The following is a 106,872-nucleotide window of genomic DNA, read 5'->3' as shown; positions in this document are numbered from 1 at the left end:
CCTCCCGCAAAGACATTTGGGAACCACAGCAACAGGCCCCTCCCACAGATGAACAGCATGAACAGCCAGCAAGCCAAGACCAAGTTTACTGATCAAGGAGAATGGGAGAACTCCAGCGCTAGGGGAATACTGCATATAGAATTCATGGCTTCTTACCATGATTCATTAGTTTTTCAAAGTTAATTTTTTTTAATTTTTCTTTTTCCCTTTTCAACCAACATCTTATCAATCCCTTTTTTAAAAAAACATTTTTTATTTTTCATTTTTAGAATCATATTTTATCCCTCCATAGTAGTTACCCTTATTTTTGGCATATATATATAAGTTGTTTTCTCTTTAAATTTTGAGATACAGTTTCTTGTAACAGATCAAAATATACCCTAAATCACTGGTGTATGGCTTTGTTCTAGTCTCCTGCCTGACCACATTCTCCCCTTTTTTTTTCTTTTCTTTTTTTTAATCTTCTTTATTTTTTCAAACAACTTCTTATCAGTTCATTTTATAAAATCTTTTATAATTTTCATCTTTACAGTCATCTTCCATCCTTTCATTGTATCAACCCTTATTTTGTACATATATCAGTATTTCTTCCTTTAAAATCTTAGGAGGCACTTTCTTCTATCAGACCAAAATACGGCCAAAATCTAGTGTGTGGCAATGATCTATACACTACCCTGATCATATTTGATCATATTCTGTTTTTTCTGTTTTGTTTTGTTTTTGTCTATCTTTAACTTTTTTTCTCTCTCTTTCTTTTTTCTTTCTTTCCCTTTCTTTTCCCCTAGTTTAAGGTCTTTTCTGATTTGTATAGAGTATATTTGCTGGGGACATTCTTTACCTGTTAGCATTTTGTTCTCTCATTCATCTATTCTCCTCTGGACAAAATGACAATACGAAAGAAATCACCTCAGCAAAAAGAAAAAGAGGTAGTACCATCTGCAGGGACCTACTGAATATGGACATTAGTACGATGTCGGACCTAGAGTTCAGAATCATGACTTTAAAGATACTAGCTGGGCTTGATAAAAGCATGGAAGTTATTAGAGAAACCCTTTCTGGAGAAATAAAAGAACTAAAATCTAACCAAGTCGAAATCAAAAAGGCTATTGATGAGGTGCAATCAAAAATGGGGGCACTAACTCCTAGGATAAATGAGTCAGAAGAGAGAATCAGCAATACAGAAGACCAAATGATGGAAAATAAAGAGGCTGAGAAAAAGAGAGAGAAACAACTACAGGATCACAAGGGCAGAATTCAAGAGATAAGCGATATGATAAGATGAAACAACATTAGAATAATTGGGATCCCAGAAGAAGAAGAAAGAGAGAGAGGGGCAGAAGGTATATTGGAGCAAATTATAGCAGAGAACTTCCCTAATGTGAGGAAGGAAACAGGCATCAAAATCCAGGAGGCATAGAGAATCCCTCTCAAAATCAATAAAAATAGGTCAACACCCCAACATCTAATAGTAAAACTTACGAGTCTCAGAGACAAAGAGAAAATCCTGAAAGCAGCTCGGGAGAAGAGATATGTACCCTACAATGGCAGAAACATTTGACTGGCAACAGACCTATCCACAGAGACCTGGCAGGCCAGAAAGGACTGCCATGATATCTTCAGAGCACTAAACGAGAAAAATATGCAGCCAAGAACACTATATCCAGCTAGGCTCTCATTGAAAATTGAAGGAGAGATAAAAAGCTTCCAAGAAAAACAAACACTAAAGGAATATGCAAACACGAAACCAGCCCTCCAAGAAATATTGAAAGGGGTCCTCTAAGCAAAGAGAGAGCCTAAAAGCAGCATAGATCAGAAAGGAACACAGACAATATACAGTAACAGTCACATTACATGCAATACAATGGCACTAAATTCCTACCTTTCAATAGTTACCCTGAATGTAAATGGGTTAAATGCCCCAATCAAAAGACACAGGCTATCAGATTGGATTAAAAAAACAAGACCCATCAATATGCTGTCTGCAAGAGACTCATTTTAGACACCCCCACATTGAAAGTGAGGGGGTGGAAAACCATTTACCATGCTAATGGACACCAAAAGAAAGCTGGGGTGGCAATCCTTATAGCAGACAAATTAGATTTTAAATCAAAGACTGTAATAAGAGATGAAGAAGGACACTATATCCTACTTAAAGGGTCTATCCAACAAGATCTAACAATTGTAAGTATCTATGCCCCTAACATTGGAACAGCCAATTATATAAGGCAATTAATAACAAAAGCAAAGAAACACATTGACAACAATACAATAATAGTGGGGGACTTAACACCTCCCTCACTGAAATGGACAGATCATCTAAGCAAAAGATCAACAAGGAAATAAAGACTTTAAATGAAACACTGGACCAAATGGACTTCACAGACATATTCAGAACATTCCACCCCAAAGCAACGGAACACACATTCTTCTCTAGTGCCCATGGAACATTTTCCAGAATTGATCACATCCTAGGTCACAAATCAGTTCTCAACCGGTATCAAAAGATTGGGATCATTCCCTGCATATTTTCAGACCACAATGCTTTGAACCTAGAACTCAATCACAAGAGGAAAGTCAGAAAGAACTCAAATACATGGAGGCTAAAGAGCATCCTACTAAAGAATTAATGGGTCAACCAGGAAATTAAAGAAGAATTTAAAAAAATTCATTCTAACCAATGAAAATGAAAACACAACTGTTCAAAATCTTTGGGATGCAGCAAAGGCAGTCCTAAGAGGAAAGTATATAGCAATACAAGCCTTTCTCAAGAAACAAGAAAGGTCTCAAATACACAACCTAACCCTGAACCTAAAGGAGGTAGAGAAAGAACAGCAAATAAAGCCTATACCCAGCAGGAGAAGAGAAATAATAAACATCAGAGCAGAAATCAATGAAATAGAAACCAAAAGAACAGTAGAACAAATCAACGAAACTAGGAGCTGGTTCTTTGAGAGAATTAACAAGATTGAGAGACCCCTGGCCAGACTTATCAAAAAGAAAAGAGAAAAGACCCAAATCAACAAAATCATGAATGAAAGAGGAGAGATCACAACCAACACCAAAGAAATACACACAATTATAAGAACACAATATGAGCAACTCTATGCCAGCAAATTAGATAATCTGGAAGAAATGGGTGCATTCCTAGAGATGTATCAACTACCAAAATTGAACCAGGAAGAAATAGAAAACCTGAACAGACCCATAAGCACTGAGGAAATTGAAGCAGTCATCAAAATCTCCCAACAAACAAAAGCCCAGGGCCAGATGGCTTCCCAGGGGAATTCTACCAAGCACTTAAAGAAGAATTAATACCTATTCTCCTGAAACTGTTCCAAAAAATAGAAATGGAAGGAAAACTTCCAAACTCGTTTTATGAGGCCAGCATTACCTTGATCCCAAAACCAGACAAAGACCCCATCAAAAAGGAGAATTACAGACCAATATCCTTGATGAACATGGATACAAAAATTCTCACCAAAATACTAGCCAACAGGATACAACAGTACATTAAAAGGATTATTCACCATGACCAAGTGGGATTCATCCCTGGGCTGCAGGTTTGGTTCAACATCTGCAAATCAATCAACGTGATACAATACATTAACAAAAGAAAGAATAAGAATCATATGATCCTCTCAAAAGATGCAGAAAAAGCATTTGACAAAGTACAGCATGCTTTCTTGATCAAAACTCTTCAGAGTATAGGGATAGAGGGTACATACCTCAATATCATAAAAGCCATCTATGAAAAACCTACAGCGAATATCATTCTCAATGTGGAAAAGCTGAGAGCTTTCCCCCTACGGTCAGGAAGGTGGCAGGGATGTCTACTATCACCACTGCTATTCAACAATGTATTAGAAGTCCTAGCCACAGCAATCAGACAACAAAAAGAAATCAAAGACATCCAAATCAGCAAAGAGGAAGTCAAACTCTCAGTCATTGCAGATGATATGATACTTGATGTGGAAAACCTGAAAGACTCTATCCGAAAACTGCTAGAGCTCATACAGGAATTCAGTAAAGTGGCAGGATATAAAATCAATGCACAGAAAACATTGGCATTCCTATACACCAACAACAAGACAGAAGAGAGACAGATCAAGGAGTCGATCCCATTTACAATTGCACCCAAAACCATAAGATACCTAGGAATAAATTTAACCAAAGAGGCAAAGGATCTGTATGCAGAAAAATATAAAATACTCATGAAAGAAATTGAAGAAGACACAAAGAAACGGAAAAACGTTCCATGCTCATGGATTGGAAGAACAAACAGTGTGAAGATGTCAATACTACATAGAGCAATCTACACATTCAAAGCAATCCCTATCAAAATACCATCCATTTTTTTCAAAGAAATGGAACAAAGAATCCTAAAATTTGTATGGAACCAGAAAAGACCCCGAATAGCCAGAGGAATGTTGAAAAAGAAAAGCAAAGCTGGCGGCATCACAATTCCGGACTTCCAGCTCTATTACAAAGCTGTCATCATCAAGACAGTATGGTACTGGCACAAAAACAGACACATTGATCAATGGAACAGAATAGAGAGCCCAGAAATGGACCCTCAACTCTATGGTCAACTAATCTTCAACAAAGCAGGAAAGAATGTCCAATGGAAAAAAGACAGTCTCTTCAACAAAAGGTGTTGGGAAAATTAGACAGCCACATGCAGAAGAATGAAACTGACCATTTTCTTACACCACACACAAAACAGACTCCAAATGGTGAAAGACCTAAACGTGAGACAGGAGTCCATCAAAATCTTAAAGGAGAACACAGGCAGCAACCTCTTCGACCTCAGCCATAGCAACTTCTTCCTAGAAACATTGCCAAAGGCAAGGGAAGCAAGGGCAAAAATGAACTATTGGGATTTCATCAAGATAAAAAGCTTTTGCACAGCAAAAGAAACGGTCAACAAAACCAAAAGACAACCGACAGAATGGGAGAAAATATTTGCAAATGACATATCAGATAAAGGGCTAGTATCCAAAATCTACAAAGAACTTATCAAACTCAACACCCAAAGAACAAATAATCCAATCAAGAAGTGGGCAGAAGACATGAACAGACATTTTTCCAAAGAAGACATCCAAATGGCCAACAGACACATGAAAAAGTGCTCAACATCGCTCCGCATCAGGGAAATCCAAATCAAAACCTCAATGAGATACCACCTCACACCAGTCAGAATGGCTAAAATTAACATGTCAGGAAACGACAGATGTTGGCGAGGATGTGGAGAAAGGGGAACCCTCCTACACTGTTGGTGGGAATGCAAGCTGGTGCAGCCACTCAGGAAAACAGTATGGAGGTTCCTCACACAGTTGAAAATAGAGCTACCATACGATCCAGCAATTGCACTACTGGGTATTTACCACATAGATACAAATGTAGTGATCTGAAGGGGTACGTGCACCCCAATGTTTATAGCAGCAATGTCCACAATAGCCAAACTGTGGAAAGAGCCAAGATGTGCATCGACAGATGAATGGATAAAGAAGAGGTGTTATATATACACAATGGAATATTATGCAGCCATCAAAAGGAATGAGAATTTGCCATTTGCAACGACGTGGATGGAACTGGAGGGTGTTATGCTGAGTGAAATAAGTCAATCAGAGAAAGACATGTATCATATGAGTTAAGCTCTGACTCTTGATTTCAGTTCAGGTCATTATCTCATGGTCCTGGGATCGAGCCTCACTATAGGCTCCCTGCTCAGTGGGAATCTGCTTGTCTCCCTCTCCCTCTGCCCCTCCCCCAGCTTGTTCTCTCTCTCTCTCAATAAATCTTTAAAAAAAACAAAAACAAATGAACATAGGGGAAGGGGAGAAAAAAATAGAATAAGATAAAAACAGAGAGGGAGGCAAACCGTAAGAGACTCTTAAAGTTGTTTAGAGAATAAACTGAGGATTGCTGGAGGGGAGGTGGGTGGGGGGATGAGCTAAATGAGTGATGGGTATTAAGGAAGGCATTTGTTGTGATGAGCATTGGGTGTTATATGTAAGTGATGAATCACTAAATTCTACTCCTGAAGTCAATACTACACTATATGTTAACAAATTTGAATTTAAATTAAAAAAAAATACAATGTCCATATATAGGTGGACCCACGTAGTTTAAACCAATGTTGTTCAAGGGTCAACTGTATAATTTTATAAAGATATATCTTAAATATATCTTAAAGTAACAAAATGATAATATGCCTAAGAATAAAGCTAATGAACAATTGGTTTCCTTTAAAAAAGAAAGAAAGAAACAATGAAATATGGGCAGAAAACTCCCCATTTGGTGTATGTTACAGTCTATTGCCACCAAAGACTAAAATGTGGTGTTTTTTTCCATAACCACACATAGACATACTGAGGGACCTTGTCTCCTAATATTTGGCACAACACTCGTAATTAACCTGATGACCTATTTCTCAGAAAAAGGGGTGCCTGGGTGGTTAAGCATCTGCCTTGGGCTCAGGTCATGATCCCTGCTCAGTGGGGAGTCTGCTTTTCCCTCTCCCTCAAGTCCTCCCCCCTGCTTGTGCTCTCTCTCTTTCTCATTCCCTCTCTCTCAAATAAATAAATAAAATCTTTAATAAATAAATAAATAGACTAGTTCTTAGAATGGAGACTTCTTATTCTGCTGGGAAAAATTTATCATTTTAAACAATCTTAGAAACTGGGCGCCTGGGTGACTCAGTCGGTTAAGCGACTGCCTTCGGCTCAGGTCATGATCCTGGAGTCCCGGGATCGAGTCCCATATCGGGCTCCCTGCTCAGCAGGGAGTCTGCTTCTCCCTCTGACCCTCTTCCCTCTCGTGCTCTCTATCTCTCATTCTCTCTCTCTCTCAAATAAGTAAATAAAATCTTTAAAAAAAAAAAAACAATCTTAGAAACTAAAATCATGAACCAGTTTCCCTTATAGAGTCAGCAGTGTAGCACTAAACATGGCAAAGAAAGTTTCCTGTTCCTGGGGACTTTACATTCAAATGCATGGAGAAGACATTAAACAAACACACAAGAAAGGAAATAATCCGATAGTAGTGAGTGCTACGATAAAAATATGAGTGATATGCTGGAAAGGGTTGGGGGAAGAGACTGCTGTGTTCAGTGTGTTGACCAGGGAGAGCCTTTCTGAACAGATGGCATTTCAACAGATATCTGAATGTCTAGAATAATCCCACTATGTGAAGATTTAAAGAAAGAGCTGATAGAAGGCCATGAAGCAGGAAGAGGATGGTGCACTGAGAAGCAGAAAGGAGGAAGACGAAGCAGAAAGGCCACTGTGGCGAAAGAGTAGTAACCAAATAGAAAAAAAAAAAACAAAAACATAGGCAAGATAGAGATGAAGGACCAGATATAGATCAAATGGCAACTGGTCATCATTCTATTTGAGATGTTATAAACCGAAGAGTGCCAATATCTGATTTACATTTTTAAAAGATTATTCTGGTTATTAGTAAATAATGAGTTTAGAAGGCAAGAGTGGAAGCAAGGGGACCAATTAGGGAGTATTTAAAGTACTGTAAACAAGAAATGATGGTAGTTAGGCTAGGAGGTGGAACAGGAGATGGAGGGACAATTGTTTACCAAAGATATGTTTTGGAGAAATAGTCAAGGGGACTTGTTGATGGACTGGATATGAGTGGTGAGGAAGCAAAGATAATTCCTGGGATTTTTTGAATGGCATAATTGTGTGGATGGTTGTATAATTTACAAATATGGAGATAACTGGAAAATATCTTTTCCAGATAAGGATTAGAAATCAGACATTCTCCTTTAAACATATTCGATTTTTGTCCTTTTAAAAATAAATAATATATGCATGTTTCAAAAATAAAAAGGTTAAAAAATAATTTGTACAATGAGAAATCTCCTTCATATCTCAGTCCTCCACATGTCCATTTCTCCCCACACCCACAACAGAAAGATAATATTAATTTCTGTTCTGTCCATCAAGAGATTATATGTTTTTACAAAGAAGCATGAACATAAATTTTTGATATTTCTTAAAATATAATTTGCATTCATTAAAATGCACATATGTTAGACCTAATAACTTCTGTCAAATGTATACATTCAAGGAACCAAGATGTAGAATATTTCCAAACAAGATGTAGAATATTTCCATCACTCCGAAAAGTTGCTTGTTGATCCTTGTCTTCCTCCCCTGCAACCACCATCATAGTGAGCAACCACTTTCTAGTTTCTAACATCATGGATCACTTTTGCTTTTCCTCAGATTTTATGAAAACAGAATCATACGACATGTATTCTATTTCAACTGGTTTTTTAACTCAGCATTATGATTTTGAGGTTCATATATGCTATTGCATTATCTGCAGCTGCTGCTTTTTATTACTGAATAATGTTCCATTGTAGGTATATAATCCAAAGGTTCTATTATTTTTATCCTTTTATGGGCATCTGGGTTGTTTCAGATCTCAGGTAATCAATAAGGTTTCTATGAGTATTCTAATAAAAGTCACTTTGTGGACATACGTCTTTATTTCTCTTGGCTAAACACTTCTAAGTAGGATTACTGGGTCATAAGGTAGATATCTGTTTAAATCTACCTGAAATTGCCAGTTTTCCAAAGTGGTTGAACTATTTTAAGTTCCTAGCAGCAATGTGTAAGAGTTCAAGTCATTCCACCAACTCACCAACATCTGGTGTTGCATGTTAATCATGCCTTTTTATTTTTTGTATTTTTTATGTTTTGACATCTTGGGGCCTTGCCAAATCTGCAGAGACTGGTCCTTCCAGGGTTAACCAATTCCTAGAGATAGCTAATTTCTCACCAGCAAAGGCACCAACCAATCCAGAGTCCATACTCGAAACACCCACTTTGTCAGGGTCCCACAGTTATCCACTAACCAGGCAGCATTGAGAAGTGGTAAAGCAACTGAGTTGTTTAGGTGACAGTGTCTCAAATCAAGGATGTTATATGCTCCTGGAAGCATGTGATAAACCAATTTTTCTTTTCCTTCTGAGGTTTGCTGTTCTGCAGAATAGTGGAGAGTGCTCTGCCTGAACACATAATCATGTTTTGGGCCATTTCCCAGATGACAAGTGATGTGCATCATCCCATGAGCTTTCAATTATTTGTATATCTTCTGAAGTGTCTAAATATTTTGCCTATTTTTTACTTGGAGAGAGAGAGAGAGAGAGATGAGATTCCAAATTTCCTTCCCAGTGTGTGATTTGCTTATGAATTTCATAATCGTGTATTTTGATGAGAAGTAATTTTTTAAAAATTTTTTGAGGTTCAATTAGTCCTTTTATGATTATAGCTTCTTTTGTGCTATTTAAGAAATCATTGCTTATCCCAACAATGTAAGAAAACATTGTATGTTTCTTCTAGAAGCTTTATATTCCCCACTTATACATTTAGGTCCATGATCCAACTCAAATTCATTTTGTGTATGCAGTGAAACAGAGGCCCAAATTTATTATTTTCCATATTAATCTCCAATTTCTGTGGTGTCATTTAAAACTTTCCTTTCCTGGTGAATTATATCGGTATCTTTGACAAAAATCAATTTACCATTTGTGTGAGTCTGTTTCTGCACTCTAGTTTGGTCCACCCATCTGTCTGTCTATCCTTTCATAGCTTTAATAATAAGCTTTGAAACGGGATAGTAGAAGTCCTCTTGCTTCTTCTTATAAGATGAAAGCAGTATTACAGTTATGATAAAATAAATATTTAAATCTGTAAGTATTGTATTCCCTGAAATTAACTGACTATTAAGGAAAAAATAGTATCCAAAAAAAATTACATATGAAAGGTTTTTCCTCTGCAGGTTAACATCAGACTTCTTTCAATAGCAACATCAAAAATTGTTTTTTTTTTTAAGTGGAGAAATATTTTCAAAAATTTAGAGAAAGTACACTACAAGGATTCTATACTAAGCCAAGGTATCTATCAAGTCTCAAGACAATTTTAAACATGCACTAACCCAGAAACTCATACTCATGTGCTTTTCCAGTGTAATATTCTAGAGAACAAATTTCCTCCAACCAAGAGAACACAGAGGAAGATTCAGCAAAAGGATAAAACAGGAGAGTAGTATCCTTCTGAGCAGAGAGGGAAAAGAATGTGATTAAGGGGCATATAGTATATTCCAAAGGTAATGATAATACCCTTATTTTTCAAAAAAGGTGATAGGTGTGCCTGGATTTGTATTATTATAATTTCTTATAATTTTTTTATTTAAATTCAATTCAGTTAACATATAGTATAATATTAGTTTCGGGGATAGAATTTAGTGATTCATCAGCTGCATATAACACCCAGTGCTCATTACATCAAGTGCCCTCCTTAATGACCATCACCCAGTTACCTCATCTCCCCACCTATTTCCCCTCCAGCAACCATCAGCTTGTTTCCTAGAGTTAAGAGTCTCTCTGTTTTCATCTTATTTTTCCTTCCCTTCCCCTATATTCATGTGTTTTGTTTCTTAAATTCCATATATGGGTGAAATCATATGGTACTTGTCTTCCTCTGACTGACTTATTTCTCTTAGCATAATACCCTCTAGTTCCAGCCACACTGTTGCACAGGGCAAGATTTCATTCTCTTTGATGGCTTAGTATGTACATATATATGTATACACGTGTGTGTATATACATATGTATATATATATGCATACCACATCTTCTTTATCCATTCATCTGTTGAGGACATTCTGGGCTCTTTCCATATTTTGGCTATTGTGGACATTGCTGCTATAAACATTGGGGTGCATGTGCCCCTCTGAATTACTGTGTTTGTATCCTTTGGATAAATACTGAGTACTATAATTGCTGGATCAGAAGGTAGTTCTATTTTTAACATTGTAAGGAAACTCCATACTGTTTTCCAGAGTGGCTGCACCATTTTGCATTCCCACCAACAGTGTAAGAGGGTGCCCCTTTCTCCTCAGCCTCGCCAACAACTGTTGTTTCCTCAGTTGTTAACTTTAGCCACTGTGACAGGTGAGAGGTGGTATCTCATTAGAGTTTTGATTTCCCTGATGCTGAGTGATGTTGGGCATTTTTTCATGTGTCTGTTAGCCATTTGTATGTCTTCTTTGGAGAAATGTCTATGTCTTCTGCTGATTTCTTGACTGGATTTTTGGTTTTTTAGGTATTAAGTTTGATAAGTTCTTTATAGATTTTGGATACTAGCCCTTTATCTGATATGTCATTTGCAAATATCGTCTCCCATTCTGTCAGTTGCCTTTTAGTTTTGTTGACTGTTTCCTTTGCTGTGCAAATGCTTTTTATAATAAAGATTAGAGCAGAAATCAATAATAGAAAAATCAAAAAAACAGAGCAGATCAATGAAATTGGGAGCTGGTTCTTTGAAAGAATTAATAAGACCAATAAACCCCTAGCCAGACTTATCAAAAAGAAAAGAGAAATGACCCAAATAAGTAAAATCATGAATGAAAGAGGAGAGATCACAACCAACACCAAAGAAATAAAAATATAAGAACATATTATGAGCAACTATATACCAGCAAATTAGACAATCTGGAAGAAATGGATGCATTCCTAGAGATCTATAAATTACCAAAACTGAACCAGGAGGAAATAGAAAACCTGAACAGACCCATAACCACTAAGAAAACTGATGGAGTAATCAAAAATCTCCCAACAAACAAAAGCCCAGGACCAGATGTCTTCCCAGGAGAATTCTACCAAACGTTTGAAGAAAAATTAATACCTATTCTTCTGAAACTGTTCCAAAAAATAGAAATGGAAGGAAAACTTCCAAACTCATTTTACAAGGCCAGCGTTACCTTGATCCCAAAACCAAAGACCCCATCAAAAAGAATTACAGACCCATATCCCTGATTAACATGGATGCAAAAATTCTCACCAAAATACTAGCCAATGGGATCCAAGAGTACATTAAAAGAATTATTCACCCCGACCAAGTGGGATTTATTCCTGGGCTGCAAGTTTGGTTCAACATCTGCAAATCAATGTGATAACAACACAGTAAAAAAAGAAAGAACAATAACCATATGATCCTCTCAATAGATGCAGAAAAATCATTTGACAAAGTATAGCATCCTTTCTTGATTAAAACTCTTCAGAGTGTAGGGATAGAGGGTACATAACTCAATATCATAAAAGCCATCTATGAACAAACCACAGCGAATATCATTCTAAATGGGGAAAAACAGAGCTTTCCGCCTAAGGTCAGAAACATGGCAGGGATGTCCACTATCACCACTGCTATTCAACACAGTATTAGATGTCCTAGCCACAGCAATCAGACAACAAAAAGAAATAAAAGGCATCCGAATTGGCAAAGAAGAAGTCAAACTCTCACTCTTTGGAGAAGATATAATACTTTATGTGGAAAACCCAAAAGACTCCACCCCGAAACTCCTAGAACTCATACAGGAATTCAAAGAAGTAGCAGGATATAAAATTAATGCACAGAAATCAGTGACATTCCTAAACACCATCACCAAGACAGAAGAAAGAGAAATTAAAGAGTAGATCCCATTTACAACTGCACCCCAAACCATAAGATACATATAATTCCTCATAACATTCTCTTATAACTGTATTTTTTTTTGGTGTTGGTTGTGATTTCTACACACTGAAACTAATAATATACTATATGTTAACTAAATTGAATTTAGATATAAGATATCTCACAGAGATAAAAGATTAAGAATAGGGAATATAGTCAATGGTATTCTAATAGTGTTGTAAGATGACAGATGATAGCTACACATCCTCCAATGCTCTATAGAAAGCTTGCAGGGAACAAAAGCTCCTAAGAGCAAACCTGAGCCGATTACTTAACCTGGACCTGGCAAGGGTGGGGCAATTCCGCCTCCAGCAAAGACATCTGAAAACCAAAGTGACATGCCCCTCCCCCAGAAGATCAGCAAGAACAACCAGCCAAGAACAATTTACCAATCAATGAGAACAGCAGAACTCCAGCGCTAGGGGAATACTACACAAAGAATTCATGGCTTTTTCCCCATGATTCTTTAGTCTTTCAAAGTTAATTTTTTTAACGTTCTTTTTTTTTTTATTTTTCTTTTTCTCTTTTACAACCAACATCTTATCAATCCCTTTTTTAAAAAATCTTTTTTTATTTTTCATTTTTAGAGTCATATTCTATCCCTTCATAGTAGTTACCCTTATTTTTGGTATATATATATAAGTTGTTCTCTCTTTAAAATTTTGGGATACAGGTTCTTCTAACAGACCAAAATATACCCTGAATCTCTAGTGTATGGCTTTATTCTAGTCTCCTACCTGATCACATTCTCTCCCTTTTTTCTTTTTAAATCCTCTTCTTTCTTTTTTCAATGAACTTCTTACCTTATCAATGCCTTTTATAAAATCTTTTATAATTTTCATCTTTACATTCATATTCAAATTCATCGTATTTACCCTTATTTTTGTACATATATGTTTTGCTTTAAAATTTCTTTAAAATTCTGTGAGACACTTTCTTCTAACAGACCAAAATAAACCCAAAATCTAGGGTGTGGCACTGATCTATGCACCAGCCTGATCATATTTAATCATATTCTGTTTTTCTGTTTGTTTGTTTGTTTTTATCTTTTTCTTTCTTTCCCTTTCTTTTCACCCAGTTTCAGGTCTCTTCTGATTTGTTTAGTGTATATTATTCTGGGGTCGTTCTTACCCTGTTAGCATTTTGTTCTCATTCATCTATACTCCTCTGGACAAAATGACAAGACAGGAAAAAATCACCTCAAAAAAAAGTACAAGAGGCAGTACCAACGGCCAGGAACCTAATCAATACAGACATTAGTAAGATGTCGGAACTAGAGTTCTGAATGATGATTTTAAAGATACCAGCGGGGCTCGAAAAAAGCATAGAAGATATGAAAGAAACCCTATCTGGAAAATAAAGAACTAAAATCTAACGAAGTTGAAATCAAAAAGGATATTAATGAGGTGCAATAAAAAATGGAGGATCTAACTGCTAGGATAAATGAGGCAGAAGAGAGGATTAGTGATACAGAAGACCCAATGATGGAAAATAAGGAAGCTGAGAAAAAGAGAGATAAACAAATAGTGGATCACGAGGGCAGAATTGGAGAGATAAGTGAAACTATAACACGAAACATTAGAATAATTGGGATCCCAGAAGAAGAAGAATGAGAGAGAAGGGTAGAAGGTATATTGGAGCAAATTATAGCAGAGGACTTCCCTAAATTGGGGAAAGAAACAGGCATCAAAATCCAGGAGATACAGAGAACCCCCTCAAAATCAATAAAAAGAGGTCAACACCCCAACATCTAATAGTAAAACTTACGAGTCTCAGAGACAAAGAGAAAATCCTGAAATCAGCTCGGGACAATCTGTAACCTACAGTAGTAGAAACATTAGACTGGCAACAGACCTACCCACAGAGACCTGGCAGGCCAGAAAGGACTGGCATGATCTTCAGAGCACTAAATGAGAAAAATATGCAGCCAAGAATACTATATCCAGCTAGGCTGTCATTGAAAATAGGAGAGATAAAAAGCTTCCAGGGCAAACAAAAACTAAAGGAATTTGCAAACACGAGACCAGCCCTACAAGAAACCTTGAGAGGGGTCCTCTAAGAAAGGAGAGAGTCTAAAAGTAACATAGACCAGAAATGAACACAGAAAGTATACAGTAACAGTCACCTTACAGGCAATACAATGGCACTAAATTCATCTTTCAATAGTTACCCTGAATGTAAATGGGCTAAATGCCCCAATCAAAAGGCACAGGGTATCAGATTGGATAAAAAACAAAACCCATCGATATGCTGTCTGCAAGAGACTCATTTTAGACCCAAAGACACCCCCAGATTGAAAGTGAGGGGGTGGAAAACCATTTACCATACTAATGGACACCAAAAGAAAGCTGGGGTGGCAATCCTTATAGCAGACAAATTAGATTTTAAATCAAAGACTGTAATAAGAGATGAGGAAGGACACTATATCCTACTTAAAGAGTCTGTCCAACAAGAAGATCTAACAATTGTAAATATCTATGCCCATAACATAAGAGCAGCCAATTATATAAGCCAATTAATAACAAAAGCAAAGAAAGATATTGATAACAATACAAAAATAGTGGAGGACTCACTGAAATGGACAGATCATCTAAACAAAAGATCAACAAGGAAATAAAGACTTTAAATGACACACTGGACCAAATGGACTTCTCAGATATATTCAGAACATTCCATCCCAAAGCAAGAGAATACACATTCTTCTCTAGTGCCCATGGAACATTCTCCAGAAGAGATCACATCCTAGGTCACAAATCAGGTCTCAACCAGTACCAAAAGATTGGGATTATTCCCTGCATATTTTCAGACCACAATGCTTTGAATCTAGAACCCAAACACAAGAGGAAAGTCAGAAAGAACTCAAATAAATGAAGGCTAGAGTATCCTACTAAAGAATGAATGGGTCAACCAGGAAATTAAAGAAGAATTAAAACAATTCATGGAAACAAATGAAAATGAAAACACAACTGTTCAAAATCTTTGGGGTGCAGCAAAGGCAGTCCTAAGAGGAGGGTATATAGCAATACAAGCCTTTCTCAAGAAACAAGAAAGGTCTCAAATACACAACCTACCCCTACACCTAAAGGAGCTAGAGAAAGAACAGCAAATAAAACCTAAACCCAGCAGGAGAAGAGAAATAATAAAGATCAAAGCAAAAATCAATGAAATAGCAATCCAAAGAGCAGTAGAACAGATCAATGAAACTAGGAGCTGGTTCTTTGAAAGAATTAACAAGATTGATAAACCCCTGGCCAGACTTATCAAAAAGAGAAAGGACCCAAATAAATAAAATCGGGAATGAAAGAGGAGAGATCACAACTGACACCAAAGAAATACAAACAATTATAAGAACATATTATGAGCAACTCTCTGCCAGCTAATTAGATAATCTGGGAGAAATGGGTGCATTCCTAGAGATGTATCAACTACCAAAAGTGAACCAGGAAGAAATAGAAAACCTGAACAGCCCTATAACCACTAAGGAAATTGAAGCAGTCATCAAAAATCTCCAAACAACCAAAAGCCCAGGGCCAGATGGCTTTCCAGGGGAATTCTACCAAATATTTAAAGAAGAATTAATCCCTATTCTTCTGAAACTGTCTCAAAAAATAGAAATGGAAGGAAAACTTCCAAACTCGTTTTACGAGACCACCATTACCTTGATCCCCAAACCAGACAAAAACCCCATCAAAAAGGAGAATTACAGACCAATATCCTTGATGAACATGGATGCTAAAATTCTCACCAAAATACTAGCCAATAGGATCCAACAGTACATTAAAGGATTCTTTACCACGACCAAGTGGGATTTATCCCTGAGCTGCAAGGTTGATTCAACATCCACAAATCAAAGTGATTCATTAATAAAAGAAAGAACAAGAACCATATGATCCTCTCAATATGTGCAGAAAAAGCATTTGACAAATGACAGCATCCTTTCTTGATCAAATCTCTACAGTGTATAAGGATAGAGGGTACATACCTCAATATCATAAAAGCCCTCTATGAACAACCCACAGCAAATATCATTCTCAATGGAGAACCACTGAGTGCTTTCCCCCTAAGGTCAGGAACATGTCAGGGATGTCCACTATCACCACTGTTACTCAACATAGTATTAGAAGTCCTAGCCACAGCAATTGGACAACAAAAAGAAATAAAAGTCATCCGAAGCAGCAAAGAAGAAGTCAAATTCTCACTCTTTGCAGAGGATAGGATACTTTACGTGGAAAACCCAAAACACTCCACTCCCAAACTGCTAGATTTCATACAGGAATTCAGTAAAGTGGCAGGATATAAAATCAATGCACAGAAATCAGTGGCATTTCTATAATCAACAAGACAGAAGAAAGAGCAGTTAAAGAGTCGATCCCATTTACAATTGCACCCAAAATCATAAGACACCTAGGTATAAATCTAACCAAAGAGGCAAAGATTCTGTGCTCAGAAAACTATAAAATACTCATGAAAGAAATTGAAGAAGACACAAAGAAATGGAAAAACATTCCATGCTCATGGATTGGAAGAACAAATATTGTGAAGATGTCAATGCTACCTAGAGCAATCTACACATTCAATGCAATACCCAACAAAATACCATGCACTTTTTTCAAAGAAATGGAACAAAGAATCCTAAAATTTGTATGGAACCAGAAAAGGCCCCGAATAGCCAGAGGAATGTTGGAAAAGAAAAGCAAAGCTGGCGGCATCACAATTCTGGACTTCCAGCTCTATTACAAAGCTGTTATCATCAAGACAGTATGGTTCCAGCACAAAAACAGACACATAGATCAATGGAACAGAATAGAGAGCCCAGAAATGGACCCTCAACTCTATAGTCAACTAATCTTCAACAAAGCAGGAAAGAATGTCCAATGGAAAAAAGACAGTCTCTTCAACAAACGGTGTTGGGAAAAATGGACAGCCACATGCAGAAGAATGAAACTGGATGATTTCCTTACACCACACAGAAAAATAGACTCAAAATGGTTGAAAGACCTAAATGTGAGAGAGGAGTCCATCAAAATCCTAAGGGAGAACACAGGCAGCAACCTCTTTGACCTCAGGCACAGCAACTTCTTCCTAGAAACATCGCCAAAGGCAAGGGAAGCAAAGGCAAAAATGAACTATTGGGACTTCATCAAGATAAGAAGCTTTTGCACAGCAAAAGAAATAGTCAACAAAACCAAAAGACAACTGACAAATGGGAGAAGATATTTGCAAATGACATATCAGATAAAGGGCTAGTATCCAAAATCTACAAAGAACTTATCAAACTCAACACTGAAAGAACCAATAATCCAGTCAAGAAATGGGCAGAAGACATGAACAGACATTTTTCCAAAGAAGACATCCAAATGGCCAACAGACACATAAAAAAGTGCTCAACATCGCTCCACATCAGGGAAATCCAAATCAAAACCTCAGTGAGAGACCACCTCACACCAGTCAGAAGGGCTAAAATTAACAAGTCAGGAAATGACAGATGTTGGCAGGGATGTGGAGAAAGGGGAACCCTCCTACACTGTTCGTGGGAATGTAAGCTGGTGCAGCGACTCTGGCGGACAGTATGGAGGTTCCTCAAAAGGTTGAAAATAGAGCTAACCTATGACCCAGCAATTGCACTACTGGGTATTTACCCCAAAGATACAAATGTAGGGATTCAAAGGGGTACGTGCACCCCGATGTTTATAGCAGCAATGTCCACAATAGCCAAACTGTGGAAAGAGCCAAGATATCCATCGACAGATGAATGGATAAAGAAGAAGTGGTTACACAATGGAATATTATGCAGTCATCAAAAGGAATGAAATCTTGCCATTTGCAACAACGTGGTTGGAACTGGAGGGTATTATGCTGAGAGAAATAAGTCAATCAGAGAAAGACAGGTATTATATGACCTCACTGATATGAGAAATTCTTAATCAGGAAACAAACTGAGGGTTGCTGGTGTGGTGGGGGGGTGGAGGGATGGGGTGGCAGGGTGATAGACATTGGGGAGGGTATGTGCTGTGGTGAGCGCTGTGAATTGTGTAAGACTGTTGAATCACAGACCTGTACCTCTGAAACAAATAATACATTATATGTTTAAAAAAAAAGGAAAGAAAAAAAGATGATAGCAAGTAGGGAAAAATGAATGGAGCGAAATAGGTGGGGCAGATGAACCATAAGAGACTCTGGACTCTGAGAAACAAACTGAGGGTTCTAGAGGGGAGGGTGGTGGGGGAATGGGTTAGCCCAGTGATGGGCACATACTGAATGGAGCACTGTGTGTTATATGCAAACAATGAATCATGGAACACTACATCAAAAACTAATGATGTAATATATAGTGATTAACATAATAAAAAAGTAAAAATATATAAAACTTTTAATCACTACAATCTAAGTTGAAGACAAGGAAAGGAAGGGAAATACTAATTTTATTTTTGCTCATAACTTGGACCTAATAGATATTACCTAAAAATTCCAGAAATGGTATTATTATATAATATAAACCCTGGAAATGTGCTGTCTAATGTGGTATCCACCCACCACATGTGATAATTGAGCACTTGAAATGTGGCTATAGCCTGAGGAAATTAATCTTAAATTTTGTTAGTTAAAATTTATGTCATACATAGTTAATGTATTGTATAGCACAGCTCTAAAATAATACAAGAACCTTAACTAATTTAACTTAATAGTCTTTCTAATATATTTGCTATTTTTCATTTTAACTTTTTGTTTTTTCAGTGTTCTGGAGTGTCACCCAAACCTACAACAGGCTTTATGTGAGAAATAAACTTCTGATATGTAACGCCAATGAAATTTTTCTGTTATTTCTATGGCATAATCTATAAAAACTGAAAACAACCCAAAGTTAAAAGTAAATCAGTATCCTCACCATCTTCTAGAAAAATATAGACTACTGCGTTTGACTCCCATCACACAACTCTTGACTTATATAAATATTATTTCCATGAACTTTAGTTCTTAACATTTTTCTAGATTTCAGAAGTTTGTTTGTCACTCTTGGTAGTTAATACCGTAGATGTTTGTTTTGATGTATCACATACTTGCCATTCTTTTTCTGTCATCTCAAATCTACTAGCTGGGATCACTTTTTTGTTTCAAGTATATCTTATGAAATTTCTCTCAGTTGTCTGCTAGCAGCAAACTTTTTTCTGTTTTTCTAAGGAGTTTTTATTTTATTCTTACAGTTATTTTATCTCTGAACATTGAATATAATTCTTCATTGGTTTACATTTTTCTGTTAAAGCAGTCTGCTGTTAAGTGCCTTTCCCTAGAGAGTAATCTCTGCTTCTGTATTCAGATGTTTTCAACATCTGCTGAGTTGTCTTTATGGATTTTATGATGTATCTCAATGTGTGTTTTTAAAATTTTTTCCTACCAATATTCCTACTAATATCCTTGAGTATGGAGATTGGTGTCTTTTGTTAGTTTGGGAAATTTTTCAGCTTTACCTCTTCAAAATTGCCTCTTCCATCTATCTTCTCCTCCAGAAACTCTGAACTTTCAGATCTCAATATCTCTTACCCTTTCTTTCATCCTTTCTATCCCATTTTGCTTCTACACTGTATTGTCGGTAATTTACCCAGATCTATATTCTAGATTCCTGTTTCTCTCTGAATGTGTCTAATGTGCAGAGACACGTCTACAGAATTCTTTAACTGAATCTAAGTTCTCTTTGTTTTTAATAAAATGTTCCTGTTTGTTTTTATGGTGTCCTCCTTTTTCATATTTCCAGCCATTTTTTTTTATTTCTTAAAAAATACTAAATATGCAATTTATATTCTGTAGTTCTTTTATGCTTTTGATTCTTCTTTCATGCTTTTGATTCTTCTTTCTGTTGTTCTTCTGGCTTTCACTCACAGAGCCTTGCTTTCTTGTATGATCATTGATGTCAGACTGTAAGCTTATTTCTTATCTGTAGAATACTTTAAGTCCTGGATAATGGCAGCATCCACCATAGCGTATTTGTAGTTCCTTCTATCAAGAGGCATTACATCTCTGGAACCAGAAACTGTGAATAAAATTATCAGCTAGCAGTGATTCAGACAACTCAATAGTATAAATTCAAACTCAAAAAATATCTGTGATTCCACTTACAGTTCATAATTCTTTTTTCTCTTTTTAGCCTTTCAGGCGGTGATTTTTTTTTTTAACTCTATTTCACCGCTACCCTGAGAATATATCCTTTGAGATCTCAGCTTGTTGTGGAGGATTTCCTTGTGAGTGCCCTGGGCTTTGTTACCTATCCATCTCTGCCCCCCCCCCATCAACACGGTGGCCTTAAAAACAGAACACAGGTTTTCACAATAAAAGCTGATTTCTATTCACCATTTATTTATCTGGGTTCCCAGTTTCATTTGATTTCCAGATTCTCAATATTCTATACCATCTTTTTTATTTTTTGGCTAACTAATCAAAGTATTTCAAAAAATGTTACCCAACATGTGTATTTGTTTTTAGTGACAGGTTCAGTAAAGCTCTCCAATATGCCACCAGATGGAAATGGAATGCAGCTCGTTTCTACATTATCAAAGCATGTGGTACTTCATACTGTTCAATCATGCAAATCACCACATCAGTTTCAGCCTTAGATGTAGTTTAATATATTTAATATTCAGTACCCATCTTTCTATCCTAGTTTCTCAGTCTTTATGACTGATTTATTCTGAGTTTCTTCAAGAAGTTCTTGGAAACAACATTCCCAGAATTTTGTTTAATGTTTAAAACAGTTGGTAGCCTTTTAAATTAAATGCCACTTTTGCTAGATATAAAATCTGAAGTTTACACTTACTTGTCTGAAGATTTTTATTCCACCTCACCTATATTTTATAGCAATGAAGACAGGCAAACTGGCCTGCTTCCAGTAGAGCTGGATGGGTGGGACTTCACAAATTTTGTTATGTGAAAACCCCAATCCCTGGGGAAAAGAAATTGCTAGTAATGGTTGTTTTTCTGCTTACATGTTCATATATTTTTAACTTTTAATGAACATATTATTTTAGTAATTAAAAAACAGAACTTTATTTTTGTTTGGATAATAAAGATGTTTTTTAGCAAATGTAACAGTAAAATCCATCTTGTTAATATTAAGATATTATTAATATCTTCATTACACTGCTGTATTTGGTGTTTTTTTCTTCTTATTCCTAGTTTCAATATTTTCAATTAATGCCCTTCTGTAGTAGGAGTATAATGGTGTTTGAAGAGCATATTGAGTCAGTAGTCTTTTCCACAAAAACATTAATCCTAGCTAAATGAAGGATAAGTGACAAAGTGAATAGAAGTCTGGCTGTTTCAGATACAGAGAAATAACAATAAGGAAACATAAAATCTAGAAACATAAATCATTTTTATTATATCTCTATATATATATCTCTTGTATGTTAGGTTTTTTTCATGTTCTGTTGTAAAATATTAGAGATGTCTAATATTTTACTCATTTCCAGACAATGAGAAGTCAACTCAAAATTCAGGAATCATAATTTCAATCAGTATATTTGGGTTCTTAGAAGAGAAGTCACTCTAGCTTTGAAGATGAAAGAAGGTCATCAAAGAGAAAAAGTGCCAAAGCAAAGAATAAACTTTATGTGCCATCATTCCATCCTGTGTACCTGAGGTTTTCATCGTTTTCATCACTCATTTATATATATTCATTCCTGAAGCTGACAGGTATTTGTTCCTTTCAAAGTCTAGTCATATTATGTTATCAAAGAAAACATAAGACTAAAGCTCAGAACACACAAAATGCTCTCTCTCTTTGATGGACAGAATCTTAGTTTTGAATTTGAAAGTTAATTTAAGTAAATAAATTTATATGAACTCAAATATTCTAAACTATCTTTTATATTCTGAAGCACAGTCGGTAATTAGGTTCTTAGTGTTAAGGAATAGTAAATTGATCTCTACTAAATAATTCACTAAAGGATTATGAGAACCAGTACATTCAGGTCTCTTTCATATGTACTAAAAAAAAAAAAATGGTTTAATGGGAAAGAACTCTGGATTATAGGGCTAACAAAAGCAGCACCCTACTAATGTAATTTTAACATGAGAAACAGAATTAGAAAATACAGAAAACACACAAAAAATGACAAAGGAGATAAGAATCTTTTAAAATCACACAGCTAGGTGTCTGTCAATTCCAGCCAACTTAGAATCCCTTTCCTCCAAGTCCGCTTTCACACTGGAAGATGTAAGTAGAGACTGGCTACAAAAACCTGGTGAGAATTTAAGAACTCAGATGAAAAAAGGTAGTGAAAGCATTATTACTGTTGCAAATGCTTCCTACTTTAGGATAATGATCCTCAGCAAGATTATAGAATATGCCACTTATCTTTCACTTCTCTCTGCATAACATATATCTGTTGACCAACTTCCTCATGGCCGTCTTTACTTCCTTATTTCGCAAGGTGTAGATAACGGGATTAAGTAAAGGGAATATCACAGTATGGAACACAGACACCACCTTATCTAGGGAAAAAGAGTCAAATGGGTGAGCATAAATGTAGATGGATGGCCCAAACATAAACACCACAATGGTGATGTGGGAATAGCAGGTGGACATGGCCCGGCTGGTACTCTCCCCTGAACCTGAGTGTTTCTTCAGCATGGCCAGGAGGAAGGCATAGGACATTAGGAGAGCAATGAAACATACCACAGAGATCAGACCACTACTAAAAATCATCACTAACTCCTCTGGGAAGGTATTGCCACAGGCAATCCGGACTACCTGCGTGATGTCACAGAAGTAACTGTCTAACTCACTGGGCTCACAGAAGGGAAGTCGAACAATGAAAGCCACTTGTATTATAGAATGAATAAAGCCCCCCAACCAGGAGAGAGCCACCAGGATACAGCAGAGACGTCGATTCATGATAGTAGCATAGTGGAGAGGGCGGCAGATAGCAGCATAGCGGTCAAAGGCCATTACTGTGAGCAGGAACATCTCGGAGGCCCCAATGAAGTGCAAGAAGAAGAGCTGTGCAATGCACCCACCAAAGGAAATTCTCTTCCTTTCCACAAAGAAGTCTACGAACATTTTAGGGGCTGTGATGGAGGAGTACCAAATGTCAAGGAAGGCCAGATTAGCCAACAGGAAGTACATGGGTGAGGTCAAATGAGGGTCAAGTCTGATGGCACAAATAATAAGAATATTTCCTGGAAGTATGAACAGATAGAAGGATAGAAATATAACAAATAGGACTAGTTGTACCTCTCGAGTCTGGGATAGGCCAGTGAGAACAAATTCTGTCACCCTGGTGTAATTTGCAGGTTCCATTTCTTCGCTTTTAAAATAATATGGCTATAAAAAATAAATAAATTACAATTATTCCAAATAACATTTAGCTAGATTCATTTTACTGCTATTGAAATCATCAGATTGGTCTGTGTCATTAAGGGACTTATTAAGATACATTTGATTGTCCCATCTGATGTCTGATAACCCAAGATATTGAAAGAATAAGTGATGACCTGAAAATTAGAAATACTGAAACCATATGAAGCATGTCACGTAGCTGAAACCAAAAATCCCAATCTATTAATGTAATTAATTTCTATTTTTATGAAACTCAGCAGTGCACTAATCCTTTTCTCATATATCTACCTTAGTAAGCAATATGTGTAGCTATTTATGAGAGAAGCCAAATTATAAACTGGTAATAAGAAAAGCTAGTTATTTCTAGATTTTTTGTTGTTGTTGTTGAGAAATCTAGCCAACCTGGATACTTATGCTTGTTGTCTAATAGCAGGCACACTGATCTGGCATTGCTTTCATTTTAATCTTTCAAAAAGATCTCAGGGCTTCATGTGTGGTGAATGGTCATTTTTTCCTTAACCAAAGCCTATACAGCTTAATCGTTAGCAATATAAATAGCCACAATATGCAACAATGCAGGGACATATATGAAAATTCTTCTGGCTATGACCAGATGCCATTATTCCACGGAACATGCAGTTTATCCACTGTTCCAGGAAGGTAGGAAAAAGATATAGTGATCTGAGGAATGGGTATGCTTGCCACCCAAGCTGACCCATTCTGCCACTTCAAGGTGACAATGGGAATAAGATTATTGCTAAAATTTTGCTCAAGTCCTAGTATTGAACCTACCACTATTAGATAGAACAAAACCCATCAAATAAAAATAAGATAATCGTTCACTTTACCAAATATGCTTAATATAAAAACTGCCCATTGAAGAAAGTATTTCTTATAACTGACAGCCAATACTGAAGAGTTTTTTCTGTTCTACTGGTGTGCTATTTTATAATATTTCCTCTCCTCAGGAAGTAAGCATAGAAAAACAAAATTAAGATTCTATAAAACCAAAAAAAAAAAAGATACTATAAAACCGGATTTAACAGCTTCCAGGCACTAAAGCTTATGTATACTATTGACTGAAGAAACCCAGTGTTTCTTCCCTGCAATCTACTGACTCAGTTTGTGCATAATTTTAACAAACATAAACATATGCCTTGCCTTCCTGATCTGTTAAAAAAGCATTCATAAAGAAGGGATGGTTCACTACAAGTAGACACACGGAGAAAGACCAGTACTTAGCTGCAATCTGACACAAAAAGCAGAAAAAAACATTCAGAAAGCTCAGCATTATGGCATTATTTAGCAAAAGAGTAAATATTCCCACATCCATGAATAGCCCAGGGTGGGCCTCAGTGATTTAATTAATCATGTTTAGTAAGATAAGGAAATTTAAAATTCAGTTTAGAAAGATTTTAGTCAAAAGAAAGATAATGCTGCCAGTTTTCAATCCTCAACTTTCTTAAGAGCATGATTACCCGGACTGACATTATTTCCTAGGAATCCAGAAAGCAATGGTTTTATTATATTTACCTGTAGAAGGTGCCTGATAGCCTTCATAAAACTTTACATATGATGTTGAAAGCTCTATCCCAAAATATATACCTTCTGTGTCACTTCTATAAATTATTCGTTTCTTCAACACATATTTAGGGAACATCTACTATGTGCTAACTGCTGAGAACACAACAATGAACAAGGAAGACTCAGTTTCTGCCTCACTGAACTTCCATTTTAGAAATATAGACGGACAAAAAATTAGTAAACAAACAATAAGTCAATGAACTACAAATAAGCAAAATAAATAATTACCACTATTAATAAGAGACAAGAGGGAATTAAAAAGGGAATTATGACAGAGAATAAATGTAGTGGCATGTGGTAGTGATGGTGAGGGCTTTTTAAGAAAAGCATCTTTGAACTGGTGACATTTCACCTAACTTTGAAAATAGAAGAAAAGCATTTTAGGAATAGAGAAGAGCAAATACAAAGGCCTTGTGATAGGGAAAAGTTTGTAGGAACTACAGAAGACCTGCAACTTACCGAAGCACAAGAACAGAGTAGAGACGGCCAAGGACCAAGTAATATGGTCTATAAAAAGAAAATTAGATTTTAACAGTTTCCAATATATTTTGGAATAGATTGCTATATTATATAGCTTGTTAAGCTATATAAAAAGCTTAACAAAATTTGTGATTTAGAAATATCACCCTGGCCACTTTGTAAATAAATTGTAATAGGATTAGATATGGCTTAAACTACAGATAAAGCAGGGTGCCTGGGTGGCTCAGTTGGTTAAGCAACTGCCTCCGGCTTAGGTCATGATCTTGGAGTCCCGGGATCGAGTCCTACATTGGGCTCCCTGCTCAGCGGGGAGTCTGCTTCTCCCTCTGACCCTCCCCCCTCTCATGCTCTCTCTCTCATTCTCTCTCAAGTAAATAAATAAAATCTTTAAAAAAATAAAATAAAATAAAAATAAACTACAGATAAAGCAACAGCTATTGAGAGAAATAAAGTGTTTTCTTTAGAAAATATTTAGGAGATGCAATTAGAGGATTTAGTGTTATATTGTAGTCATTATTGTCATACTATTAAAAACGTAACTTTATATCTTCCATGTCTAAAATGAGGTTCATCCCGCACATTCAGGTTTTTAATAAAATTTGAATGAATCTGCCATAAATATTTAGGAATGCTCTGTCCACAACTCTAAGAAAAACTTGGGGTTGTGCCAATATAATCCAGAGCAAGGAATTACGTTTGTGGGAATTCTGGGAGGAGATAAGCCATCCATGGAGGCTGGGTTAGGGCATTTCCTTCCTAGGCTGTCATCTAGAGTTAGCTATCCTAAGCCAGCACTTAACTCTTAGAGCAGCTGTATTAGTTGGTTAAGCAGGTTTTACTTTATCCTGCCTACACTACACCTCCCAAGCCTGCTCCTCTTTTTATTGTCTTTAAATAAAAATTGTATATATTTAAGGTGTACAACACAATTTCATACACATATGCGCGTGAAATGAGTACTATCATCAAGTTAATTAACAATCTCTTCACACAGTTTTTTCAGGGTTTTTTTTTTTCAGTTTTCAGTTTTCACGGTTTTTTCAGTTACAAGAACGCCTGAAACCTACTCTCTTAGCAAATTTTCAGACTTCAATACAGTATTATTAATGATAGTAATTATTCTGTACATTAGATCTCCAAACTTATCCATTCATTCTACATAACTGCAACTTTGTTTTTGACCAACATCTTCCAATTTCCCCCACCTCCTTGTCCCTGGTAACAACCATTCTACTCTCACACCGAAAAAGGAAATGTGATATAATAATAATATAATAATTATTATATATATAATTCTGTCTTTAAAAAAAAGAGATTCTAAAATATTAGCTATCATCCATTTGCAACAACATGGATGAACCTGGAGGATGTTATGCTAAGTGATATAAGCCAAACAAAGAAATACTGCATGATCTCACTTATATGTGAAATCTAAAAAGGCCTGTTCTTCTTTTAACAACATCTACTGAATTCCCATTCTATGTTTAATCTGCAGGGATGTAGTATCTAGAGGATGACTATGGAGATACCTAGAAGTACAGAGGCTTTCCCTACAGGTGAGTGAACCGTGAACTCTCCTCAAGGGAACAAATGCTTTGGGGAAAAGTAAGAATCTGTGCAGAACTTCTTCCTTACCAGCAATGCAGTGTTCATCCATGCATCTAGCCAAGCTCTTAGTAATCACACAGAGAATAGTTACCTTGCCAATTTGAGAAATTAAGGAGTCTAGCACAGAGATCCTGAAAGAGTAAAAGATTAAATGACTCAAGAGATACTGGATTACTCTCATACAAGAGGCATTTTTAAAATGTTAGCTATCATCATGACCATTGTTGATTCTCTTTCCTTAGAGAAAGATGTGAATGAAGAAGCCAGTGTCTCCCAGAGTAAAAGTCACTCATCTTAGCCCTTCCTGGAAATCAAAAGCTTGCAACACAAAGAACTGCTTTCAGACCCTGCTTTAATAACATAAGGTAGAAGGAGCAAGCTGAAACTGAGAAGCTGGGAAAATGGAAGAAAAGGAAATGTACTGATGAAGGGGAAGAAAGCTGTAAAAGAAAGAGGCAGTTGTTAGTCCTGCATTTCTTCTGGGGATGAAAACAGTCCATCTTTATGGGTCACATTGCCACTGGTGAGTATTCATTTAAATGAAAATCAAAATAGCTTTATAAAATAAAGAAAGAAAATGTTGATAAATAGATTCAAATGAAGATTTATCGAAAATTCTTCCCCAGAGAATAGTACTTCAGCCTTTCAAACCTGCCGATCATAGGACTATGGTGAAGGCTATGTGGTAGAACTTAACCTTCCCTGAGCTAGGGGACAGAGCAAAGGAAACCCTGAGACTAAAGTCAAGTGAGGAAGGGAGCCTAGAGGCAAGCATGATAGGAAGGTACTAGATTTTTAGAAAACACAAATATGTGGAGGTTTTTGCTTTGTTTTGTTTTTATTATGTTATGTTAATCACCATACATTACGTCATTAGTTTTTGATATAGTGCTCCATGATTCATTGTTTGCTTATAACACCCAAGGCTCCATTCAGTATGTGCCCTCTTTTTTTTAATTTTTTATTTTTTTATTGTTATGTTAATCATATATTACATCATTTGTTTTGGTGTAGTGTTCCATGATTCATTGTTTGTTCATAACACCCAGTGCTCCATGCAGAATGTGCCCTCTTTAATGGAGTTTATTTTTAAAGAGTACTCTACCTCAGGAAGATCCATGTTACAGCAAACCATTCAAAAAAAGATATTTTTAGAACATAGGATAAAGAATCACAAAAACAAAGTCATTATTTGAAACATTTTATCTTTATGAGTCTTATATATGTTGTATATAGACATGCATATATGATATCATATATTCCTTTAATTTCTCCAAAATCTTTATAAAGAATTGAATTTTAGAAAGTGTGGGGTACTTATGTGACATATACTCCAGTTTGAAAGGCAACTAGAAAGAGCACTGAAGAATTAAGAAACTTGGATTCCCATGACAGCTTAGTCACCAAAATCTGCGTGACCTTAGAAAAGTCATTCAACTTCCCTCTGCAACAGTTTCTTCCTAGCAACATAAGGGATTTCAACTAGAATTTTAATGAATAATTTAGCTGTATAATTCTAGAATTCTATGAAGATAAAAGTGGATTGAGAGTGAAGCCCTAAAAAGGTATATAAAGAACAATGTGGGGGACAACATGGAGGGACAGTGATTAAATCATCACTGTGGATACACACAACATGTAAAAGAAATAATTTAAATTCATTTTTCCTATTCCTAAGACATTGAGCTTACCTATCTTATTCTGTAAGGAGACATTCTGTGACCTCTGAGACTACTCTGTGAGGAGATAGTATACAAAAACATCTTCACCATATAGTGGGATATGTGGAGACTATGGATCTTGAGTCTCACAAATAAACCAGCAGCAGAGGAGCACCTGGGTGGCTCAGTCATTAAGCATCTGCCTTCAGCTCAGGTCATGATCCCAGGGTCCTGGGATCGAGTCCCACATTGGGCTCCATGCTCGCCAGAAAGCCTGCTTCTCCCTCTCCCACTCCCTCTGCTTGTGTTCCTGCTTTCACTATCTGTCTCTCTGTCAAATAAATAAATAAAATCTAAAAAACAAAAAACCAGCAGCAGAGAATACCAAAATGTAGAATTATCTTGATTTCCTATATACTTTGTGGCCCACAGCAAACTAGGCAAGAAGAAAACATTAGCATCAGAGAAGGGCTGATTTCAATATGAGAAGATCATTTGCTGCTTGTGCATTTCTCTTAAAAGACAGATATGGAGTGTGAGTGCTTTGGTTCTAATCACAGCTGATCAGTTACTAGCACTAGCTATGTGACCTTGAGCAACTCACTCACTTCTCTCCCTTAATGTGTCCATTAGTGCAATGGAGATAGTAATAGTACCTACCTCATAGGTATTATTGTAGGGATTAATGAGCTAATGCATGTAAAGCTCAGAAAAAATACCTGGTATATAATTCATACTTACTTAAAATATTATTACTGTTGTCATTATGAGGATAATGATGGTTATATTTCCTTTGCAAAGAAGCAAGTTCATTAAAGAAACTATTATTCTTATATGATGTCCAAAATATTGTCCTTTAATGTCTGTTTAGACTTCTTTATCCCCACTCTGTCCCCAGCTACTCTCCTTGGATCCAGAAGACTAAATCTGAGAAACAGCTTAGAGAAGAAAAGAACATCTGACTTCTAAACACTACCATCTCCTCCTGTTTTCCCCAGACTACAATCCTATGTGACTGTTGATAAATCACTATTGTTGAGGGGCCTGGGTGGCTCAGTTCATTAAGAGTCCAACTTGGTTTCAGCTTAGGTCATGATTTCATGGGTCACAATGTCATGGGTCATGAGATCAAGTCCAGCATTGGACTCCTCACTCAGTGGGGAGTCTGCTTCTCTCTCTCTCTCATTCTATCCCTCCCCCCACTTTGGCACACTCTGTCTCTGTATAAAAATAAATAAATCTTTTTTAAAAAATCACTATTGTTAAATCATCTGGCTAGTCTCAGAAGGCCTTTTTTCCAAAATGCCTGAAATTCTGTATGAATAATTTCTAACAAATACTAGAGAAATCTGGGCTCCCATAGTAATACTCTGTTCATATCTCAAAAAACAAAACAAAAAACCTTTACTCATTTCATTGTCATTTTTCAGTTTATATTTTACCCAAAATATAACTGAAATGCTGAGCCCCTTAATGATATGAAGTATGTCTCATTTATATATCAATCTAGTGCCTAAGATAACTTCTGGCACACTATGGTCCTTAATATGTGTTTGTTGGATGGATGGATGGATGGATTTGTAAGTGAATAAACTAGTTGATGATGCTACAGGAAAAATTGTCACATACTTCTAAGTTCAATTGTTTTATTAATCCATTTGGTGTTTTCTGAGTCCGCTTCATGATTCCTGATTTTGTTTCCTGGAATCCTCTTTTTAAGATATCTACTCTACCCATATTAATTTCAAATAAGAGTCTCCTTGCTTTTAAGTTTTTTTTCTCTTTATCACCTCCAGAGTTGTTGGTACTACCTCCTCCAGTTCCTTCAAAATGAAACATGTCAGGCCCTCTTCACAGTGGCCATCTTGAAAAACCATCATAAGTCAGGTTTTTCCTGACTTCATTTTAGGAGTGACAGGATTCAAAATTTTGGAAGATTATTTTAATGATCTGGCACTCCCTGAAGACCCATAAATCAGAACAACCTTCTCTGATTGAGACTGTTTAAGAATGGCTCATCCTGTAAATATGAGATGATCAAGTTATCTTCTCAATGCCCTGTTCAGCCTTGGTTCAAAATGCCTTACCTGTGAGCAAAAAGCAAAAGAAGAAATTGTTTGTCCACCAAGGTTAAGGTCTACTCTATATGATCACGATGTTTCCCTAACACCTTTCCTTCTAAAACCTTCTGCTTCTTACCACTATTCTTTGAGTACTTTACAGAGTTAATCCCATTATTATATCTACCCCAATGTCTCAAAAAATAGAGTAGTTTATGTAAATAATATAATGCCAATCTTCCACCTACCAGTTGCTGGTGACAGTTTTGGTGTAGTCAGGAACTATAGAGGGGGTAGAGGTGCCTCTTCCCCCATCTACAACAGAAAGCTTTGTCTTCTATATTTTGGCATATATCAGTTCCTTCTGTGATGTAACAATGAGCTAACTAGTATCATGGATTGTGACTAAGAAAATCAATTCTCTGGAGGCCAGGGCCAGCCAGCTAGGAATCAAAACACTGAGGGAATAATTTAAAAGTTGATGTGTGCTTCATCCAAGGAACATAGAAATGCATCTGAATTTCCCAGAACAAGTAAGGAAAATGGCTCATTTCCCTAGATTAGTAGTAGAAAATGTCATGATGTGTGATACGCCCTCTGGACTATGATGTGCATTTCTAATTCTACTGTTCCAAAGGACTATATCACTTAGAGATGTTGGATCCTTAGGAAAATAGAGACCTATCCAAATCTAATACCACATGAATTGGTTGAACAGTTTACTGATGTTTGCAATAAAGACCTTAAGTAATAACTCCTTAATATTTGTTTTATTCAGTGTCTTCTACATGTGCTTAATGATTAGCTACTATGTGTCAGACACTGTACTAGGCACCAGGAATATAATGGTGAATAAGAGAGAAACTGTCCTTATTTTCCTAAATCAACCTATAACTGACTGTCCCATCTATGAATCCACAAATACTTGTCAATACCTCTCACCCAGAAATGTTCTCTGATAAATAACTAGGTTCTATCTCAATTTTATTCTACCAGCCTTATCTCCATTTCATATCTTTCAGAAATTTTTCTTCCTAAAATTATCTTTATATTATACACTCTGTGAAGTGATGATGACAGAATTACCTTTACTAAAGTTGCAGATACAAAATTAATACACAGAAATTGCTTGCATTTATATACACTAATAACAAATAGCAGAAAGAGAAATTAAGAAAATTTGCAATTGCACCAAAAAGAATAAAACAACTAGAAATAAACTTAACCAAAAGGGTGAAAGAACTATACTCTGAAAACTATAAAACACTGATGAAAGAAATTGAAGACAACAAAAACAAATGGAGAGATTTTCTATGCCCATGGTTTGGAAGAATTAATGTTAAAAAGGCCATACTACCCAAAGAATTCTACAGATGCAATGCAATCCCTATCAAAATACCAACAGCATTCTTCACAGAACTAGAACAAATAATCCTAAAATGTGTGTGGAATAAAAAAGACCCTGAATAGACAAAGCAATCTTGAGAAAGAAGAACAAAGCTAGAGATATCACACAATCCCAGATTTAAAGATATACTACAAAGTGGTAGTAATCAAAACATTATGGTACTGCCAGAAAAACAGATACACAAATCAATGAAACAGGATACAGGTCCAAAATAAACTCACTCTTACATGGTCAACTAACCTATGACAAAGGAGGCAAGAATATACAGTGGAAAAATGTCTGTTCAACAAATGGTATTGAGAAGACTAGACAGCCACATGGAAAAGAATGAAACTGGACCACTTTCTTATACCATACATAAAAACAAACTCAATATGGATTAAAAACCTAAACGTGACACCTGAAACCATAAAACTTCTAGAACAGAACATAGGAAGTAATTTCTCTGACATCAGCCATAGCAACATTTTTCTAGATAGGTCTCCTCAGGCAAGAGAAACAAAACCAAAAATAAACTATTGGAAATACATCAAAATAAAAAGTTTCTACACAGCAAAGGAAAAAAACAATAAAACAAAAAGGTAATCTACTGAATGGGAGAAGATATTTGCAATAATAATATATCTGATAAGGGGTTAATAGCCAAAATATATAAAGAGTTTACACAACTCAACATAAAAAAAAATCCAATTTAAAAATGGGCAGAGGGGGTGCCTGGGTGGCTCGATCAGTTAAGCGTCTGCTTTGGGCTCAGATCATGATCACAGGGTCCTGGGATCAAGCCCTGCATTGGTCTCCCTCCTCAGCAGGGGGCCTGCTTCTCCCTCTCCCTCTGCCTGCCGCTCTGCCTACTTGTGATTCCTCACTCTGTGTGTCAAATAAATAAATAAAATCTTTTAAAAAAATGAAAAGTAAAAAAATCAATAAAAATGGGCAGAGGATCTGAATAGACATTTTTCCAAAGAAGACAGCTGGCCAACAGACACATAAAGAAATGCTCAGCATCACTAATCATCGAGCAGAAATGCAAATCAAAACCACAATGATATATCACCTTACACCTGTCAAAATGGTTTGAATCAAAAAGAGAAGAAATAACAAGTATTGGTGAAGAAATAGAGAAAAAGGAAACCTTGTGCCCTGTTGGTGGGAATGTAAATTGGTACAGCCACTGTGGAAAACAGTATGGAGGTTTCTAAATTAAAAATAGAAATATGATCCAGTAATTCTGCTACTACACATCTACCCAAAGAAAATGGAAACTGGTACCAAAAGATTGGGATCATTCCCTGCATATTTTCAGACTACAGTGCTTTGAAATTGGAACTCAATCACAAGGGGAAATCTGGAAAGAACTCACATACATGGAGGCTAAAGAGCATCCTACTAAAGAATGAATGGGTTGCCTCTTTGTTTTGTGGACTGTTTCCTTTGCTGTGCAGAAGTTTTTTATCTTGACGAAGTCCCAAAAGTTGCTGATATCCAAGATCTATAAAGAACTTCTCAAACTCAACACCCCAAAAAAACAAATAATCAAGTCAAAATGGGCAGAAGACATGGACAGACACTTCTCCAAAGAAGACATACAAATGGCTAACAGACACATGAAAAAATGTTCATCATCATTATCCATCAGGGAAATTCAAATCAAAACCACATCAAGATACCACCTTACACCAGTTAGAATGGCAAAAATTGACAAGGCAAGAAACAACAAATGTTGGAGAGGTTGTGGAGAAAGGGGAACCCTCTTACACTGTTGGTGGGAATGCAAGTTGGTACAGCCACTTTGGAAAACAGTGTGGAGGTTCCTCAAAAAATTAAAAATAGAGCTACCCTAGGACCCAGAAACTGCACTCCTGGGTATTTACCCCAAAGACACAGACGTAGTGAAAAGAAGGACCATATGCACACCAAAGTTCAAAGCAGCCATGTCCGCAATAGCCAAACTGTGGAAAGAGCCGAGATGCCCTTGGAGGAAACTTAAATGCATATCACTAAGTGAAAAAGAAGTCACTCTGAAAAGGCTATATACTATATGATTCCAACTATATGACATTCTAAAAAAGGCAAAACTATGCAGGCAGTAAAAAGGTCAGTGGTTGCCAGGGCTTGGGGGGGCAGGGGTGGGGATAGGGAAGGATGAAAAGGCAGAGCACAGAGAATTTTTAGGACAGTGAAACTACTCTGTATAATAATACAATGATGGATTCATGTCATTATAAATTTGTCCAAACCTACAAAATATTCAACACCAAGAGTAAGCCATAATGTAAACTATGGACATTGGGTGATTACGATGTTTTGTAACAAATATACCATTCTGTTGGGGGACACTGAAAATGAGGGAATCTATGCATGTGTGGGGGCATGGGGGGTATGCAAAAACTTTGTAACTTTCGTTTAATTTTGCTGTGAACCTAAGACTGAAGAGAAAAATGAAGAGGGGGAAATCGGAGGGGGAGATGAACCATGAGAGACTATGGACTCTGAGAAACAAACCGAGTATTCTAGAGGGAGGGTGGTGAGGGAATGGGTTAGCCTGGTGATCGGTATTAAAGAGGGCATGTATTGAATGGAGCACTGGGTGTTATATGCCAACAAGGAATCATGGAACACTACATCAAAAACTAATGATGTAATGTATGGTGATTAACATAATTAAAGAAAGAAAATTAAGTCTTAATTTTTAAAAATATGGAAAAAAAAACTCCCTCCTTTTGGGTTTATCTACTCACTCTGCCAGTCCCTTCAGGCATAATGGTGTTAACAGCTCTACTGTTTCTAATTCCTGGTTATGGTACTGACCCATATGACTCCTCCATATCTGCAATTTTATAGACAGTCCCACAGTGATTTTCTCTTTGTAAATTATTCTATTTGGAGTGTGTCATCAGTTTTCTGTTACGGTCCTAAATGATACAGACAAGGTTCTATAAATGTATCCTTAAGCCCATTAACTTATTCCATGCTATTACTTATGCCCTTATAACTAAGATGCTCCAACATCATAGATCGTATGAAACCCCACCTCTCTTTGTTTTCTGAAGCCTCCCTTCTTTGGGGTTCTATCCTTTCTGCTTTCATCCATTTTTATCACCCCCTATGCCTGCTAGACAACTCTCATCTTAAAAGTGCTTGGGGGGGGGGGGAGGAGAAAGATGTCAGAGGAGTAGGAGACCTAAATTTAGTCTGGTCCCAGGAATTCAGCTAGTTAAGGATCAAACCATTCTGAACACCTATGAACTCAACAGGAGATAGGAGAAAAGAATAACAGCACCTCTCTGAACAGAAGAGCGACCACTTTCTGGAAGGTAGGACGTGTGGAGAAGTGAATCTTTGGGAAGATAGACAGTGGGGGGAGGGGGCCTCCGTCAGATGCTACTGGCAAGTGATAGAGCAGCGGAACACAAAATCAGAACTTCTAGAAGTCGTCTCTGCTGAGGGATATCGCTCCAGTGGCTAAGTGGGGGTGGAACCCTCAATGGACAGTGTGGTCTCAGGACCCTCGGGGTCACAGAAAGACCAAGGGTGCCTGAGTGTGGCAGAGCTCCCAGGTATCAGAGCATGGAAGCCAGCTGCAGAAACAGAGCCGAGGAGTGGGCTCTCAGCTCAGGGTTGCCATAAACTGTGATCGGTGACACAGTCAGGCCACTGCTCCTCCAGCAGGGACCCAACAAGCGGCAGATCCAGGGAGAATCCCCTTCCTCCCCTGGGAGCAGCAGCACAGAAGTGCACCACAGGGATCTACTGGGTTTGGAGACTCCACACGGGGTCGGGTGCCAGACATAGAAACGATCGGTCACAGGTCGGGTGAGCACAGAGTGCAGCTGGAGACCAGGGAGATGAGAGTGATTGACTGCTTTTCTCTGGGAGCTCACTGAGGAGTGGGGCCTGTGTTCTTGGCTCCTCCAGACAGAGATTGGGAGGCCACCATTTTCACTCTCATCCTCCAAAGCTCTATGAAAAACTTGCAGGGAACAAAAGCTACGGAAAGCAAACCCGAGGAGATTACTTAGCCCAGGCCTGGCAACGGTGGGGCAAATCTGCCTCCAGCAAAGACATCTGAGAACCACCGCAACAGGCCCCTCCCCCAGATCAGCAAGAACAGCCAGCCAAGACTAAGAGTACCAATCAATGAGAACGGCAGAACTCCGGTGCTAGGGGAATACTGCATATAGAATTCATGGTTTTTTCCCCATGATTCTTTAGTCGTTCAAAGTTAATTTTTTTTAACTTTCATTTTTTTTTGGAATTTTTCTTTTTCCCTTTTTCAACCATCTTATCAATCCCTTTTTAAAAAAGCTTTTTTTATTTTTCATTTTTAGAGTCATATTCTATCCCTTCATAGTAGTTACCCTTATTTTTGGTGTGTATGTATATATATATATATAGTTCTCTCTTTAAAATTCTGGGATACAGTTTCTTCTAATGGACCAAAATATACCCTAAAACTCTAGTGTATGGCTTTATTCTAGTCTCCTACCTGATCACATTCTCTCCCCCTTTTTTTCTTAAATCCTCTTCTTTTTTCCACCAACTTATCAATTTCTTTTATAAAATCTTTTATAATTTTCACCTTTATGTTCATATTCCATCCCTTCATCGTATTTACCCTTATTTTTGTACATATATAAGTTTTTCTTTCTTTAAAATTTTTGGAGCCACTTTCTTCTAACAGACCAAAATATACCCAAAATCTAGGGTGTAGCACTGATCTATGCACCAGCCTGATCATATTTAATCATATTCTGGTTTGTTTGTTCTTATCTTTTTCTTTTTCTTTTTTCTTTCTTTCCCTTTCTTTTCCCCTGGTTTCAGGGCTCTTCTGATTTGTTTAGTGTATATCTTTCTGGTGTTGTTGTTACCCTCTTAGCATTTTGTTCTCTCATTGATCTATTCTCCTCTGGACAAAATGACAAGGCGGAAAAAATCACCTAAAAAAAAAAAAGAAAGAAAGAAAGAACAAGAGGCAGTACCGACTGCCAGGGACATAATCAATACAGACATTAGTAAGATGTCAGAACTAGAGTTCAGAATGATGATTTTAAAGATACTAGCTGGGCTTGAAAAAAGCATGGAAGATATTAGAGAAACCTTTTCTGGAGAAATAAAAGAACTAAAATCTAACCAAGTCAAAATCAAAAAGGCTATTAATGAGGTGCAATCAAAAATGGAGGCTCTAACTGCTAGGATAAATGAGGCAGAAGAGAGAATTACTGATATAGAAGACCAAATGATGGAAAATAAAGAAGTTGAGAAAAAGAGAGATAAACAACTACTGGATCATGAAGGGAGAATTCGAGAGATAAGTGATACCATAAGTTGAAACAATATTAGAATAAATGGGATCCCAGAAGAAGAAAGAGAGAGAGGGGCAGAAGGTATATTGTAACAAATTATAGCACAGAACTTCCCTAATTTGGGGAAGGAAACAGGCATCAAAATCCAGGAGACACAGAGAAACCCCCTCAAAATCAATAAAAATAGGTCAACGCCCCAATATCTAATAGTAAAACTTATGAGTCTCAGAGACAAAGAGAAAACACTAAAAGCAGCTCCGGAAAAGAGATTTGTAAACAACAACATTAGAAACATTAGATTGGCAACAGATCTATCCACAGAGACCTGGCAGGCCAGAGAGGACTGGCATGATATCTTCAGAGCACTAAATGAGAAAAATATGCAGCCAAGAATACTATACCCAGCTTGGCTGTCATTGAAAATAGAAGGAGAGCTAAAAAGCTTCCAGGACAAACAAAAACTAAAGGAATGTACAAACACGAGACCAGCCCTACAAGAAATCTTGAAAGGGGTCCTCTAAGCAAAAGGAGAGCCTAAAAGTAACATAGACCAGAAAGGAACACAGAAAATATACAGTAACAGTCACCTTACAGGGAATACAATGGCACTAAGTTCATCTTTCAATAGTTACCCTGAAGATAAATGGGCAATTGCTCCAATCAAAAGACACACAGTAACAGATGGTATAAAAAAACAAGACCCATTGATATGTTGTCTGCAAGGGACTCATTTTAGACCCAAAGACACCCCCAGATTGAAAGTGAGGGGGGTAAAAAACCATTTACCATGCTAATGGACACCAAAAGAAAGCTGGGATGGCAATCCTTATATCAGACAAATTAGATTTTAAACCAAAGACTATAAGAGATGAGGAAGGACACTATATCCTACTTAAAGGGTCTATCCAACAAGATCTAACAATTGTAAATATCTATGCCCAAAACATGGGAGCAGCCAATTATATAAGACAATTAATAACAAAAGCAAAGAAACACATCTACAGCAAAACAATAATAGTGGGGGACTTTAACACCCCCCTCACGTAAAAGGACAAATCATCTAAGCAAAAGATCAACAAGGAAATAAAGACTTTAAATGACACACTGGACCAAATGGACTTCACAGGTCAGAACATTCCATCCCAAAGCAAGGGAATACACATTCTTCTCTAGTGCCCATGGAACATTCTCCAGAAGAGATCACATCCTAGGTCACAAATCAGGTCTCAACTGGTACCAAAAGATTGGGATCATTCCCTGCATATTTTCAGACCATAATGCTCTGAAACTAGAACTCAATCACATGAGGAAAGTCAGAAAGAACTCAAATACATGGAGGCTAAAGAGCACCCTACTAAAGAATGAATGGGTCAACCAGGAAATTAAAGAAGAATTAAAACAATTCATGGAAACAAATGAAAATGAAAACACAACTATTCAAATCTTTGGGATGCAGCAAAGGCAGTCCTAAGAGGAGGGAATATAGCAATACAAGCCTTTCTCAAGAAACAAGAAAGGTCTCAAATACACAACCTAACCCTACACCTAAAGGAGCTAGAGATAGAACAGCAAATAAAACCTAAACCCATCAGGAGAAGAGAAATAATAAAGACCAGAGCAGAAATCAATGAACTAGAAACCAAAAGAACAGTAGAACAGATCAATGAAACTAGGAGCTGGTTCTTTGAAAGAATTAACAAGATTGATAAACCCCCGGCCAGACTTATCAAAAAGAGAAAGGACCCAAATAAATAAAATCGGGAATGAAAGAGGAGAGATCACAACTAACACCAAAGAAATACAAACAATTATAAGAACATATTATGAGCAACTCTCTGCCAGCTAATTAGATAATCTGGAAGAAATGGATGCATTCCGAGAGATGTATCAACTACCAAAAGTGAACCAGGAAGAAATAGAAAACCTGAACACACCTATAACCACTAAGGAAATTGAAGCAGTCATCAAAAATCTCCAAACAACCAAAGGCCCAGGGCCAGATGGCATCCCAGGGGAATTCTACCAAATATTTAAAGAAGAATTAATCCCTATTCTTCTGAAACTGTCTCAAAAAATAGAAATGGAAGGAAAACTTCCAAATTCGTTTTATGAGGCCAGCATTACCTTGATCCCTAAACCAGACAAAGACCCCAACACAAAGGAGAATTATAGACCAATATACTTGATGAACATGGATGCAAAAATTCTCACCAAAATACTAGCCAAAAGGATCCAACAGTACATTAAAGGATTCTTTACCACGACCAAGTGGGATTTATCCCTGAGCTGCAAGGTTGATTCAACATCTGCAAATCAATGTGATACATTAATAAAAGAAAGAACAAGAACCATATGATCCTCTCAATAGATGCAGAAAAAGCATTTGACAAAGGACAGCATCCTTTCTTGATGACAACTCTTTAGAATATAGGGATAGAGGATACATACCTCAATATCATAAAGCCATCTATGAAAAGCCCACAGCAAATATCATTCTCAGTGGGGAAAAACTGAGAACTTTCCCCCTAAGGACAGGAACACAGCAGGATGTCCACTATCACCACTGCTATTCAACATAGCATTAGATGTCCTAGCCACCACAATCAGACAACAAAAAGCAATAAAAGGCATTCGAATCGGCAAAGAAGAAGTCAAACTCTCACTCTTTGCAGAGGATATGATACTTCATGTGGAAAACCCATAAGACTCCACCCCAAAATTGCTAGAACTCATATAGGAATTCAGTAAAGTGGCAGGATATAAAATCAATGCACAGAAAATAGTGGCATTCCTATACACCAACAACAAAACAGAAAAAAGAGAAATTAAGGAGGCAATCCCATTTACAATTGCACCCAAAACCATAAGATACCTAGGAATAAATCTAACCAAAGAGGCAAAGGATCTGTACTCAGCAAACTATAAAATACTCATGAAAGAAATTGAGGAAGACATAAAGAAATGGAAAAATGTTCCATACTCATGGATTGGAAGAACAAACATTGTGAAAATGTCAATGCTACCTAGAGCACTCCACACATTCAATGCAATCCCCATCAAAATACCATCCATTTTTTTCAAAGAAATGGAACAAAGAATCCTAAAATTTGTATGGAACCAGAAAAGGCCCCGAATAGCCAGAGGAATGTTGAAAAAGAAAAGCAAAGCTGGCGGCATCACAATTCCGGACTTCCAGCTCTATTACAAAGCTGTCATCATCAAGACAGTAAGGTACTGGCACAAAAACAGACATATAGATCAATGGAACAGAATAGAGAGCCCAGAAATGGACCTTCACCTCTATGGTCAACTAATCTTCAACAAAGCAGGAAAGAAGGTCCAATGGAAAAAAGACAGTTTCTTCAACAAATGGTGTTGGGAAAATTGGACATGCACATGCAGAATGAAACTGGACCATTTCCTTACACCACACACAAAAATAGACTCAAAATGGTTCAAAGACCTAAATGTGAGACAGGAGTCCATCAAAATCCTAAAGGAGAACACAGACACCAAACTCTTCGACCTCAGCCACAGCAACTTCTTCCTAGAAACATCGCCAAAGGCAAGGGAAGCAAGGACAGAAATGAACTATTGGGACTTCATCAAGATAAGAAGCTTTTGCACAGCAAAGGAAACAGTCAACAAAACCAAAAGACAACTGACAGAATGGGAGAAGATATTTGCAAATGACATATCAGATAAAGGGCTAGTATCCAAAATCTGTAAAGAACTGACCAAACTCAACTCCCAAAGAACAAATGATCCAATCAAGAAATGGGCAGAAGATATGAACAGACATTTTTCCAAAGAAGATATCCAAATGGCCAATAGACACATGAAAAAGTGCTCAACATCGCTCAGCATCAGGGAAATCCAAATCCAAACCTCAATGAGTTACCACCTCACACCAGTCAGAATGGCTAAAATGAACAAACCAGGAAATGACAGATGTTGGTGGGGATGTGGAGAAAGGGGAACACTCCTACACTGTTGGTGGGAATGCAAGCTGGTGCAGCCACTCTGGTGGACAGTATGGAGGTTCCTCAAAAAGTTGAAAATAGAGCTACCATATGACCCAGCAATTGCACTACTGGGTATTTATCCCAAAGATACAAATGTAGGGATCCAAAGGGGTCCATGCACCCCGATGTTTATAGCAGCAATGTCCACAATAGCCAAAGTATGGAAAGAGCCAAGATATCCATTGACAGATGAGTGGATAAAGAAGTTGTGGTATATATACACAATGGAATATTATGCAGCCATCCAAAGGAATGAAATCTTGCCATTTGCAACAACATGGATGGAACTGGAGGGTATTATGTTGAGCGAAATAAGTCAATCAGAGAAAGACATGTATCATATGACCTCACTGATATGAGGAATTCTTAATCTCAGGAAACAAACTGAGGGTTCTAGAGGGGAGGGGGGTGAGGGGATGGGTTAGCCTGGTGATGGGTATTAAAAAGTGCACGTTCTGCATGGAGCACTGGGTGTTATACGCAAACAATGAATCATGGAACACTACATCAAAAACTAATAATGTAATGTATGGTGATAAACACAATATAATAATTAAAAAAAAAGTGCTTTGGGCCATCCCTGGACTGATTTCTTGAGCCTGTCTCTTCCTCTTTGTTGCTTTTGCTGGGACACATCCTCCCATACATTCAAAGAAAGGATACTTATAAAGTAAATATTATACATCTCTGCATGGCTGAAAAGGTCTTTTTCTACTATCATAGCTGATTGATGGTTTTGTTCTGCCTGGAATTCTAGGCTGAAAATCAGCTTCAGACACTTTTCTACCATATTGAAGGGTCCAGTGTTGTTATTGAATACTCTAATGCCTTTTGGGTTTTGCATACTTTTTGTGGCCTATATTTTTCTGTCTCTCTCGATAATTTTATAATTTTCTCAATCTCTAGGGTAATAGAATTGCATAATAATGTGCCTTAGTTATTGTTTCCTCATCCCTAGTGTGGACACTCAGTGCATCTTTTGTATCTGGACACACATTCCTGCTATGAGTTTTTCTTTCATTGTTTCTTTTAAATTCTTCCCCTCTGTCTTCTCTGTTCTCCTGGAAAAAATAGGAGTTGAAAGTTTTACCTCTTGCTTAGATTTTTCCTATTTTTCATTTCTTTGATTTTTAAAAATTCTACTTTCATGGAGACTTCTTTGACTCTATCTTTCAACCCTCTATTGATTTGTCTTAACTTTATTACTGTTTTTGTTTCCAAAAATAATATTTTTATTGTTTAGTTTTTTAAAGTATCATGTTCTCATTTCATGATTGCAAATATTATCTCTGATCAATGTGAAGATATCAGTGGTGATTAACAATGTAATAAAATTTTAAAAATAACAAAAAAAAGATACCAGTGGTTTTCAAAGTGAATTTTTTTGTGTTATATTAGATTCCACCAAATTGCTTTTGGCCTTCCTAAAGTCTCACTTTTTACTTCAGCATCTTATGTGTATTACAAAATTTGGCACCAAAATTTTGAACAAAATCTCTGGATCAATAGAGCAGAGCTGACCAACTGGTAGGCTTCTGATCAGAGTTTTAGCTAAGAGACAGCCATTCTATTTATGATCTCCAAAGGCAGAATGTGAAGGACTTCAATATAATTTAATTTCATAATGCAAAGAGGTCACTACTCTGTTGTGAAGTGTATACCTGTGTGAGCAATTGAAAGTGAAAAGAGAGGATGGAAGACTGAACCATTCTTGTCTCTTACTCTCCCTATTACTAGTCCTGAATCCCACCATCTCCCTTACCTGGTGTCCTGTCATCTCAAACATGTCAGGGATTCTGGAAGATAAATCTGTCTATTTCTCCTCAGTATCACCCTCAGTTGCTATTTCAGTGTTAGCCTTCTCCGTGTGGCCAAAGTAGTTGCCATACCTTTGTCTTCTCTCTTTCAAACATTTGTTGGAATATTTTGTCTGTGCAATCTAACTTCTGTCCTGTTTCCTTTGTTACTGTGAGTATAAACTTGTTTCCCCCTTGTTGTTGTTGTTGTTATCTTATTTAGATCTTAGGGGGGAAAGGGAAAACTAATGTAGCCCACAATTTAAAATATAAGTTCAGTATATTTATTTGTTTAAATAGGTATTAATAAAAAGGATAGACTGATCCTTTTCTGCAGAGGAAGGGTAATATGAAAAATATAAGGAAATGCAACAAAATGTTAGTGGTGATCATGTATGGAAAGCCTAAGTGCAGAGAAACCATTTTAAAGAGTTTTCAAAAGTCTCACTCACCAACTATTATCAACATCGTAGTATCCACCTCCAGTGAAAAGGAGAGACTGGTAAATGCAATGTTTCAGTGTGGTCACCATAAATAATATCAAGTCTCTGTTACTCAGGAAAAGAAAGGAACAATGGATACTGGAGTAACAACAGGTAGACTCTGTCACAAGAATCTCTTGGGCATCCAGTACTGTGCCATATCCGGGGAGTGGAAAAGAAGTAAGATACATTATTTATATCCTTAATAAGTTGTAGAAATGAGATAAAGCCCACTAAGGGAACAAAAACCAGAAAGAAATAAGTGTCTGAAAGCATTTTATAAACTATATGGTGGTGTGTTTAGGGCACACAGAGAATAAATGTTGGATGAAATTAATCAGGGCAGAATTCTTGAAAGATATGAGTCATGAAACAAGATCTAAAAAGTTCCTCAGAGGGTGCCTAGCTGGCTTAGTCAGTGGAGCATACAACTCATGATCTTGGGGTTGTAAGCTCAAGCCCCAGGTGGGGTATAGAGACTGTTTAAAAATAAAATCTTGGGGTGCCTGGGTGGCTCAGTGGTTGAGTGTCAGACTCTTGGTTTCAGTTCAGGTATGATCTTAGGGTCATGAGATCAAAGCCACATCAGGCTTTATGCTCAGCAGGGAGTCTGCTTGAAGATTCTCTCCCTCTGCCCCCCCATGAGCTCACACACACACACACACACACACACACACACACTCTATCTCTCTCTCTCCAAAATAAGTAATATAAACCTTTAAAAAATAAAATAAAATCTTAATAAGTAAAAAAAATTAAAATTTCCTCAGAATAAAACTGCCTTTTCTGAAGTAGGCTACCCAGCTATTCTACCCAGCTATTACACTTCTGTTTTTAAGAGAAATGGTTAGATTCCTCAGAGATATCTTTCTCTTGTAACCTCATTCTAAATCATTCAATTACAGATTAAGAAAGCTTAATTTTAACTGAAGGGGTATACAGCAGTTAAATGAGATGCTGAGTTGTAGTCTTTACTCTCCTACTCTAAAAATAAAAGAAGATAAACCTTGACAGTATGGAATGGTTTAAGTTTAGCCCACCCAAAGACAGAAAAAGAAAACCGTCTCAAATTATTGCCCATTCAATGAAACCTTGTACAAGATAGTTGAATTTTAGAGACTATTCCTTAAAATCATTAATAAGTTACAGAGCACTGAAGGTATCAGCAAATTCTCTGGTTTTGCAATTCTTCTAAGCTATCCCTTCTGCTTTTCCTTCAAGGAGACCTTGCGACTCCATATCCATTTCATGGCATTCTTTACATCCTCATTCCTTAGAGTGTAGATGAGTGGGTTTAACATTGGGGTGATGGTAGTATAGAACACAGACACAGTCTTATCTAGTGGGAAAGTAGTGGATGGACGGAGATAAATAAAGATACAAGGGACAAAGAAGAAAGTTACTACAGTGAAATGAGACCCACAGGTCGAGAGAGCCTTGCGCCGGCTCTCTGAAGACCGCTTGCGAAGACTAAATAGAATGACAGTGTAGGAGGCCAGAAGAATGAGGAAGCACCCCAGAGAGATGAGACCACTGTTGGCAATCACCAACATGTTTACCAGGGTTGCATCAGCACAGGCAAGTTTTAGGACTGGGTGGACATCACAAAAGTAGTGGTCAATGACCTGATAATTGCAGAAAGGCAGCTGAAAGGTCAGGAGGGTCTGAAAAAAGGAATGACCCAGGGCTCCCAACCAGGACAGTGATGCCAGCACAATACAAGTATTGGCACTCATGATGGTAGTATAACGGAGAGAGTGGCAGATGGCAGCATAGCGGTCAAAAGCCATAACGGTCAAGACAAAAATCTCAGCACAACCAAAAAAGTGGAAGGTAAACATCTGAGTTACACAGCCCCAGTAGGAAATGGTCTTTTTCTCGGAAACAAAGTCTGCAATCATCTTGGGTGCTGTGGCGGAGGAATAGGCAATGTCCACAAAGGACAGGTTACTGAGGAAGAAATACATGGGTGTATGGAGCCGGGGATCAGAAAAGACCGTAAGCAGAATGAGCAGATTTCCCACCATGATCACAATATAGAATAGGAGAAATAAGGCAAAGAACATCAGTTGCACTCCAGGATCTTGGGAAAGTCCTAGGAATATAAACTCAGTGACATTGTTAGCCACTTCTGTGGGGACCCAGGTGATACTTGTTTGGTGACTCTGGTTCCCTGCAAAAATAAATAAATATCATAAACCACTGTAAGCATGGCAAAGCCTAACAGGAAAATATTTAAGTGATGAAAATACTTAAGTGATCTTAAATAGTATATAAAATTCTTCATATTTCTTGAACACAGTTAATGGGTATTTTCCTCACCATTAATTTTCTTACCACATTATTTACTCACATTGTTACACGTAGGCCTATAGTTCCTTTTCCCCAAATAATAATCTAGAGAATATGAGGGGTTTTTAAATTGGATTTAATGTTCTCTAATCCTCCCTCTTTCTCTGCCCCCCCCCTCTCATTTTGCCAGAAATTCTCTTTGGGTTGGAAAATTTTAAATTAATTATTGAGTGGCTAAGTTAATTTTGGAGGGTTAAGATAAATGCAAGAAGTCAGAACCTGAGATTTGATGCCAAATTTCTGAGATGAATCTTTTTTAACATAATGTACACAGATCAACTTTAGGAGAATAACATTCTACTTAATCAAGTGAGAAAATCTGTTTTTAGTTTCTAAATTAGGTTGGAAGTTTCGGTACAATTAAAAATTAAGTTGTTTTTAGCGACCAAGAACAACCGATACAGAGGCCTCCTGCTCACCAATAACCCATGCTTACAAATCACATTGGGGGGTTTGAGTCCTAAGCCTTGATCTGCATGTGAAAATTCCATTTTGCTTACCAGTAAGGAATACCTGAGGAGTGGTCAAGCTATACAGAGAAATACTTTTCCCTGTGTTGCTCTAAAGAGTTGAAAAGTTTGAAACTTATTGAGACTCCTATCATCCTCAGTCCTTTTGCCTTGAAAAAGCCCTCTCTCTGTAATCATAGGTAAGCATCAGGAATAAAATTTCCCATACAGATAATTCTATAAATGATAGTTAAAGAATAAGTGTCTGACACCATTTTACAAACTATATACAGGGATCCTCAGGGCATGTAGATAAAAATATTGGGTAAAAATTATCAGGGAAGAATTCTTGAAAGAGATAAATCATGAGACAAGATCTAAAGAAGTTCCTCAGAATAAAAATGGCTTTTTTGAACCATTGCAAATTACTAGCTATCTTCCATCTTTGCTAGGAACACCTCTTTTCTGCCTGGATAGTGGAAGCTGAGTAATTTAAGTTTGAGCATCCCTACCAACTGGATTACTTTAAGTAAATCTATTTATTCTTTCTGAATCTCAGTTTTCTCATTTATAAAAGATGGGTGATACAGTTATTTTACTTCACAAAGCTGTTACAGAAGTAAAATGAGATCATTTGTGTAACTTTTTTTTTTATTTATGAGGTGGCTTCCTTTGTAATTTGAATCTGTGAAGTGGGATCTTTCTAGTAAGTAGAAGTTTTAATTTGATCTATTTGTCTATTATATAAAAATTATATAGACAATATATAGATTGTCTATAGACAGTAGAAATAGAAAATTTAAAATTCATCCATAATTTTATTCCTGAAGTAATAAACTATAGTATCTGTCCATTTCCATTGAAGACATATTCTTAATAGTAGTGATACTGGTAGTAAACACTTACTAAGCACTTTACTATGTGCAGGATTGTATGCTAAACTATTAGGATATGTCCCCTCATTCTATACTCACAGCAACATTGTAATTTCAATCTCCATTTTAAAGAGCACCAAATTTTTAAGAGGTTAGGTAAATCATCCAATATAACACAGTCAGTAAGAGGCTGGTATTTGAATTGAACCATCCTAATTCCAAAACCCACACAATACATATCCCCTTAAATAAATGAAAAAGGGGTAGAATGATAAGTAAACAAATGATAATGATAGATGATAAATAAATAGATGATAGATAGAAAGAAAAGTAGATGGATAAATTTCTCATGAAAAAGAATTGCATTAAAAATAATCAAGTGCTCTCTTATGGTGCAAAGTCCTTTGATTAGAGAACATGCTCCACTAAAATCTTTGAACATTCTGACACTATACCAGCAAAGCTAAATTGTGCGCAGTCATAACCAATTGACAGAATCATAAGGGTTGAGAAAATATTTAGGTAATAATAGAAAACGCTTATATTGTACTTACTGTGTGCTAAGTATTGTTCTAAGTGGTAGTGATTCACTTAATTCTCATAACATTCATACAGTGCAAGCTATCGTCATCATCCCCACTTCAGAAATGAGGAAACTGAAGCACAAAGTGCATAACTTGTGCAAGTTCACAGAGTGAGGTAATTGGCAGAGCTGGTATCTGAACCTAGGCAATGGAAAGTTTATTTTCTTAATGAATTTGCATACTGCTTGGGCTGTGGGCATCAAAATCAGCATATGTTCTTTTCCATTTGAAAGTCTTAAACTTTCTTTAAGAGTCAAAAGACACCTTTCTGCTAATCGTGAATTTTTTTAAAAAAGCTATATCCAGTTTTTACAAGCAGAGACTACAGTTGCAACTGGCAAGATCATCACAACATTCAGAATCTGTACCCAACTTGGCTTAAATTTACAATGAGAATGCAATGACTGATGTGATACTGGTCTTTAATCTTGACATTATTTCACTGACTGTGGTGACAACCAAATAGATGAGGCCCACATGTAAACCAGCAATCACAGTTCCGGAGGAGAGTCAGGAACACCTCTCCAAAGAAGGTCTTCACTGAGTGGAATTTTGAAAGGTCAGCTAGAGTTAACCTGATGATGAAGAGGACTGCAGGGTGATGACACAGAAGAGAAGACAGGGCAGGAAGGATGTTCTAGGCCTAGTTAATTAAGGTATATAAAGGGAAAGGGTATAAATCATCATAGCATCCCCTCTAGGGAATGCCAACACGTTTGATAGAGTTCATCACAGAATCCATGAAGGGAAGTGTCAGGAAGTGAGGCTAAAAAGGAAGAGGAGATCAGGTCATAGTCTTGTGGGTTAAGTTTGAGGAGTTGGAATTTATCATGAATGATATGTGGGATCATAAAGAAAGATCACTGCTGCAGCAGGAGGGCAGCGGCAGCAGGAATGGGAGGTGGTGGAGAGTAACTGTTACAAAGAAGCCTGAAACTCAGCTTTCCTAGATTCAAATTCAAGCTCCCTTATTAGCTCACACTCTGACTTCAGGAAAGTTACTTAACTTCCCTTTGCCTCAGTTTTCTCAAGGGTTAAAAGTGGATAAGAATAGTACACACTACATAAGTGCTGTACAGGTGGCACACTGTAAGTGAATATTTAATTATCATCACCCATCTTAGTGACTGGAGAACATGCTGAATGCAAGGAGGGAAAAAAGCATGGATAAGAGTCATCTTAGGATGCTAAACTTACTATGTTCATCTCCTAATTCCCATTTATATGTATCTCCATGTCTTCTATGTTTAGAAAATGTATCTACTGCTGTCACCCACTTTCTCAAATATGTTCTTTGACTAGAGTAGTACCAGAATATAGTCCATATTCTTTTGTTTAATCAATTAATTAGCATATAGTATATTATTAGTTTCAGAGGTAAAGTTTAGTAATTCATCAATTGCATATAAAACCCAGTGCTCATTACATCAAGTGCCCTCCTTAATGTCCATCACACAGTTACCACATCCCCTCCAGGAACTCTGTTTTTTTCCTATAGTTAAGAGTCTCATATGGTTTGTCCCCCTCTCTGCTCTCATTTTATTTCTCCTTCCCTTCCCCTATGTTCATCTTTTTGTTTCTTAAATTCCACATATGAGTGAAATCATATGATATTTGTCTTTCTCTGACTGTATAGTCCATATTCTTGAATGGCTTCCTTTCAGAGTTCAGGCAAGATGACCCAAAGATGTTTGGGCAGCTGCTATATTCTTCCTGAATAGTGGCTATGTCAACATTATCTGGGGTCCCCTCAGGGGCTGAGAAAACTATTCCAAGTCTAAGACCTTTTTTCTGGTCAATGGTAATTATCTAGCTAAATTCAAGGGACCAGATGAAACGAGGTCCTCTGAACTTCACCATTTTGCCTCCCTTCCCATCTGAGTTTTAGCAAACTTTAAAATGAAATTTTAACTGAAAACAGTTTAATCCATCAATACAATGGATACAATCTTTTTACTATCTTCACTGGGAGAAAGAGCACACCATTTAAAGATAGAACACTAGGGCCTGACTCAACAGCTCTGCCTCTTACAGGTTATGTGATCTTAACACAATTTTCCTCATTTCCATTAACTTCAAAGTCCTCCCCTGGGAAAGAACAATGTCACCCATGTAAAGATCAAATTAATCAGTGGACATAAAAGCAACAAGTTAACAGTAAATCTAAGTCATAACCATTTCAGTAAAAGATTTCAAAAGCATCAGTATCAAATGTCTTAACACTGTGGACGAGGGCCTATATGGATGGATCATTTTCACTGGTCTGTCCAGGTTCTTAGGTCAAATTTGGTTTCTCAGATAATGCCAAAGAATATATACTAGTTATAATGGTGTTAGAGAAATAAGATTGCTCCCTTATTTCCATTCATAAGCCCACCTAAATTACTTCAAATAAAACAAATAGCAAGACTACAACTCCCTGAAATTCTCTGGGAAAGAGATTTAGTCTTTAGTTTCATCTGTGAGTGATTTGCAAGGAAAGAGATCAAATACTCTAGATCACTTTCCTAACAGCAAGTTCCCACAGCTAGCTCTTTGTGCAATAGTGTCCTTGACGTCAATATACCTCATAGAGACATTATGACATATGCACATGTTTTCATGTCTCTGGTCACTTGACGTCATTTTATTACCTGTCAAGTCTTTGAACTTTTACCTATAGAAACATTTAAAGTCCCATTTATCCTATTCCTCTAACTGTCCACAACAGATGAAGTAACTTACTAAGTATTTGTGGAACTGAGAAATAAAGAATAATAATATAAGTAAAGTCTTGAAAAAAATCTGCACATGTATAAATGTAAAACAATGTAGACTATTCAAGGTACCCTCTATATTATCTTCTACATTTCACACAGCACTAATATTTATTTATCCTTTCAACTGTTAAATATTTTTGGTTTTTTTTTAAAGATTTTATTTATTTATTTGAGAGAGAGAATGAGAGAGAGAGAGGGTCAGAGGGAGAAGCAGACTCCCTGCCGAGCAGGGAGCCCGATGCGGGACTCGATCCCAGGACTCCAGGATCATGACCCGAGCCGAAGGCAGTCGCTTAACCAACTGAGCCAGCCAGGCGCCCCTCAACTGTTAAATATTTTTGGAGCACATTCTCTGTGTCTGGTATTGTGCTGTGAACATAAAAAATAAAACCTCATATCTGACATAAAGCCTTTCATTTTAGAGTAATACCCTTAAAAGACCTTCTCAAATCCTCTTAGATTGGACCATAACTTATGTAAAATCCTATACTTATGTAGATGAAAAAGAAACAAGCTTAGTGATCCTTGACTTTATTCTATTCATCTAACCATTGGTGAAAGCAGTGAAGTGCAGAGAGGAAATTGAATTATCTAGGCTTCACTGTTAGTGTAAAGCTAGAACTAAATTCCAATTGAAATAATATTGATATACTTTAAATTACAGTAAACTATTTCCTAAATTACTTAATAGAATTATTAGAACAGATGTTGTAAGTGGATGAAGAACTTAAAGATTCTTTTTTATCCCTGAATATAATTTGAATCAATGAAAAGTGCTCTTGCTTTTCAAGAGCATTACAGGTTGTTAACTGTCATTACAGATAGGAAACTTACCCTGGCCCTCTTCTTGAGTGTGATTCCACGACATAGATTTGGACAATATGAGATCTTCTTGGATCAATAAACCTTTCTGAGATGGAAAATGGATCTGTACCTCGATATTCACGCTAAAAGATTGAAATCTATATTCTGATGCTTCTCTTAAGTGTGTGTCGCATTTCACAAAAGGATCACACCTACAGAATGAGAAGGGGTCCTATGTTATTTATCCCCCCTACCCTCCTCTCAGAAGATTCAATGAGCTTATAGCCATGCCATGGCTTCTGATCTGGACTGTAAGACTTTACTTCTATATTCCTGACTGCCAAGAGAGAGATTCTGCCAGCAATCTTTATACATCATCACAGCCCTGAGGGAATGGCTGGCCAGGTGATTAGGTAGCATCTGGAGAATATTTTTAGGCAGAGAAAATGCAAGTATAATTCCCACTAAGGAACCCCTTGTAAAACTATATTGAAGGTTAATTGGTAAATTACTAGTTAAAAATATGCAGGCCATTTTTACAGCTTTGCACAATTTATTCAAAGTTGGTGCAAGGGAAGGTGGGTGATGCTCAGTATCACAATATTGCACCACTAGCCCAAGTATATTAGTTTATAAAACTATTAAACTGTTTTCAGTTAAAATTTCATTTTAAAGTTTGCTAAAACTCAGATGGGAAGGGAGGCAAGATGGTGAAGTTCAGAGGACCTCATTTCATCTGGTCCCTTGAATTTAGCTAGATAATTATCAAATCAGTCTGAGCACCTATGAATTCAACCTGAGATGTAAGAAAAAAATATCTGGAACTTTACAAGCTGAAAAGCCACTCTTTGCAAGGTAGGAGATATGGAGAAGTGAATCTGAGGAGATATATCATATCAGGGGGGTGGGAGGGCAGAGGGAGCCTCAGTAAGCCGGCTACCAGAAAGTGATATAGCACCAGAAGGCAAAATCAGAACCCTTAGAAATGTGCTCTAGTGAGAGACATCCATGCCTGAAAGGTGCTCAGGTGGTGAAACAGGGCAGATTTTTAGGTGGGACAGTGTGGTCTCAGGATCCCCAGAGTCACAGAAAGAACAGGGATGCCTGAACTGGTAGAGTTCCCAGCACTGGAATAGGGAAACTGGTTATGGTCAGTGAGCCCTAGAGTGGGCTGTCAGTTTGATTCACCATAAACTTTGAGCCGTGGCTGGGTCAGTTGACTGCTCTCTGCATGGGGACCCTGCAAAGGACAGAAACACAGGGGCTCTCTACCTTCCCCTGGGAGCGGGGGGTGGAACAGATATGCACATGCCCAAGAAACAGCTCTCAGGGCAGGGAGCCCTGTAAAATACAATAACTGGGGAACCTTCTGCCTTCCCCCAGGAGGATCGGTGTGGGCGCACACTGGAGGAGTCTGCAGAGTTTGGCACACACAAAAGTGAAGACCATTTATCTCTGAGGGTTTACTGAAGGTGGGACAATGATCTTTCGGCTCTGGGGCTGGAGATCCAGGCATGGCCATTTTTATTTTGATTCTCTAAAGGGGTGCTGAAAGCCTTCAGGGAACAAAAGCCACACAGAGCAACCAAACACAGCTTACACTGAACCCAGCCCCCTGGCAAGGAGTAGTGCACCTCTGCCCAGGCAAAGTTGCCTGAGAATCAGCACAGCAGGCCCCTCCCTCAGAAGACCAACTGGAAGAACAGGTGAACAGCAAGTTTACTGGCAACACAAGTCTATAAAACTCTAGCACTAGAAGAAAATAGTGTATGGAATTCAAGGTTTTCTCTCATGATTCGTTTATCTTTCAGTTTAAAATTTTCCATTTCCAGGCACCTGGGTGGCTCAGATGGTTAAGCGTCTGCCTTCACCTCAGGTCATGATCCCAGAGTCCTGGGATCGAGTCCCGCATCGGGCTCCCTGCTCCTCGGGATCCTGCTTCTCCCGCTGCCTCTCTCTCTCTCTCTGTCTCTCATGAATAAATAAATAAAAATCTTTAAAAAAAATAATAAAATAAAATAATTAAAATTTCCATTTCCTTTTTTTCTTTTTGCCCCTTTCAACTAGTTTCTTATTTTACCAACCTTTTGTTTTTAAGTCTTTTTTTAACTTTCATCTTTTACATTTACATGTTATAGATATATTCTTCATTTCTGGCTCCTTTCACTCTATTCAATTTTATTTTTGTATATATATATATGTTTTGCTTTCTTTACAATTTTGGGATTTCGTGTCTTCTAACAGAGAGACCAAAATACACTCAGGACCAAGTGGATCACCCTGATTCGTCCACCCTATGAGATTATTCTCTCTTCCACCCTCCCTCCCCTTTTTTTGGTCTTTTTGTTTGTTGGTTGGTTTGTTCTTTTTATTTTTCTCTTTCTTTTCTTTTCTGGTTTCTGACCTCTTTGGATTTGTCCAGTGTGTACTTTGCTTGGGTCATGATTGATATTTTTGATAGTGCTCACTCGTTCATCCATTCTTCTCTGCATAAAATCACTAAAAGGAGGAATTCACAACAAAAGAAAGAACCAGAGGAAATACTCTCTGCCACAGATCTAATTGATATGGATATAAGTAAGACGTCAGAGATGGAATTCAGGATAACAATTATAAAGTTACTAGCTGGGATTGAAAAAAGTATAAAAGACAATAGAGAATCTCTTAGTGCAGAAATTAGATCTAATCGGGCCAAAATTAAGAAGTGCTCTGAGATGCAGCCTAACTGGATGCTCTAACAACTAGGGCAAATGAGGCAGAAAACAGAGTAAATGACATAGAAGACAAGTTGATGGAAAGGAAGGAAGCTGAGGAAAAGAGAGACACAACTAATGGATCATGAGGGGAGGCTTCAAGAAATCAATGATAAACCATGAGAGACTATGGACTCTGAAAAACAAACTGAGGGTTCTAGAGGGGAGGGGGGTGGGGGGATGGGTTAGCCTGGTGATGGGTATTAAAGAGGGCATGTTCTGCATGGAGCACTGGGTGTTATACACAAACAATGAATCATGGAACACTACATCAAAAACTAATGATGTAATGTATGGTGATTAACATAACATAATAAAAAAAAGAAATCAACGATACCATAAAATGAAACAATATCAGAATTATTGCAGTGTCCAAGGAGGAAGAAAGAGAAAGAGGACCAGAAGGTATATTTAAGGAAATCATAGCTCAGAACTTCCCTAATCTGGGGAAAGAAACAAGAATTCATGTACAAGAGGTAGAGAAGACCCCTTCCAAAATCAATAAAAATAGATCAACACCCTTACATAATAGTGAAGCTTGCAAATTTCAGAGATAAAGAGAAAATCCTGAAAGCAGCTCAAGACAAGAGGTTTCTAACCTACAGGGGTAGGAATATTAGACAGCCATCAAACCTATCCAGAGAGAAATGGGAGACCAGAAAACGGTGGCATGATAATATTCAGGGTACTAAATGAGAAAAAAAAATGCAGCCAAGAATGCTTTATCCAGCAAGGCTGTCATTCAGAATGGAAGGAGAGATAAAGAGCTTCCAGGACAGACAGAAACTGAAAGGATAGGTGATCACCAAGCCAGCCCTGCAAGAAATATTAAGGGGGATCCTATAAACAAAGAGAGAGCCCAAGAGTAACACAGACAAGAAAGAAACAGAGACAATCTACAGAAATAGGGACTTTATAGGTAATACAATGGCACTAAATTCATATCTTTCAAAAGTTACTGTGAATGTAAATGGGCTAAGTGCTCCAATCAAAAGATACAGAATATCAGATTGGATAAAAAAGAAAGAAGCATCCATATGGCGTAGACAACAGACTCATTTTACACCTAAAGACACCTAGACTGAAAGTGAGGGCGTGGAGAATGATTTATCATGCTAATGGACCCCAAAAGAAAGCTGGGGTTGCAATCCTTATATCAGAAAAATTAGATGTTAAACCAAAGACTGTAGTAAGAGATGAAGGGGGACACTATATCATACTGAAAGGGTCTACCCAGTAAGAAGATCTAACAAGTATGAATATTTATGCTCCTAATTTTGGAGCAATTAAGTAAATCAACTAACTAATAACCAAATTAAAGAAACATATTGATAATAATACCATAATAGTAGGGGTCATCAACACCCCACTCACAGCAATGGACAGATCATCAAAGCAGAAGATCAACAAGGAAACAAGGGCTTTGAATGACACACTGGACCAGATAGACGTCACAGGTATATACAGAGCATTCCATTCTAAAGCAGCAGAATACACATTGTTCTCAAGTGCACATGGAACTTTCTCCAAAATAGAACACATACTGGGTCTCAACCGATACCAAAAGGTTGGGATTATTCCCTCCATATTTTCAAACCACAATGCTTTGATACTTGAACTCAATCACAAGAGGCAATTGGAAGGAACTCAAACACTTGGGGTTAAAGAGCATCCTACTAAAGAATGAATGGATCAACCAGGAAATTAAAGAAGCATTAAAAAAATTCATGGAAACAAATGAAAATGAAAACACAACTGTTTAAAAACTTGGGATACAACAAAGGTGGTCCTAAGAGGGAAGTAAATACCAATACAAGTCTTTCTCAAAAATTAGAAAAATCTCAAATAAACAAGCTAACCTTACACCTAAAGGAGCTGAAAAAGAACAGCAAATAGAGCTTAAACTAAGCAGGAGATGAAAAATAATAAAGATTAGAGCAGAAAACATTGAAATAGAAATCAGAAGAACAGTACAACAGGTCAACAAAACAAAAAGCTGGTTCTTTGAAAGAACTAATAAGATCGATTAACCCCTAGCCAGACTTATCTTAGAGAAAAGAGAAAGGACCCAAATTAACAAAATCATGAATGAAAGAGGAGAGATCAAGACCAACACCAAGGAAATATAAACAAATTTAAGAACATATTATGACCAACTACATGCAAACAAATTAGGTAATCTGGAAGGAAGGCATGCATTCCTGGAAACTTATAAACTACCAAAACTGTGGGATGTCTGAGTGGCTCAGTTGGTTAAGTGACTGCCTTCAACTCAGGTCATGATCCCAGTGTCCTGGGATCAAGCCCCACCTCAGGCTCCCTTCTCAGCAGGAGAGTCTGCTTCTCCCCCTTCCCCTGCTCATGCTCTCTCTCTCTCACTCACTCTCTCTCTCTTTCAAATAAATAAATAAAATCTTAAAAAAAAAAAATACCAAAACTGAAACAGGAAGAAAGAGAAAATCTGAACAGACCAATAACCAGGAAGAAAATTGAAGCAGTAATCAAAAAGCTCCCAAAAAACAAGAGTCCAGGGCCAGATGGCTTCCCAGGGGAATTCTACCCAACATTTGAAGACGAATTAATACCTATTCTACTGAAGCTGTTTCAAAAAATAAAAATAGAAGGAAAACTTCCAAACTTGTTCTATGAGGCCAGCATTACCTTGTCCCCAAACCAGACAAAGACCCCATCAAAAAGAAGAATTACAGACCAAAATCCTTATGAATATGGTGGAAAAATTCTCACCAAGATACTAGCCAACAGGATCTAATGGTACCTTAAAAGTATTATTCACCACGAACAAGTGGGATTTATTCCTGGGATTCAAGGGTGTTTCAACATTCACAAATCAATCAATGTTATACACTACATAAATAAAAGAATGGACAAGAACCATATGATCCCCTCAATAGATGCAGAAAAAGCTTTTGACAAAGTACAGCATCCTTTCTTGATTAAAACTCTCCATGGTGTAGGGATAGAGGGAACATATCTCAATATTATAAAAGCCATCTATGAAAAGCCCACAGTGAATATCATTCTCAATGGGGCAAAACTGAGAGCTTTTCCCTTAAGAACAGGAACATGACAGGGATGCCCACTCTCATCACTATTGTTCAACATATACCAGAAGTCCTAGCCCCAGCAATCAGACGACAAAAAATAAAAGGCATTTAAATTAGCAAAGAAGTCAAACTCTTACTCTTTCCAGATGACATGATATTTTATATGGAAAACCCAAGAGATTCCACCCCAAAACTGCCAGAATTCATACACGAATTGAGCAATGTGGCAGGATATAAAATTAATGCACAGGAGTCAGTTGCATTTCTATACACTAACAAAAGGACAGAAGAAAGTGAAATTAAGGAACTGATGCCATTTACAATTGCACCAAAAACCATAAGACACCTAGGAATAAACCTAACCAATGAGGTAAAGGATCTGTACTCTAAAAACTACAGAACATTTATGAAAGAATTTGAGGAAGACACAAAGAAATGGAAAAGCATTCCATGTTCATAGATTGGGAGAATAAATATCATTAAAATGTTTATGCTACCCAAAGCAATCTACACATTTAATGGAATCCCAATTGACATTTTTCACAGAGCTGAACAAATAATCCTAAAATTTGTATGGAACCAGAAGAGATCCTGAATAGGCAGAGGAACTAATCATCGATGAAGAAGGAAAGAATATCCAATGGAAAAAAGAGAGTCTCTTCAACAAGTGGTGTTGGGAGAATTGGACAGCCACATTCAGAAGAATGAAACTGGACAATTTTCTTATACCATATAGAAAGATAAACTCAAAATGGATGAAAGACCTAAATGTGAGACAGGAATCCATCAAAATCCTAGAGAAGAACACAGGGAGCAACTTCTTTCACCTCAGCCACAGCAACATCTTGCTGGACATGTCTGCAATGGCAAGGGACACAAAAGCAAAACTGAACTATTGGGACTTCATCAAGATAAAAAGCTTCTGCATAGCAAAGAAAACAGTCAACAAAACCAAAAGACAACAGACAGAATGGGAGAAGATATTTGCATATGACAGATCAGATAAAGGGCTAGTATCCAAAATCTATAAAGAACTTATCAAATTCAACACCCAAAAAACAAATAATCCAATCAAGAAATGGGCAAAAGACATGAAGAGACATTCCTCCAAAGAAGACATCCAAATGGCAAACAGACACATGAAAAAATGCTCAACATCACTTGGCATCAGGGAAATTCAAATCAAAACCACAATAAGATACCACCTCACACAAGTCAGAACAGCTAAAATTAACAAGTCAGGAAACAACAGATGTTGGCAAGGATGCAGAGAAATAGGAACTCTCTTACACTGTCAATGGAAATGCCACCTGGTATAGCGACTCTGGAAAACAGTATGAAGGTTCCTTAAAAAGTTGAAAACGGAGCTATCCTATGACCCAGCAATTGCACTACTAGGTATTAACCCCAAACATACAAATGTAGTGATCCAAAGGGGCACCTGCACCCCAATGTTTATAGCAGCAATGTCCACAATAGCCAAAATATTGAAAGAACCCAGGTGTCCATTGACAGATGGATAAAGAAACTGTAGTATATATATACAATGGAATATTATTCGGCCATCAAAAAAAATGAAATCTTGGCATTTGCAACAAATTGAACTAGAGAGTATTATGCTAAGGAAAATAAGTCAATCAGAGAAAGACAATTATCACATGATCTCACTCATTTGTGGAATTTAAGAAACAAAACAGGATCATAAGAGAAGGGAGGGAAAAATAAAACAAGATGGTATCAGAGAGGGAGACAAACCATAAAAGACTCTTGATCATAGAAACAAACTGAGGGTTGCTGGAGGAGAGCGGGTAGTAGGATTGGGTAACTGGGTGATAGACATTAAGAAGGGCACATGATAAATGAGCACTGGGTATTACATAAGACTGATGAATCACTGAAGTCTACCTCTGAAACTAATAATATATGTTAATTAATTGAATTTAAATTTAAAAAACAAGAATAAAAAAAGAAAGTTAGATACATGGGTCAAAATTACAAGCCTAAGTAGGGTAAGATTGTTTCTGAAAATATTGTACATAATTTGTGTATAGACTTTCCTAACTAATGCACTGGAACCTGAGAAAGGTGGAACATATCATTGCCCTGCCCACCTTGGCTGGCTGTGTCAGAGTTTTGCATCTGGTTAGAATCTAAGCAATGCAAATGGTGAAGAATATCTCTTTCTGGTTTTCTTCTGATGGTCCATTTCTGACAACCACATTTTAAAAATATATAACTATATTTTCCAGTACCACTATAATAATTCAGTGTCTGGCTCAATGTTTTAGGAACAAATTGAGTTGTGATTCTGGTTAAGAAGTCACCTTAGGGGGAAAAAAGTGAAAGCTAGAGTCAACCTAGCTGGAAATCTAAAAATAAAAATATCCAGAATGACTTCAAGTTAACCTTGTTTGAGTCTTTTTGAGGGGAAAAAGAAAAGTAAAGTTGGAATATTCTGTATTTTCCCTTTTACAGTTGACTATTTCAGAAACTGTCCATCAGATACAGGGTAAAGTGCAATTAAAAGAAAATACAAAATAGTATGTATGTGACAAATTTTTGAGGTGGGAAAAAATTTTGATACTCTTTCAGTTTAATTTATCAACTTTTTAATGGATCAGTTTTAACAATATATATGCTTAACTTCCAAAAATGTTTCCAAATCTACAGATTGGTCTGGAAAGTCTTACAAGAGATTATTCTCTACATGCTTACCATCTATAAAATTATTATTTTAAAGAATTTCACTTCATGGGGCCCTGGCTGGCTCAGTTGGTAGAGCATGTGACACTAGATCTCAGGGTTGTGAGTTTGAGCCTCAAAGGTGGGGGTAGAGATTACTTTAAAAAATAAAAAAAAAAGATCTTTTAAAAAAAATGAAATCCTTAAGCTCCTTCACTAGGTGTTGTATGTATGTGATGAATCTCTGAATTCTACTCCTGAAACCAATATTGCATATATGTTAATGAACTAGAATTTAAATTAAAATTTAATAAATAAAATAAAATCCTCAGACTCCTTGAATTTCTACACAGACATGGCAGTGTGGAAAGAGCAAGCTTTGGCCCTCACTCCTCAGCCCACCTCTTCTCTTGGTTCTAAATCCCAACACAAGTGGTCTCTCATGTATGAATATGGACTCTCCCACCCAGACTTCCAGGCTCTGTCCACCCAGTTTACACACAGTGCCCTCAGCCTAAAAGTTCTCATACCAGTGTAGGGGTTGCCCTCAGGAGGATAGAACCAAAGGAAAGGCTCGGGCAGGCCCTGGGAGTGGGCTCAAAGGCATTTGAGAAGGGAACTCTGGAGATGATAGTAATCATGTACAGTCCGACCAACAGAAATGTTAACAGCTTATTAATAAAGAGAATTTTAATATAGATAATTAAGTAAATACTGAAAATGCCAAAGGGAATATATGCAATTCTTGCTTTTCTGAATATAATGCTACCAATCCCAAATATCAAAAGGACAATTCAAATGATATCCCAAGATTCTAAATGTTGCTATAAAATAGGAACATTAGAAAAAAGGATGTTGCAGCCTACTAATATATAAATAAAGCTTGGAGATTCAGGTCCCTACAATGTGTCTCACTGACCACCCAGTACCACTTAAATCTTGTCAACTCATACAACTACTCTGGCTGACAGTGTCCTCCTGTCTGCTCTTCTGGAAATTCACTACAGGCAAAGGACCTCTATGGAAATGTCGTGGAGTGAAAGAGGAGAATGTGTGCCATGCCAGGGATGCTACTCCCCCCACACTCATCTTAGTAAGAAATCATCCAAGCTCTTACATGACCATAGGTATTGCAATTACCTAGTAAATCCTAATATTTGCTGTCCCAAGAAAGTTATGGTTTCAGATATTTTCTTTCCTGGGTTGTTTTTCAGCTAAGTAATTTATTTTTTTTATTAAATTCTATTATGTTAGTCACCATACATCATTAGTTTTTGATGTGGTGATCCACGATCCATTGTTTTCATATAACACCCAGTGCTCCATGCAGTACGTGCCCTTCTTAATATCCATCACCAGGCTAACCAAATCAATCAGTGTGATAGAACACATTAATAAGAGGAGGGAGGAGAATCATATGGTCCTCTCAATTGATGCAGAAAAAGCATTTGACAAAATACAACATCCTCTCCTGATTAAAACTCTTAAGAGTATAGGGATAGAGGGAACATTCCTCAAGTTCATAAAATCCATCTATGAAAAACCCACAGTGAATATTTAAAAAGCCTCTCCATTGAAACATTAGGAAATAAGTGAGCAAATATAAAAATATTGCTAACAGCCCGTAGTTATATGATTAATGAACAGAATTAATACCTTTCCATTGACATAAGAAATTGCAAAGACCCTAATGTCAGAAATAGATAACCTTAAATATAAATGTTTTTGTGCATGTTTTTAGTTATCTCCTAGCTCTGGAGATCCTCTATAGATATAGTAGAAAATATGCAATTAGTCCATCTAATTGAGGCAAAGACTTTCTGGAAAGAAAAATATTAGCTTAATCTTAATTATCCAAAATTCCTAGCTTTCTTGTGTGATCATGTTTTTCCTGAGTGATCTTGTAAAAGTCACTTAAGAAATCTGACTTCAGGACAACTGGGTGGCTCAGGTGGCTGACCGTCAGACTCTTGATTTGAGCTGAGGTCATGGTCTCAGGGTTGTGGGGTTGAACACTACATTAGGCTCCACGCTAGGCAAGGAGTTTGCCTGAGATGCTCTTTCTCTCCTTCTGCCCCTCCCCCCTTGCACTGTCTTTCTCCCTCTAAGATAAATAAATAAATCCTTTAAAAAAAAAGAAATCTGAGTTCATTTGTAAAAGTGAAATTAAATAATATTACCTACTTCTAAAACTACCTTTGAGACTTGGAGGTAATAACCATGAGTACTTTAAACCACGGTTCATTTCTTTTTTTCCCTTACAGTTCAGAGCTTAATATTATTGCCAGCTTATACACTTGCCCCTGCTGTAACTCCACTTAAAGAAACTCAAGGAGAATGTGATGCCTCTTCTAAAGAAGCCTCCAGGGCAGGACACTGGGAGTTTCCAGCACCTGGCATTCCCAGGCTTCCTTGCCTTCACATGTAAACTTCACTAAGAGCCCTGGTCACTTACCTGAATTGAATTCAAGTGCATTTCTAAAATTTGGCACAATATATAACACAGTCCATAGGTGAACATTAATAGGTATAGGGTGGTTAGTGCTGTTTTCAGACTTTCTTTGAGACAGGACAAAATGGAGTCACACTGCTTCAGAAGGGACTCTGATGGACATCAGAAGGAACCTCCTGACCTAGGAGTTGTTACACCCAGAAGAGCAGGACAAAAAAGACAATGGGATACCTTCTTTCATTTGAAGAGAATTTAAAAGTGGAATGACATAAGTAAATGAAAACTAGTTATAGACAAAGGATAGAAGAGTTGATCTTTCAAGGTGTCCTCTTGAACCTACTACTCAATCCTGGGCCAATAAACATCCTGACTTCCCTGCTTAATATTTAACACCCAACAAAGCCACTATGCCTCAATAGCAATCAACAGCAATACATTATAATTTTGATGTGGGCTTTTATGCCAAAGCCATCAAATTGGTTTCATGCATATACCCATGTACAGGATGAGTTAAGAATGTCCCAAGAAAGTTATGCTCTCTAAATCACCTCTTCCTGTGCATCCTTTAATATGGCAGAAGGATGCCACATGCTTTTTTCTCAGCTTCTTCATGGCTGTCTTCATTTCAACATTTCTGAGTGTGTAGATGAAGGGGTTCAACATAGGTGTGACCACTGTGTAAAAGATGGAAAACACCTTATCCACAGAGAAACTGCAGAAAGACCTCAGGTAGATGAATACACAGGGCACAAAGATCAGGCTGACCACTGTTAGGTGGGAGGCACAGGTAGAGAGTGCCTTGCTCTGGCCCTGGTGGAAGTGAGTTCTCAGGGTGATCAGGATGATGGCATAAGAGAATAGCAAGACCAAGAAGCAGACGAGAGATAGCAGACCACTGAGACCATCAGCACCTCTACCACATATGTGTCCATGCACACTAGCTTGATGACCTGTGGGATATCACAGAAGTTGTCCAGTTGATTGGGGCCACAGAAGGGCAGCTGAATCACCAGTGTGACCTGTGTGATGGAGTGGATGAAACCCCCACACCAACAGGCAAAAACCAACTGAAAGTGCAGCTGGTGGTTCATGACTGACAGGTAGTGCAAAGGATGACATATGGCAACATATCTATCATAGGCCATGACTGTCAGCAGAAACATCTCACTGGCTCCCAGAAAGTGCAAGAAGTAGATCGGGGCCAAAAATAAAAAATAAATATAAATAAATAAATATAATTAATTAATTAATTAATAGGAGATCGGGGCCAAGCATCCTGAAAAAGAGATGATCTTCCCCTGCTGTAGAAAATCTCCTAACATCTTAGGCATGGTAATACAGGTCAGGCATAGGTTAATGAAGGATAGATGGCCCAAAAAATAGTGCAGAGGAGACTGGATCAGGTGGGCATCAGCTCCCACTGTTACCATTATCAAGAGGTTTCCCAGAACAACAGTCATGTAAAATAACAAATATATTAAGAAGAGAAACAGTTGTAGCTACCAGGAGGATGATAGTCCCAGAAGAACAAATTCTGTCACCTTGGAATCATTTCTTTTTTTCATCAAATCAAGAATACCAAGTGACCTAGAGAAAAAATAATCAAATTGGAACAAGAAAGATTCAACTAAGACAAAAGGCAAAATAATAATAAAATTAAAAAATAAAATAAAATATTTATTTATGTATTTAACTCATATGTTAAAAGATTTTGAGTTAATATGTTTATAGAATCATTATCCAAGATGAAAAACTTAATTAAGTTCTGTGAGGTAGGAAATATACATTCCTGTATAATAGAATGAGGAATATTTTGCATAGCTTCCAACTCTTCATTCCTAAAATGCATTTTTTTTTTAGATTTTATGTATTTATTTGACAGAGAGAGATAGCAAGAGCAGGAACACAAACAGGTGGAGTGGGAGAAGGAGAAACAGGCTTCCCGCGGAGCAGGGAGCCCGATGCAGGACTGGATCCCAGGACTCTGGGATCATGACCTGAGCCTAAGGCAGATGCTTAATGACTGAGCCACCCAGGAGCCCTCTCCTATAATGCTTTTAAGTTGCTTTTACAGCAAACTAGGGAGGGAAGGAGACAATGAACTGGGCATGAGGTGATGAGAACATGAAAATCATTACACCACTGCACTGACCTCAGGCAAGCTATCAAACCTGAGTTTTATTCTTTGTTTATTCAATCTAATATGGAGATAATAATATTTTCCAAGGTTGTTTCAAGAATCAAATGTAATCTATGAACAAAATACATTTACATTAAAAAATCACTCATACGTGGAATTTAAGAAACAAAATAGATGAACAGAGAGAAAGGGAAGGAAAAATAAAATAAGATGAAAATAGAGAGTGAGGCAAGCCTAAGAGACACTGAACTCTAGGGAATGAACTGAAGGTTGCTGGAGGGGAGGGATGGGGGATGGGGTAACTGGGTGATGGTCATTAAGGAGGGCACTTGATGTAATGAGCACTGGGCGTTATATGCGTTATATCCTCTCCTATTTTGTAGGAGAGGATAATATTGGAAATTAGAATTGTGCAGCTTTTGGACTTTTCAACAATCATAGGTACACTTAAAAGAAGTAAAGTTTACACTAAGATACTGTTTCATCCATTTTCTCCTGCTCTACATTTATATTCATTCCCAATATTGGGTGAGAATATCTCAGATTACAAATAAAAAATCAAACAATGTTGTCACATTCCTTCCCTTGAAGCAGTGAAGAATTAGCAGATGTTTCTCTGTCTAGATTAGTATATTTTCAATCTAGAACTAGCTCTTGGTAAAATATCGAGTGAGACAAAATTTGCATTTTTCTGTCCTCAGTCCCAGTTACCTATACCATATTGCACTTGGCTCTCTCAAATCAGTCAGGGAAAGTTATGTGATTGTTATTCAGACATTCCAAAAGAAAAATTCTCAAGAGCAAAAAAAATTCACTTTATACAGTATTTCAAGATAAGCAAGCAAGAGAGAGATTTGGGGCCCAAGGAACTTTTGGGTGTCTTGGTAACATCACACATGTGACCATCCTCTTCACCTGCCTATAGAGTCAGGTGCCCAGGTACATCTAATTCTACAATCTGATAAATAATAGAAGAAACTACCTCACTCTCTAGAATCATTTGGAAAAGAAAAACAAAGTAAAAAAGACAGGAAACCATTTGCTGTCATATGTAGAGTCCTACTTGAGCTCTGATACAATGGAAATTTTCTAATCTTCTTTGGATATACAAAGGATTGTGAATTTTCATATGGAGATGGCATTTTGGTGTTCTTTCCAATGATCTAAGATGTTTGATTAGATGAGATCAAGCTCTTATGTAAAGAACATAGGACATACAGAATGCTAGTATAGTCAAGACACTGTAAAAACATTTTATGAACAAAGGCATCCCAGAACAAAACAGATTATTACATTATTATCATAGGCACTTATTTCATGGGAAGGAACTAGAACTTGATATCAGATTTCTACTTTCAATAGTTTATTGCATAATACCCATAGTTTACTTAATATATTATATCTAAGATCATATACATTTCTTGTTCTAATGTAGAGGTTGGCCTTTCACAGATAATGTGTTCTCTGTCTTCTTCAAATTCCTAATTAACCTCTCCACTTCAAGTATTGCTATACATCATTGATTCTCAACTAGGAATATATATCAAAATCAATAGGACCTTTTTACAAATTATGCTTGCCTGAACCTTGTCAATTCTTTTTTTTATTTTTTTAAATTTTATTATGTTATGTTCGTCACCATACAATACATCGTTAGTTTTTGATGTAGTGATCCACGATCCATTGTTTTCATATAACACCCTGTGCTCCATGCAGTACATGCCCTCCTTAATACCCATCACCAGGCTAACCCATCCCCTTTTCCCCCTCCCCTCTAAAACCCTGTTTGTTTCTCAGAGTCCATAGTCTCTCATGGTTCATCTCTCCCTCTGATTCCCCCCCTTCATTTTTCCCTTCCTTCTAATGTCCTCCATGCTATTCCTTATGTTCCACAAATAAGTGAAACCATATGATAATTGACTTTCTCTGCTTGACTTATTTCACTTAGCATAACCTCTAGTCCCATCCACGTTGATGTAAAAGTTGCGTATTCATCCTTTCTGATTACTCAGCCAACTGAACCTTGTCAATTCTAATTCAGAAGATGAATGATGGGTCTTAAGCATGTCAATTCTGTAACAATCTCTATAGATGAGTCATATTTGCACACTCATCTGAATATTACTGAGCCATCAAAAAGAATGAAATCTTGCAATTTGCAATGATGAGGATGCAACTAGAGGGTATTATGCTAAGCGAAATAAGTCAATCAGAGAAAGACAAATACCATATGAATTCACTCATATATATGCAATTTAAGAAACAAAACACATGAACATAGGGGAAGGGAAGGAAAAATAAAATAAGATGAAAATAGAGAGGAATGGAAACTGTAAGAGACTCTTAGCTATGGGAAACAAGCTGAGGGTTGCTGGAGGGGAAGTGGGTGGGAGGATGGGGTAACTGGGTGATGGGCATTAGGAGGGCACTTCAAGTAACAAGAACTGGGTGTTGTATGCAACTGATGAATTACTGAATTCTACTAATATGGTATATGTTAATTAAATTGAATTTAAATATTTAAAAAAATAAACTCATCTGAACATAATCTCTTCATTTACTAACAATGGACAATTAAAATCAATCTAAATGACCATTATTTGTTTTTCTTGCTTTCATCTTAAGTCTTCTCATCAACAATACTGTAGCATAAATACCCAGACAACAATAATGGGAGGAAGATCCTATGAGTTTGGGCAGATTTAGTCAAGGCAAAGCATATTAGAGAATGAAGAAAAGGAACTAATTTCAGTAGGTGTGGGTAGAGAACTTATTAATATTTAAGCTAGTCTTCTAGCTATTTAGTGTTTTAGGAACTCAGAATAGATGCAAAATGCCAGCACTGGGGGGATGGATCTTGAAAACAAACATTTTTTAGAGTGACATTACTTGGTTAATTTGCTGGGTCTCTAACCTGCCTTTCTCTTTCATTCTCTGGTGGAATAGAGTAGTGGAATGGATTGAAAAAAACAAGTCCCTCCTATTTGCTGCCTACAAGAGACTCACCTCAGACCTAAAGATGCAAATAGACTGTAATTGAAGTGATGATAAAACATTCACCATTCAGGGTGCCTGGGTGGCTCAGTCGTTAAGCGTTTGCTTTCTGCTCAGGTCATGATCCCAGGGTCCTGGGACTGAGCCCAGCATCAGGCTCCCTGCTCTGTGGGAAGCCTGCTTCTCTCTCTCCCACTCCCTCTTCCTGTGTTCCCCCTATCGCTGTGTCTCTCTCTGTCAAATAAATAATAAAAAAATCTTTAAAAAAAATTCGCCATTCAAATGAAGGCAAAAAAAAAAAAAGCTGGGGTAGCAATATTTATGAGACAAAATAGACTTTAAAACAAAGACTGTAATAAGAGACAAAGAAAGATATTATATAATGATAAAGGGATCAACTCAACAAGAGAATATACTTATTTTTTCCTTATTTAAATTCAGTGAGCCAACATATAGTACATCATTAGTTTCAGATGTAGTGTTCAATAATATACCAGTTGCATATAACACCCAGTGCTCATCACATCATGTGCCCTCCTTAATGCCCATCACCCAATTACCCCATCCCCCACCCCCTCCCCTCCAGCAACCCTGTTTGTATCCTTTTGTTAAGGGTCTCTCATGGTTTGTCTCCCTCTCTGATGACTTACCATTCAGTTTTCCCCTGTGATCTCTATGCTATTTCTTATAGTCCACATATGAGTGAAACCATCTGATAATTGTCTTCCTCTGATTGACTTATTTCACTCAGCATAATACCCTTCAGTTCCATCCATGTCAATGTAAATGGTAAGTATTCATCCTTTTAATGGTTGAGTAATATTCAATTGTATATAGATACCACATCTTTATCCATTCATCTGTTGATATTGTAAATATTTATGAACACAACAGTGGGACACCTAAATATATAAAACAAATATTAACAGACATAAAGAGAGAAATTGATGGTAATACAATAGTAGTAGGAGACTTTAACACTCCACTTACATTAATGGGAGATCATCCAGACACAAAATAAATAAGGAAACAATGTCTTTAAATGATGCATGGACCAGATGGACAGAACAGATATATAGAGAACATTCCAACCAAAAAGAATAGAATATATATTCTTTTCAAGTGCACCCGGAACATTCTCCAGAATAGATCACATTAGGACATAAAACAAGCCTTAACAAATTTAAGAAGATTGAAATCATACCATGCATCTTTTATGTACACAATAGTTTGAAACTAGAAATAAACACGAGAAGAAAGCTGGGGAAAACACAAACATGTGGAGACTAAATGATACTAAACAACCAATGGATCAATGAAGTAATAAAAGAAGAAATAAAAAAATACATGGAGACAACTGAAAATAAAAACACAATGGTCCAAAATCATTGAAACAGCAAAAGGAGTTCTAAAAGGGAAATATATAGCAATACAGGCCTATCTCGAGAAATAAGAAAACATTCAAACAATTTAACCTTATACCTAAAGGAACTGGAAAAAAGAAGAACAGGGCACCTGGGTGGCTCAGTTGGTTAAGCGTCTGCCTTCAGCTCAGGTCATGATCCCAGGGTCCTGGGATTGAGCCCCGCATCCAGCTCCCTGCTCAGCAGGGAGCCTGCTTCTCCCTCCTGCTGCAGCTTCCCCTGCTTGTGCTCACACTCAGTCTCTCTCTCTCTCTCAAATAAATAAAATCTTTAAAAAAAAAAAAAAGGACAAAGCCCAACGTGAGTAGAAGGGAAATAAAGAGCAGAGCAGAAATAAATGATGTAAAGACTAAAAAAAAGAAAAAGAAAAGAAAAAAATCAATGAAACCAAGAGTTAGTGTTTTGAAAAGATAAACAAAACTGAAAAGCCCTTAGCCAGGCTCATTAAGAAAAAGAGAAAGGATCCAAATAAATAAAATCAGAAATAAGAGAGAAGTAACTGACACCATAGAAATACAAAGGACTATAAGAGAATTCTATGAAAGATTATATGCCAACAAACTGAACAACCTAGAAGAAATGGACAAATTCCTAGAAACATAACCTCCCAGAACTGAACTAGGAAGAAATAGAAAATCTAAACAGACCAATTACAAGTAACAAAATTGAATTGGTAATCAAAAAACTACCAAAAAATAAAAGTCCAGGACCAGATGCAGTCACAGGTGAATTCTACCAGACATTTAAAGAAGAATTGATACCTATTCTTCTCCAACTATTCCAAAAAATAGAAGGAAACTTTTCAAATACATTCTACGAGGCCACCATTAGCCTGATACTGAAACCAAAGACATTACAAAAAAACAGAAAACTACAGGCCAGGATCTCTGATGAACAAAGATGCAAAAATCATCAACAAAATATTAACAAACCACATGTAACAATAGATTAAAAATATCTTCACCACAATCAGGTGAGATTTATTCCCAGGATGCAAGATGGTTCAATATTCACAAATCACTCGTCATACACCACATTAACAAAATGAAGTTTAAAAGTCATATGATAATCTCAATAGATGCAGACCAAGCATTTGACAAGATTCAACATCCATTCATGATAAAAACTCTCAACAAAATAGAGCAGAGGTAACATACCTCAACATAATAAAGACCATATATGAAAAACCCACAGCTAACATCATACTCAATGGTGAAAAACCGAGAGCTTTCCCTCTAAGGTCAGGAACAAGACAAGGATGTCCACACTTACCCTTTTTACTCAACAAAGTACAGGAAGGCCTAGCCACAACAATCAGATGAAAGAAAGAGAGAGAGAGAAGGAAGGAAGGGAAGGAAGGAAAGAAGGAAGGGAAGGAGGGAGGGAGGAAAGGAGGAAAGGAAGAAAGAAAGAAAGGGAGGAAGGGAGGGAAGAAAGAGAGAGAGGGCATCCATACTGATAAAGAAGTTAAACTGTCACTATTTGCAGATGACATGATACTACACATAGAAAATCCTAAAGACTCCACCAAAAAACCTACTAGAAATAATAAACAATTTCAGCAAAGTAGGAGAATACAAAATTAATACTTAAAATTGATAACATTTCTATCACTAACAATGAAGTCACAGAAAGAGAAATTTTTAAAAATCACACCATTTATAATTGTACCAAAAAGAATGAAATACCTCAGAATAAACTTAACCAAAGAAGTGAAAGACCTGTACTCTGAAAACTATAAAACCCTGATGAAAGAAATTCAAGACAACACAAACAAATGGAGAGATATTCCATGCTCATGGATTGGAAGAATTAACATCATCAAAATGGCCATACTACCCACAACAATCTACAGATTCAATGCAACCCCTATAAAAATACCAAAAGCATTTTTTCACAAAAGTAGAATAATATGAAAATTTGTATGGAACCACAGAAGACCCCAAATAGCCAAAGCAATCTTGAGAAAAAATAAAGGTATCACAATTCCAGATTTTAAGATATACTAGAAAGTGGCTAATCAAAACAACATGGTACTGGCACAAAAATAGATACATAGATCAATGGAATGGATAGAGAGCCCAGAAATAAACTCACATTTAAATGGTCAGTTCATCTACAACAAAAGAGGGAAGAATATACAATAAGGAAAAGGAAAAAGCAGTCTCCTCAATAAATGGTTCTGGGAAAACTGGACAGCTACATGCAAAAGAATGAAACTGGAATACTTTCTTACACCATACATGAAAATAAACTCAAAATGGATTAAAGACTTAAATGTGAAACCTGAAACTATAAAACTCCTAGAAGAGAATATAGGCAGTAATTTCGCTGACATTGGCCAGGTCAGACTAAAGTCTCCTAAGTCAAGGGGATAAAAGCAAAAATAAGCTATTGGGACTAAACCAAAATAAAAATCTTTTGCACAGTGAAGAAAACAATCAGCAAAAGAAAAAGACAACCTATTGGATGGAAGAAGATATTTGCAAATGATACATCCAATAAGGTGTTAATATCTGAAATATACAAAGACCATATATAACTCAACATCAAAAAAATGAACCCAATTAAAAAATAAGCAGAGGACCTGAATAGACATTTTTTCCAAAGAAGATATACAGACAGCCAATAGACACATGAAATGATGCTCAATATCAGTAATTATCAGAGAAATGCAAATCAAAACCACAATGAGATATCACTTCATACTTGTTAGGATGGCTAAAATCAAAAAAAACAAGAAACAAGTGTTGGCAAAGATATGGAGAAAAAGCAACCCTTAGTTGTAATATAAATTGGTACAGTCACTGTGGAAAACAGTATGGAGGTTCCTCAGAAAATTAAAAATAGAGATACCATATGATCTAATAATTCCTCTATTGGGTACTTACCCAGGAAAAACAAAAACACAACTCAAAAAGATATATGCATCCCTATGTTAAATGCAGCATTATTTACAATAACCAAGATATGAAAGCAACCTAAGTGTTCATCAATACATGAATGGATAAGGAAAATGTGGTGTATACACACACACCATGAAATATTACACAGCCACAAAAAAGGATGAGCTCATGCCATGTGAGACAACAAGGATAGACCTAGAGGGTATAATGCTGAGTGAAATAAGTCAGACTGAGAAAGACAAACACTATATGATTCCACTCATAAATGGAATCTTAAAAAATGGATAAACAAACAAAAAGCCAAGTCAGACCTATAAATAAAGAGAACTAGTGGTTGCCAGAAGGGAAGGGGGTAGGGGATTGGGCAAAACAGGTGAAGGGGAGTGAGAGATACAGGCCTCCAATTATGGAATGACTAAGTCAGGGGAATAAAAAGCAAAGCATAAGGAATACAGTCAATAATATTGTAGTAGTAATGTACATGGTAGTATACATTTGGTAAGCATAGTATAATGTATAAACTGGTCAAATCACTAAGTTGTACACCTGAAACTAATGTAACACTGTGTCAATTATAGTCAAAATAAAAATAAATAAATTTTTTAAAAGACAGGCAATGTAAAAAATAAAAATAAAATAAATAAAATAAATTCTACTTGTCCTCTAAGTCAGTGCTTCTGAAACTAACTGAAGTGAAGCCCAGCTTTTTTTCCAATTTTTTACAGTTGATAGTTTTATAGATAACAACATAATGAGGACTGCATTGGTGCACTGACCACACACTGAGTAGCACTATTCTACATTACATCTCAAGCCCTCTCTTCAGTGAGCTTGCTAAGATGTCTCTCACACTGAGTTTTAACCTCTATAAATTTCTCCCTTCTTCTGAAGTTCTTTAGTGTCTGCAAATATAGCAAAATACAGTCATGCACCTTGTAGTTGTCTTTATTTATTTTGGTGTACCAGGTGTTGTTTTTACAAATAATAAAGCTCATATAATTTTTAAAATGTCATTTATTCAACAAATATTTAATGAGGACCAGAAATGCAATGTATTTTTATCAGCTTGATTAATTCAAAGTTGATTAATATCTGTTCTCTGCTTTCAAAGACTTCACAATCTGGAAGGAGAGAACAGGTAAGTACGCAAATAAGTATAACATAAAGCAGCTTATGACAAGGGTCTTAAGAAAAATATAAAGATGGTTAAATAAAAATTCAGAGATGAAGGGCACCTGGGTGGCTCAGTCATTAAGCATCTGCCTTCGGCTCAGGTCATGATCCCAGGGATCGAGCCCCGCAGCGGGCTCCCTGCTCCACAGGGAGCCTGCTTCTCCCTCTCCCACTCCCCCTCTTTGTGTTCCCTCTCTCACTCTCTCTCTCTCTGTCAAATAAATAAATAAAATCTTTTTAAAAAAATCAGAAATGGAAAAGTTGCTCTGGTTAGGAGCATAAGAATACACATTATGGAAAAAATGTCATTTGAAATAGACCTTGAAGGATAGATGGGGTTTTTGCAGGTGTAGACGGAGATAATAAGTATTCTAAATAGACAAAGAGACGACAAAGAAATGAATATGGGAAACTGAAAGCTATCCAGAGAATGAAATGCTGTCCAATTTTTCTATAAATGGGAGTAAGGAAAGTTAAACAAGAAAAGCAATCTGAAACCAATTTACGGAGAACTTGGAAATTTCTGAATAATAAAACCATTGATGGTTTTTGAGCAAGTAATAAGATAAAGACTATGTTTTAGGAGTTCCTAAGTCCTGAAGTAATATGACTAAGAGGTAATAAAGGTCTAAATACTATTTTCCCCCTTAGTCTTTCAAAGTGAATCTATCCTGTGGCATAGATTCTTGATGTTCTCAATCATTTTAAACTATGTGGTATGAGCATTCATTCTCACTTAGGTGGTTTAGCCATACTACATAAATTAAGGTAAAAATGGGACACTAATCAATGAAATTAAATACTTGTGTCATATTAATTGGGAAGCCACATGTTCCTCTGTAGTATTTAAGTCAATTAACTTGAATACTGGCACTTCCTGCTCTTTTCTCTCATATCTAAAGAATTCTGTCTTGCTGTCCTTCAAAAATCTACTTCTAACTTCTACAAATTTTTATTGTCAATATCCTACAGTGCTCTGTACCTCAACATTTTCCTCATTTAGGCTTGCTGTATTTTACTTCTGTATCCTCCAACATATGTACAGACACTACAAGTGTTGGTGACGATGCAAAAAAGAGGAACCTTCTTGCATTGTTAGTGGGAATGCAAACTGGTGCAGCCATTCTGGAGAACAGTATGGAGGTTCCTCAAAATGTTGAAAATAGAACTACCAAATGATCCAGCAATTCCAATACTAGGTATTTACCCAAAGGATACACAAATAAAGATTTGAAGGGATACACACACCCTGATGTTTATAGCAGCATTATCAACAATAGTCAAACTACAGAGAGAGCCCAAATGTCCATCGATTGATGAATGGATAAGGAAGAGGTGGTGTATATATACACAATGGAATATTACTCAACCATCAAAAAGAATGAAATCTTGCCATTTGTAATGATATGGTTGGGGCTAGATGTATATTATGTGTATTATGTTAAATGAAATAAGTCATAGAAGGACAAATACCATATGATTTCACTCATATGTGGCATTTTAGAAAGAAAACAGATTAACATATGGGAAGGGGGAAAAGAACAAAAGGAGAGAAGGGAAAAAGCTGTAGGAGACTCAATGATAGAAAACAGAGTTGATGGAGGAAGGTGGGTGGGGAATGGGCCAGATGGGTGATGGATATTAAGGAGGACACTTATGATGAGCACTGGGTGTTGTATATAAGTGATGAACCACTGAATTCTACTCTGGAAACCAATATATGTTAACTACCCAAAAATTAAATTAAAAAATTAAAAAAAAGAAGTGTTCCTGAACTTCAAAATTTTTGGTGACACATTGTGCTTTATTGTTCTTCAAATTGTGTCTTCTGGAAACTTTTTGGATCCATATTCCAGACAAGCAAACTTTGTAAATAATGGTGCCTCAGAGAAGTTATCATGCTTTACTAATTCCTCAGAGAACATGCAATCATTAACTTTTTAAAGATCCATTGGTTTAGAGGAGGAGAACTTTCCTAATGCTATAGAGGCCAAGTCCCAGAAGAACATGTGATGAAGAAAGTGCATTCTTAATTTTTGTAAAGCAATAAAACTCTTTATCCATGTGGACAAAAAAGTATATGGTTCATCAAACAGGTCCTGTAGAGATTTGGTAGATATCAAAACAATGATATCTTTACCTTCTGAGCACTATAGAAGTTCATAATACCTCTGTGTCAATCCCTTTCATTCCAGAATTTCTTAATGTTGATTTATTAATGCTCCTGGTTTGAAACATTTAAAAAATATATACATACTACTAAAAGAAGCACAAAGACAGCTTCCACAAATCATTCTAAAAGCCTTTTCCAAGCACTGGTGTGGACAATAGGTTGGAAGAAAAATTGCTTTTGAAAATTTTGTTTGTGCCCCAAATGTAAGCCCTCACAACTTTCAGAACTCACATCCCCGCATATTGCCACACACACACACACACACACGCACACACACACACACACACACACACACACACACACACACACTTCAGGGAACTCAGATCCCTGACATCTTTTCCATGAGAATGTAGGATAAAGTACATTTACTTATAACAAAAACAAAAACAAAATATTTGGCTTCTGTCTTCTGCTGCAAATTTTTAACTTAAACAAGCATATAAAAAAAATCAATGCCAAATTTTATGAGGGGAAAAAATCTTCAAAAAATAAATTCCCATACGTAGCTGTTATTTTGCAAACTGTTACAGGTAAAAGATTAAATGAAAACTTAAAGCCACTGCTTCCAACAGAAAACACTGCAACACTGCAATATTAAAAGTCAGTGCTGGTAAGTAACATTATGGTATAATATTTCCATGATGCTTAAGCTAACAGCAATAGCAATAAAAATGAGGCATATTGGCTTTAAAATTACTGCCAACTTGCTATACAATATGTCCATTTATTTTTCATATTTAAATTATATGTTAAGCAATATATTTAACTGAGATGTAAATAGTAAAATTAAAACCTTTACTGAGTCTATTGCCCTATAAGATGGGTTTAGGATAAGAAACCAGTACATGTATTAAGAGTTAACTTTGTGTTATATGCTATCCAGAAACTATCGTACATCATCCCTGCTCCAAAATAATATGCTTTACAAAATGAGTTTAACTTGGGGTGCCTGGGTGGCTCAGTTGGTTAAGTGTCTGACTCTTGATTTCAGCTCAGGTCATGATCTCAGGGTCGTGAGATCTAGCCCTGCCTTGGGCTCCATGCTGGGCATGGAGCCTGCTTAAGATTCTCTCTCTCCCTCTGCTCCTCCCCTACACCTCTCTCTCTCTCTAAAAGAAAAAAAAAAAAAGAGTGTAACTTTACCAGTTCTATCATGGTACCATAATGAGGAAGAGATTCAGAAGCAGGCAAAGTTTGTTTCTGTGCAGCCAGCTACCTACTATGCCCAAAACTCAGAGTACATAACCAAAACAAGTAGACTACATTCTCTTCCTACCTGATGATTCTTTTGAAAAATGACCCCATGTTCATTGTCTTCTCTTCATTCTGAAAAAGGAGCACATTTAAAACCAGTCCTAACTGATAACAATATGTCTCTTGACCTTGCAGTTTACTGACCCAATGAATGCCTCTGAGTCATATTCCAGATTTGCTTCTGTAAGAGAATTTATACTCCTAGGCTTTTCTTGTGAGTGGAAGATTCAGATACTCCTTTTCTCACTCTTCACTACAACGTATGTTTTGACTGTAACAGGGAATGGGGCCATTGTGCTCTGTGGTGTGAATGGCGACTCCTCATTCCCATGTACATATTCCTGGAGAATTTCTCCTTTCTAGAGATCTGGTATGTCTCTTCTACAGTCCCCAAGATGTTGGTCAATTTCCTCTCAGATAGGGCGCCTGGGTGGCTCAGATGGTTAAGCGTCTGCCTTCGGCTCAGGTCATGATCCCGGGGTCCTGGGATCGAGTCCCGCATCAGGCTCCCTACTCCTTGGGAGCCTGCTTCTCCCTCTGCCTCTCTCTGTCTCATGAATAAATAAATAAATAAATAAATAAAAAATTTTCTCTCAGATAAAAAGACCATCTCCTTTATTGGATGTTTCCTCCAATTTTATTTCTTTTTCTCTTTGGGAACATCTGAATGTTTCCTCTTGGCCGTCATGGCCTTTGATCAGTACCTTGCTATTTGCCATCCCTTGCACTTCCCTAATACCATGACTGGGCATTTCTGTACCAAACTGGTCATTATCTGCTGGGTTTGTGGATTTCTGTGGTTCCTGATCCCCATTGTATTCATCTCTCAGATGCCCTTCTGTGGTCCAAACATTGTTGACCATGTTGTGTGTGACCCAGGGCCGCTGTTTGCATTGGCATGTGCCTCTGCTCCAACAACCCAACAGCTTTGCTATACTCTAAGCTCATTAGTTATCTTTGGTAACCTCCTTTTTATCCTTGGGTCCTATATACTTGTCCTATTAGCTGTGTTGTGTATGCCTTCAGCCACTGGGAGACATAAAGCCTTCTCAACCTGTGGGTCTCATTTGGCTGTGGTATCACTATTCTATGGCTCTCTGATGGTCATGTATGTGAGCCCAGGACTTGGGCATTCTCCTGGTATACAGAAAGTTGCAACTTTGTTCTATGCTATGGTAACTCAACTCTTCAACCCCCTCATCTATAGCCTTCGGAATAAGGAGACAAAAGCAGCTCTGAGGAAAGTTCTGGGGCATCTCAGCATAATCCAAGATATACTAGATGATCCCCCCATTATCAGGTCAGTATAGTATCACAAAAAGCAGTCAGGATTATATAGTTATTCAAATCTTCAAATATAAGTCTAGTGATATTAACTATATCAGCTTATGAAATTAAACATCTATGGGGCCACTTATAATCATAAAGTGGCCAGATTATATAGATAGATGAAGTACTGGGTTCTTCTTTGGCACTTAGAGTGTACATAAACTAGGGAATGTACATATCTGGGTGTTTTCTGGATAGTTCATATGGTTCTTCTGTGATAAAAATTTCTGTGTTCTGTTTGATAATTTAGATTAACAGTTCTGGGATCAGTTAAATTATATAATTTTGTTTGTTTAGTTGTTTGTAAATAAAAGTGTATTTTTTTTCTGTTTGTGGTTCTTTTCATATTTGACTGTATTATTTTGTTGATCTGGTCACCCCTGCTAAATAAACCCTTAAAGCAATTATCCAAAATTTCTATGGGACCATAATGTTATGCTAGCCTAATGACATTCAGACATATATTGTTTGTTTTCCTTATACATTACCCCTTTCCAATCTCCTTAAGGGGCAGATTCTAATTCTAACAACATCAATCAAAATATTCAGAAATACAGTATTCTGAGTGTCAATATTTTTACCTAAACAAAGGTTCACCAAAAGCTTAATTGGTCAATTAATTGGGTTTTAAATAATAGAATATCTCCTCCTAAAAACTGGAGAGGGAAATTATCTACTTTGTAATAAATTACTTAAGTTCAAAAAAATAAGTGATAGTTCATTGTTATTTGTTGCTGCCACATTATTAAAATAACAGTAAGGAAAATTTTTAAGGAAGGAAAGCATCCAGAATTCCATCACCTTACAGTGATACAATACACTTTACATTTTCATTTATATGTACATTTATTTAATATCAAACTTGTTCCTATAGTATACCAAGTTTTTATAACCATTGCTTTTTAGGAACTTTAATATTCTATTCAACCAAAATGGCATGGATTGTAAATTTTTATGTGGTGAGATCAACATTTTCCTAGAAGGAGGATTGTCCTTCAAGTAGCTTGAAAATTTACTTTTGCAGGATATAAGAAAGGGAATTTCCAGAAGGGGGATTAGGACAAAAATGCATGCCACGATTCAAAAATAATTATCACTTAGAATTGTTATCCAGGGATTCAGACCCCCTTCCACCCACCACCAATCCTTTTGTTATACAGTAATTTCCATTCTTCTATTGCAAAAATTAATATCTCAATTAAATCTTCATAAAGATTTGTCATGATGATGCTTTGCAAACTAGATTAGGACTCATTATCTAATCTAAAACTGCCCCCGGAAAGTCCAGGATGTAAGACTCCTATATGCATGTATCAATTTTCCCTCTGGGGTTTTTATCTTAGAACAATTTCCTGGGAGAGAAATGGATTACTCAGTTCAAAATATAAGACTGCACTTGTGATTTTTGAAATGGACACACTCTGATTCAAATCATGCTTGACTTGACTGAAACTTTTTGAATTTTTTGCCTGTTTTTAAAGTAATAATTACATAAATTTGATTATTAAGATATTAAAATATATTTTCATCATCCCAATCATTCATTTTTCTTAAGTGCTACATGAGGTGTTTTGTTGAAGTTTGGGAAACAAATTTATATTTAATTTTTCCATACATATTCATGAGTTTTGACTAAAATCTTAGGGTTGTAGTGCTTCATTTTTTTTGTTCTTATTCTTTGTTTTTGTCTTTCAAGGATTTTATAGCCACTAAATCAGTCTCTCTTGTTGTTTATTTGGATATAAATATTTGCTTATCAACCTCCTAAAGTGGTATCACTGAGAAAAGGGTCTAGTTCTTAATTTCCATCACTGTATTCATTTTCTTATTTTATGCTCAATATATGCAATGGTAGAGTGTGTTACCTGCATACATACTATCCATTTTTCTTATCTTCCTTCTTAATACAATCTCAATTCTATTCTGGTGGCAATGTACTCAGTTTGAAAAATCAAAGGTAGCCTCCTTTATATAGCGGTAATTGTGTGGCACACTTCTGTTCAATCAAAAATGTAAGTGAAATATAGACTGGCTTTCTTCCTGCTGTCTGCAGCTCCAGCTGCTATTTTAAGATAATAAGGTGACTTTGAGGATGAAAATATATACTAAGAAGGATTCATCAAAAGCCAGGAAAACTTGAGTCCCTGATGTTATCTTGGAACTGCCTACCTCTGGACTGCCATGGACTATCTATCTCTAGAAGTGCATATGTGAGGGAGAAAAAACCCAAATCTTTACCTTGTATAGGTTGCTGTTACTTGGGTTTCTGTTATACACAGCTGAATCTAAGTCTAATATATACAACAATTCTGGATTCCTGGATAGATCTTGAGTTTCAAATATTTATTACATAAATCTTCATGTATGTAGTTATTGTCTTAATTTTTTAAAAGATTTTATTTACTTATTTGACAGAGAGAGAGAGAGGGAACACAAGCAGGAGGAGCTAAAGGCAGAGGGAGAAGCAGACTCCCCACTGAGCAGGGAGCCCAATGTGGGGCTCAGTCCCAGGACCCTGGGATCATGACCTGAGCCAAAGGCAGACACTTAATCGCCCGAGCCACCCAGGTGCCCCTTCTTGTCTTAATCGAAAAGAAATTCCTATAAGCATATTTCCTACATGCATACCTCTACAGTATTCATTTATTAGATAAATCCAGCCTTTTGGCCTGCATTGCCATGCAGTTCTGAAGGTAGTTACATAGAACATAGCCATAGTTTCCAGGAGAGAAGGTATTGGCACAGCAGGATTCTTGCCAATATTGAAGTCAACAGAAATGGTTCCTTCACTTACTCATGTGACCTTGGACAACATACTTGATTTCATTGGGTCTCATCTATGAAATGAGTATGAGAATGTCTACCCTAACTCTGTCACAGTATTTGTGAGGATGAATTGAGAGTATGTCAAAGTGTTTTGTAAGTGATAAAGAGCTTTCCAAGTAAAAAATATTAACTGAAATCAATTGCAGACATACTATGTATAAGATTCTATTCTGATTATCACAGCCATTCTGTGAGGAAGGTATTATCATTAGCTCTGGTTTAAGGTTTTAAAAAGTAAGCAAGAAAGGATAACTTGTCTATGCTTAAGAAAAATGAATGATTGGAATGATGAAAAAATATTTTAGTATCTTCATAATCAAATTTATGTAATTGCTACTCCAAAAACAGGCAAAAATTTTTCAAAAAGAGTTTCAATCAAGTCAGGCATGATATGAATCAGAGTGTGGGGAACCTTCTATCTTTTGAGTACTAAATTACCCAAACTCAGTCCTGGCTCTGATTTCATGATTTCCTTCCATGAAGTTTGTTAATGGCTCATATCCTCTGGAAAAGATCTTACCATTCAGATAATTATCTACCATTCTCTTTCTTCTTCTTTCTCCTCTATACCCCCAACCTTGGTTTGAAGGTCAAATTCCCTATGGTAAGATTATGGGCTCTTTTTCAATCTTGCTGCTACAAAGGAGCTTAATATTAAGACTACTAGGAAGATGGAGAGGAAAGACATAGAAATGGTGGAGCTAGTGGGTTGTTCTTATTGCAAAGAAGAAAGAAAACTCACCTGAGAAATGGAGAAGAGTCTTATTCTTTCAAGTGTCAGAAGGATATGATACAAAAGTAGTGAGATCTGAAATCTCCAAACCAGACTAGAAAAGAGGAAATCGTGAAGTAGAAAAAATTGATAAGAGGGTAAAAAGAGAAAAAGTCATGCAGATTTAGGAGAAGTTACAAAGTTAACAAAGCACTCTCCTCTTTGCCCTAGCTCTTCCCAACTTTAATTTAACAGGGCATCCCACCTATGTGTGAGAGAGGGCATAGGGTATTGTGGAGGAAAGAATCACAGAAGAAAGGCTTTTATATCCTTGTTGTAGGAGATGAGAAAGAACTCTTCCTGAGAAATTTCAACTCAAAAGTAAATTAAGTGCTACCCCAGTACCAGGTAAGCTTTGTGGACAAGACAGATCAAGTAGTGGAAACTGATAAGGAAGAAAGCAAAAACAGAGAATCTCCCCTACATAGAGATGCTGGCCCTCTCTAGGGGAAGCCAGAGGCCTCAAGCTAGGCAGGGGCTAGGCAGAGATTAAGGGAAACATTTGGGTATAAGCTTGCCACAATTTAACTGGCCAAATGAGGAACTGTCATTTGTGGACTAAGTGATGGCTCAGGTAATTCCATCAAAACAAATTTCCTAAGGACAAAGGATACTCACTCCACAGTCCAGAACTGTTCTGTATTCCTAGGATCTCTGCCCCAGTGACACTGTGTCTCCTTGGTCTGAGATCTATTTCAGGCTTTGAAATCTCCTAGATACTAAAATAGAAAAGGAATATCAAGAATAACAGGACATTCTATTTGACACAGTCAGAGACTGCAGTGTGAGCACAAGAAACAGCCTTTCTAAAATGCAAGGGGGTTGCCAAGGAGCCCATGGAAGAAGGCAGCCATGGTTGTGGTGACTGAGCAGAGCCCAGTGACAGGATGCTTCTCACATCAACACATCAGCTATGTACTTCAATCCGTATCTGAAGGGATCCCCCTCTAAAGATGAAGATTGTTCTCTCTCCAGTCAGTGCTGGTATGGAGACCTGCACATCCCACACCAGTGAAACAGTTTGCTGACTAAATTAAAAAAAAAAAAATGCTGGTGCCAGGAAAGATTCAGCACATTCTCTGTACTGGAAATCTTTGCACCAAAGAGAGGTATGACTATCTCAAGACTCTGGCCAGTGATGTTCATATTGTGAGAGGAGTCTTTGACGAGAATCTGAATTATCCAGAACAGTAAGTTGAGACTGCTGGACAGTTCAAAATTGGTTTGATCTGTAGGCATCAAGTTATTGCACTGGAGACATGGCCAGCTTAACCCTGTTGCAGGGGCAGTTTGATGTGGACATTCTTAACTCAGGATATGTACACAAATTTGAAGCATTTGAGCATGAAAAAAAATTTTACATTAACTCAGGTTCTGCCACTGAAGCATTATATGCTTAGAAACAAACATTATTCCTTCATTTGTATCAATGGATAACCAGGCCTCTATAGTTGTCATTTATGTGTATCAGCTAATTGGAGATGATGTAAAAGTAAAAGGAGTTAAATACAAAAAAAATCTTAAAGCCAGGCCTGTCTTGCTGTTTTTTTCATTCCCCTGTTCAAATCAAGTAATTAAACATTTATGAGACACAAGATCATATCACTTTTATGATATTTTATATTGTCTTCTGTTAATACCATATAAAATATTGTCTTCTGTTAACACAATGTTCTAAGCGTCTAATAAACTGTAAGAATATATTCTGTTTCTGTATATGATTTCTATGAAAAAATGTCCACCACACCGTGTCATGTGCTAAGAAAAATTTACCCTTGTAAATACCCTCAAAGTTGATATTTGGAACTTCACTACAAAAGGTAGTGCATGAAGAAAAAGAATCTAGATTTTCTTGTATACATTTTTTCCTTTGGTAATAAAGAGTTATCTTTCATTTATAAAAATAAATAAATAAAACATAAAATGCAAGGGAATAGCCATAGAAATAGAATGACTCAGCATCAAGCATGCTGAGTGACATTCACAATGAGGTTGATAGTTTTGCAAGGGTAAGTCATCTAGACAGTGCATCCCCTGGCCCTTCTCCTCAGGCCTCTTCTGAACTTTTCACTGAACTCTGAAGCACACATAAATCTGGTGGTCAAGGAAAGGGAGTTTTAGTGCTTCCAAAGCCAGCTTTATGTGATCATCCCGGCATGTAATCCTCCTGGGGAACTCAAATGGAAGACAGAAAAGTCTGTATCTTTTAAGACCAAATAGTCCTTTGCCCAAAGGCATGAGTTACTGAATAAGCCTCACCTCTGTCAGGAGGACAATACACTCACTGTTGTTAGTTGCCATCTCACTCTGCCAGTCTGGCTTCCTGCCTCTACATTTTCTGGAACCTAGAGGGGGGACATATGGTGACTGGTCATCTCATAATGAGAAACTGGAGGCCTTCCATGGGAGTGGAATAAGAAAGCAGTGAGAAAATGTCAGTGGAACCTCCTACCTCCATCACTATATTCTGAACAGAAAAGTATCATGATTTCATTTTTTGTTTTAATGCTTTTTTTCTCTGTTTCATTCTCCAATTCACTTTTTCCACTTCCTTTATATTTTACCTGAACTAACTTTTGAGGCTCTCTTCATAAACTTGACATAAACTCAGCAATAAAACTTCACTTGAAATGTTTCCTTAGTCCTACCTGAGGACTTCTGTAGTGGAAAGACCACCATACTTGGAGGCAGGAAACCCAGGCTGTAGTCCCAACTCTGCCACTTTTACTTGTGACATCCAGCAAGTCACCTAACTTCTTTGACATTCCATTCCCTCATGAGTAAAATAAGAATAAGAATAATTATCCCACATAGATCACATGGCTAAGGATCAAATAAGAGTGTATGTTCAAGTCTTACTATGTTTGTATCATTACTATTTTTTCTCCTCCAATCTACCTTGTAATAAGACAAATAAATTTGCTGCCTGATCTTGGAAGTAGCCATTCATAGCTGAGGGCTCCCCTCCAGAGAACTTAGAAATTGGCGCTAATCATCCCTGGCAGGAGGATTGGGAAGTGTTGCCCATTTCTCTGCTGGAATCTCTTGTAAGTTGTTGGCTTTTTTTGCTGGTCTGTTTCTGTTTCCATTGGCCTTTTGTCTTTAGGGAGGCACATTTGACACTCCTCTTCTTTCCCCTTTTCCTAAAACAATATCAACGATGGAAAGATCTCTATTCCCCTTCACTCGTTTCTCTCTCTTACTGATGACCTTGATGAGCCTCTGATGAATGAGCTGGGCATGGACTACTCCTGATTGCAGCATAGCAGACAGCTCCTTGTTGCCTAACATCTCCTACTATATCCCATTCTGTTCTCTGGCCCCAGGACTGCATCTTTTTTGCATCATGTTCCAGTGTTAAAGACCAGGCTCAGACCCTAACAGCAGTGCTTCCAGGGCACAGTTCTTATCCTGCCAACTGATGCCTTTGTACACTTCCCCACAACACAGCTGAGGCTGCAGCTGGGAAACATCAGGATTACATCTGGGGTATTTGAAGGATTGGACCAGCTGCATCACCTTTCCTTTGAGCATCATGCTCCCTATTGCTGGAGTCCGTTCCTCCCTTCAGATGCTCTGGAGCCTCTCAGATTCCTCAATACCCTTTCCTTCCATGACTATCACCTGAATTATAGCCATAACATCCATTTGCCCATCAGCTTTAGTCATCTAACCCTAAGGCACAGCTGTCTAATGGAGAAGGAAGTGCCAGGGCTCTTCCCAAACCTTATCCCTGGTTCCTCTCCTACCACCAGCCTCAGTCCATGGAACCCCTCCCCAGAGGTGCTGGATCTGTGTGCTGACCTGAAGTTGAGCTGGGTTCATGGCAGAGCTCTGCATGGCCTCCAGCTCCACTTCCTGAGACTAGATGGCACTCCCACTATGTGCATTAGAACTAGACTCAGGACAGTTCCACTTGGACTCCCTCTCCCTTGTGGGGACAGATATAGAAAAACTACCTGGGAATGTGGCAGTCTGCTTTGAGCTTCGTGCATTTGACCTTGGCAGAAACCAAATCCAAAACACAGAGGAAAGGGATTATCCAAGCTGCCACTCCCTAGAACTCCTCAGCCTTCATGCCAGTGGCCCACAGTTACCTCCCTCCAGGTTTCTAAGTGCCCTAACCCAGCTTCAGAGGCTCAATCTGTCAATGAATAAGCTGGGCCCAACCTTGGTGCTCCCAGAAAGACTGGTCAGCTCAAATCTGCAAATACTTCATCTGTCCCACAATAAGCTCTGTGTTCTGCCATATAGGGCCTTCTCCCCAATTCTTCAACTCCAAGGGTTCTGAGTGTTAACTACATCTCCGACTTTTCTAGTGAGAACCCAGAGGGTCTGAGGTAGCTGAAGGCCTGAGATCTGAGTTGGAACCAAATTAAGATGCTAAAACTAGGCTGGCTCTCCTTTCTTCCTGCCCCTACCTCACTAATGCTCTGGACACCCATTTAGAGGTGTCTCTACCCATTCAGGCAGGCAGTGCCAAGGTCCCCAGAAGCTGAGCCATCTTTAACTGAGTTCTCCTGAGATGCTGGCCATCTATCCTCCCTTGCTTCTAGCACTGCTCAGCATGGAGGTACGGGTAGACATATGCCTCCAGTTTAGGTCCTCAGTGGAGAACCCTTCTTGTTCTTGGAGAGTCTTACCTTACAAACTTCCAGTATATTGCTGCATCTGAATAATACCACAGTTTATTTCCCTTCCCTATATCATTTGCCTCTGTGAGGCTGCAGGCTCTACCTTTTATCTAGCCATAAATCCCAGAGATTCTTTCCACAGCTTCCTCTCCTGGAACATGTACACTTCTGGTCTGATCACAAGGGTAAAGAAGATCTGGGGATTCCTGAGCTGTGAGTGCTAGAGCTGGGGGACTTAGGTTTTCCTTATGAGCCAAGTTCAGTAAGTTGGAGATGCTGCTGAAGGAGCTGCCTCAGATAGAGGTGCTGGCATTGAACCACCTAAATCTCAGGAGCCTCTGTGGCTCCAGCTTCAGGGACTTGGGCCTCCTGTGGCTGCTTCTGCTCAACTCTGAATGGGCCCTGAGGCTGGGCAGCAGCCTTCAGGAACTAACCTCCCAAATGCTTTATATGTTTCTCAGGTATTGCCTTCATTTGTCAGTAGCAAAGCTCTTGGGTGGGGCCCTGAGCAACACAGGCCGCAAGTGCTTTTGTGTACGGGCTAGAGAAATCCATCTATAGGGCCAGTGCCTCTGACTACTTCAAAAGACCACTGCCCTTTTTCCTCTCTGGTCACTGCCCACATGACCCTGAGTTTCAGGACCTTCTAACCAGCTTCACTCTGTGCTTCTGCTGACCTTTTCTTGCATTGCTTGGCTGTCCTTTAATCCCTTTTTTATGGCTGGTGGTGGAAATTGGGTGGGTAGCACCCCAGAAGCCAATTCCACTATGATGCCCTTGTATCCCATTGTAGGCAAGACAGAGCCTGGTGCTAGAAGAACTGGTTCCTGTCCTGGAGAAGGGCAGCCAGCAAGGATTTGAGGCTATGCCAGTCACAGAGGGACTTTGTAGTCGAGCAGAACAAGGTGGATGTGTGGTCACTAGCATGGAGAACAGAAAGCTACCCTTTATATGCTCAGCTGCCAGGCCCTAAGAAGTTCCTGGTGCAATCTGAAGTTAAGGCTCACTACCTATCACATGGTGGCCAAGCCTGGGACTTACTTCCTGCTCCTATTTCTGGACCTTATTCTTATTAGCTGCAATTGCAGAGCTACCACCACCTTACCTGGTGGCTGCAGAAAGAGGACTACTTCAATTTGTCCCAAGAGAGATCAAATAGGATGTCTTCTGTGAGCAACTCCAGAAAAGGCTAAAGAAAGGTGGGCAAGAGAGAGAGAGAGTATTAGAAACTCTGAAAGAGAGATTCAGTCATGTAAGAAAAACTCCTAGCAGGGTTCTGGATGCCAACACATCACTGGAATCCCGGTTCAGAAAGGCAGTCTATAGGCAATGCTTAGTTCAAGCCCAGTTTTCACACTAAAAATGATAGATGAGGCAAATTTGGAGCGGAGAGGAAATATGGCGGAGGAGCAGGGGACCCTATTTCAACTGGTCCCTGGAATTGAGCTGGATATCTACCAGACCACTCTGAGCACCCACGAAATCAGCCTGAGATGTAAGAAGATCTGGATCTCTACAAACAATATTGCCAGCGGTTGGTTTCAAGGTAGGAAGCTGGAAGCTGTGATTCCGTGGGCAGATATCGGAAGATAAATGGCAGCGGGAGGGTGCCTGGCCATGGGGATCCTACACTGCTGGTGAGAGACAGCCTCGCTCGCTGGAGATGGGGCACAGACTCGCAGACCAGTAGTGGCGGGGAAAGGACTTTAGGGCAGCCCCCAGAGTGGAAACCCAGAGCAGTGGGGTTGCCCATGCAAACTGGGAGTAGCTGGTGGTTTTAGAAGCACAAAGGGCAGGGACGTGCCCCAACCTGGAGGCAGGACTGGGAGGCTGCGGCGGGGCGCACAACCCTGGACGCTGCAGTATATAACAGCAGGGACAGAAACAGAGACAGTGTGGCCTGGAGAGCTCACTGAAGAACAGACTGTGGTCTCTCTACTCTGAGGCAGAGGGTTGGAAACGGTCTTTTCTGCTCTGACTCATGGAAGAGATGAGAAAGCCGCCAGGGAAAGCTGCCAGACAACAAAAGCCCCCAAAACTGATTCCCACTGAGCCCATCCCCCACCACAGGGGGCAGGGCAACTCCGTCCAAACAGGGTTGCCTGACTAACAGCGTGGCAGGCCCCTCCCCCAGAAGACAGGCTGGGAGAACAAGAGGCCAGCAACCCTAAGGTCCCTAGAAAACAGGTGCATCTTGCTTGGGGTCTGGTCAATAATTTGGACTCTATACATTCCCTCAAACACCCATCAGCAGAATGACTAGGAGAAGGAACCCCCAAAATAGAAAAGACTCAGAGATTATGATTTATGCTGCAGATTTACAAATGGATGCAGATATAACCAAGATGTCAGAGATGGAATTCAGGCTAGCAATTGTGAAGACAACGGCTAGAATGGAGAAATCAATTAATGGCAACATAGAGTCTCTAAGGGCAAAAATGAAAGCTGAATTGGCAGAACTTAAAAATGCTATCAATGAGATCCAATCCAATCTAGATAATCTAACAGCTAGGGTGAGGCAGAAGAACGAATAAGCGACCCGGAAGACAATATAACAGATAAAAAGGGAAAACAGAAGGCCAGGGAAAAACAACTCAGAACCCATGAAAATAGAATAAGAGAAATAAGTGACACCATGAAGCGTTCCAATGTCAGAATAATTGGAATCCTGAGGGAGTGGACAGAGAGAGAGGATTAGAAGATATTTGAGCAAATCGTAGCTGAGAACTTCCCTAATCTGGGGAATGAAACAAACATTCGCATCCTAGAGGCAGAGAGGACCCCTTCCAAGATTAAGGAAAACAGGCCAACACCCCAACATGTAATAGTAAAATTTGCAAATCTTAGAACCAAGGAAACCATCTTAAGGGCAGTTAGGGGGAGAGATTCCTTACGTACAGAGGGAGGAACATCAGAATAACGTCAGACCTATCCACAGAGACCTGGCAAGCCAGAAAGGCCTGGCAAAACATATTCAGGGTACCAAATGAGAAGAACATGCAGCCAAGAATACTTCATCCGGCAAAGCTGTCATTTAGAATGGATGGAGAGATGCAGAGCTTCCATGACTGGCAGAAACTGAAAGAATATGTGACCAATAACTGGCCCTGCAAGAAATATTAAAGGGGGTTCTATAAAAGGAGAAAAACCCCAAGAGAGATATACAACAGAAATTTACAGGGACAATCTATAAAAACAACGTCTTCACAGGCAACATGATGACAATTAATTCATATCTTTCAATAATCACTCTCAACATGAATGGCCTAAATGCTCCCATAAAACGGCACAGGTTTGAAGACTGGATAAAAAGACACGACCCATCCATATACTGCCACAAGAGACTCATTTTGAACTTAAAGATACATCCAGACTGAAAGTGAGGGGATGGAGATCCATCTTCCATGCCAACAGACCTCAAAAGAAAGTTGGGGTGGCAATTCTTATATCAGACAAATTAGATTTTAAACTAAAGTCTGTAATTAGAGACACAGAAGGACACTATATCATTCTTAAAGGGTCTATCCAACAAGAAGATCTAACAATTGTAAATATCTATGCCCCCAACATGGGATCAGGCATCTACATAAGCCAACTGGTAACCAAAATAGAGAGTCATACTGATAACAATATGTTAATTGTAGGAGACCTCAATACTCCACTCTCAGCAATGGACAGATCATATAAGCAGAAAATCAACAAAGAAACAAGAACTTTGAATGACACACTGGACCAGATGGATCTCATAGATATATACAGAACATTCCACCCTAAAACAACAGAGTGCTCATTCTTCTCAAGCGCACATGGAACTTTCTCCAGAATAAACCACATATTGGGTCACAAATCAGGTCTCAACCGATACCAAATGACTGAGATTATTCCCTGCATATTCTCAGACCACAATGCTTTAAAACTGGAACTCAATCACAAGAAAAAAATTGGCAGAAATTCAAACACTTTGAAGCTAAAGACCACTCTGCTCAAGAATGTTTGGGTCAACCAGGAAACCAAAGAAGAACTTAAATAATTCATGGAAATCAATGAGAATGAAAACACATCAGTTCAAAACCTATGGGATACTGCAAAGGCGGTCCTAAAGGGGAAATACATAGCCATCCAAGCCTCACTCAAAAAAATAGAAAAATCCTGAATTCACCAACTAGCTCTACACCTCAAAGAACTAGAGAAAAGGCAACAAAAGGTGTCTAAGCCATGCATTAGAAGAGAAATAATTAAAATTAGAGCAGAGATCAATGAATTAGAAACCAGAAACACAGTAGATCAGATCAACAAAACTAGAAGTTGGTTCTTTGAAAGAATTAATAAGATCGATAAACCACTGGCCAAACTTATCCAAAAGAAAAGAGAAAGGACCCAAATTAATAAAATTATGAATGAAAGGGGAGAGATCACAACTAACACCAAGGAAAGAGAAACAATTATTAGAAATTATTATCAACAACTATATTCCAATAAACTGAGCAATCTGGATGAAATGGGGGCCTTCCTGAAGACCTATAAGCTGCCAAGACTGAAACAGGAAGAAATCGACAACCTGAATAGGCCAATAATCACTAAAGATATTGAAGGAGTGATCAAAAGCCTCCCAAAAAACAAGAGTCCAGGGCCTGACGGATTCCCTGGGGAATTCTACCAAACATTCAAAGAAGAAATAATACCTCTTCTACTGAAGCTGTTTCAAAAAATAGAAACAGAAGGAAAACTTCCAAACTCATTCTCTGAGGCCAGCATTACCTTAATCCCCAAACCAAGCAAAGACCCCATCAAAAAGGAGAATTTCAGACCGATATCCCTGATGAATATGGATTCCAAAATCCTCAACAAAATCCTAGCTAATAGGATCCAACAATATATTAAAAGGATCATCCACCACGACCAAGTGGGATTTATCCCCAGGATGCAAGGGTGGTTCAACATTCGCAAATCAATCAGTGTGATAGAACACATTAATAAGAGGAGGGAGAAGAACCATATGGTCCTCTCAATTGATGCAGAAAAAGCATTCGACAAAATACAGCATCCTTTCCTGATTAAAACTCTTCAGAGTATAGGGATAGAGGGAACATTCCTCAAGTTCATAAAATCCATCTATGAAAAACCCACAGCAAATATCATCCTCAATGGGGAAAAGCTGAAAGCCCTTCCCTTGAGATCAGGAACACGTCAAGGATGCCACTATTGTTCAGCATAGTACTAGAAGTCCTAGCAACAGCAATCAGACAACAAAAAGAAATAAAAGGTATTCAGACTGGCAAAGAAGAAGTCAAACTCTCTCTTTTCGCAGATGACACAATACTTTATGTGGAAAACCCAAAAGACTCCACCGCCAAAGTACTAGAACTCATACAGCAATTCAGTAATGTGGCAGGATACAAAATCAATGCACAGAAATCAGTTGCTTTCTTATACACTAACAATGCAACTGTAGAAAGAGAAATTAGAGAAACGATTCCATTTACAATAGCACCAAAAACCATAAGATACCTCGGAATAAACCTAACCAAAGAGGTAAAGGATCTATACTCTAGGAACTACAGAACACTCATGAAAGAAATTGAAGAAGACACAAAAAGATGGAAAAATATTCCATGCTCATGGATCGGAAGAATAAACATTGTTAAAATGTCTATGCTACCCAGAGCAATCTATACCTTCAATGCCATCCTGATCAAAATCCCAATGACATTTTTCAAAGTGCTGGAACAAACAATCCTAAAATTTGTATGGAATCAGAAAAGACCCCAATTCACCAAGGAAATGTTGAAAAAGAAAAACAAAGCTGGGGGCATCATGTTGCCCGATTTCAAGCTATATTACAAAGCTGTGATCACCAAGACAGCATGGTACTAGCACAAAAACAGACATATAGACCAATGGAACAGATTAGAGAACCCAGATATGGACCCTCAACTCTATGGTCAAATAATCTTCAACAAAGCAGGAAAGAATGTTCAATGGAAAAAAGACAGTCTCTTCAATAAATGGTGCTGCGAAAATTGGACAGCCACATGCAGAAGAATGAAACTTGGCCATTCTCTAACACCATACACAAAGATAAACTCAAAATGGATGAAAGACCTCAATGTGAGACAGGAATCCATCAAAATCCTAGAGGAGAACATAGGCAGTAGCTTCTTTGACATTGCCCACAGCAACTTCTTTCAAGATACATCTCCAAAAGCTAGTGAAACAAAAGCAGAAATGAACTTTTGGGACTTCAAGATAAAAAGCTTCTGCACAGTAAAGGAGACAGTAAACAAAACAAAGAGGCAACGCACAGAATAGGAGAAGATATTTGCAAATGACACTACAGATAAAGGGCTGGTATCCAAGATCTATAAAGAACTTCTCAAACTCAACACCCAAAAAACAAGTAATCAAGTCAAAAACTGGGCAGAAGATATGAAAAGACACTTCTCTGAAGAAGACATACAAATGGCTAATAGACACATGAAAAAATGTTCATCATCATTAGCCTTCAGGGAAATTCAAATCTAAACCACATTGAGATACCACCTTACACCAGTTAGAATGGCAAAAATGGACAGGGATAGAAACAACAAATGTTGGAGAGGTTGTGGAGAAAGGGGAACCCTCTCACACTGGTGGTGGGAATGCAAGTTGGTACAGCCACTTCGGAAAACAGTGTGGAGGTTCCTCAAAAAAATTAAAAATAGAGCTACCCTATGACCCAGCAATTGCACTCCTGGGTATTTACCCCAAAGACACAGATGTAGTGAAAAGAAGGGCCATATGCACCCCAATGTTCATAGCAGCAATGTCTGCAATAGCCAAACTGTGGGAAGAGCCAAGATGCCCTTCAACAGAGGAATGGATAAAGAAGATGTGGTCCACATATACAATGGAATATTACTCAGCCATCAGAAAGGATGAACACCCAACTTTTACAGCAACATGGATGGGACTGGAGGAGATTATGTTACATGAAATAAGTCAAGCAGAGAAAGTCAATTATCATATGGTTTCACTTATTTGTGGAACATAAGGAATAGCACGGAGGACATTTGGAGAAGGAAGGGGAAAATGAAGCGAGGGAAATCAGAGGGAGAGATGAACCATGAGAGACTATGGACTCTGAGAAACAAACAGGGTTTTAGAGGGGAGGGTGTTGGGGGGATGGGTTAGCTGGTGATGGGTATTAAGGAGGGCACGTATTGCACGGAGCATTGGGTGTCATACGAAAACAATGGATCGTGGATCACTACATCAAAAACTAATGATGTATTGTATGGTGACTAACATAACATAATAAAATTTTAAAAAAATAAAACAAATAAAAATGTTAGATGAAGAAACCAAATCCCAATGGGATGACATATTAGAAAGCACTCGGTGTTTTAACAATGTTTATTCTTCCAATCCAGGAGCATGGACTGTTTTTCCATCTCTTTCGGTCTTCCTCCATTTCTTTCATCGGTTTTCTGTAGTTTCTAGAGTACAGATCCTTTACCTCTTTAGTTAGGTTTATTCTTAGGTATCTTATGATTTTTGGTGCAATTGTAAATGGGATCAATTCCTTAATTTCTCTTTCTTCAGTCATATTGTTAGTGTATAGAAATGCAACTGATTTCTGTACAATGATTTTGTATACCGCCACATTGCTGAATTGCTGCATGAGTTCTAGTAATTTGGGGGTGGAGTCTTTTGGGTTTTCCATATAAAGTATCATGTCATCTGCGACGAGACAGAGTTTGGCTTCTTCTTTGCCAATTGGAATACCTTTTATTTCTTTTTGTTGTCTGACTGCTGAGGCTAGGACTTCTAGTACCATGTTGAACAAAAGTAGTGAGAGTGGGCATCCCTGTCATGTTCCTGACCTTAAGGGAAAAGCTCTCAGTTTTTCCCCATTGAGAATGATATTTGCTATGGGCTTTTCATAGATAGCTTTTATGATATTGAGGTATGTTCCCTCTATCCCTACACTGTGGAGAGTTTTAATCAAGAAGATGCTGTATTTTGTCAAATGCTTTTTCTGCATCTATTGAGAGGATCATATGGTTCTTGTCTTTTCTTCTATTAATGTGATCTAGCAATCACATTGTTTGATTTGTGAAATTTGAACAACCCTTGCAGCCTAGGAATAAATTCCATTTGGTCGTGGTGAATAATCCTTTTAATGTACTGTTGGATCCTATTGGCTAGTATTTTGGTGAGTATTTTGGCATCCATGTTCATCAGGGATATTAATCTGTAATTCTCCTTTTTGATGGGGTCTTTGTCTGGTTTTGGGATCAAGGTAATGCAGGCCTCAGAGAATGAGTTTGGAAGTTTTCCTTCCATTTCTATTTTTGGAAACAGCTTCAGGAGAATAGGTATTATTTCTTCTTCAACTGTTTGGTAGAGTTCCCCGGGGAAGCCATCTGGCCCTGGACTCTTTTTTGGGGGGAGTTTTTTGATTACTGTTTCAATTTCATTCTTGGTTATTGATCTCTTCAGATTTCCTATTTCTTCCTATTTCAGTTTTGGTAGTTTCTAAGTTTCCAGGAATGCATCCATTTCTTCCAGATTGCCCAATTTGTTGACATATAGTTGCTCATAATATGTTCTTAAAATTCTCTGTATTTCCTTGGTGTTAGTCATGATCTCCCCCCTATCATTCATAATTTTATTAATTTGGGTCCTTTCTTCTTTCTTTTGAATAAGTCGGGCCAGAGGTTTATTGATCTTATGAATTCTTTCAAAGAACCAGCTTCTAGTTTCATTGATCTGTTCTACTGTTCTGGTTTCTATTTCATTGATTTTTGCTCTAATCTTCATTATTTCTCTTCTCCTCCTTGGTTTAGGCTTTATTTGCTATTCCTTCTACACGTCCTTTAGGTATTTTTAGAAGAATAAACATTGTTAAAATATCTATGCTACCCAGAGCAAGGTACACTTTCAAAGCAATCCCTATCAAAATACCATCGACATTTTTCACAGAGTTGGAATAAACAATCCTAAAATTTGTATGGAACCAGAAAAGACCCCGAATAGCCAGAGGAAAGTTGAAAAAGAAAACCAAAGCTGGGGGCATCATAATGCCTGACCTCAAGCTATATTACAAATCTGTGATCATCAAGACAGCATGGTATTGCCACAAAACAGACACATAGATCAGTGGAACAGAATAGAGACCCCAAAAATGGACCCTCATCTCTATGGTCAACTAATCTTCGACAAAGCAGGAGAGAATATCCAATGGAAAAAAGACAGTCTCTTCAATAAATGGGATGGGAAAATTGGACAGCCACATGCAGAAGGATGAAACTGGACAATTCTCTTACACCATATACAAAGATAAACTCAAAATGGATGAAAGACCTAAATGTGAGAGGGGACTCCATCAAAACCAGAGAAGAGAATACAGGCAGTAACATCTTTGACCTCAGCCACAGAACTTCTTGCAAGACACATCTCTAAAGGCAAGGGAATAAAAAGCAAAAATGAACATTTGGGACTTCATCAAGATAAAAAGCTTCTGCACGGCAGAAGAAACAGTCAACAAAACTAAAAGGCAACCTACAGAATGGGAGAAGATATTTGCAAATGACATAACAGATAAAGGGCTGGTATCCAAGATCTATAAAGAACTTCTCAGACTCAACACCCAAAAACCAAATAATCCAGTCAAGAAAAGGGCAGAAGACGTGAACAGACACTTTTCCAAAGAAGTCATACTAACATAACATAATAAAAATTTAAAAAATTAATAAAGTGATGTTAAAAAAAGAAAAGGCATACAAATGACCAAGAGACACATGAAAAAATGCTCCACATCACTTGTCATCGGGGAAATACAAACCAAAACCACAATGAGATACCACCTTACACCAGTTAGAATAGCTAAAATTAACAAGGCAGGGAACAACAAATGTTGGTGAGGATGTGGAGAAAGGGGAACCCTCTTACACTATTGGTGGGAATTCAAGCTGGTACAGCCACTTTGGCTGGAAAGTTCCTCAAAAAGTTAAAAATAGAGCTATCCTATGACCCAGCAATTGCACTACTGGTTATTTACACCAAATATATGGATGTAGTGAAAAGAAGGGGCACCTGCCCCCCAATCTTCATAGCAGCAATATCCAAAATAACCAAATTGTGGAAGGAGCCAAGATGTCCCTCAGCAGATGAATGGATAAAGAAGACATGGTCCATATATACAATGGAATATTACTCAGCCATCAGAAAGGATGAGTACCTACTATTTACATTGACATGGATGGAACTGGAGGGTATTATGCTAAATGAAATAAGTCAATCAGAGAAAGGCAATTATCAGATGGTTTCACTCATGTGGAATGTATAAGAAATAGTGCAGAGGACAATAGGGTCAGGGAGGGAAAACTGAATAGGAAGAAATCAGAGAGGGAGACAAACTATATGAAACAGCCTGAGGGCTGTGGAAAGGGAGGTGGGTGGGGGGATGGGGTAACTGGGTGATGGACATTAAGGAGGGGATGTGATGTGATGAGCACTAGGTTTTATACACAACTAATGAATCATTGAACACTACATCAAAAACTAATGACATAATATATGTTGGCTATTGAATTTAAATTAAAAAAAAGCACTTGGAAACAAGGTATTCATTCAGAAAACAATTCTGATACCTACTGGTCTTCTCAACACTAGGCATCCTTTATTTTTTAAAAAGATTTTATTTATTTATGAGAGTGAGTGAGAAAGCATGAGCCAGGGGAGAGGCAGAGAAGCATACTCCCCACTGAGCAGGGCTCCTGATGTGAGACTCGATCCCAGGACTCTGGGATCATGACCTGAGCTGAAGGCAGACGCTTAACCCACTGGGCTACCCAGGCGCCCACAAGGCATCCTTTAAAAAAGAATACACAAAAATGTTTTCTAGAATTACATCTGCATTTTTCATAATGAATTTATCCTGCCTGCTGAAAGTGATTTTACTTGTTTGGTTAAAAAAAAATCTACTTTATTCTAGCAGAATGTTGCAGGAATCGATGAGATCTTTGTCAGTTCTCTGAAACTAGATTGAAACCACGTCTGCAATTCATCAAAGGTCCAAAAACTCAAAGAGTGTCCTTAACTCATGAGGCTCTGACAATATTACATGGGGAATCTAAGCACATAAATGTTATTTACCACCCCAGCACAGATAGTATATCATAAAGTTTGGCCCAAGTTCCTCTGAATCGCAAACCAGTACTGTCTTCCAATTATCTCTAACCAATGACAATTTACCTTGCTACAAAGTTAAAATAGACAAGTGTGTGCCAAACATCTTAAAAATACACACACATGTGATCTATTTCCAATAATTTTTTCTAAAGAAAAAAAAGATTCACAGAAAACTTGCATTAAAGGTTAAGTTCCCTAGGCAAAGCAATCTTAAAAAAGAAGAACAAGGCTAGAGGCATCACAATTCCAGATTTCAAGATATACTACAAGGTATTAGTAATCAAAATAATATGGTACTGCCACAGAAATAGGCACATAGATCAATGGAACAGAATAGAGAGCCCAGAAATAAATTCATATTTATACGGTCAATTCATCTATGAGGCAAGAATATACAATAAGGAAAAGACAGTGTCCTCAATAAATGATGTCGAGAAAACTGGACAGGTACATGGAAAAGAATGAAATTGGAACACTTTCTTATACCATACATAAAAATAAACTCAAAATGTATAAAAACCTAAATGTGAGACCTAAAACCATAAGACCCCTAGAAGAAAATATAGGCAGTAGTTTCTTTGACATCAGCTTTAGCCACATTTTTCTAGATAGGTCTCCTCAGGCAAGTGAAATAAAAGCAAAAATAAGCCATTGGGTCTACATCAAAATAAAAACCTTATGCACAGAAAATTGTCCACAAATCAAAAAGCCAAACTACTGAATGGGAGAAGATATTTGCAAATGGTACCCAATAAGAGGTTAATGTCCAAAATATATAAAGAGCTTATATAATTCAACACCAAAATAAAAACCACACAATCTGATTTTAAAATGGGCAGAAGACCTGAATAATTTTCCAAAGAAGACACATAGATGGCCAACAGACACATGAAAAGATGCTCAACATCACTAATCATCAGGAGAATGCAAATCAAAACCACAATGAGATGTCACCTTACACCTGTTAGAGTGACTAGCATCAAAAAATAAGAAATAAGCATTAGTGAGGATGGGGGGAAAAAAGAACACTTGTGCACTGTTGGTGGGAATTTAAATAGGTATAGCCTTTGTGGAAAATACTGTAGAGGTCCCTCAAAAAATTAAAGATAGAATTACCATATGATCTAGTAATTCCACTACGAAAGAAAACAAAAACACTAATTTAAAGATATATGCATGTCTGTGTTAATTGCAGCATTATTTATAATAGCCAAGATATGGAAGGAACCCAAGTGTCCATCCATAGATGAATGGAGAAAGAAGACGTGGTGAGTATGTGTGTGTGCATACATATACATATATATGTGTACATGTATACATGAAAGCATGTAGAGAGAGCATGAATGCTGAAGTCTGGATAAACACAGAAAATAAAGTACAAACCATCACAATCTATTTCAAAGCCCTTCTGTTATATAAATGAGCCAATGATGGCTCTGTATATTGGCCCTTAGATTGTTTACTTCTTCACGGCAGGTTGAATCCTGGTAGCTCAAAAGCCGACAGGTGCCAAAATTTTTACATACCTAATTATTTTATATATAGCCCAAATAAATAGATTTTTAGCCATCTAGAGCCTGCCTACTTTGCATATCCCAGGAAACTGTGCCCAATATCTTCTAGCCATGGATAAGATAAATTCTGCCAGCCATAGATAAATAAAGACCCCCAAGTTATTGCTGCCCTTTGGAACTTTCTGACAGAGTCCTCCCCTTCTCCAGGCTAACAGCACCTAGTCAGGTAAGCTTACTCTCTGACCCCCATCTATCTCCTGGTGGTTAGTTAGCCCTTAGTCCTCCTCCCCTTCTGAGTACTGGCCTGTAAGCCTATAGCCTCTGAAAGGCCTCATGAAAAGTGAGTAATTTCCCCAGCAACCAAATGTTCAAAGCAGTGTCCCCAAATAAAAGTTGTGTGTGCTACTGCCACCTCATGGTCACATCTTTTTCCTCAAAATCCCCAGAACCCCCCTACACAATTCTTGCAGAATTGCCTTTGGCCAAACTATAGAGCCATTCAAATTTTGGTTCAGAGAGTAAGAGTCCTACACACATTTTTCAGGAAAAAATAAAAAAAAAATTTCTTCAATTAATAGAATTGGACTATTTGTAGTCCCATGACATAACTCTGGGATCTTACTGACTACAGCACTCCAGAATTCCCTTTTTTCCCCCTTTGTCTATTGTCAACTTATGACATTTAGAAGATACTATTCATATTTATCAGTGTTAATGAAAACCTCAAGTTCTCACTAACCTTAGTATTTCCCACTACACTTTTCTTTATGTCATTGAGGTTACCTGGGTAAATTTTTTTTTCCTTGACATATCTTAAATGCATATCAGGGAGTTTCAGGATTGAAAAAAAAAAATTGCTTCTGATGCTTACTTAAATCCCTCTTACCACTTTCCCGGCCTACATCTGACAAAATCCATGATAGAAAGTAGTCTTCTGAAGTAGCTTGTTCCATCACTGGACAGGTTTCTCTGTTAGAAAGCTATTCTCCATATTGAATTATAATGTATCTCCCTATAACTTTTACCTATTTTTTTTAATTCTGTACTTTGGAAACAAATAGGACAAAATGAATTGTTCTGTTAAATGGTCACTTTCCCTTTTTTCTGATAGTCTTTTGTCTTCCAATTTAAATATGCAAATTCCTTCCACTGTTACTCATTTTTCATACTTCCAAGGCCCCCTCTAAATTGCTTTCCTCCAAAATCACTGCCATTTGCCCATGTGCTTCTTAAATTATGAGACCCAGAATTTCTGAAGGACTCTTTATCTGATCTCCATAGAGTCAAACAGGATTAGAGCATTACCTCCATTATACATTCTAAAGTCACAATATTAGTTGTAGCAATTATAATGTTGATGTAAATGTTCAATTTACTTTACCCAGGCTGAAGTGAGACTAAAAGGACAAATTCACAGAACAAGTAGGACAAAACTTTATAGTCAAGTGATAATGGAACAGTAGTTACTGATCTAAAAATCCCAGCATTACAATAGCATGCTTGGGGTTGATATATATATTCAATTATAGAAAGGAAAGAACAGAGGGAACAATCCGTTGAAGGGTTTTGTAAATTCTTTACTATAACTAAACTCTATCTTTATATCCTTTGGTTTTGTAGAACCCTTAACTCTTATATTTTCATTCCTAAATCCAAGTGTCATCTCTTTTGCGGGAAAACACAGCTGCATTACTATAAAAATATATGCAGATGCTTCTGTTTATACTTAACATTCTGATCCAAGGCTTAAGACCAACTTATTCTTCAGCTAAGAACCAGGCCTTACCATCTTTCCTTTTTGCCCTAGAGGTTGGAACAATTTAGGCCTCAGTTAAAGAAATACTTTCTGAGATCTAGCCAAAACTTTCTCATTGTTATTCCTAGATGAGACCACTGGGAAAATTCAGATAATCCAGGAGGGTCAGAAGCAAACCTTGGCACATTTATTAAAAAGTGCACAAGAGACTGGAGCTCAGCAGTAAGGCCTGAATGCACGCATAGAGTGCTCTGGATCACCACACCTCCAAGATGGATTGTCAAGAACAGAATAATCATGATTCAGAATGTGTTTGCTACATACCTTCCTTTAGAGACAGGGCTGTAATCAGTCATTCCCAAATCAGGAGAGACCACGGTGCCCTTTATAACTTCATGTAACCAGCTTGAAATGGTCAGTATAGTCATTGTGTGGGCTTCAAATAATTGCTCTCCTTGCTAATATTACCTTTCAACACTCATCCCCTTTCAGAAGCCTGAAAAGAAACGTGAATTGGAGCACCACTGTGTTTAGCGTGGCTTCACACTGTACTGCTGAATTGAGAGAACACAGGAGACCCAGGCAGACTCCATGGATGTCTGCCCTCTATTGGATTCTGGAATCTTCACATAACAGCTTTAAGTAAGGTACAGCTCAGATTTTTTCGGTAATGTCCTTTTCACTTTCCTCTAACCCTGTTATATTTTTTCCGTATGAAAATGTAATTTAAAATAGCTTCCTCCTAATGGAAATTGGTTACACTCTCAACTATATAACATAACCTCCAGCATCAGAACTATTCTAAATAAATACTGTCATATGTGTTTTATTTATAAATATTTTAATAAATATATTTAATAAAAATAATAGTATTTTACTTAAATTGAGATGTTAGCTGAACCACAAAACCACATGGGCCAAGAATAAATTGTGGAATGACAACTTCATTCTATACATTACTTACTCAAATCACATATACCAGATTTCCTGACCCTGAATAAGGGGCAGAAGAAAACATCAGGTAGTAAGAGAAGGACATTTTTCTATTAAAGGACATTGACTGACTACATAGAGAAAAAATGTCAGTTATGGACTATAAACACACTTCCTTCAAGAGGGAATAACCTAAAACAGTCCACTTACCTATTTAAAAATGAGAGGGAACAATTATAAAAGCCATTTAATAAAAATAAAGATTTGGACAATTAGAAACAGAGAAGACAGCAAGATACAGTGTACACATACAACACACACACACACCCTTAGAGGAGATTATAATAACTTAGCAACAATAAGAAAACTCACGGCACAAAGCAGCGTGGATGAAAGAGACATAAAGAAAGATGAAATTATTCAAACATGGTTGTCTTGAGCAGGCTCCTGTCATGGATATCCTCCTGTTTCCTTGGATTGATGGTGTATCCCCATAACAAACAAAATCTTTGTTGCCTAGCTTTTGTTTTTAGCAAAATGGAGTTTCCAATCTTTGCATTTTTTAAAAATCTTTTTCCTCTGGCTACACACAACTATTTCCTTAACTGGTTAGTATTAGGGCATGTCATTAATTGAGATAACAAATATTTAATAAGCACCTATAATATAACAGATAGTGTCCTAGATTCTAGGAATGTTGGTGAGCAAAAAAATGCATTCCTCTTACATTCAGACTGTTGAGAAAGAAAATACACACTAAGTAGATAATACAATGCCAGGTAGCTATAGGCACTTTAAAGAAAACTAAAGTGGGATTGGGAAACAGAGTAGCAAAGATGGACTAAAATAGGGAAGGCATCTGTGAGTTTCTGATTTTTACCAGAAATCCGAATGAAGTTAACAGATTGAGGCATGTGAACACTGGCCAGGTGGAGAGAGGGACAGAGAGAGGGATGTTCCAGGCCTGGATATGGGCCACCCCTGGCATGGTCAAGGATCAGCACAGCTGGAGTGGGGCCAGTAGGGGGAAGAGTGGTAGGAAATGAGGACATGGAGGAAAGCCTCATTGACCTTCCTAGCTATGGTAAGGAATTGGGGAGTTTTAAGTATACTTAAAAGATTGAGATCAAGTAGCTGACACGGTCAAGATTTTCTAAAAACTGTCATCAGCTACTACGTGGGTAACAGTCTCTAGGCATATAAAAATGGAAACAGGCAATTTAAGAGGCTTTTGTAGTGGTGAAAATGAGAATTTCATAGTAGCATGCACCAGGGTGAAGCTGATAGGAATGCTAAAAATTGTTCAGATTCTGAATGTTTTGAACATGAGGCCTAGAGCACTTGCTGATATAGAGTATTGACAGGAGTGGTAAGGATGTAGCCAGAGTGTATAGACTGAGCAGCTGGGTGAATGGTGGTGCCATTTAGTGATATGGCAGTGAAGGAAGGATTGGCCAGTTTGAGGGGAGAAGAATCAAAAAAGTTTAATCATAGGCATGTTCCGTTAGATATCAAATGGAGATATTGAGAAAGAAATTGGGTAGATAAATCCAGGTTGCAGAAGACACTTCATAGCTAGGGAGGGAAAATCTCGCTTCATCTTAACACAGATGGTTGGTTTTTATATCAAGGGGCTGTCAGGTCACTTACAGAGAGAGGATTGTGGGAGAAGGAAAAATATCAAGGATTAGGTCCTGGGTGGGGTAGGAGGGACATGACACATGTACAGGTCAAGTGAACCAGGAGAAACTCTGACATAGAATCCTGAGATAATATATAGAGAGAAATGAGGATGACTAGTCTATGCACAGATCTCCAATTAATATAATTCAAATCTCAGAATGCTTTCGGGGACAAAACAACATAGTTGTTTTTACTTTACATGACAAAATATATATAGAATACCATCATGAGGTACTTTCCCTGCATGTGATAGATAAATTTCAGCTGAGGACTGAAGCCTGTGTACTCTAGTTAGGGTAACTCTCAGTTAAAAGAGAACCATTAGTCATTGGTCTAAACCTCATCCATACAGGGGCACCTGGTGGCTCAGTCAATTAAGCATCTACCTTTGGCTCAGGTCATGATCCGAGCCCTGCATCAGGCTCTCCGCTCAGCAGCAAGTCTGTTTCTCCCTCTCCCTCTGTGATCTCTCTCAATTTCACTCTAAAATAAATTTTAAAAATCTTTAAAAAAATAAAAATAAAACCTCATTCATTCATACCAATTTCATTTAAAATGTTTATTCAAGGTGACAGAACGAGAAGCTTACTTCTCTTCAGCAACAAATTTTTAACCGCAAAGGGAACCAAGTTAAAAATAAAGAGTACTTTGAAGAATTGTGCCTATGTCTCTAAACACTGAGAGAAAGTAACATTGCAAGTTGTGTGATTTCAAATCTTTAAAAATAAGAGGGCACACAAATGTCACAAGTGGCCTTGCTGTAAGCAATGGTTGATTAAATGTTGATATTTCTGAACTTGGTTGAAAGCCTCTGAATGACAAGAAGCATCTATCTTAATCTAATGTAGTGCTGAGGACACAAAACAAAGGCAGGGGTTTAACTGCCCATGATGGGAATGGGGATAATGATGGTAAAGCTGTAACAAGCACCCACACCCCCAAGTTCCTTATTTCCTCCCAGTATCACTGGGAAAAAGAGGGCTAAATATCTTTAGGTAATCTAAAATTGTGCTTCCAATTGAATTGTAAAGAAAATCGGAGAACATCCTAAGATGTAGAGTTATTTGTAACATGGTGTTGTCTTATTATTGCAGTTTGAATTCATTTCAAAAAAATGAAAAACCCAGTTGAAAATAACCACTCTGACCCTGTGAGTGAATTCATTCTTCTTGGATTCCCTTGTTCCTGGGAGATTCAGATCCTCCTCTTCTCATTCTTCTTTGCAATCTATGTCCTGACACTAACTGGAAACCTGTGCATTATCTCTGCAGTGTTGTGGGACAACCATCTCCACACCCCCATGTACATCCTGCTGGCCAATTTTTCCTTCCTGGAGATCTGGTATGTCACCTCTACTGTCCCCAATATGCTAGCCAACTTGCTGTCTGAAACCAGCACCATCTCCTTCTATGGCTGCTTCCTCCAGTTCTACTTCTTCTTCTCCATGGGTACCACTGAGACCTTCTTCTTGTCCGCCATGGCCTTTGACAGGTACCTTGCTGTCTGCAGGCCCCTGCACTACCCCACTGTCATGACTGTTCAGCGCTGCATCAGAATAGGAGCTGGGTGCTGGGTGTCCGGTTTCTCCTGTTTTCTCCTCCCAGTTTACCTCATCTCCCAACTTCCTTTTTGTGGTCCCAATACAATTGATCACTTCCTGTGTGACCCAGGACCTCTTATGAAGCTGTCCTGTGTGCCAGCTCCTGCCACTGAGACCATCTGTGCCGTCTATAACTCAGTCCTCATTTTCTCCACCTTCCTCTTCATTACCAGCTGCTATACCTTGGTGATCAGAGCTGTGCTGAGGGTCCCCTTAGCAGAAGGTCGGCGTAAGGCCTTCTCCACATGTGGTTCCCACCTGGCCGTGGTGTCCCTCTTCTATGGCTCTATCATGGTGATGTATGTGAGCCCAACAGCAGGCAATCCAACAGGGATCCAGAAAATTGTGACTCTATTTTATTCTGTGATGACTCCACTTTTCAATCCCTTGATCTACAGCCTCCGGAATAAGGAGATGAAGAAGGCCCTGAGAAAACTGTTTAGGATTATGAGATTTGGTCAAAGACAGCCTCTCAAGAACTAGAATCCATATATGTGTAGAACACATAGTGATATAAAATTATAGGAGGTTAATGGTCTTAAGTAAATTTGAAAGGCAAATATGTCTCTCATATTCCCTGGAATATTTTTAGAAATGCATCTCAATGAAGCAAATAGGAAATAAGATCTTACAAGAACTTGCATAAATCATTTGTACTAGGCTTTATTGTATTAATATTCTTGTATGTCTTGCATGCAAACAGGAAAATGTAAAACATTCTCAGAACTCTTTGCAGAAAAACCGTATATAACCCAGATGTCACCTTGTCAGCTTCTATCTTTTGCAGATATAGGTAAATTTGTCTGACCCCCAGTTTCTCAGTGATCACATGTCTAAAGTACCCACCACTATCTCCCTACATACATACCATGTAAACATGTTCATGTGTGCTCCCTTCCTTCCACCCCTGAATCTACCCCATCTTGTTTTGATCATATCAATCTGGATATGAGACTCACCCCTTCAACATTTTATCCAAAAACAAAGTAATTCCAGTTTTGTGTGGGTTTATTAACCTGACTACAGGTTGAGGTTAGGTAAAGTCATAGGAAAGGTCACCGTGCTGAACACTCAATCTTTAATATTATACCTGTTCTGCCTCTTTCTCTTCTTTCCTCATCTTCTTCCTATCACCCCCAGAACAACCAGAACATCTTTCCCTTTCTTATTCAGAATAATTGTTTTCTATATGTAGGCCCTTTGCAATTTTAGATTGTTCCTCAAACTGGGCTTGTCAAACAATTTCTTCTCAGCAAATCTAATTCTTAAATAGGATTTTGTGAATAGTTTTTTTTCTAACTGCTTGCTTTCTGGGTTGTTTTAGGTTCTTATAACTTACTATATTCCTTATCTTAGTACCACTCAATATAAAAGAGTAAATGTACTGAGAGATGAGACCTGGAAATATGATTACCTGAAAAAAACTTAATGAAATAATAATTGATATTTTAAATGATTTATGATTTTTAAAGGGTTTTTCTATCTGTGTAGAATAAAAACTAACCATGCAGAGAGGATAGTGTGTATAAGTCTAAG

At 37.6% G+C, this 106,872-nt stretch overlaps 4 protein-coding genes and 3 pseudogenes across 5 annotated transcripts; 4 read left to right on the top strand and 3 right to left on the bottom strand.

Annotated features, from left to right (window-relative positions):
* Positions 1-22,887: 22,887 nt before the first annotated feature.
* On the bottom strand, positions 22,888-31,640 carry LOC112833370 (olfactory receptor 4M1). 2 transcript variants are annotated; one of them, XM_025884492.2, is made up of 2 exons: positions 31,510-31,640; positions 22,888-23,853 (listed from the first exon to the last, which is right to left on the bottom strand). In XM_025884492.2, exon 2 carries the CDS (start codon positions 23,827-23,829, stop codon positions 22,888-22,890), a length of 942 nt encoding a protein of 313 aa, XP_025740277.1. In that variant the 5' UTR covers positions 23,830-23,853; positions 31,510-31,640. The 2 variants fall into 2 exon arrangements, with proteins under 2 accessions (XP_025740277.1, XP_073745842.1); XM_073889741.1 differs by lacking the exon at positions 31,510-31,640 and adding an exon at positions 29,943-29,994.
* A 13,831-nt stretch (positions 31,641-45,471) lies between these two features.
* Positions 45,472-53,614, bottom strand: LOC112832880 (olfactory receptor 4S2-like). The gene is made up of 3 exons (XM_025883726.1): positions 53,451-53,614; positions 52,129-52,310; positions 45,472-46,448 (listed from the first exon to the last, which is right to left on the bottom strand). Exons 1-3 carry the CDS (start codon positions 53,612-53,614, stop codon positions 45,472-45,474), a joined length of 1,323 nt encoding a protein of 440 aa, XP_025739511.1.
* A 9,946-nt stretch (positions 53,615-63,560) lies between these two features.
* LOC112832879 (olfactory receptor 4Q3-like) lies at positions 63,561-64,510 on the bottom strand (annotated as a pseudogene).
* A 12,724-nt stretch (positions 64,511-77,234) lies between these two features.
* On the top strand, positions 77,235-78,424 carry LOC112832877 (olfactory receptor 11H12-like). The gene is given in 3 exon segments (XM_073889744.1): positions 77,235-77,406; positions 77,409-77,517; positions 77,698-78,424. Coding segments are annotated over 3 exon segments (981 nt in total). The 5' UTR covers positions 77,235-77,261.
* Positions 78,425-82,954: 4,530 nt separating this feature from the next.
* Positions 82,955-83,629, top strand: LOC112832876 (vacuolar protein sorting-associated protein 29 pseudogene; annotated as a pseudogene).
* Positions 83,630-85,201: 1,572 nt separating this feature from the next.
* LOC112832875 (toll-like receptor 11) lies at positions 85,202-88,035 on the top strand (annotated as a pseudogene).
* Positions 88,036-104,850: 16,815 nt separating this feature from the next.
* On the top strand, positions 104,851-105,819 carry LOC112833253 (olfactory receptor 11H6-like). The gene has a single exon (XM_025884306.2). It carries the CDS (start codon positions 104,851-104,853, stop codon positions 105,817-105,819), a length of 969 nt encoding a protein of 322 aa, XP_025740091.2.
* Positions 105,820-106,872: the final 1,053 nt, after the last annotated feature.

Source organism: Callorhinus ursinus, unplaced genomic scaffold, assembly GCF_003265705.2.
Source record: "Callorhinus ursinus isolate GAN/ISIS: 27379988/994484 unplaced genomic scaffold, GSC_fseal_2.0 scaffold116, whole genome shotgun sequence".
Classification (NCBI taxonomy): domain Eukaryota; kingdom Metazoa; phylum Chordata; class Mammalia; order Carnivora; family Otariidae; genus Callorhinus; species Callorhinus ursinus.
Note: the sequence above shows the minus strand (reverse complement) of the source record. Positions and strands in the feature narration are given on the sequence as shown.

Bases quoted from the DNA above. Each gene is read 5' to 3' on its own strand.
- LOC112833370 (XM_025884492.2), bottom strand. From the start codon at position 23,829: ATGGAACCTGCAAATTACACCAGGGTGACAGAATTTGTTCTCACTGGC.
- LOC112832880 (XM_025883726.1), bottom strand. From the start codon at position 53,614: ATGCCTGGATCTCCAGCCCCAGAGCCGAAAGATCATTGTCCCACCTTC. The intron at 52,311-53,450 runs GTATTTTACAGG...CTCATTCTGTAG, and splicing joins CAGAAGGTTCCCCAGTTATT to GTGTGATCCTTTTGTGAAAT. The intron at 46,449-52,128 runs GTAAGTTTCCTA...TTATTTTTGCAG, and splicing joins CACTCAAGAAGAGGGCCAGG to GGAACCAGAGTCACCAAACA.
- LOC112833253 (XM_025884306.2), top strand. From the start codon at position 104,851: ATGAAAAACCCAGTTGAAAATAACCACTCTGACCCTGTGAGTGAATTC.